Genomic DNA, 144,179 nt, shown 5'->3' with positions numbered 1-144,179 from the left:
TTACTTCTCCATTATTTATATACATATATATGGGCTTCCCTGGTAGCTCAGCTGGTAAAGATCCACCTGCAATGCAGGAAACCCCAGTTCAATTTCTGGGTCAGGAAGTTCCCCTGGAGAAGGGATAGGCTACCCACTCCATATTCTTGGTCTTCTCTGGGGTTCAGTGAGTAAAGAATCTGCCTGCAATGTGGGAGAGCTGGGCGCAATCCCTAGGTTGGGAAGATCCCCTGAAGGAGGGCATGGCAACCAACTCCAGTATTCTTGCCAGGAGAATCTCTGTGGACAGAGGTGCCTGGTGGGCTATAATCCATGGGATCACAAAGAGTGGGACATGACTGAATGACAAAGCACACACACATGCGCACATTTCTTAAACCAACAGAAGTGATTTTTAAAAAGGTAAAATCCGTAAAACCGTACTCACTAAATCTTGCTTCTCTTTGCATTTATAGACTTGGAATAAGTCAGTAATATGAAATGAAAAATCACACCTCTGTGAAAGAGTTCATTCTTCTGGGATTAACAGATGATCCAGAGCTAAATGTTTTGATTTTTCTATTTCTATTTTGCACATATATACTGAGTATAAGTGGAAACTTAACAATTATCACCCTTACTCTGGTAGACCCACACCTCAAAACACCCATGTATTTCTTCCTTAGGAATTTCTCCTTCCTAGAAATCTCATTCACAACAGTATGTATTCCTAGATTTCTGGTCAGCATTGTGACAGGGGATATGACCATTTCCTATAATTCTTGCATGACTCAAGTGTTTTTCTTGATACTCCTTGGTTCAACAGAATTTTTCCTTTTGACTGTCATGTCCTATGATCGTTATGTGGCTATCTGTAAGCCACTGCATTACACAACAATAATGAATAGCAGAATCTGCAACCAGCTTGTCATTAGTTCTTGGCTGGCTGGGTTTCTCATTATCTTCCCACCTGTGATCATGGGACTTCAATTGGATTTCTGTGATTCCAACATCATTGACTACTTCACCTGTGACTCTTCCCCCATGCTACTGATCTCCTGCACAGACACAGCCTTCCTAGAGCTCATGGCATTTTTCCTGGCAGTATTCACACTCATGGTAACCCTAACATTAGTGATTCTTTCCTATGTATTCATCCTTAAAACAATTCTGAGGATCCCCTCTGCTGAGCAAAGGAAAAAGGCATTTTCCACTTGTTCCTCACACATGATTGTTGTCTCCATTTCTTATGGAAGTTGCATTTTCATGTATGTCAAAACTTCAGCCAAAGAAGGAGTAGCCTTAACCAAGGGTATAGCAGTGCTTAATACCTCTGTTGCCCCAATGCTAAATCCTTTCATTTACTCCTTAAGGAACCAGCAGGTAAAGCAGTCCTTTAAGAACTTGGTCAAGAAATGCTTCTCAAGTAAATTTTAATTGTAAAGAAATGCATGACCTGAACTTTAAATGGAATCTTATAACACAATTATTAATATTCTTATATTTCTATATCCACTACTATATTCAACTTTTGCTTAATTCAGGTTTTAGTCTCCATCTATTCCATTTTGATCTCAATTGATTCACAATCTTCTTTATATTTGCATGCCCTGAAAATTTTCTGTGCACGAGTGATCTGATGTCACATAAACTGGAATAACAGTGAATAAAAAATCCAAAATTTAAATTTAACAGTCACTGAAGAGCTTTCCCTATGGGCATCAATCAAGAGCTAAATACAAGTTATCATCAAGCAATTCTAAAAAATGATTTCTCCCAATACAGCAGCACAGAGTATTAAAACAATGCTTCTGTGAGGCTAAAGTCTCCTTCATCTAGTGTGTTTCTGTTTATCTTTGTATCTTTATGTCTTTTACATTATGTATGCTGATCTATTCTATTTGGGGCATAGACATTATAACTTCATTGTGAAGCCCATGCTTTAATATTTAATATGCTTTTTGGAATAAATTTCAAAGTTACTGCAAATTTGGAGTTGATATTTCTGTAAGACCCCAATACCTCAACATGAATCATCTTTAACTTACAATACCGGTAATTGATCCATATAGCCCATTATTTTCTTTTAATTTGCTAATGGTTAGTCTGAAGCTCATCAAATACGCCAATAGAAATACCTTGGCATGCCTTTTTCTGCCTAAAATCCGATAGCATCTCTTTGACTTTTTAGACAAATTAAACATATGCTTTTTTCACCCAGATAGTTCTCAAAATTTATGATATATTAACAATATCTTGAAATTTTTTCAGTGTTTTTATAATTACATTCTTATGTATTTATACATATACATGTATATGTGTGTATAAATTATTTCAAAATTTTGTGAACTTTAGAGTTTGTGGATTTAAGCATATTTACGCTATTGAACCTTGACATAATAAATTTTTTCATAAGTTTTTATTATACCTCTACACTAGTAAGAATAAAACTTCATTTAGTATTCATCTACCCATTTATTTTCTATCTTCTTCTATGAGGAATATATAAGAAAATGTAATAATTTACATCAGGGCCCTTTTCCTTAATATTCATTAGAAACCTAATGCTTGAGTTTATTTTCTCACCATTAAAAAATGAGCTCTTCTAAGTATTTATAGAAACAAGGTTGCTCCTAATGAAAACTATGCAAAAAATAAAATAAGCAATTTCTGAGAGTGTGAATGTTTAAAACATCCATATGACCTTTACATTTTCTTGTCTCAACAAAAACACTTACTACATCTGCTTGTAAAAAGTGTTTTACTCAATTTGACAATAGCTTCAGGTAGAATTGGGATGTATACTGTGCTCTTAGGCATCATTTTACTGTTGTTCAGTCACTACATTTTGTCCAACTCTTTGCGACCACATGGACTGCAGCATGCCAGGCCTCCCTGTCCATCACTTTTGCATCATAGGTGTAAATATTCCAGTTATTCCAGAATTACATTTTTGCTTGTCTCTTTGCTTTATGAGAATTTATTATTTTAGTTGTTGCTTGAGAGAGTCTATGTAAGTGTAAATACTTGCTTTGCATTTGTCGACATAGATATGACTCATGGAATCTAGTGCTCAATAGAATCCAGACCCTTCAATGCATGTGTTTAGAGAAACAGTGTGCTGATGTTTAACAAGCAGTTATCAGGGAAAAAAATACAGCTATAGTATAAATTTTACTAATCTAATTTACAAATAATAAAACATGAAATAAACTTCATCATAGGTTCTATATACCCAATTGATTTTCACAGAATGATTTCACTGACTTTTCCTAACTACATAACCAACCTTTGGTTGAAAACTCAACGCAATTTGATAGATGGATTTGAATCTGACACCAGCACTCAAATGTCCAATTACAGTCAGAAGTTTCAGTTTACTCAATAATTGATAGAAAAAGTTTTTTTTTAATTGGAAATATATGAAAGACTTGAACAACCTTATCAACAAAATTGACCAAATTGACATTTTTAGAACATTCCTCTCAACATCAAAGAATACTTATTCTTTCCAAAATAACATAAAGTATTGTCATATTAGATCCTATTCTGGGTGACAAATAAGTCTTAAGAAATTTATAAGATTTAAGTCATACATTGTATGTTTACTGAAGACTGTGTAATTAACTTAGAAATCAATATGGCAAGATATCTGGAAAATCCACTATTTGCAAACTAAATAATATATTACTATGCAATCCACAGGTCAAAGGAAATCAAAGAAAATTATTAAAGTGTACTTTAAACACAATAACATAGAATTATAAAATACCAAAACTTAGACAAATTACTGGAGACTGAGCACTTACTAGGCTAAGAGTGAGAATTATCCAAGGATTATCTTTAAAAGGGGGTCCCCACTTGTCTGTAGGTTTTGCCTCTAATCCCACCAGGTGTTCAAGCTGAGAAGCTAAGAAACTCCTGATTCAGGCAAGAAGCAGGAAGAGGAACCATTCTGAAATAATCCCCAACTATTCTTGATACAATGACCTATACTCCAAGGGAAAAGACTTTACCAAAAACATTTATGAAGGTCCTTCTAGGCTGACTAAAACACTGAGATCTAATCATAAGATCATAGAATGATACCCTCTGCTACAACTTACAATCAATGTATTTTCCCCCAAATAATTTCAAAGGGAAATCTTTATGATGCAAAGGCCTAAAAGATAGCAATTAACCACACTTAACAAAGTTAACGCCGGTGATAAGACATCTAGATAACATATTCTCCCTGAAGTACTGAAAAAGACATAATGCCTCTGTGGTATTTTCCACAGAAGCTTGTTGCTGTTGTTGTTGTTCATCTGCCCAGTTGTGTACAACTCGTTGTGACCCCATGGACTGCAGGACATCAGACTTCACCATCCTTCACTATCTCCTGGAGCTTGCTCAAACTCGTGTCCATTGAGTCAGTGATGCCATCCAACCATCTCATCCTCTTTTGCCCACTTCTCCTGCCCTCAATTTTTCCTAGCATCAGGGTCTTTTCCAGTGAGTCAACCCTAAATATCAGGTGGCCAAAGTATTGGAGCTTTAGCTTCAGCATCACCCTTCCGATGAATATTCAGGATTGATTTCCTTTAGAATTGACGGATTTGATCTCCTTGCAGTCCAAGGGACTCAAGTCTTCTCCAATACCACAGTTCAAAAGCATCAATCCTTCAGTTCTCAGCCATTTTTATGACAAAATGTGGTCCACAGAAACTATACAACCTCAAAACAATTGTGAGAAAACACCAGGAAAAAATGGGAGGAATTCTAAAAATTACCTGCTCAGTACTCTTCAAATATATTAAGGTCATGAAAAACAAGGAAAGACAGGAGTTTGTCACAAATTGAGGAAATCAAAGGAACATAATCTCTAATTCAATGAAGGATTTATGATTTGATCCTCAACAGGTGAAGTATATTGAGAGAAAAATTGACAAAATTCAAATAAAGCATGTAATTTAATCATTATTATTGTAAAAAAATTACTGTGCTTTCCACGTGGCTCTTGGTGAAGAACAGACCTGACAATGCAGGAAATGTTAGAGACATGGGTTTGATCCCAGGATTAGGAAGATCCCCTGAAGGAGAGCATGGCAATCCACTCCACTCTTCTTGCCTGGAGAATCCCATGGACAGAGGATCCTGGCGGGCTATAGATCATGGGGACACAAAGAGAAGAGCAGATTGAAGTGACTTAGCACACATGCACAACCCAATTATTTAGTTTCAATAATGTTCTATGTTTATAGATAAGAAGTTGCACTTATAGGAAGTGGTGTAAAATATTAATATATAAGGGAGCTTTGGTACTATTTTCTCAGTCTTTTAAATCTGAATTTATTCCAAAATAAAGTCTATGTCTAATCCCATTTTCCAAAGGCAAGAATCCTCCTAACCATGATTCAATTTCAGTTCAGTTTAGTAGCTTAGTCATGTCTGACTCTTTGTTACCTCATGGACCACAGCATGCTAGGCCTCCCTGTCCATCACCGAATCCCAGAGTTTGCTCAAACTCATGTCCATTGAGTTGGTGATGCCATCCAACCATCACATCCTCTGTCATTCCCTTCTTGTCCTGCCCTCAATCTTTCCCAGAATCAGGGACTTTTCAAATGAGTCAGCTCTTCCCATCGGGTGGCCAAAGTATTAGAATTTCATCTTCAACATCAGTCCTTCCAATGAACACCCAGGACTGATCACATTTAGGATGGACTGGTTGGATCTCCTTGCAGTCCAAGGGACTCTCAAGAGTCTTCTCCAGCACAACAGTTCAAAAGCATCAATTCTTTGGCCCTCCACTTTCTTCACAGTCCAACTCTCACATCCATACATGACCACTGGAAAAACCATAGCTGTGACTAGATGGACCTTTGTTGGCAAAATAATGTCTCTGCTTTTTAATATGCTGTCTAGGTTATCATGGGCTTCCCTGGTGGCTCAGAGGGTAAAGCATCTGCCTGCAATGTGGGAGACCCGGATTCAATCCCTGGGTCGGGAAGATCACCTGGAGAAGGAAATGCAACCCACTCCAGCATTCTTGCCTGGAGAATCCCATGGATGGAGGAGCCAGGTGGGCTACAGTCCATGGGGTCACAAAGAGTCAGACATGACTGACCCATTTCAATTTCACTTTCACTTTCAGGGTGGTCATAACTTTCCTTCCAGAAGCAAGGGTCTTTTAATTTCATGGCTGCAATCACCATCTGCAGTGATTTTGGAGCCTCCCAAAATAAAGTCAGTCACTGTTTCTCACTGTTTCCCCATCTATTTGCCATGAAGTGATGGAATCAGATGCCATGATCTAACTTTTTTGAATGTTGAGCTTTAAGCCAACTTTTTCACTCCCCTCTTTCACTTTAATCAAGAGGCTCTTTAGTTCTTCATTTTCTGGCATAATGATGGTGTCATCTGCATATCTGAGGTTATTGATACTTCTCCCGGCAATCTTGATTCCGTCATGTGCTTCATCCAGCCCAGCGTTTCTCATGATGTACTCTGCATAGAAGTTAAATAAGCAGGGTGACAATATACAGCCTTGATGTACTCCTTTTCCTATTGGAACTAGTCTGTTGTTCCATGTCCAGTTCTAACTGTTGCTTCCTGACCTGCGTACAGATTTCTCAAGAGGCAGATCACTTGGTCTGGCATTCCCATTATTTGAATAATTTTCCACAGTTTATTGTGATCCACATAGTCAAAGGCTTTGGCATACTCAGTAAAGCAGAAATAGATGTTTTTCTGGAACTCACTTCCTACTTCAATGATCCAATGGATAGTGGAAATTTGACCTCTGGTTGCTCTGCCTTTTCTAAAACCAGCTTGAACATCTGGAAGTTCACATTTCACATATTGCTGAAGCCTGGCTTGGAGAATTTTGAGCATTACTTTACTGGCATGTGAGAGGAGGGCAATTGTGAGATAGTTTGAATATTCTTTGGCATTATCTTTCTTAGGGATTGGAATGAAAACTGACCTTTTCCAGTCCTTGACCACTGCTGAGTTTTCCAAATTTGCTGGCATATTGAGTGCAGCATTTTCACAGCATCATCTTTTAGGATTTTAAAAAGCTCAGCTGGAATTCCATCACCTCCACTTGCTTTGTTCATAGTGATGCTTCATAAGGCCCACTTGACTTCACATTCCAGGATGTCTTGTTTTAGCTGAGTGATCATACCATCGTGGTTATCTGGGTTGTAAAGATCTTTTTTGTATAGTTCTTCTGTGTATTCTTGCCACCTCTTCTTAATAGCTTCTGTTTCTGTTAGGTCCATACAATTTCTGTCATTTATTGTGCCATCTAAGCATGAAATGTCCCCTTGGTATCTCTAATTTTCTTGAAGAAATCTCTAGTCCTTCTCATTCTAGTGGTTTCCTCTATTTCTTTGCACTGATCACTGAGGAAGGCTTTCTTATCTCTCCTTGCTATTCTTTGGAACTCTGCATTCAGATGCTTATATCGTTCCTTTTCTCCTTTGCTTTTTGCTTACCTTCTTTTCACAGCTGTTTCTAAGGCCTCCTCCCACAGCCATTTTGCTTTTTTTTTTTTTTTTTTTTTTTTTGCATTTCTTTTTCTTGGGGATGGTCTTGCTCCTTGTCTCCTGTATAATGTCACAAACCTCAGTCCATAGTTCATCAGGCACTCTGTCTATCAGATCTAGTCCCTTAAATTTATCTCTCACTTCCGCCATATAATCATAAGCGATTTGACTTAGGTCATACCTGAATGGTCTAGTGGTTTTCCCCACTTTCTTCAATTTAAGTCTGAATTTGGCAATAAGGAGTTCATGATCTGAGCCACAGTCAGTTCCCAGTCTTGTTTTTGCTGACTTTGTAGAGCTTCTCCATCTTTGGCTGCAAAGAATATAATCTATCTGATTTCAGTGTTGGCCATCTGGTGATTTCCATGTGTAGAGTCTTCTCTTGTGTTGCTGGAAGAGGGTGTCTGCTATGATCAGTGCGTTCTCTTGGCAAAACTCTATTAGCCTTTGTCCTGATTCATTCTGTACTCCAAGCCCAACTTTGCTTGTTACTCCAGGTTTTTCTTGACTTCCTACTTTTGCACTCCAGTCCTCGATAATGAAAAGGACATCTTTTGGGGGTGCTCATTATAAAAGGTCTTGTAGGTCTTCCTAGAACCGTTCAACTTCAGCTTCTTCAGCATTACTGGCTGGGGCATAGGCTTGGATTACTGTGATATTGAATGGTTTGCCTTTGAAACTAACAGAAATCAGTCTGTTGTTTTTGAGATTGCATCCAAGTACTGCATTTCGGACTCTTTTGTTGACCATGATGGCTACTCTATTTCTTCTGAGGGATTCCTGCCCACAGTAGTAGCTGTAATTGTCATCTGAGTTCAATCTACTCATTTTAATCCATTTTAATTCGCTGATTCCTAGAATGTTGACGTTCACTCTTGCAATCTCCTATTTGACCACTTCCAGTTTGCCTTGATTCATGGACCTAACATTCCAGGTTCCTATGCAATATTGCTCTTTACAGCATCAGACCTTGCTTCTATCTCCAGTCACATCCACAACTGGGTGTTGTTTTTGCTTTGGCTCCATCCTTTTATTCTTTCTGGAGTTACTTCTCCACTGATCTCCAGTAGTATATTGGGCACCTACTGACCTGGGAAGTTCATCTTTCAGTGTTCTATCTTTTTGCCTTTTCATACTGTTCATGGGATTCTCAAGGCAAGAATACTGAAGTGGTTTGCCATTCCCTCTCCAGTGGACCACATTTTGTGCAAAACATTGATTTCACCAAAATTTATAACTGAAATACACAGCAACCTTTACCAGAGAAACAATAAATAATTGATTATTTTATCTCTTCTGTCTTCTATCTTTTATCACTTCTTTGAACTATAATTGTTGATGGTGTTTTGGATCCAATATTCTTGAAATACAATTCTCTGTATATATATAAACACAGGGAATGATCTATAGCATTATGGAATGATCTATAGCATTTCCCTATGATATAACATAAGGAAATAGCTAAGGTTAGTCTTATATTAATGTAGATACTTCCAATAGTATTCATTGTGATGATATTTATCAGAACCTAATTTATTCAAACAACATATTGCATTAGTATTTTTAGCTATAAATGTATAAAAGAATCATGTAAATGTATTAACTCATATAAATATATAAAATGTTGTATCTACACAATGTGGATGATGACTGAGGCCACAAAATTAAAAGACGCTACTCCTTGGAAGAAAAGCTATGACAAAACTAGACAGTGTATTAAAAAGCAAAGACATCAGTTTGCCAACAAAGGTCTATATAGTCAAAACTATGGTTTTTCCAGCAGTCATGTGCGGATGTGAGAGTGAGCCATAAAGAAAGCTGAGTATCAAAGAATGTATGCTTTTGAACTGTGGTGTTGGAGAAGACTCCTGAGAGTCCCTTGGACAGCAAGGATATCAAACCAGCTAATCTTAAAGGAAATCAACCCTGAATATTCTTTGGAAGGACTGGTGCTAAAGCTGAAGCTCAAATAACTTAGCCATCTGATGAGAAGAGCCATCCCTTTGGAAAAGACCCTGATGCTGGTAAAAATTGAGGGCAGAAGGAGAAGGGGGTGACAGAGGATGAGATGCTTGAATGGCATCACTGTCTCAATGACATGAGTTTGAGTAAACTCGTTGAGACAGCGCAGGACAGGGCAGCTTGGTGTGCTTCATGGTATGTTCATGGAGTCACAAAGAGTCAAATACAACTTAGCAACCAAACAACAATATACATATGTACTTGTATATATATTTACTTGTATATGCTTTTATTTATTTACATGAATATATAAGTGTATATATATATATACATATATATATATATATGTATATATATATATATATATGCTGCCATAATTTTTTCTTTAAAAGAACTTGGAACTAATTTATGGAATATAGGAGTGTCTGATATACAAGCAAATATCAAATTTTATGTGTCAAACAATGTTAATTAGAGAAACATGAAAACAAGAAAAGCACCATCTTTGCTATGAAAATTACCTGAGATAATTATCCTAGTGATGACACCAGATATGGAGATTGCTCTTACAAACCATCCTTTCCACTTGCAAGTCTGAAACTGCCAGCATTAGCAACCTATGCACATCCCGTGGGCTTTCCAGGTGGCACAGTGGTAAAGAATCCACCTGCCAATACAGGAGACTCAAGAGACACACATTTGATCCCTGGGTCTGGACAATTCTCTGGAGAAGGAAATGGAGACCCACTCCAGTATTCTTGCCTGGGAAATCCTATGGACAGAGGAGCCTGAAGGGCTACAGTCCATGGAGTCAAAAAGAGTTGGACACCACTTAGTGACTAAACAACAACAAACAATGGAAGAACTAGAGACAAATGAAATGATTGCTGTCCAACTGTTTACTGACCCCATGGTCTGTAGCCTGCCAAGCTCCTCTGTCATATGAAGTTATGAAGTATCAAATTTGTAAGATAGAGAAAAAGTGATGACTAGCAGCATATTTGGAGTCCAAATCCCATTTGAAAAAAAAAATTTAATACAATCTTAAAACCAATTATCTAAGCATTAATGCAAAGGAGATAGGCAAGATATTAACCTAACTAAATTTCAAAGAAAAAAGTAGTAAAGAATAAAGCAGGAAATATAGAAAAACAGAAAAGCAAAATAATAAGCAGAAAATGAAAGGCTGCAAGGAAAAAGAAAATAAGTGGACTACTGAGATAATTAAATATTTTTTGAGTGTTTAGAAAAAAGAAGAAAAATCCAAGCCTTATACTGGGAAACAGGACATCACTGCACATAAATATAGACATAAAAGTAGGATAGTTATAATTTTGCCAGTAAGTTTGAAAATAGTGTTGTTCTATAAAATATAACTGGTACAGAAAAAATATAAAATCTGAATACTTGTATAGTTATTCAGTTCAATTCAGTTCAGTCGCTCAGTTGTGTCGGACTCTTTGCGGCCCCATGAATCGCAGCACGCCAGGCCTCCCTGTCCATCACCAATTCCCGGAGTTCACTCAGACTCACATCCATCGAGTCTGTGATGCCATCCAGCCATCTCATCCTGGGTCGTCCCCTTCACCTCCTGGCCCCAATGCCTCTTAGCATCAGAGTCCTTTCCAATGAGTTAACTCTTCGTATGAGGTGGCCAAAGTACTGGAGCTTCAGCTTTAGCATCATTCCTTCCAAAGAACACCCAGGGCTGATCTCCTTCAGAATGGACTGGTTGGATCTCCTTGCTGTCCAAGGGACTCTCAAAAATCTTCTCCAACACCACAGTTCAAAAGCATCAATTTTTCGGTGCTCAGCTTTCTTCACAGTCCAACTCTCACATCCATACATGACCACAGGAAAAACCATAGCCTTGGCTAGACGGACCTTAGTCGACATTGTAATGTCTCTACTTTTGAATATACTATCTAGGTTGGTCATAACTTTTCTTCTAAGGAGTAAGCGTCTTTTAATTTCATGGCTACAATCACCATCTGCAGTGATTTTGGAGCCAAGAAAAATAAAGTCTGACACTGTTTCCACTGTTTCCCCATCTATTTCCCATGAAGTGATGGGACCAGATGCCATGATCTTCGTTTTCTGAATGTTGAGCTTTAAGCCAACTTTCTCACTCTCCTCTTTCAATTTTATCAAGAGACTTTTTAGCTCCTCTTCACTTTCTGCCATAAGGGTGGTGTCATCTTCATATCTGAGGTTATTGATATTTCTCCCAACAATCTTGATTCCAGGTTGTGTTTCTTCCAGTCCAGCGTTTCTCATGATGTACTCTGCATAGAAGTTAAATAAGCAGGGTGACAATATGCAGCCTTGACGTACTCCTTTTCCTATTTGGAACCAGTCTGTTGTTCCATGTCCAGTTCTAACTGTTGCTTCCTGACCTGCATATAGATTTCTCAAAAGGCAGGTCAGGTGGTCTGGTATTCCCATCTCTTTCAGAATTTTCCACAGTTTATTGTGATCCACACAGTCAAAGGCTTTGGCATAGTCAATAAAGCAGAAATAGATGTTTTTCTGGAACTCTCTTACTTTTTCCATGATCCAGCGGATGTTAGCAATTTGATCTCTGGTTCCTCTGCCTTTTCTAAAACCAGCTTGAACATCAGGGAGTTCACAGTTCATGTATTGCTGAAGCCTGGCTTGGAGAAATTTGAGCATTACTTTACTACCATGTGAGATGAATGAAATTGTGTGGTAGTTGAAGCATTCTTTGACATTGCCTTTCTTTGGGATTGGAATGAAAACTGACATTTTCCAGTCCTGTGGCCACTGATGACTTTTCCAAACTTGCTGGCATATTGAGTGCAGCACTTTCACAGCATCATCTTTCAGGATTTGAAACAACTCAACTGGTATTCCATCACCTCCACTAGCTTTACAACTCATTAAAAAATCCAGAATCTAATGGTTTCAACAAAGTATTTAGCAAATATATATGAAAGAATTAATAGCTAGTTCTACACAGATTTCCAGGCATAGCTAAAAGAGTATGTACAAATTTTAAAAAATGAAAACTATAATGTTGATATAAGACTTGACAATGATATTACAAGGGGCTCTCAATGGTTAAAGAAAGTCAAGTCCACTGGAAAAAGGAGCTTGTGTCTAGTCCTCACAGGTCAGCCTCCTCCAGCACAGAGCAGGTTCCAGAAGAGTGCAAACAGTAACTAAGTGTTCCATTACTTCATCAGTCAGCAGTTGAGAAGGATATGATTACAGAGGACAAACAGGAGGTTTCTAAGGTACAGGGATTGTTCTATTTCTTGACCAGTAGTATGGATATCTGAATGACTATACACTGTTTTTCATGCAAAATAGAGTTCATTTAAAAATAAAAGTTTCATTCTAAAGCTATACAATAATACAACTCTATGGTAAGGTAAATTCCATTGGTAAATCCATATAAACAAACCATAATTTATTCCTAATATTGTTACATGTTTTTGGAAAATCTTAGAGCAAAAATATAACTTGTTATAAGATATATTTATTAAGAATATGACCTTTACTAATTGCAAAAATACTGGTTAGATATATCACATATATATTGCATACATACACTAGTTTTTAAAAAATGAATAGTAAAGGGGATAAACATAAAATAATAAAATACCTAGGACTAAATCTGTGTGTAGTTACATAATAGCACTCTCTCAGTATGATTCATTCTTACATGAAGTTCTACATATAAAATCATGATTTTTATAAATTTTAATCAAATGCACTCTTTTAATCTCTTCTATGTCCTAGACCCAAAATTTGAATAGTTCTTGACATGATAATAGCCAAATCCTATAATATAGTCTCCAATAACATAAATCCTAATAATAAATAAAGCTAAATTAGATTAGATTGATCAAAAAGTTCATAAGATGTTATGGAAAATCCCAAATGAAAGCAAAATAGGTTAATTATTTAAAAACTCATATTTTTAGGAAATGTAGTAGGGGATTAAATCTGTTTGTTTGTTTTTCTGTTAGTAAAATGGGAACCTGTCCTCTGTGTGATGCTGTTCTTCCATCTACCCTCTCATAAAACAGTGTCCCTGCTGTCGCTTGTTTGTCTTGCTTTGCCAAAATTCATTAAGCAAAAAAAAAAAAAAGGTTCATTAGTTATGTCAGAACCTAGGTTACTGAGGATTAGTTACTTTATTCATTCAGATGATCCCAGGGCACCTCTAGAAGACTGAGCAGAAGACTATGAATATCCTTAATGTTGGAGCAGGAAAGCCAACTCCCTGCTTAGAAACGTCATAGTTCTTCCAGATCCCAAAGGAATTCCTTTTGTTCTCCTTACTTCAGGTCCTCTTTCCTCATGACAGAGTCCAAAGGAAAGTGTTTCCAAAGTTTAAAATAAGAGAGTCTCTAATAAGAATCTCTACCTGATATGAAAACGGAAAATGCAATAGTGAAGACTCCCCAAAGATGACTAGAAAGAAAATGTAGGGCAAAAATGGCTGTCTGAGGAGGTCTTACAAATAGCTGTGAAAGGAAGAGAAGCCAAAAGCAAAGGAGAAAAGGAAAGTATACCCATTTGAATGCAGAGTTCCAAAGAATAGCAAGGAGAGATAAGAAAGCCTTCCTCAGGGATCAGTGCAAAGAAATAGAACAAAACACTAGAATGGGAAAAATTTGAGATCTCTTCAAGAAAATCTGAGATACCAAAGGAACATTTCATGCAAATATTGGCTCAATAAAGGACAGAAATGGTAGGGACTTAGCAAAAGCAGAAGATATTAAGAAGAGGTGGTGAGAATACACAGAAGAACTATACAAAAAGATCTTCATGACCCAGATAATCACAGTGGTGTGATCAATCACCTAGAGCCAGACATCCTGGAATGTGAAGTTAAATGCACCTTAGGAAATGTCACTACAAACAAAGCTAGTGGAGGTGATGGAATTCCCAATGAACTGTTTCAAGTCCTGAAAGATAATGCTGAGAACATGCTGCACTCAATATGCCAGCACATTTGGAAAACTCAGCAGTGGCCACAGGACTGGAAAAGGTCAGTTTTCATTCCAATCCCAAAGAAAGGCAATGCCAAAGAATGCTCAAACTACCACATAATTGCACTCATCTCACATGCCAGTAAAGAAATGCTCAAAATTCTCCAAGCCAGGTTTCAGCAATAGGTGAACCATGAACTTACAGATGTTCAAGTTTGTTTTAGAAAAGGCAGAGGAACCAGAGATCAAATTGCCAACATCCACTGGAGTACCTCAAGGCTGCATATTGTCACCCTGCTTATTTAACTTATATGCAGAGTACATCATGAGAAATGCTGGGCTGGAAGAAGCACAAGCTGGAATCAAGATTGCCAGGAGAAATATCAATAACCTCAGATAGGCAGATAACACCCCCTTATGGCAGAAAGTAAAGAGGAACTAAAAAGCCTCTTGATGAAAGTGAGAGGAGAGTGAAAAAGTTGGCTTAAAGCTCAACATTCAGAAAACGAAGATCATGGCACCTAGTTCCATCACTTCATAGCAAAACAGTGGCAGACTTTATTTTCTTGGGAACCCAAATCATTGCAGATAGTGACTGCAGCCATGAAATAAAAAGACACTTACTCCTTGGAAGAAAAGAAGTATGCATGTCAGTAAGTAAGTAAGTATGACCAACCTAGACATCATGTTAAAAAGCTGAGACATTACTTTGCTGACAAAGGTTTGTCTAGTCAAGGCTTTGGTTTTTCCAGTAGTCATGTATGGATGTGAGGGTTGGCCTATAAAGAAACCTGAACCCTGAAGTATTGATGCTTTTGAACTACGGTGTTGGAGAAGACTCTTGAGAGTCCCTTGGACTGCAAGGAGTTCCAACCAGTCCATCCTAAAGGAGATCCGTCCTGAATGTTCATTATAAGGACTGATGTTGAAACTGAAACTCCAATACTTTGGCCACCTGATGCGAAGAACTGACTCACTGGAAAAGACCCTGATGCTGGGAAAGATTAAGGGCAGGACAAGAAGGGGATGACAGAGGATGAGATGGTTGGATGGCATCACCAACTCAATGGACACGAGTTTGAGTTAACTCCGGGTGTTGCTGATGGACAGGGAAGCCTGGAGTGCTGCAGTCCATGGGGTCGCAAAGAGCTGGACACTACTGAGCTGAACTGAACTGAACTGAACTGAAGACAATCAGAATTAACATTTTGTTCTCCTTTCCAAATAATATTGCTTCTCTAGTAAAAGAAACAATATTAACTGTATAACTGATTTAGTCATAGTCAGTTCATGAGACAGTGAGATCTGGCTGTGAAAATGGAGCAGGAAACTATTTTTCATTATGAGTAACAGTTTAATAATAACTATGAAGTTGATAATTTACTGAATATTGTTATGGATCTCTGTATAAGTCCAAGTCCTTTTTCGAGTGTGTCTGATTCCAAACTCTTGAGATCTCTACTATGATTTGAGAGAATAGCATTGAAACATGCATATTATCATATGTGAAATAGACCACCAGTCCAGGTTCAATGCATGAGGCAGGGTGTTCAGGGCTGGTGCACTGGGATGACCCAGAGGGATGGGACAGGGAGGAAGGCGGGTGGGAGGGGATCCAGGATGGGGAACACATGTACACCTATGGCTGATTCATGCCACTGTATGGCAAAAACACTAGTAATTAGCCTCCAATTTAAAAAAAAAAAAAAAAAAAACTGTGGAAAAAAAAAAAAAAAACTCAACTGTACTCCCACCTCCCAGGGGTTATAAAAAGTCTTTTCTATATTTGTCTCCTAATAGAGAATCAGTACAAAAGAAACCAATCCAGCGCTAATATACAACTAATATTGTTCAGGTGACTGCTGAATAATGAGATTTTGAACTGTGTGGGTGCACTTACAGGCAATTTTTTTCAGTAAATATAGTGGGAACACTTTTGGAGATTTGCTACAATTTAAAAAATTAAAAATTCACAGAGGAACCATGTACCCTAGAAATAATAACACATTTACAAAAAAGTTGTGTGTGTCCTAAGTGCAAATACATATATGGATACTAATCTATCTTTGTATATTCAGAAGGCATTGTTGTTGTTCAGCCACTAAGTCATGTCCAATTCTGAAAATATAACCTACCTACCAAATTGTTACTGTTCAGTTGCTAAGTCATGTCCGACTCTTTGCAAGCCCATGAACTGTAGCACACCAGGCTTTCCTGTCTTTCACTATCTCTCAGAGTTTGCTCAAACTCATGTCTGTGTGAAAAAAGATTCAAAGTTAGAAATATCAGAATGGAATGGGATCCCTTTGAAAAATGACTAATTGGGTCCCCAGTTGCTTGCCCATGATCATATAGTGGTTAGTACTCTGATGTGAAAAATGACTGAAATTTAATTTAAAGAACATTTGACTCCAGGTAAAATAGCTACCAAACTGCACCATTGATTTCAAATGTAATAAAAGTTTTATAGGTGTTAGAAGAGCAAAGAGTCATTGCAATTGAAGGTCAGGTTGAAGAAGCTTAAAGCATAAACTGAGCAGGGATGAGATGAGAAGACAAGACACTAATATCTTGTCAAAGGCATTGAAAACATAACAAAAGTAGGCCCAGTGTGGAAGAATACTTTTGATGATATTTAAAAGGCTGTCACTTCAGAGCTTTAGGAGCCACAGCCAATTATCTGAAAACTAACATGAATGCACATGAGCATATTTCTTTTGCAAATAACACAATCTTTCTTCACACTACAGATAAAATGAGTGTTCAGTCGCGCTGTCATGTCCAACTCTTTGCGACCCCAAGGACAGTAGCCCAGCAGACTCCTCTGTCCATGGGATTCTCCAGGCAAGAATGCTCAAGTGGGTTGCCATTTCCTTCTCCAACAGATAGTAGTAGTGCTTGAAACCAACTATGAATTAAGAATAGGAAAACAAGTAGGAAAAAATAAATGGACAGAGGAAAACGTCAGGACCCAGGCTTGTGTTTTGTCATTTTTCTTCTTTGTTTTCCAGGAGAAATACATCTTACTCTTTAAAGAATCCTCGGAAACTAACAGTTGAAGAGAATTCATCTTCATCGTCTGGATACATCCCATATCCAAGGTTTGTCTTGGATAAAAAAAGGTTAAATACACATGAAGTAATATCATCTTTTTTCCCTACCTTTTTGTAAATTTAGTCCATGTCATGAATTAACAAAACATTTGTAAATTTTGAGGGGCAATGATCTGACAAAAAGTTGGTTTGATAATAACATAAATCCTAAAGGAATAATCCACTCTCACACTTGTAAATTCAGAAAGACCATCAGTACAGTGATGATCCTAATTATAATGTGAAGGGCTAACTAAATGTAGACCAATGTGAAGGCATAAGGAAATGTAGACTGATGTGATGGGATAAGTAAATATAGACTGGTTTGTTTGGCTGTAACTGCAAAGTGTTTTGCTACAGAATTCATATACCAACCTCCTCATAAAATCTCTTTGATTTTCACTTGTCAATTGGATAGATTTCAAAACTCAGTGGTTGAAAAACCACAGAGCAATAACAACTTTCATCCTTCTGGGACTGACAAATAACCCACAACTGCAAATCCTGCTTTTCATCTTTCTATTTCTCACTTGCCTCTTGAGTGTAACAGGGAACTTGATGATTATCACTCTCACACTGGTAGACTCCCATCTTAAAACTCCTATGTACTTCTTCCTCAGAAATTTTTCCTTCTTGGAAGTCTCATTTACCACTGTCTGTATTCCTAGGTTTCTGTACAGTATATCAGCTGGGGACAATACCATCACCTACAATGCTTGAACAAGTCAAATGTTTTTATTATTCTGGTTGGAGCAACAGAATTTTTTCTGCTGGCAGCCTATGTACTATGTACTAGTGTACTATGACCACTATGTGGCCATCTGTAAACCCCCACATTACATGACCATCATGAACAATAGAGTCTGCACCTTCTTAATCCTCAGCTGTTGGGTTTCAGGTTTGATGATCATTGTCCCACCCTTAGCTTGGGTCTCCAGCTGGAATTCCATGATTCCAATGCCATCGATCATTTTAGATGCAATGCAGGTCTCCTCCTAAAGATCTCGTGCTCAGATACATGGGTAATAGAACAAATGGTATCCTTGTGGCTGTATTTGCCCTCATTACCACCCTAGTGTGTGTATTTCTGTCCTACACATACATCATTAGGACAATTCTGAGGTTTCCCTCAGTCCAGCCCAGGAAAAAGGCCTTTTCTACCTGCTCATCCCAGATGATTGTAGTTTCCATCACCTATGGAAGCTGTATATTCATCTATGTCAAGCCCTTGGTAAAGGAAGAGGTGGCCATAAATAAAGGTGTCTCAGTGCCCACCACTGCTGTGGCCCCTTTATTGAACCCCTTCATTTACACCCTGAGGAGTAAGCAGGTGAAGCAAGCTTTCAATAACTCCATAAAGAGGATTACATTTCTCTCAAAAGAATCCAAGTTGCATCAATCAGAGGAAAATGAAAATTTTCTAAATACTTAACTACAGCTTCTAATTATTTCATTGCTTTGTACCTATAATTTCATCACTTTATCCTTCTCAAACACATTTTATACTGCATCCTATGCATGTGAGAGTTGGACCGTGAAGAAGGGTGAGTGCCGAAGAATTGATGCTTTTGAACTGTGGTGTTGGAGAAGACTCTTGAGAGTCCCTTGGACTGCAAGGAGATCCAACCAGTCCATTCTGAAGGAGATCAGCCCTGGGTGTTCTTTGGAAGGAATGATGCTAAAGCTGAAACTCCAGTACTTTGGCCACCTCATGTGAAGAGTTGACTCATTGGAAAAGACTCTGATGCTGGGAGGGATTGGGGGCAGGAGGAAAAGGGGACAACCCAGGATGAGATGGCTGGATGGCATCACTGACTCGATGGACGTGAGTCTGAGTGAACTCCAGGAGTTAGTGATGGACAGGGAGGCCTGGCGTGCTGCGATTCATGGGGTCGCACAGAGTCGGACACGACCGAGTGACTAAACTGAACTGAACAGAATCTCACCTTAATCGAACTTCTGTCAAACCAAACTCATACATGGTGTTTTCTCTTATTGTGAAACTATAAAATACACTTCCAAGTAATTAAACTTGTCTCCACTTCTGACCTAGTCTTTTCTTCAATGATCTAAGTGAAGTAGTAAAGTAATAATATTTAAAGTATATAAGATACACAGAAGATACATTAGGTAATAATAATACTAATTTTACTAATAGTACTCTAAAATACAGTTATAAGAATTAAGACCATAAATCTAAGAATCAAATAAAACAAAAGTCAAAAACAATAAACATGTATTAAAACTAAATTTGTCCAAATAGGTATTCCAGACTAATTAAAATACTGAAACAACAAACAGGAAATAAATATATATCAATGGGAGTTTCACAATGATCTGAGTTCTAAAAAATGGAAGAATCTTCACAATCACTAATAAGATGCATTAGCTATATAGTTTCTATTCACTTAAAAGGGATGCATCTAATTTAAAAGAAATTTTAAAATAACATCACTTATTATGAGTTGCAAAATTAGAATAGGTGTATGAGTGATTTAGAACATCAAATTTTAAATGCTCATAAGACAACTACACGTTAACACAGGGCAACTGAGTGATTTTAAAAGATATCAGAGATATCTTAAACAACAGAAATAGAAAGTTACATAAGCAAGTAAATATTGGAATTATGATCAAGGGGACAATTGAAGATAATATTGCTAAATTTGATAAGTTAGAATTTGAAGCAAGTAACTGTGTGCTTGTCAAGAAAAAAATAAATAAAAAGGTAAGAAGGAAGGAATGAAGAAAGAAAGAAAACCTTCCCTGATAATATATTCACTTTTTCATTATTTTCATTGAAAGTAAACATTACTTCTACTGACTAAGGAACAAAAAAGACAAAAGAAAAAAACCTGTTTTAAAAATTTGAAAAATTTTGCCTAATATTAAGTGAAAACCTCAGAAATAAACTCAAAATGGATTAAAGATCTAAACGTAAAACCAGAAACTATAAAACTCCTAGAGGAGAACATAGGCAAAACACTCTCTGACATAAGTCACAGCAGGATCCTCTATGATCCACCTCCCACAATACTGGAAATAAAAGCAAAAATAAACAAATGGGATCTAATTGAAATTAAAAGCTTCTGCACAACAAAGGAAAACTTACTTTTCAAAGATCACTTTTATCAGTTTTTTGCTCTTCTCCCTATATGGTTAGCAATGTGTGCTCAGCGGTGTGAGTTTAATTGTAATGTTTTCCCTGCTTAATTTTATCTTTGGATTATGTGAACAATAAGAATATTTCAAAAGTTTATACAATTAGGTATATCCAGAAATGTGTCAGTCACTTTTTTTTCTCCATTGATTTCTATTTTTAAATTTTTTAAATTTATTTATTTATTATTTATTTTTTATTTTAAATATAAACTTATTTATTTTAATTGGAGGTTAATTACTTTACAATATTGTGTTGGTTTTGCAATACATCAACATGAATCTACTACAGGTATCCCCCATCCTGAACCCCCTTCCCTCCTACATCCCCATACCATACCTCTGGGTCATCTCAGTGCACCAGCCCCAAGCATCCAGTATCATGCACCGAACCTGGACGGGTGATTCATTTCATATATGATATTGTACATGTTTCAGTGCAATTCTCCCAAATCGTCCCACCCTTGCCCTCTCTCACAGAGTCCAAAAGACTGTTCTATACATCTGTGTCTCTTTTGTTGTCTCACATACAGGGTTATTGTTACCATCTTTCTAAATTCCATATATATGCATTAGTATACTGTATTGGTGTTTTTCATTCTGGCTTACTTCACTCTGTATAATAGGCTCCAGTTTCATCCACCTCATTAGAACTGATTCAAACGTGTTCTTTTTAATGGCTGAGTAATACTCCATTGTGTATATGTACCACAGCTTTCTTATTCATTCATCTGCTGATGGACATCTAGGTTGTTTCCATGTCCTGGCTATTATAAACAGTGCTGTGATGAACATTGGGGTACACGTGTCTCTTTCAATTCTGGTTTCCTCGGTGTGTATGCTCAGCAGTGGCATTCCCGGGTCATATGGCAGTTCTATTTCCAGTATTTTAAGGAATCTCTACAATGTTCTCCATAGTGGCTGTACTAGTTTGCATTCCCACTAACAGTGTAAGAGTGTTCCCTTTTCTCCACACCCTCTCCAGCATTTATTGCTTGTAAACTTTTGGATCAGAGCCATTCTGACTGGCGTGAAATGGTATCTCCTTGTGGTTTTTATTTGCATTTCTCTGATAATGAGTGATGTTGAGCATCTTTTCATGTGTTTGTTAGCCATCTGTATGTCTTCTTTTGAGAAATGTCTGTTTAGTTTTTTGGCCCATTTTTTGATTGGGTCGTTTATTTTTCTGGAATTGAGCTGCAGGAGTTGCTTGTATATTTTTGAGATGAATTCTTTTTCAGTTGCTTCACTTGTTGTTATTTTCTCCCATTCTGAAGGCTGTTGTTGCACCTTGCTTATAGTTTCCTTTGTTGTGCAAAAGCTTTTAAGTATATTTAGGTCCCATTTGCTTATTTTTGCTTTTATTTCCAATATTATTGGAGGTGGGTCATAGGTGATCCTGCTGTGATGTATGTCTGAGAGTGTTTTGCCTATGTTCTCCTCTAGGAGTTTTATAGTTTCTGGTCTTATGTTTAGATCTTTAATCCATTTTGAGTTTATTTTTGTATATGGTGTTAATTTCACAATTTGTATGGAAATACAGAAAACCTCTAATAGCCAAAGCAATCTTGAGAAAAAAGAATGGAACTGGAGAAATCTACCTGCCTGACTTCAGGCTCTACTACAAAGCCACAGTCATCAAGACAGTATGGTACTGGCACAAAGACAAAAATATAGATCAATGGAACAAAATAGAAAGCCCAGAGATAAAACCATGCACCTATGGACACCTTATTTTTGACAAAGGAGGCAAGAATATACAATGGATTATAGACAATCTCTTTAACAAGTGGTGCTCGGAAAACTGGTCAACCACTTGTAAAAGAATGAAATTAGACCACATTCTAACTACATTGATTTCTATATTTTCTTACCTGAGTACTTGTTTTTGTTATAGAAGCCTGATGTTATATTTTAATATTTGTATGGTTAGACCTCTCCTATCACTCTTGTTTCTCAAGGTTTCCTAATTATTATCACATTTTCTTTTCCATATGAAATTTAGTATTGGTTTTAGTATTAGTGCCCTTCCATGGGCCAAATGACCAAGAAATTCCAGTGTTACTTGAACAGTCAGTGACAAATGGAATCCTTTAAGGCTTTGTCACAAGTAAACATTCATAACACAAACTGTGATTGTGAAACAACCTTTCACAGATAAACATGCTCCTTTGGAACAATACTCCCTGGCTTCCTACTGGGTCCTAGTAGAGACTAAAGACCCAAACACAGGACCTCAACTGACCATTAGACTTGAGCTTTCCATAATGAACTGGGTATTTCTGGACCTTCTGATTGATAAACCAGGTTATTTACAACAACAATCTATCATTAAAGGAAGAGAGTACTTGGGAGACCACACTTGAACAGGCCCAGAAGGCAAAAGTAAAGCTTGTGAAGAGATGACTTAGACTTCTTTAAAATAAATTTCTGCTGGATTACATCCTCTTCCTCTATTCATATGTATGCCCTTATTGGGAAAACCTAATAAGTAGCTGACAAATATATAAAAATATGTACCTGGTTTCAGATGTTCTACAAAGTATGCTAACATCCGCTCAAAAGTAAATGATTGATAGGCAGAAAATATGCCATAAAATTAATGTACAAGATATATACTTTATATATTTCTTTCCTTTTTAATATAAATTTATTTATTTTAATGGAGGCTAATTACTTTATAATATTGTAGTGATTTTGCCATACATTGACATGAATCTGCCACTGGTGTACATGTGTTCCCCATCTTGAACCCCCGTTCCACCTTCCTCCCCCTCCCATCCATCTGGGTCATCCCAGTGCACCAACCCAGAGCATTCTGTATCATGCATCAAACTTGGACTGGCGATCTGTTTCACATATGATAATATACATGTTTCAATGCCATTCTCCCAAATCATCCCACCCTCTCCCTCTCCCAGAGTCCAAAAGACTGTTCTATACATCTGTGTCTCTTTTGCTGTCTCACATACAGGTTTATTGTTACCATATTTCTAAATTCCACATATATGTGTTAGTATACTGTATTGGTGTTTTTCTTTCTGGCTTACTTCACTCTGTATAATAGGCTCCAGTTTCATCCACCTCATTAAAACTGATTCAAATGCATTCTTTTTAATGGGTGAGTAACACGCAAGGCAAAGACTAATATAGTTTTGCCAAGAAAATGCACTGGTCATAGCACACACCCTCTTCCAACAACACAAGAGAAGACTCTACACATGAACATCACCAGATGGTCAACACCGAAGTCAGATTGATTATATTCTCTGCAACAAAAGATGGAGAAGCTCTATACAGTCAACAAAAACAAGACCAGAGGCTGACTGTGGCTCAGATAATGAACTCCTTATTACCAAATTCAGACTTAAATTGAAGAAAGTAGGGAAAACTGCTAGACCATTCAGGTATGACCTAAATCAAATCCCTTATGATTATACAGTGGAAGTGAGAAATAGGTTTAAGGGCCTAGATCTGATAGATAGAGTGCCTGATGAACTATGGAATGAGGTTCATGACATTGTACAGGAGACAGGGATCAAGACCATCCCCATGGAAAAGAAATGCAAAAAAGCAAAATGGCTGTCTGGGAAAGCCTTACAAATAGTGCGAGAGAAGAAAAGTGAAAAGCCAAGGAGAAAAGGAAAAATATATGCATCTGAAAGCAGAGTTCCAGAGGTTAAAAAGAAGAGATAAGAAAGCCTTCTTCAGTGATCAATGCAAAGAAATAGAGGAAAAGAACAGAATGGGAAAGACTAGAGATCTCTTCAAGAAAATTAGAGATACCAAGGGAACATTTCATGCAAAGATGGGCTCGATAAAGGACAGAAATGGTATGGACCTAACAGAAGCAGAAGATATTAAGAAGAGATGGCAAGAATATACAGAAGAACTATACAAAAAGATCTTCATGACCCAGATAATCATGATGGTGTGATCATTCATCTAGAGCTAGACATCCTGGAATGTGAAGTCAAGTGGACCTTAGAAAGCATCGCTATGAACAAAGCTAGTGGAGGTGATGGAATTCCAGTGGAGCTGTTTCAAATCCTGAAAGATGACGCTGTGAAAGTGTTGCACTCAATATGCCAGCACATTTGGAAAACTCAGCAGTGGCCACAGGACTGGAGAAGGTCAGTTTTCATTCCAATCCCAAAGAAAGGCAATGCTCAAACTACCGCACAATTGCACTCATCTCACATGTTAGTAAAGTAATGCTCAAAATTCTCCAAGCCAGGCTTCAGCAATATGTAAACTGTGAACTTCCAGATGTACAAGCTGGTTTTAGAAAAGGCAGAGGAACCAGAGATCAAATTGCCAACATCCGCTGGATCATGAAAAAGCAAGAGAGTTCCAGAAAAAGATCTAATTCTGCTTTATTGACTATGCCAAAGCCTTTGACTGTGTGGACCACAAGAAACTGTGGAAAACTCTGAAAGAGATGGGAATATCAGACCACCTGACTTGCCTCTTGAGAAATCTGTATGTAGGCCAGGAAGTAATAGTTAGAACTGGACATGGAACAACAGACTGGTTCCAAATAGGAAAAGGAGTACATCAAGGCTGTATATTGTCACCCTGCTTATTTAACTTCTATGCAGAGTATATCATGAGAAACGCTCTACTGGAAGAAGCACAAGCTGGAATCAAGATTGCCGGGGGAAATATCAATAACCTCAGACATGCAGATGACACCACCCTTATGTCAGAGAGTGAAGAGGAACTAAAAAGCCTCTTGATGAAAGTGAAAGCAGAGAGTGAAAAAGTTGGCCTAAAGCTCAACATTCAGGAAACGAAGATCATGGCATCCAGTCCCATCACTTCATGGGAAATAGATGGGGAAACAGTGGAAACAGTGTCTGACTTTATTTTTGGGTGCTCCAAAATCACTGCAGATGGTGATTGCAGCGATGAAACTAAAAGACACTTACTCCTTGCAAGAAAAGTTATGAGCAACCTAGATGTATATTCAAAAGCAGAGACACTACTTTGCCAACTAAGGTCCATCTAGTCAACGCTATGGTTTTTTCAGTAGTCATGTATGGATGTGAGAGTTGGACTGTGAAGAAGGCTGAGCACTGAGGAATTGATGCTTTTGAACTGTGGTGTTGGAGAAGACTCTTGAAGGTCCCTTGGACTGCGAGGAGATACAACCAGTCCACTCTGAAGATCAACCCTGGGATTTCTTTGAAAGGAATGATGCTAAAGCTGAAACTCCAGTACTTTGGCCACCTCATGAAAAGTGTTGACTCATTGGAAGACTCTGATGCTGGGAGGGATTGGGGGCAGGAGGAGAAGGGGACGACAGAGGATGAGATGGCTGGATGGCATCACTGACTCGATGGACACGAGTCTGAGTGAACTCTGGGAGATGGTGATGGACAGGGAGGCCTGGTGTGCTGCCATTCATGGGGTCGCAAAGAGTTGGACACGACTGAGCGACTGAACTGAACTGAACTGAACTGATTTTTTTCACCAGTGTTTTATAGATTTCTATATATAGGTCTTTTGTTTCTTTAGGTAGATATATTCCTAAGTATTTTATTCTTTTTGCTGCAATGGTGAATAGAATTGTTTTCTTAATTTCTCTCTCTGTTTTCTCATTTTTAGTGTGTAGGAATGCAAGGGATTTCTGTCTGTTGATTTTATATATTGCAACTTTACTATATTCATTGATTAGCTCTAGTAATTTTCTGGTGGGGTCTTTAGGGTTTTCTATGCAGAGGACCATGTCATCTGCAAACAGTAAGAGTTTTACTTCTTTTCCAATCTGGATTCCTATTATTTCTTTTTCTGCTCTGATTGCTGTGGCCAAAACTTCCAAAACTATATTGAATGCTAGTGGTGAGACTGTGCACCTTGTCTTCTTCCTGACTTTAGGGAAATGCTTTCAATTTTTCACCATTGAGGATAATGTTTGCCGTGGGTTTGTCATATATAGCTTTTATTATGTTGAGGTATGTTCCTTCAGTTCCTGTTTTCTGTAGGTTTTTTTTTTTTATCATAAATGGATGTTGAATTCTGTCAAAGGCCTTCTCTGCATTTATTGAGACAGTCGTATGGCTTTTATTTTTCAATTTGTTAATGTGGTGTATTGCATTGATTCATTTGCGGATATTGAAGAATCCTTGCATCCCTGGGATAAAGCCCACTTGGTCATGATGTATGATCTTTTTAATATGTTGTTGGATTCTGTTTGCTAGAACTTTGTTAAGGATTTTTCCATCTATGTTCATCAGTGATATTGGCCTGTGATTTTCTTTTTTTGTGTGTGTCATCTATGTCAGGTTTAGGTATTAGGGTGATGGTGGCCTCATAGAATGAGTTTGGAAGTTTACCTTCCTCTGCAATTTTCTCGAAGAGTTTGATTAGGATAGGTGTTAGCTCTTCTCTCCATTTTTGGCAGAATTCAGCTGTGAAGCCGTCTGGACCTGGGCTTTTGTTTGCTGGAAGATTTCTGGTTACAGTTTCAATTTCTGTGCTTGTGATGGGTCTGTTAAGATTTTCTATTTCTTCCTGGTTCAGTTTTGGAAAGTTGTACTTTTCTAAGAATTTGTCCATTTCTTCCACATTGTCCATTTTATTGACATATAGTTGCTCATAGTAGTCTCTTATGATCCTTTGTATTTCTGTGTTGTCTGTTGTGATCTCTCCATTTTCATTTCTAATTTTGTTGATTTGATTTTTCTCCCTTGTTTCTTGATGAGTCTGGCTAATGGTCTGTTAATTTTATTTATTCTCTCAAAGAACCAGCTTTTGGCTTTGTTGATTTTTGCTCTGGTCTCTTTTGTTTCTTTTGCATTTATTTCTGCCCTAATTTTTAAGATTTCTTTCCTTCTACTAACCCTGGGGTTCTTCAGTTCTTCCTTTTCTAGTTGCTTTAGGTGTAAAGTTAGGGGTTTTTTTTACTTTTTTTTTGTTTCTTGAGGTAAGCCTGTATTGCTATCAACCTTCCCCTTAGTACTGCTTTTACAGTGTCCCATAGGTTTTGGGTTGTTATGTTTTAATTTTCATTCATTTCTATGCATATTTTGATTTCTGTTTTGATTTCTTCTGTGATTTGTTGGTTATTCAGAAGCGTGTTGTTCAGCCTCCATATGTTGGAATTTTTAATAGTTTTTCTCCTGTAATTGAGATCTAATCTTACTGCATTGTGGTCAAAAGGATGCTTGGAGTGATTTCAATTTTTTTGAATTTACTAAGGCTAAATTTATGGCCCAGGATGTGATTTATCCTGGAGAAGATCCATGTGCACTTGAGAAAAAGGTGAAATTCATTGTTTTGGGGTGAAATGTCCTATAGATATCAGTTAGATCTAACTGGTCTATTGTATCATTTAAAGTTTTTGTTTCCTTGTTAATTTTCTGTTTTGTTGATCTATCCATAGATGTGAGTGGGGTATTAAGGTCTCCCAGTATTATTGTGTTATTGTTAATTTCCCCTTTCATACTTGTTGGCATTTGTCTTACATATTGTGGTGCTTCTATGTTGGGTGCATCATTTCAGTTCAGTTCAGTTCATTTCAGTCGCTCAGTCGTGTCCGACTCTTTGCAACCCCATAAATTGCAGCACGCCAGGCCTCCCTGTCCATCACCATCTCCCGGATTTCACTCAAACTCACATCCATTGAGTTGGTGATGCCCCCAGCCATCTCATCCTCTGTCGTCCCCTTTTCCTCCTGCCCCCAATCCCTCCCAGCATCAGAGTCTTTTCCAATGAGTCAACTCTTTGCATGAGGTGGCCAAAGTACTGGAGTTTCAGCTTTAGCATCATTCCTTCCAAAGAACACCCAGGGCTGATCTTTAGAATGGACTGGTTGGATCTCCTTGCAGTCCAAGGGATTCTCGAGTCTACTCCAACACCACAATTCAAAAGTATCAATTCTTCAGCCCTCAGCTTTCTTCACAGTCCAACTCTCACATCCATTCATGACCATTGGAAAAACCATAGCCTTGATAGACAGACCATTGTTGGCAAAATAATGTCTCTGATTTTCAATATGCTATCTAGGTTGGCCATAGTGCATACATATTTATAATTGTTATATCTTTTTCTTGGATTGATTCTTTGATCATTATATGGTGTCCTTCTTTGTCTCTTTTCACAGCCTTTATTTTAAAGCCTATTTTATATAATATGATATTGCTACTCCTGCTTTCTTTTGGTTTCTATTTGCATGGAATATCTTTTTCCAGCCCTTCACTTTCAGACCTTGTTTTGAGGTGGGTCTCTTGTAGGCAGCATATATAGGGGTCTTGTTTTTGTATCCATTTAGCCAGTCTTTGTCTTTTGGTTGGGCCATTCAACCCATTTACATTTAAGGTAATTATTGATAAGTATGATCCTGTTGCCATTTACTTTGTTGTTTTGGGTTCGAGTTTATATACCATTTCTGTGTTTCCTGTCTAGAGAAGATCCTTTAGCATTTGTTGGAGAGCTGGTTTGGTGGTGCTGAATTCTCTCAGCTTTTGCTTGTCTGTAAAGCTTTTGATTTCTCCTTCATATTTGAATGAGATCCTTGATGGGTACAGTAATCTGGGCTGTAGATATTTTTTCTTTCATCACTTTAAGTATGTCCTGCCATTCCCTTCTGGCCTGAAGAGTTTCTATTGAAAGATGAGCTGTTATCCTTATGGGAATCCCCTTGTGTGTTATTTGTTGTTTTTTCCTTGCTGAGTTTAATATTTATTCTTTGTGTTTGATCTTTGTTAATTTGATTAATTAATGTGTCTTGGGGTGTTTTGCCTTGGGTTTGTCTTGTTTGGGACTCTCTGGGTTTCTTGGACTTAGGTAATTATTTCCTTCCCCATTTTAGGGAAGTTTTCAACTATTATCTCCTCAAGGATTTTCTCATGGTCTTTCTTTTTGTCTTCTTCCTCTGAGATTCCTATGACTCAAAAGTTGGGGCATTTCACATTGTCCCAGGGGTTGTTCCAAGGTTGTCTTCATTTCTTTTATTCTTTTTTTTCTTTTTTCCTCTCTGCTTCATTTATTTCTAACATTCTATCTTCTACCTCACTTATCCTATCTTCTGCCTCCATTATTCTACTGTTGGTTCCCTCCAGAGTGTTTTTGATCTCATTTATTGCATTATTCATTATATATTGATTCTTTTTTATTTCTTAGGTCCTTGTTAAACATTTCTTGCCGCTTCTCTATCCATGTCTCCAGGCTATTTATCTGTAACTCCATTTTGTTTTGAAGATTTTGGATCATTTTCTCTATCATTATTCAGAATTCTTTATCAGGTAGATTCCATCTCTCTTCCTCTTTTATTTTGGTTTGGTGGGCATTTATCCTGTTGCTTTACCTGTTGGGTATTTCTCTGCCTTTTCATCTTGTTTATATTGCTGGGTTTGGGGTGGTCTTTCCTTATTCTGGCAGTTTGTGGTTCCTCTTTATTGCGGAGGTTCCTTGCTGTGGGTGGGGTTGGACATGTGGCTTGTCAAGGTTTCCTGGTTAGGAAAGCTTGTGTCAGTGTTCTGGTGGATGGAGCTGAATTTCTTCTCTCTGGAGTGCAAATAAGTGTCCAGTAGTGAGTTTTGAGATGTCAGTGTGTTTAGTGTGACTGTGTGTTTAGGGGCAGCCTGTATACTGAAGCTCAGGGCTATGTTCCTGTGTTGCTGGAGAATTTGTGTGGTATGTCTTGCTCTGGAACTTGTTGGCCCTTGGGTGGCACTTGGTTTCAGTGTAGGTATATAGACGTTTGATGAGCTCCTATTGATTAATGTTCCCTGGAGTCAGGAGTTCTCTGGTGTTCTCAGGATTTGGAGAACTCAGAAGCCTCCAGCTTCTGGTTTTCAGTCTTATTCTTACAGTAGCCTCAAGACCTCCATCTATACAGCACCAATGATACAACATATAGGTTAATGATGAAAACTTTCGCCACAGTGAGGGACACCCAGAGAGGTACACAGAATTACATGGAGAAAAGAAGAGAGAGGAGGGAGATAGAGGTGACCAGGAGGAGAAGAGGGAGGAATCAAAAGGGGAGAGAACAAACCAGTCAGTAATCACTTTGTGTGTGCTCTCCACAGTCTGGATCCCTCAGAGATGTTCATGGAGTCACACAGAGAAGAGAAGAAGGAGGAAGGAGACAGAGGTGGCCAGGAGAATAAAAGGGGGAATCAAAAGGAGAGAGACAGATCTAGCCAGTGATGTTTCCTAAGTGTTCTCCACAACCGAGAACACACAAAGAGATTCACAGAGTTGGGTAGAGAAGAGAAGATGGAGGGAGGAGATAGAGGCGACCTGGTGGAGAAAAAGGAGAGTCCAAAGGGGGAGAGAGCAATCAAGTCAGTAATCTCACACCCAGTAAAGATACTGAAGATTGGGTTCCTTTTTATTTAATTTAAATTTATTTATTTTAATTGGAGACTAATTACTTTACAATATTGTATTGGTTCTTCAAAGGTACAAAATTGATAACAAATACCAAAAAGCAAAGATTAAATATCTACAGTAGAGGCTAGATTCTCAAAAATACAATATTAAAGAAAAAAACATAGTCACAAAAATTATAAAAAATCTATATGAAGTTTGCTTTAAAAATAGGGTCTTTCTTGACAAAGTAATTGTAGGTTATAAAAATGCAAATTAAAGGTGTAATAGAGGACTTCAAATAATTTTTTTTTAATTTTAAAAAATGATAATAGTAAAAATATATGTAGGACTTTCTTTGGTGTTGTTGTGAATACTATGGGGTCAGTTCATTTTCAGATAGTTCCTTGATCCGGCTTATACTTCTCAAGATCTACAGGTCCCTTCCTGTGTAGTCGGTGCTAACTGCAGGGTTTTAATCTGTTGCACCTATCACTTCAAAAGCAGTTCGCTCTGTTTATTTTAGCTTCTTCTGTTTTCTACTCTTCAGTGTCTAATTCCACCAGGGGAATTCCCTGATGGTTCAGATGATAAAGCATCTGTCTGTAATGCAGGAGACCCTGGTTTGATCCCTGGGTTGGGAAGATCCCCTGGAGAAGGAAATGGCAGCCCACTCCAGTATTCTTGACTGGAAAATCCCATGGATGGTGGAGCCTGGTAGGCTACTGTCCATGGGGTCGCAGAGAGTCGGACACGGCTGAGCGACTTCACTTCTTCACTTCAGTGTCTAAATTCCACTCTGACACAAGGGGGCAGTGGTGGTCACTTATTTAGGCTCACTTGTTCAGCCGTGCTGTGAGGAGGGAGGAACACTGCAAATAAATGTCTCTGGAGTGTGTGGGGAGTGCTCGCAGTGTCTTGGCCATACTGGGTTTGCCCCCCTCATGGCATGTGTGCTTTCCCTGTCTACACTGCTCAGACTCTAGGTTGCTCTGCCAGGAACTGTCTGATGCTGACCCTGGGTTGCATGCACTCCCCAGGTCTAAGCTGCTCAGGCTCAGGTTCTCAGATACTTTACAAGGCACAGATTTGGTTGGTCCTGCGTTTTGTGCCCTTACCACGTCAGAGCAGTTCAGGTGACCAGGTGCTTTGCGAGCACAGTCGCCCCCAGTTAGGGGCTGCGTCTTATCGCCTCCCCCATCCCAGCTGCTTAGTTTTCTGGACGTACAACCAACACACCTTCTCAGGTGTGCCATGTGTCTCTTCTGGGGAGCTGATCTCTGGCTGCCACCCTCCTGGCAGATGTGGACCATCCAGAATCCCAAGAAGTCTTGGTTAGCAATGAAGCCTGCTTGCAGTTTGGTACAGGATGCCTCTCTAGGGCCACGATTGCCCCTTTCCGGCTCTGGCTGCCCTCGCCTGCCTATCTCCGGTGGGGAATGGGCTGGTTCACAGCTGGCTAGCTCTGCTCAGTCCTTTGTTCTGTGAGCAGGCCTGGTGGTATCTTAGGTTAGGGCTTTTTGCGGGATAGCTATCCCACAGTCTGGGTTGCTATCTCAAGTTAGTTCCCTCAGATTGCCCTTGGGGCATTCATGCCAGGTACTTACCTTAAGCAATGCAGCCCACACCTCCTTGTCCAGTCCCGCTTGCTAGTGGCAGATGCAAGCGTCTGCACTGCTTCTCCACTGGGAGTTGCCATTAGGCACGTAATCTGTGGGTTTTAATTATTTATTTATTTTTCCTTCCAGTTATGTTGCCCTCTGAGATTCCAAGGCTCACCACAGACTTGCCGGTGAGAATGTTTCCTGGTGTTTGGAAACTTCTTTCTTTTTTAAGACTCCCTTCCCAGGATGGATCTTTTTCCCTACCTCTTTTGTCTCTCTTTTTATCTTTTATATTTTTTCCTACATCCTTTCAAAGACAAAGGCTGCCCTTCTGGGTGCCTGTTGTCCTCTGCCTAACAATTTAGAAGTTGTTTTGTGGAATTTTCTCAGTGTTCAATTGTTCTTTCAATGAATTTGTGGAGGAGAAAGTGGTTCCTGTCCTATTCCTCTGCCACCTTAGGACTGCCCTTAATATATATTTTTTAAATCCTGATATAGCTATGCCAATTTTAGTCAATGCTGACATCAAAGAAGAAAAGTGTGCTTCAGATAAAGAGGAATTGGTGGTTTTTCATAATGATAAACAATTATGTCCCAGAAGATATAACAATCCCAAATTTGCATCTTCATAAATACACAGTGTTAATATTTTTTAAAATAAAAATATGGTATGACTGTAAACAGAAGCTGCTCCATAGTTGTTCTGGAAATTTTAAGTAACTCAGTAATGGTGCAAATAGTAAAAGTACAGATTTAAATCATTAACTTATATTGACTAGCTGACTCAAATAGAACACTGCATTCAACTACCATTACATATAATTCTCAAGTGTATGAAATTGTTTACAAAACTCTGATCGCATACTAGGCCATAAAGTGAGATTCAAATAATTTAGAAGGATGTAACTTAATTAATACATGTTTTATGACAATATAAGAGGATTCTTTGGAAATTTTTATGTCCAGGAGACCCACCTATAGCAGACTGAGGCCAGTGCAACTCAGTGACTCTCCCCCAAGGAGAAAGAATAGTGTGGAGCATGTATCTGGCATCTGGGCTTTTGGGGGACTGGGGAAGCACTAGTGTCTGTGTAGTTTTTCTTGGGGTCCTTATGGGACCTGACAAACTATAAATGCCTAAAGGATACTGAACTCAAAAGAGGGCTGGGTGATGTGTTGTTGCTTCAAGGAGCTGGGTTACAGCAAATAGAAACAGAGGGAGCAAGAGACTATGGGCTTCAGGCAAAAACAAAAAAAATAGATAAAATCTTCTAGTTAGGAATCTTCATACACAACTCTGAGAAGACACAGCCTCAGAAAAGATTTGAAAGCCCACTCAGAATCTCTAGGTGGACTGAATGGTGATGGATTCCCCTGTAAAGGTGTTTGTTCTGTCAAATGTGTAGATAACAACACAGTTAAAAGGAACATTTAAAAAAAAAAAAAAAAAACAGAAAAGCGATCCAATAAAACAGATGAAATAAATCTCAAAACACAGACCCTAAAAATATGGAGGTAAATAAATGTCTGACAACAAATTTAGGAAAACTGTCATAAATGCAATCAATGAGCTCAAAAAAGTGGAAGTGTTTTAGTTTTAGTTGATTTATTTTGAATTTTTAAATATAAGCATTTCTTAAAATAATACAGAACAAGGAAATTCTGTAATTAATACATACCTCGATAAATATTTATCGTGAAAATATGCACTTAATTTCACAAAGTATGAAGAACTATGTTTAAAGTGCAATGGACGACTACATATGGTACTTTTGGAATGAATTTACTGTATTATAATATATAACAGGTAGATTCTTTAACGTTAAGAAATTATCAGTGTTCATCTTGAAAATGCATCAGATATTACACACTAATTTTGAAACTTTGCATTTAAAATACAATGTGATATCATATAATCATTTTAGGGACTGACATTTACAGGATTAAAACCATCTTTAACGTCATGCTATAAAGCATGTCTTAAAGAAATACAATTCTATTATAGAATATTCTGTAGGATAAATAGCTTTTACCATACTTTAAATATCAATAAACAATGACTGGAGAAATGGAAGAAATGGACTTGGAAAATATATATTAACAGTCATGTGGCCTGGTAAGAGGATATAAACAGCAAGCAGAGTTATACAGATATTTAGGAATTTCAGAATTTAACCTAATTGTTCTTTAAAGTGTTTTTGACCAAAAGGGAAAAAAAATCATTTATTGGCAGAAAATACTGCTTTATAGACCACGTCTTTGAAGGCTTGTTTCACTTGCTGGTTTCTCAGGGTGTAGATGAAGGTGTTCAGCATGAAGGCTACAGAAGTATTGAGAATACCTACTCCTTTGTCAGTGATGCCTTATTTTTTGGCAGAGGGATTAGCATACATAAATATACAGCTTCCATAGGAGATGAAGATGACAATCATGTGAGAGGAACAAGTGGAGAAGGCCTTTTTTTCTCTGACTAGCAGACAGGATTCTCAAAATAGTCCTGACAATGTACATATAAGACAAAATCACTAATGCCAAAGTCAACAGCAAACTAACCAAAACAAAGTAAAAACCCATTACTTCTAGGAGCCACGTATCTGAACAAGAGAATTGTAAAGGGAGGAAATAGTCACACAAAAAGTGATCAGTGACATTGGAAGCACAGTAATCCAGCCGGAGGAGAAGCATAAGGGGTGGGAAAATGGTCAGAAACCCACTGAGCCATGTGCAGAGCGCAAGCAGGCAGCAGAGTTTCCTGCTCATGATGGTTGTGTAATGCAGGGGCTTGCAGATGGCAACATAGCGGTCATAGGACATGGTGGTTAGAACATAAATTTCAGTCACCCCCATGAAAATAGAGAAAAATAGTTGGGCTGCACAACTGTAAGAAATAGTCTTGTCCCTGGTGATAATTGCCCCCAGAAATCTAGGGATGCACACAATAGTAAAGGAGATTTCTCAGAAAGAGAAGTTTTGGAGGAAGAAATACATTGGTGTCTGGAGATGGGAGTCCATCCAGGTTAGGGTGATAATAATCAGGTTTCCAGTGACACTGAATACATATGTGATAAATAAAGGAAAATCACAGGATCATCAGAAAGGCCTAGGAGGACAAACTCTGTGATCACAGTGTGGCTCATTTCTCTCTCTCTCTTTTTAAAATATATTTAGGTTAAAAGGATATTAAAAGGGAAGAGATGAAAGGTATAATTTATTATTATCAAAGTCATTATAATCAATACAATTCTAAAATATTCTAATTCTTGCTGATATCATTTTTATAGCTTATTTTCCTTATATCTTAAAACATATACCTGGTTCCTGCTTTATATAATACTTCTCTTATTCTAATTAGAAAATCTTCATACAATAAATCACATTATTGAGAGATGATAAATGAAATGTATACTTTTTATTTTGTACATTTAATGGAAATCCTTGCAATTTTGTTGGAATACTCTTATAAAATATTCATTTTTTTTCTGTCATGTATTTATTAAAAGATGCCACCACTTAAAAAGCAGAAATGGAAGATCTCACTTCCCTCAAAAGATTAAAAATGAAATTTAAAAAACTGAAGTAGCAACCCATTTTTCTTTGTGCATGACTCATTACTTTTTATGATATAAATCAATTAAAAAGATTTTCTTAGCAAATAAAATAAACTTTAAAATGTTTAATGATTAAATTATTAATTTTATTTTAATATTAATATTTATGAACTATTTATTAACTTAACATGAGAATGCTCTATACTTATATATGTATTTATAATAAAATAGAATAAATAGTTGAATTATGTTATTTAATAGGAAATATATTCACTTAAAGATTTGTCTATAATTCCATTGAAATCATTAATGTTTGGTATCTTCTGTGATTTTCTAAGAATATACATATAGAAGAATTTCTATTTTGAGCTTAAAAGGATATGCAGCATTTATCTACTTTTCTTTTTCTATTAAAGCACAAACTAAAGAGTAGCTACTTGCCTCAGATCATAGTGGCTCTGTCACCCAGATTGCAGCCCAGTGCATTTTCCATTTGAACATCCTTATTTCTCAGCTATTAAGCTTTATTAAAAAGCATTTTATTCCCTTGAAGCTCTGCCCCACATTTGTCTTTTGCATGAGGCAACTGATCCAAAGGGATATTCCAGAAATGTGTAGGGAAACCTCTCCTATGCATACAAACATACAAACTCATTCACTTAATTCCCATCTCTGCTAGATATATCATTCTGTTCATTTGTTTTGCTAAAATCATGACAGATCCCTTCTCCTTATTTCTGATATTCACATTTCTGCTGTGAGTAATAAAATGCAAAATCTTTGCTTTCCTGCCAGATACTAGCACATGTCACATTAATCAAATTTCATTAAATTTTCTCTATTTTATGGTGACTCAAGGGAAATAGTTCAGGAAATAAAAACAGTGTCAGAAAGCTATGGAAGGTGTGGAAATGCACTATCCTCCTTTTCAATAAAGTTGGTCTAGAAGTTTAAGGGAGCAATATTTAAAGAGAGAACTGCAAGAAATATGACAATATTGGGTATTTTGAGCATAGATACTCAAAGTAGGATCTAGTATCTCTCTGGCTGCACTAATAGCTCAAATTTTTCATGTCCAGTTGTTTTGACCTATGAAGATACTTATACATTGATCTCCTGGGAATGAAGCAAAGTCGAGGCCAAATCTCTGCTAAAGTATAGACCATGAGGGATTTCTGGAAGCCATGCTTGGCATTCTCAGTAGCCTCCTAATTCTCCTCTATAGTGAATTTCTCTTGAGAATGGCCATGTTCATCATTGTATCCCATAGAAGACCTCAATGTTGACTTTTATAAAATAACCACTTCCATTAACCACAATTATTTAATATTTCATGAGTAATAGAAATAAATGGGAAATCTTACAAAAATATAACTTTTTTGTTTGTTTGTTTTAAAATATAAATTTATGTATTTTAATTGGAGGTTAATTACTTTACAATATTATATTGGTTTTGCCATACATCAACATGAATCTGCCACAGATATACACGTGATCCCCATTCTGAACCCCCCTCCCTCCTCCCTCCCTGCACCATCCCTCTGGGTTGTCTCAGTGCACCACAGATGTATAGAACAAAAATAGAACTTTTAATCTAACATGTCCTTGATAAATAGACAGCATATACAAATAACAGATTCTCAAAGCAATAAAGTGAAGTGAAAGTGAAGTCACTCAATCGTGTCTGACTCTTTGCGACCCCGTGGACTGTAGCCCACCAAGCTCCTCTGTCCATGGGATTCTCCAGGCAAGAATACTGGAGTGGGTTGCCATTTCCTTCTCCAGGGCAAAGCAATAAGGATCTAACCAATTAGTTAATGCGTTTCTTCTGAAGTCAATAATGACTTCATTAGACAATGAAACCTTAGTACTCTACATGATACACTAGCAAGGCAGAAGTCACCTAGAATTAAGTGCCTACTAAAATAAGATTGAAGAAACTTGCATAATGAATTGGAGTCCTATGCACTGTGCTGGCATCTTCCAAATGCATCTGAGAGCTAAAAGAAAAAATATATATGTATAACTTTAATATTTCAGTCATCTCATAACCAATGAGATGGCATTACCAATAATAAATCCTGGTCCTACAGTCTCCTTAATTTTACAAATGATTTAATTCACAACTTTTCCACCTGTCTCACGTAACTATTAGTCTCATGTGACTGGGAAAGGTTGGGGACTGAGAATTACTATGAAGCGTCTATAGATTCAGATGACTCAAAACCTGAATTTGGAAGCACCACATAGACTCCCTTGCCAAGAAAAGGATCCATATCCCTCTGCTTCATGAAGCTGGCCATGCATTGTTTAGGGACACTGTCATTACCTCACATGAAGGAGCTATTTTCTTCATGTGTGCATTTTTCACTCCTAAACTATTTTTTAAGCTTATAACACATATACATGCCAGGAATTATCCAGGAGATGGTGAACATCAAAAAAACTAAAAATAACTTTATATGTGAAAAATTTCACAAATTTTTGCTATTTTTGCAAAATTTTTATTTTTTTTATTTTTAATTTATTTTTTTATTGAAGGTTAAATGCTTTACAAAATTTTGTTATTTTCTGTCAAACATCAAGATGAATCAGCCATAGGTATACATGTATCCCCTCCCTTTTGAACTTCCTTTCAATCTCCCTCCCCACCCCACTCCTCTAGGTTGATACAGAACCCCTGTTTGAGTTTCCTGAGCCATACAGCAAATTCTTGTTGGATATCCATTTTATATAGGGTAATGTAAGTTTCCATGTTACTCTTTCCATACTTCCAAAACTCATTCTATGAGTCCACGATCACCCTAATACCAAAACCAGACAAAGATGCCACAAGAAAAGAAAACTACAGGGCAATATCACTGATGAACATAGATGCAAAAATCCTTAACAAAATTCCAGCAATCAGAATCCAACAACACATTAAAAAGCTCATACACCATGACCAAGTGGGCTTTATCCCAGGGATGCAAGGATTCTTCAATATCCGCAAATCAATCAATGTAATTCACCACAGTAACAAGTTGAAAAATAAAAGCCAAATGATTGTCTCAATAGAGGCAGAGAAAGCCTTTGACAAAATTCAACATCCATTTATAATAAAAACTCTCCAGAAAGCAGGAATAGAAGGAACATACCTCAACATAATAAAAGATACATATGACAAACCCACAGCAAACATTATCCTCAATGGTGAAAAATTGAAAGCATTTCCCCTAAAGTCAGGAACAAAACAAGGGTGCCCACTCTCACCACTACTATTCAACATAGTTCTGGGAGTTTAGGCCACAGCAATCAGAGCAGAAAAAGAAATAAAAGGAATCCAAACTGCAAAAGAAGAAGTAAAACTCTCACTTTTTGCAGATGACATGATCCTCTACATAGAAAACCCTAAAGACTCCACCAGAAAATTACTAGAACTAATCAACGAATATAGTAAAGTTGCAGGATATAAAATCAACACACAGAAATCCCTTACATTCGTACACACTAATAATGAGAAAATAAAAAAAAGAAGTTAAGGAAACATTCCATTCACCATTGCAATGAAAAGAATAAAATATTTAGGAATATATCTACCTAAAGAAACTAAACACCTATATATAGAAAACTGTAAAACACTGGTGAAATAAATCAAAGACAACACTAATAGATGGAGAAATATACTGCGTTCATTGATCAGAAGAATCAGTATAGTGAAAATGAGTATACAAACCAAAGCAATCTGTAGATTCAATGCTATCCCTATCAAGCTACCAACGGTATTTTTCACAGAGCTAGAACAAATAATTTCACAGTTTGTATGGAAATACAAAAAACCTCCAATAGCCAAAGCAATCTTGAAAAAGAATGGAACTGGAGGTATCAACCTGCCTGACTTCAGGCTCTACTACAAAGCCACAGTCATCAAGACAATATGGTACTGGCACAAAGACAGAAATATAGGTCAATGGAACAAAATAGAAAGCCCAGAGATAAATCCATGCATCTATGGACACCTTATCTTTGACAAAGGAGGCAAGAATATACAATGGATTATAGATAATCTCTTTAAAAAGTGGTGCTGGGAAAACTGGTCAACCACTTGTTAAAGAATGAAACTAGAACACTTTCTAACATCATACACAAAAATAAACTCAAAATGGATTAAAGATCTAAACATAAGACCAGAAACTATAAAACTCCTAGAGGAGAACATAGGGGAAACACTCTCCGACATACATCACAGCAAGATCCTCTATGACCCACCTCCAAGAATACTGGAAATAAAAGCAAAAATAAACAAATAGGACCTAGTTAAACATAAAAGCTTCTGCACAACAAAGGAAACTATAAGCAAGTTGAAAAGACAGCCTTCAGAATAGCAAATGAAGCAAGTGACAAACAACTAATCTCAAAAATATACAAGCAACTTATGCAGCTCAATTCCAGAAAAATAAACAACCTGATCAAAAAATGGGTCAAAAAACTGAATAGACATTTCTCCAAAGATGTCACACAGATGGCTAACAAACACATGAAAAAATGCTCAACATCACTCATTATCAGAGAAATGCAAATCAAGACCACCATGAGGTACCATTTCACACCAGTCAGAATGGCTCTGATCCAAAAGTCTACAAGCAATAAATGCTGGAGAGGGTGTGGAGAAAAGGGAACACTCTTACACTGTTGTTGGGAATGCAAACTAGTACAGCCTCTATGGAGAACAGTGTGGAGATTCCTTAAAATACTGGAAATAGAACTGCCTTATGACCCAGCAATCCCGCTGCTGGGTATACACACTGAGGAAACCAGAATTGAAAGAGACACGTTTACCCCAATATTCATCACAGCACAGTTTACAATAGCCAGGACGTGGAAGCAACCTAGGTGCCCATTAGCAGATGAATGGATAAGAAAGCTGTGGTACATATACACAATGGAGTATTACTCAGCCATTAAAAAGAACACGTTTGAATCAGTTCTAATGAGGTGGATGAAACTGGAGCCGATGATACAGAGTGAAGTAAGCCAGAAAGAAAAACACCAATACAGTATACTAACGCAAATATATATGGAATTTAGAAAGATGGTTACAATAACCCTGTTGCAAGACATTAAAAGAGTCACAGATGTATAGAACAGTCTTTTGGACTCTGTGGGAGAGGACAATGGTGGGATGATTTGGGAGAATGGCATTGAAACATGTATAATATCATGTAAGAAATGAATCGCCAGTCCAGGTTCGGTGCATGATACTGGATGCTTGGGGCTGGTGCACTGAGATGACCCAGAGGGATGGTATGGAGAGGGAGGAGGAGGGGGGTTCAGGATAGGGAAAATGTGTATACCTGTGGTGGGTTCATGTTGATGTGTGGCAAAACCAATACAATATTGTAAAGAAATTAACCTCCAATTAAAGTAAATAAATTTATATTTAAAATATAAATAAAATTTAGGGATAAAGGAAAAAAAAGACAGAGAAGTGAAAGGCAGAGGAGAAAGGGAAAGATTATACCCAACTGAATGCAGAGTTCCAGAGAATAATAAGGAGAAATAAGAAAACATTCATAAGTGAAAAATGCAATGAAATACAGGGAAATAATAGATGGGAATACTAGAAATTGCTTCATGAAAATTAGAGATACCAAGAAATGCTTCATGCATACCTGGGCACAATAAAAGACAGAAATGGCAAGAATATAAAACAAGCAAAAGAGATCAAGCAAGAATACACTGAAAAAACATACAAAAAAGTTCTTAATTACCTGGATAGCCATAATGGTGTGGCTAGACACCTAGAGGTAGACATCTTGGAGTGCAAAGTCAAGTGGGCTTTAGGAAGCATTATCACATACAAAGCTAATGGAGGTGATGGAATTCTAGCTGAACTATTTCAAATCCTAAAATATGATGCTGCTAGAGAGCTGCACTAAATATGCTAGCAAATTTGGAACTCAGCAGTGACCACAGGACAGGAAATGGCCAATTTTCACGCCAATCCTAAAGAAAGACAATGTCAAAGAATATTCAAACTACCATACAACTGCACTCATTTCACATGCTAGCAAGATTATGCTCAAAATCCTTCAAGCTGGACTTCAGCAGTATGAGAAATAAGAACTTCCAGATGTACAACTGGATTCTGAAAAGGCAAAGGAACCAAAAATCAAATTACCAGCCTCCACTGGATCATAGAAAAGGCAAGAGAAGTCCAGAAAATTATCTACTGCTGCTTCACTGATGACAATAAAGCCTTTGAATGTGTTGATCACAAGAAACTGTAAAATTCTTAAAGAGAAAGGAATGCCAGACAACCTTACCTATCTCCTGAGAAGACTGTATGCAGGACAAGAAGCAATAGTTAGAACCATACATAGAAACAACAGACTGGTTCCAAATTGGGAAAGGAGTACATCAAGAGTGTATTGTCAGCCTGCTTATTTAAATTCTATGCAGAGTACATCATGCGAAATACTGGGCTAGATGACTCACAAGCTGGAATCAAGATTGCCAGGAGAAATATCACCATCCTCAGATATGCAAATGATACCACTTTAACAGGACAGAGAGAAAAGGAACTAAAGAGCTTATTGATGAAAGTGAAAGAGGAGAGTGAAGAAAGTTGGCTTAAAACTCAACATTCAAAAAATTAAGATCATGGCATCTGGTCCCCTCCCTTCATGGCAAATAGGGAAACAATGGAAACAGTGACAGACTTTATTTTCTTGGGCTCCAAAACCACTGCAGATGCTGACTGCAGCCATGAAATTAAAAGGTGCTTGCTCTTTGGAAGGAAAGCTATGACAAACCTAGATAGCATATTAAAAAGCAGACTACTTTGCCAACAAATGTCAATATAGTCAAAGCTATGGTTTTTTGCCGTAGTCATGTACGGATGTGAGAGGTGGACAATAAAAAAAATGGCTGAGCACCAAAGAATTGATGCCTTTGAACCGTGGCATTGGAGAAGACTCTTCAGAGTCCCTTGGACAGCAAGAAGATCAAATCAGTCAATTCTAAAGACATCAACCCTGAATATTCATTGGAAGGACTGATGCTGAAGCTGAAGCTTCAATACTCTGACCACCTGATGTGAAGAGCTGATTCACTGGAAAATAGTCTGATGCTGGGAAAGGTTGAGGGCTGGAGGAGAAGGGGCCAAGAGAATGAGATTCTTGAATGGCATTACTGACTTGACAGACATCAAGTTGAGCAAACTCTGGAAGATGACGAAGGACAGGGAAGCCTGGTGTGCTGTAGTCCATGGGGGTCCCAAAGAGTCACAAAAAAGTGAGCGACTGAACAACAACAGCCTTATTTCTGGTCCAACCCTCAAATCCATACATGACTACAGGAAAAATCATAGCTTTGGTAATAGAGACCTTTGCCTGCAAAGTTATGTCTGATTTTTAATATGCTGTTTAGGTGTGTTATCACTTTTCTTCCAAGGAGTAAGTGTCTTTCAAATTCATGGCAGCAGTAACAATCTGCAGTGATTTTGCAGCCCAAGAAAATATCTGACAATGATTCCTTTTTTTTATCCCTTCTATATTTACCATGAAGATTTTGGGACCAAACGCCATGATCTTATTTTCTTCAATGTTCAGTGTTTTTATTTTTTCTTTTAATTAATTTATTTTTTACTGAAGGATAATTGCTTTATAGATTTTGCTGTTCTCTGTCAAACCTCAACATGAAGCACCCATAGGTATACATACATCTCCTCCCTTTTGAACCTCCCTCCCATCTCCCTTCCCATCCCACCCCTCTAGGTTGATACAGAGCCCCTATTTGAGTATCCTGAGCCACAAGCAAATTCAGTTGGCTATCTATTTTATATATGGTAATGTAATTTTCCATGTTACTCTTTCCATACATCTCACCCTCTCCTCCCCCTTCCCCTTGTCCATAGTCTATTCTCTGTGTCTGTTTCTTCATTGTTGCCCTGTAAGTAAATTCAGCAGTACTATTTTTCTAGATTCCATATATATGTGTTAGAATATGATATTTATCTTTCTCTTTCTGACTCAGTTCACTCTGTATAATAGGTTCTAGGTTCATCCACCTCATTAGAACTGACTCAAATGTGTTCCCTTTTATGGCTGAGTAATATTCCATTGTGTATATATACCACTACTTCTTTATCCATTCATCTGTCAATAGGCATCTACATTGCTTCCATATTCTAGATATTGTAAATAGTGTTGCAATGACCAATTGGATACATGTGTCTCTTTCAATTTTGGTTTTCTCAGGTTATATGCCTAGGAGTGCGATTGCTTGTTCATACGGTGGTTTTATTCCTAGATTTCTAAGGAATCTCCATACTATCTTCCAGAGTGGCTGTATCAAGTTTTAAGCTAGCTTTTTCACTCTTCTATTTCACCCTCAACAAGAGGCTCTTTAGCTCACTTCCTGCCACTAGAGTGATATTGTCTGCATATTTGAGGTTGTTGATATTTCTTCCAAGAAATCTTGATTCCAGGTTGTGATTCATCCAGCCTGACATTTCACATGATGTACTCTTCATGAAAGTTAAAAAAACAGTATGACAATACAAAATTGTTATACTATTTTTCAATTTTGAACCAGTCACTTATTCCATGTCCAGTTCTAATGGTTGCTTCTTGACCACATATAGGTTTCTCAGGAGATGAGTTAGGTAGTCTGGTATTCCAATGTCTTTAAGAATTTTCCCCAGTATGTTGTAATCCACAGAGTAAAAGGCTTTAGCATACTCAATAAAGCAGAAGTACATATATTTCTGGAATTCCCTTGCTGTTTCTAACATCCAGCAGATATTAGCAATTTGATCTGCTTTCTCTGTCTTTTCTAAATTCAGCTTGCACATCTGAAAGTTCTCATTTTTCATACTTCTGAAGTCTAGCTTGAAGGATTTTGAGAATAACTTTGCTAGCATGTGTAATGAGTGAAATTATATGGCAGCTTGATGTTCTTTGGCATTGCTCTTCTTTGGAACTGGAATGAAAACTGAGCTTTTCCAGTCCTATGGCCACTACTGAGCTTTCCAAATTTTCTTACATATCGAGTGTAGCCCTTTAACAGAGCCATCATTTAAGATTTGCAATAGCTCAACTGGAATTCCATCACTTCCACTAGTTTACTTCATAGTCATAATTCCTAAGGCCCACTTGCCTTCACACTCCAGGATGTCTGGCTCTAGGTGCGTGACCACACCTTCATGGTTATTTTAAGACATTGTTAAGGAATTTTTTCTATATTTCTTCTATGTATTCTTGCCACCTCTTCTTAATCTCTCTTGCTTTGGTTAGGTCCTTACCATTTCTGTCCTTTATCATGTCCATCTTTGCCTGAAATATTCCCTTGATCTCTCATTTTCTTGAAGAGATCTCTAGTCATCTCCATTCTTTTATTTTCCTCTACTTCTCTCCACTGTTCATTTAAGAAGGTTTCTTTTCTTTCTTTGCTTTTCTCTGGAGCTCTGCATTCAGTTGGGTATATCTTCTCTTTTCTCCCTTGCTTTTTATTTTTCTTCATTTCTCAGCTATTTGTAAAGCCTCCTCATACAACCACTCTCCTTCTGCATTTTTTTCCTTTGAGATGGTTTTGGTCACTGACTTCTATACTATGTTAGGAACCTCTGTCCAAGTTCTTCAGGCACTCTGTCTATCAGATCTAGTTCCTTGAATCTAAGGGATTAAAATGAAAAGATGTTAGGCATTACTGTCCTTAGATAATTGCAAATTAAATCAATAATGTGCTATCTTTATGCACATATTATGACTCAACTGTAAAACATTAACAATACCAATTGCTAGAGATAATGCAGATAACAGGAAGTCTGATATTTTCATTCACTGAAAATGGTAACACAAAATGATATATCACTTTAGGAGACATTTCTCAGTTTCTTAAAAGACTATACCTATACTCACATATGGTAGAAACCAACACAATATTGTAAAGCAATTATTTCCAATTAAACAACAACAAAAAAATTATCATGCATCAAACCTGGACTGGCGATTCGTTTCATATATGACATTATACATGTTTCAATGCCATTCTCCCATATCATCCCACCTTCTCCCTCTCCCACAGAGTCCAAAAGACTGTTCTATACATCTGTGACTCTTTTGCTGTCTCGCATACAGGGTTATCGTTACCATCTTTATAAATTCCATATATATGCATTAGTATACTGTATTGGTGTTTTTCTTTCTGGCTTACAACCAATACAATATTGTAAAGTAATTAGCCTCCAAATAAATTAAATAAATTTATATTTTTTAAAAAAAAGAAGAAAAAAAATAAAAAAAATTTTTAAGATATGGGGAGTTTCTAAGTTACCTGGTGGCCAAGTGGTTAAGATTCTGGGCTTTCATTGCCATGGCCCAGGTTCAGTCCCCAGGGGGAAACTGATATCTCAAAAGCTAAGTGTCAAAAAGAATAAAAGAATCTAAGTATGATCTTCCACATAATCCTGCAATTGCAGTTCTAGATACTTACTCAATTGATTTGAAAACTCAAGTCTACACAAAAAGTGAATTCAAATAGTTCCTAGAAGCTTTATTTATAATCACCAAAACTAGAAGTATTCAAGATGCTCCTACATAGGGAAATGGATTAAAAAAAAAAGTGGTTCATCTATATATTCAATGAAAGAAAGTAATGGCTATCAAACGGTGAAAAGACATAGATGAACCATAAATCAACATTTCTAACTGAATGAAACCAGTTTGAAAAGGCAACATAATGTATGATTTCAGTTATATGATATTCTAGAAAAACAAAAACAATACATGATCTAAAAAGATCAATGGCTGTCAGGGATTGTTGAGAAATAGAAGATTACATAGATGACATGAATGGGGACTTTAAGGCAAAGAAACTATTTTGTTTAATATTGTAATGATGAATTCATGGTGCTAAGCATTTTTCAAAATTTATAGAAAATTACATTCCAAAGAGTAAACCTTGGGCTTCTCTGGTGGCCCAGTGGTTAACAATCCAACTGCCAATTAGAGAACACCTATTTGATGCTGGTCTAAATGGATCTGCATGCCACGAAGCAACCAAGCCCATGCATCACAACTACTGAGCCCACACCCTAGAGCCTGTGTTTCACAAAAGAGGCCACTGCAATGAGGAGACTGTGCACACAACTAAGAGAATAATTCTCTCTCATCACAACTAGAGAAAGCTCTCCTGCAGAAATGAAGACACAGTGTAACCAAAAAGGTTCTTTCGGGGGGGGGGGGGGGTAGTAAATCTTAATTTACACAAATGTTTAAAAAAATCACTTAAGAGGTTGGGGGATCACAGACTGGAATGCAGAATACGACTCCGAAAACAACTGTGTCTTCAGTTCAGTTCAGTTCAGTTCACTTGCTCAGTCATGTCCGACTCGGCGACCCCATGGATTGCAGCATACCAGGCCTCCCTGTCAATCACCAACTCCTGGAGTTCACTCAAATTCATGTCCATTGAGTTGGTGATGCCATCCAGCCATCTCATCCTCTGTCGTCCCCTTTTCCTCCTGCCCCTGATCCCTCCCAGCATCAGAGTCTTTTCCAATGAGTCAACTATTCCCATGAGGTGGCCAAAGTACTGGAGTTTCAGCTTTAGCATCATTCCTTCCAAAGAACACCCAGGACTGATCGCCTTTAGAATGGACTAGGTGGATCTCCTTGCAGTCCAGGGGACTCTCAGGAGTCTTCTCCAACATCACAGTTCAAAAGCATCAATTCTTCAGCGCTCAGCTTTCTTCACAGTCCAACTCTCACGTACATATATGACCACTGGAAAAACCATAGCCTTGACTAGACGGACCTTGGTTGGAAAAGTGATATCTCTGCTTTTGAATATGCTGTCTAGGTTGGTCATAACTTTTCTTCCAAGGAGTAAGAGTCTTTTAATTTCATGGCTGCTGTATCTTAAATGTCTGCAATAATCTCACTGAAGGGAATAGGGTTGAAAGTTGCTGACCTAAGTAGCTTCAAAATGATTGAAATTTGTAAGACTAAAAACAAAGAAAAGGTACATAAATTCTACAATTTAGTTAATAAAGGGTTTTCCCATCGTTGTATAGGTCAATAATTTTGATAATATTATATAAATAGACTGGTATTGAAGATTTAAGTATATGGATAGTGGGTGCGAAGAATCTTACTTTTGCAGTGGGAGCTTACAGAGAAGAAGACCTGAAGTTATTATAATGTATCTGGTAATGAAGATAACAATATAGATTCGTTTTTAGTTTAGTATAAATCGAGAAGGTAGCATAAAGATTATACATACATATTGATACACAGGTTCGCAGTCTCATATGTTTTCCTGGTTCTGTCCTGTTAGAGGACCTAAAATCAATGGCACATGACAGCCATGAACACACCCAGACCCGGGCTCCTGGTTTCTATGGCGACTCACTCCAGTATTTTTACCTGGAGAATTCCATGGACAGAGGAACCTGTTGGGCTACATTCATGGGGTCACAGAGAGTCAGACAGGACTGAGTGACTAACACTTTAATCCTAAAGAATCCAGGCATCACTGAAGAAATAACTGAGGGCTGTGGTAAGGAATATACATGATGATCCTGAAGCATCTTATAATTCCAGAAAATAAAGAAGGGCCTTTTTTTTTTTAAGCACCATGATAGCAGTAGGTCAAAAAAAGCAGCAGCCCATTGAAAGGGCTCCCAATGGCCAAAGCTGAGAAAAAATCTAGCAACAAGATAAATTAGCAATGGTTATAATTCAAGGTATAAAATAAATATCCATAAACTCACACTGATCTAAGAAAAAATTGAAAAAATTAACACATGAGACCGATACATTAATTACCCATGTAAAGGAATCTTGAATAACTTTATAACAAAACATTTGAACAGTGCATTGAGTCTCCTGGTTGCCCTAACCTCTTGCTATTTTCTGCTTCTTCACAAGTTTATATTAACTGAAATATAGTACCTCAGCAGACATTCATATCAAGCAAAAATAAAACAACACTGACAACACAAAATCCAAAATTTCAAAGAAGGCTACTTCCTAGCTGTTACTTTTTGCAGTTGTCCTCTGACATTTAATGTTTTTTTTTAATTATTTCCCAAGGACACCTAATTAAAATTATTCAACTAAATTTATGTTGAACTAATAAGCACCATATCTCTCCAGAGGCATTTGAATTCTGTTTCACTGCAACAATCCCCTGTGGCTATTTTGAGGAGAAAAAAAAAAACAGGTAAAAACCAGTCTGTTTGTTTTGGAAACAGTAGTTAGACATTCTAGTCCTCACCTCTGGAAGGTAAACAAGTGAAAACAAAAATTATAAACCATCCTTCTTTCACAAAGGTTACTGAGAGCCAAGTAAGATATTATATTGCTAGATTTTCCTTGCATCTAAGGTTAGGCCACTGCTACTTTTATGAAAATTTTGGGAAATGAGGTACTAAATGCCTGGCCTTAGATGGTGAATTGTGGAATAGTTTCAAGTGCATTTTTTCTCACAAGTTTCTACTAATACACCATGCATTACATCTCTTTTCCAGAGCTTCTATTTTTTGATTCTCACTCAGAAAGTTTGAGCTCTCTCCTTAGGAACTAGGAGCTTCACTTTATTAACCAGCAAAGTACATAACTTTATCACCTTTATTTGCCTATTTCATGAAAGTAACTACTGCACTAATCACACTTGCTTCTTTTCCTTTCCCTTTTTCTGTTATCTTTTAGTCCTTTGAGTCTGACCCACATTTCAGGAAAGCTTGGCCTCTGGTTGGTTCTACTGTGCAACTATTTAAACACTTAGGACAAATTTTCATTTGGCTGCTACCCTCTCCCATCTCCAGCACTTCTAGCTGTCTTCCTAAACAATAAGCTAGTATCAGAGACACTGTTACTCAATAAAAAATCTTGCAGCACTATCCGAGTCTCAGCCTTTCAGACTCAACATGAATTGACTTCGTGGGACTGCCACAGAGCCTCTGTCACTGTCACCAATCCTTTCCTGAGGGACCTCTTGAACTCTTTGCTTGTCTTCTGGCTGGAACACCTTCTACCAATAACTGGGACTATGTCACTTTTCTGTTAGGACCTCGTCAACTTCAGGAATACATTTTCTACTGGATTTATCCTTCAATATGTCCATCTCACACTACACAGCCAGAATCATATTGCCAAATTCCACCTACATGCTATATAAATATGTTATTGCATAGAAAAATCAAAGGCAGAAACAAGTTGGAAATTCTATGAAATACCCATAAGTAAAGATTCCACACTGACACTCAAATTAAAGCAACAGATTACTTGGGTTTGAACAGTCAAATTGCTACCACATGGGATTATATAATTGTAAGTATATTTTTCTTATAGCACCTCATTTATTTTTCTCATTTTCTAATGAATTTATACTTAGATCAATTAACTTTGCTTGTAAGAATCTCTTCTGAAAAGTAATATATTGTTATTTAACTCGAAAGAAAAACTTTAACTTCTCAGCTTATCCAGGAGTATATGCATATTAATTTTTATGGCTCTGATCCTTTTGTTGTTATTAATTTTCTATGTAGGCAAGAATGATATTAAAGATTTAAACATGTGGAAACTAACTCTCTGAAAAGACAAACTTCAAAATGTTTTATTTTCAGAAAAATGGTGATTGAGGATTAGATATTTTATAATGTTCTACCTAAATTTTTATGCATATGATCAAACTCTGAAAAGAAACTGAAACACATGTGATAGGTATATTTTTCTTACACAGATATGATTATTAGTCCTATCAAGTGACTCACTCAATATGAAAAGGCTGGTGGTCTAGAAGATGTAAGTTTTCTTCTCCTGGCTTAGATCTATTTTCAAAATTCAGTAAAATTTGGTGTCTAATTTACTTCTCCATTATTTATATACATATATATGGGCATCCCTGGTAGCTCAGCTGGTAAAGATCCACATGCAATGCAGGAGACCCCAGTTCAATTTCTGGGTCAGGAAGTTCCCCTGGAGAAGAGATAGGCTACCCACTCCATATTCTTGGGCTTCCCTGGGGTTCAGAGAGTAAAGAATCCATCCGCAATATGGGAGACCTGGGTGCAATCCCTGGGTTGGAAAGATCACCTGGAGGAGGGCATGGCAACCAACTCCAGTATTCTTGTCAGGAGAATCTCTGTGGACAGAGGCGCCTGGTGGGCTATAATCCATGGGGTCACAAAGAGTGGGACATGACATAATGACAAAGCACACACACACGCACACATTTCTTAAACCAACAGAAGTGATTTTTTAAAAGGTAAAATCCGTAAAACCATACTCACTAAATCTTGCTTCTTTTTGCATTTATAGACTTGGAATAAGTCAGTAATAAGAAATGAAAAATCACACCTCTGTGAAAGAGTTCATTCTTCTGGGATTAACAGATGATCCAGAGCTAAATGTTTTGATTTTTCTATTTCTATTTTGCACATATATACTGAGTATAAGTGGAAACTTGACAATTATCACCCTTACTCTGGTAGACCCACACCTCAAAACACCGATGTATTTCTTCCTTAGGAATTTCTCCTTCCTAGAAATCTCATTCACAACAGTATGTATTCCTAGATTTCTGGTCAGCATTGTGACAGGGGATATGACCATTTCCTATAATTCTTGCATGACTCAAGTGTTTTTCTTCATACTCTTTGGTTCAACAGAATTTTTCCTTTTGACTGTCATGTCCTATGATCGTTATGTGGCTATCTGTAAGCCACTGCATTACACGACAATAATGAATAGCAGAATCTGCAACCAGCTTGTCATTAGTTCTTGGCTGGCTGGGTTTCTCATTATCTTCCCACCTGTGATCATGGGACTTCAATTGGATTTCTGTGATTCCAACATCATTGACCACTTCGCCTGTGACTCTTCCCCCATGCTGCTGATCTCCTGCACAGACACAGCCTTCCTAGAGCTCATGGCATTTTTCCTGGCAGTATTCACACTCATGGTAACCCTAACATTAGTGATTCTTTCCTATATATTCATCCTTAAAACAATTCTGAGGATCCCCTCTGTTGAGCAAAGGAAAAAGGCATTTTCCACTTGTTCCTCACACATGATTGTTGTCTCCATTTCTTATGGAAGTTGCATTTTCATGTATGTCAAAACTTCAGCCAAAGAAGGAGTGGCTTTCACCAAGGGTATAGCAGTGCTTAATACCTCTGTTGCCCCAGTGCTAAATCCTTTCATTTACTCCTTAAGGAACCAGCAGGTAAAGCAGTCCTTTAAGAACTTGGTCAAGAAATGCTTCTCAAGAAAATTTTAATTGTAAAGAAATGCATGTCCCGAACTTTAAATGGAATCTTATAACACAGTTAATATTCTTATATTTCTGCATCCACTACTATATTCAACTTTTGTTTCCTTCAGGTTTTAGTCTCCTTCTACTCCATTTTGATCTCAATTGATTCACAATCTTCTTTATATTTACATGCCCTGAAAATTTTCTGTGCACAAGTGATCTGATGTCACATAAACTGGAATGGCAGTGAATAAAAATTCCAAAATTTAGATTTAACGATCACTGAAGAGCTTTCCCTATGGGCATCAATAAAGAGCTAAATACAAGTTATCATCAAGCAATTCTAAAAAATGATTTCTCCCAATACAGCAGCACAGAGTATTAAAACAACCCTTCTGTGAGAATAAAGTCGCCTCCATCTAGTGTGTTTCTATTTATCTTTGTATCTCCTATGCTTTTTACATTATGTATGCTGATCTATTCTATTTGGGGCACTGACATTATAACTTCATTGTGAAGTCCATATTTTAATATTTAATATGGCTTTTGGACAGAATTTCAAAGTTACTACAAATATGGAGTTGACATTTCTGTAAGACCCCAATACCTCAACATGAATCATCTTTAACTAACAACACAGGTGATTGACCCACAGCCCATTATTTGCTTTTAATTTGCCAATGGTTAGTCTGGAGCTCATCAAATACTCCAATGGAAATAACCTGGCATGCCTTTTTCTGCCTAAAATCTGATAACACGTCTTTGACTTTTTAGACAATTTAAACATATGCTTCACCCAGATAGTTCTCACATTTTCTGATATATTAATGATATCTTGAAATGTTTTTCAGTGTTTTTATAGTTATATTCTTATATATTTATATATATATATATATATATATATATATATACATATGTGTGTGTGTGTATAAATTATTTCAGAATTTTGTGAACTTTGGGGTTTGTGGATTTAAGCACATTTGCACTATTGAAACCTTGACATAATAAATCTTCTCCATAAGTTCTTATTATACCTTTACACTAGCAAGAATAAATTTTCATTTAGTATTCATCTACGCATTTATTTTCTATCTTCTTGTACAAGGAATGTATAAGCAAATGTAATAATTTCCATCAGAGTACTTTTCCTTAATATTTATTAGAAACTCAATACTTGAGTTTATTTTCTCACCATTAAAAATGAGCTCTTCTAAGAATTGTTTATAGAAACAGGGTTGCACCTAATGAAAAATATGAAAAAAAATTAACAATTTCTGAGAGTATGAATGTTTAAAACGTCCATATGACCTTTACATTTTCTTGTCTCAACAAAACCATTTACTACATCTGCTTGTTGAAAGTGTTTTACTCAATTTGACAATAGCCTCAGGTAGAATTGGGATGTATACTGGGCTCTCAGGCATCATTTTGTTGTTGTTCAGTCGCTAAGATGTGTCTAACTCTTTGTGACCACGTGGACTGCAGCATGCCAGGCCTCCCTCTCCATCACGTTTGCATCATAGGTGTGAATTTTCCAGTTATTTCAGAATTACATTTTTGCTTGTCTCTTTGCTTTATGAGACTTTTTATTTTTTTAGTTTTTGCTTCAGAGATTCTACATAAATGTAAATACTGCTTTGCATTTGTTGACATAGATATGACTCATGGAATCTAGTGCTCAGTAAAGTCCAGACCCTTCAATGCATGTGTTCAGAGAAACAGTGTGCTGATGTTTAACAAGCAGTGATCAGAAAAAAAATGCAGTTATAGTATAAATTTTACTAATCTAATTTACAAATAATAAAACATGAAATAAACTTCATTGTAGGTTCTATATACCCAAGTGATTTTCACAGAATGATTTCACTGACTTTTACCAAACTACATAATCAACTTTTGGTTGCACACTCAACACAATTTGACAGATTTGAATCTGACACCAGCATTCAAATGTGCAATTACAGTCAGAAGTTTCAGTTCACTCAATAATTGATAGAAAAAGTTTTTTTGTTAATTGGAAATATATGAAAGATTTGAACAACCTTATCAATCAAACTGACCAAATTGACATTTTTAGAACATGCCACTCGACATCAAAGAATACTTATTATTTCCAAAATAACATAATGCATTGTCTTACTAGATCTTATTCTGAGTGACAAATAAGTCTCAAGAAATTTATAAGATTAAAGTCATATATTGTATGTTTACTGAAGATTGTGTAATTAATTTAGAAATTAATATGGCAAGATATCTGGAAAACCCACTATTCAAGCTAAATATCTTACTATGCAATCCACAGGTCAAATGAAATAAAATAAAATTATTAAAATGTAGTTTAAACAAAATAACATGGAATTATAACATATCAAAACTTTGACAAATCACTGGAGACTGAGCACTTACTAGGCTGAGAGTGAGAACTATCTAAGGATTATCATTGAAAGGGGGTCCCCACTCTTCTGTAGGTTTTGCCTCCACTAAAGCCACCAGGTGTTCAAGCTGAGAAGCTAAGAAAGATCTCCTGATTCAGGCAAGAAACAGGAAGAGGAACCATTCTGAAATAATCCCCAACTATTCTTCATACAATGACCTATATATTCCAAGGGAAAAGACTTTACCAAAAACATTTATGAAGGCCCTTCTAGGCTCACTAAAACACTGAGAACTAATCATAAGATCATAGAATGATACCTTCTGCTACAGCTTACAACCTGTGTATTTCCCCCAAAGCAATTTCAGAGGGAAATCTTTATGATGCAAAGGCCTAAAAGATAGCAATTAACTGCATTTAACAAAGTTAACATCAGTGATAAGACATCTAGATAACATATTCTCCCTGAAGTACTGAAAAGGGCCTACTGCCTCTGTAGTACTTTCCACAGAAGCTTGTTGCTATTGTTGTTCATCTGCCCAGGTTGTACAACTCGTGACCCCATGGATTGCAGGATGCCAGACTTCACTGTCCTTCACCATCTCCTGGAGCTTGCTCGAACTCATGTCCATTGAGTCAGTGATGCCATCTAATCATCTCATCCTCTTTTGCCCACTTCTCCTGCCCTCAATTTTTCCCAGCATCAGGGTCTTTTCCAATGAATCAACCCTAAACATCAGGTGGCCAAAGTATTGGAGCTTCAGCTTCAGCATCAGTCCTTCCAATGAATATTCAGGATTGATTTCCTTCAGGATTGACTGGTTTGATCTCCTTGCAGTCCAAGGGACTCCTAAGTGTCTTCTCCAACACCACAGTTCAAAAGCGTCAATCCTTCAGTGCTCAGCCTTCTTTATGACAAAATGTGGTCCACAGAAACTATACAACCTCAAAACGATTGGAGAAAACACCAGAAAAATTGGGAAGAATTCTAAAAACTACCTGCTCAGTACTCTTCAAATATATTAAGGGCATGAAAAACAAGGAAAGACAAGATTTTTTCACAAATTGGGGAAAGCAAAGGAACAAAATCTCTAATTTAATGAAGGATTTAAGATTTGATCCTCAACAGGTAAGGTATATTGATAGAAACATTGATGTATAGAAATAAAGTATGTAATTTAATTAATAATGTAACAAAATTACTGTGCTTTCCACTTGGCTCTTGGTAAAGAACCCACCTGACAATGCAGAAATGTTAGAGACATGGGTTTGATCCCTGGATTGGGAAGATCCCTTGGAGGAGAGCATGGCAATCCATTCCACTATTCTTGCCTGGAGAATCCCATGTACAGAGGAGCCTGTACATGGCTACAGATCATAGGGACACAGACAGAAGAACAGAACTGAAGTGACTTAGCACACATGCACAACCCAATTATTTAGTTTTAATAATGTTCTATGCTTATACATAAGAAGTTGCATTTATAGGAAGTGGACCAAAGTATTAAAATATGAGGGAGCTTTGGACTTATATTCTCAGTCTTTATGTATTTATTTTTTATTTATTTTAAATTTTATTATTACTTTATTTTACTTTACAATACTCTATTGGTTTTGCCATACATTGACATGAATCCACCACGGGTGTACATGCGTTCCCAAACATGAACCCCCCTCCCGTCTCCTCCCCATAACATCTCTCTGGGTTATCCCCGTGCACCAGCCCCAAGCATCCTGTATCCTGCATCGGACATAGACTGGTGATTCGTTTCTTACATGATAGTATACATGTTTCAATGCCATTCTCCCAAATCATCCCTCCCTCTCCCTCTCCCTCTGAGTCCAAAAGTCCTCTCTACACGTCTGTGTCTCTTTGGCTGTCTTGCATACAGGGTCATCATTGCCATCTTTCTAAATTCCATATATATCTGTTAGTATACAGTATTGGTGTTTTTCATTCTGGATTACTTCACTCTGTATAATCGGCCCCAGTTTTATTCATCTCATCAGAACTGATTCAAATGTATTCTTTTTAATGGCTGAGTAATACTCCATTGTGGATATGTACCACAGCTTTCTTATCCACTCATCTGCTGATGGACATCTAGGTTGTTTCCATGTCCTGGCTATTATAAACAGTGCTGCAATGAACATTGGGGTACAACTGTCTCTTTCAATTCTGGTTTCCTCGGTATGTATGCCCAGCAGTGGGATTGCTGGGTCATAAGGCAGTTATATTTCCAGTCTTTTAATGAATCTCCACACTGTTCTCCATAGTGGCTGTACTAGTTTGCATTCCCACCAACAGGGTAGGAGGGTTCCCTTTTCTCCACACCCTCTCCAGCATTTATTGCTTGCAGACTTTTGGATCACAGACATTCTGATTGGTGTGAAATGGTACCTCATTGTGGCTTTGATTTGCATTTCTCTGATAATGAGTGATGTTGAGCATCTTCTCATGTGTTTGTTAGCCATCCGTAAGTCTTCTTTGGAGAAATGTCTATTTAGTTCTTTGGCCCATTTTTTGATTGGGTCATTTATTTTTCTGGAATTGAGCTGCATAAGTTGCTTGTATATTTTTGAGATCAGTTGTTTGTCAGTTCCTTCATTTGGAATTATTTTCTGCCATTCAGAAGGCTGTCTTTTCACCTTGCTTATAGTTTCCTTTGTTGTGCAGAAGCTTTTAATTTTAATTAGATCCTATTTGTTTATTTTTGCTTTTATTTCCAGTATTCTGGGAGGTGGATCATAGAGGATCCTGCTGTGATTTATGTTGGAGAAGGATTTGCCTATGTTCTCCTCTAGGAGTTTTATAGTTTCTGGTCTTATGTTTAGATCTTTAATCCATTTTGAGTTTATTTTTGTGTGCGGTATTAGAAAGTGATCTAGTTTCATTCTTTTACAAGTGGTTGACCAGTTTTCCCAGCACAACTTGTTAAAGAGATTGTCTTTACTCCATTGTATATTCTTGCCTCCTTTGTCGAAGATAAGGTGTCCATAGGTGTGTGGATTTATCTCTGGGCTTTCTATTTTGTTCCATTGATCTATATTTCTGTCTTTGTGCCAGTACCATACTGTCTTGATGACTGTGGCTTTGTAGTAGAGCCTGAAGTCAGGCAAGTTGATTCCTCCAGTTCCATTCTTCTTTCTCAAGATTGCTTTGGTTATTCGAGGTTTTTTGTATTTCCATACAAGTCTTGAAATTATTTGTTCTACTTCTGTGAAAAATACCATTGGTAGCTTGATAGGGATTGCATTGACTCTGTAGATTGCTTTCAGTAGTATACTCATTTTCACTATTGATTCTTCCAATCCGTGAACATGGTCTATTTCTCCTTCTATTAGTGTCCTCTTTGATTTCTTTCATCAGTGTTTTATAGTTTTCTATATATAGGTCTTTAGTTTCCTTAGGTAGATATATTCCTAAGTATTTTATTCTTTTCGTTGCAATGGTGAATGGAATTGTTTCCTTATTTTCTTTTTCTACGTTTGCATTATTAGTGTATAGGAATGCAAGGGATTTCTGCGTGTTGATTTTATATCCTGCAACTTTACTATATTCATTGATTAGCTCTAGTAATTTTCTGGTGGAGTCTTTAGGGTTTTCTATGTAGAGGATCATGTCATCTGCAAACAGTGAGAGTTTTACTTCTTCTTTTGCAGTTTGGATTCCTTTTATTTCTTTTTCTGCTCTGATTGCTGTGGCCTAAGCTCCCAGAACTATGTTGAATAGTAGTGGTGAGAGTGGGCACCCTGGTCTTGTTCCTGACTTTAGGGGAAATGCTTTCAATTTTTCACCATTGAGGATAATGTTTGCTGTGGGTTTGTCATATGTAGCTTTTATTATGTTGAGGTATGTTCCTTCTATTCCTGCTTTCTGGAGAGTTTTTATCATAAATGAATGTTGAATTTTGTCAAAGGCCTTCTCTGCCTCTATTGAGACAATCATTTGGCTTTTATTTTTCAATTTGTTACTGTGGTGAATTACATTGATTGATTTGCAGATATTGAAAAATCCTTGCATCCCTGGGATAAAGCCCACTTGGTCATGGTGTATGAGCTTTTTAATGTGTTGTTGGATTCTGATTGCTAGAATTTTGTTGAGGATTTTTGCATCTATGTTCATCAGTGATATTGGCCTGTAGTTTTCTTTTTTTTGTAGCTTCTTTGTCAGGTTTTGGTAGTAGGGTGATGGTGGCCTCATAGAATGAGTTTGGAAGTTTACCTTCCTCTGCAATTTTCTGGAAGAGTTTGAGTAGGATAGGTGTTAGCTCTTCTCGAAATTTTTGGTAGAATTCAGCTATGAAGCCGTCTGGACCTGGGCTTTTGTTTGCTGGAAGATTTCTGATTACAGTTTCAATTTCCGTGCTTGTTATAGGTCTGTTAAGATTTTGCATTTCTTCCTGGTTCAGTTTTGGAAAGCTGTACTTTTCTAAGAATTTGTTCATTTCTTCCATGTTGTCCATTTTATTGGCATATAATTGCTGATAGAAGTCTCTTATGATCCTTTGTATTTCTGTGTTGTCTGTTGTGATCTCTCCATTTTCATTTCTAATTTTATTGATCTGATTTTTCTCTCTTTGTTTCTTGATGTGTCTGGCTAATGGTTTGTCAATTTTATTTATCCTTTCAAGGAACCAGCTTTTGGCTTTGTTGATTTTTGCTATGGTCTCTTTTGTTTCTTTTGCATTTATTTCTGCCCTAATTTTTAAGATTTCTTTCCTTCTACTAACTCTGGGGTTCTCCATTTCTTCCTTTTTCCAGTTGCTTTAGTTGTAGAGTTAGGTTATTTATTTGACTCTTTTCCTATTTCTTGAGGTATGCCTGTATTGCTATGAACTTTCCTCCTAGCACTGCTTTTATAGTGTCCCACAGGTTTTGGGTTGGTTTGTTTTCATTTTCACTAGTTTCTATGCATATTTTGATTTCTTTTTTGATTTCTTCTGTGATTTGTTGGTTATTCAGAAGCGTGTTGTTCAGCCTCTGTATGTTGGAATTTTTAATAGTTTTTCTCCTGTAATTGAGATCTAATCTTACTGCATTATGGTCAGAAAAGATGCTTGGAATTATTTTGATTTTTAAAATTTATCAAGGTTAGATTTATGGCCCAGGATGTGATCTATCCTGGAGAAGGTTCCATGAGCACTTGAGAAAAAGGTGAAATTCATTGTTTTGGGGTGAAATGTCCTATAGATATCAGTTAGGTCTAACTGGTCTATTGTATAATTTAAAGTTTGTGTTTCTTTGTTAATTTTCTGTTTAGTTGATCTGTCCATAGGTGTGAGTGAGGTATTAAAGTCTCCAACTATTATTCTGTTGTTGTTAATTTCCCCTTTCATACTTGTTAGCATTTGTCTTACATATTGTGGTGCTCCTATATTGGGTGAATATATATTTATAATTGTTATATATTCTTCTTGGCTTAATCCTTTGATCATTATGTAGTGGCCTTCTTTGTCTCTTTTCACAGCCTTTGTTTTAAAGTCTATTTTATCTGATATGAGTGTTGCCACTCCTGCTTTCTTTTGGTCTCCATTTGTGTGGAATATCTTTTTCCAGCCCTTCACTTTCAGCCTGTATATGTCCCTTGTTTTGAGGTGGATCTCTTGTAAGCAGCATATAGAGGGGTCTTGTTTTTGTATCCATTCATCCAGTCTTTGCCTTTTGGTTGGGGAATTCAACCCATTTACCTTTAAGGTAATTATTGATAACTACGATCCCGTTACCATTTACTTTATTGTTTGGAGTTCGAATTTATACACTTTTTGTGTTTCCTGTCTAGAGAAGATCCTTTAGCATTTGTTGGAGAGCTGGTTTGGTGGTACTGAATTCTCTCAGCTTTTGCTTGTCTGTAAAGCTTTTGATTTCTCTTTTGTATTTGAATGAGATCCTTGCTGGGTACAGAAATCTGGGCTGTAGGTTATTGTCTTTCATCACTTTAAGTATGTCTTCCATTCACTCCTGGCCTGAAGAGTTTCTATTGGAAGATCTGCAGTTATCCTTATGGGAATCCCCTTGTGTGTTATTCGTTGTTTATCCTTTGCTGCTTTTAATATTTGTTCTTTGTGTTTGATCTTTGTTAATTTGATTGATATGTGTCTTGGGGTGTTTCGCCTTGGGTTTATCCTATTTGGAACTCTCTGGGTTTCTTGGACTTGGGTGATTATTTCCTTCCCCATTTTAGGGAAGTTTTCAACTATTATCTCCTCAAGGATTTTCTCATGGTCTTTCTTTTTGTCTTCTTCTTCTGGGACTCCTATAATTCGAATGTTGGAGTGTTTCATATTGTCCTGGAGGTCTCTGAGATTGTCCACATTTCTTTAATTCGTTTTTCTTTTTTCCTCTCTGATTCATTTATTTCTACCATTCTATCTTCTATTTCAATAATCCTATCTTCTGCCTCCCTTATTCTACTATTTGTTGCCTCCAGAGTGTTTCTGATCTCATTTATTGTGTTATTCATTATATATTGACTCTTTCTTATTTCTTCTAGGTCCTTGTTAAACCTCTCTTGCATCTTCTCAATTCTTGTCTCCAGGCTATTTATCTGTGATTCCATTTTAATTTCAAGATTTTGGATCATTATCACTATCAATATTCGGAATTCTTTCTCAGGTAGATTCCCTATCTCTTCCTCTTTTGTTTGGTTTGGTGAGCATTTCTCCTGTTCCTTTACCTGCTGAGTATTCCTCTGTCTCTTCATCTTGGTTATATTGCTGCGTTTGGGGTGGCCTTTCTATATTCTGGGAATTTGTGGAGTTCTCTTTATTATGGAGCTTCCTCACTGTAGGTGGCATTGTATCCGTGGCTTGTCAAGGTTTCCTGGTTAGGGAGGCTTGTGTTGGAGTTCTGGTGGGTGAAGCTGGATTTCTTCTCTCTGGAGTGCAATGGAGTGACCAGTAATGTGTTATGAGACGTCAATGGTTTTGGAGTAACTTTGAGCTGCCTATATATTGAAGCTCAGGGGTGTATTCCTGTGTTGCTGGAGAATTTGCGTGGTATGTCTTGCTCTGGAACTTGTTGGCCCTTGGGTGGTGCTTGGTTTCAGTGTAGGTATGAAGACGTTTGATGAGCTCCTATTGATTAATGTTCCCTGGATTCAGGAGTTCTCTGATGTTCTCAGGCTTTGGACTTGAGCCTCCTGCTTCTGGTTTTCAGTTTTATTTTTACAGTAGCCTCAAGACTTCTCCATCTATACAGCACTGATGATAAAACATCTAGGTTAAAGACGAAATGTTTCTCCACGTTGAGGGACACCCAGACAGGTTCACTGAGTTACATGGAGAAGAGAACAGGGAGGGGGTAGTTAGAGGTGACTGTAATGAGATGTGGTGAGATCAAAAGAAGAGAGAGCAAGCTAGCCAGTATTCACTTCCTTTTGTGTGCTCCACAGTCTGGACCTCTCAGAGGTATTCACAGAGTTATACAGGGAAGAGGAGAGGGAGGAAGTCGACAGAGGTGGCCAGGAGGATAAAAGAGGGAAATGAAAAGGAGAGAGACAAATCCAGCCAGTAACCAGTTCCTTAGGTGTTCTCCACCGTCTGGAACACACAGAGATTCACAGAGTTGGACAGAGAAGAGATGGGGGAGGAAAGAGACAGAGGCCACCTGGTGGAGAAAAAGGAGAGTCCAAAGGAGGAGAGAGTGGTCAAGCCAGTAATCTCACTCTCAGGTAAAATTGGGTAGTGAAGTTTGGGTTTTTAAATGTACAAAATTGACAACAAAAACCAAAAAGCAAAGATTAAAAATCTAGAGTAGAGGTTGGATTTTCAAAAATACAATATTAAAGAAAAGAAGAAGAAGGAAAAAAGAAAAAAAAAAAAAACAAGAAAACAACAACAAAAAAACAAAGCCACAAGAATTATTTAAAAAACACCAACAACAACCACACAAAGACTATATATGGTGTTTGCTTTAAAAAATAGAGTCTTTTTTTTTTTTTTGGAAAAGTAATAGTAGGTTATAGAAATAAAAATTAGAGGAGAAATAGAGGACTTAACAATTTTTAAAAGTTAGAAAAGAAAAAAAAAAAGAAGAAGAAAAAACAACCCCACAACAGCATCAACAAAAAACAAAACACAAAAAAAGAAGAAGAAAAAAAGGAATGATTGTAACAGTAGTAAAGTATATCTGGCTCTTTCTCTGGTGTTGTGGGCAGTGTGGGGTCACTTCCAAGGCGGTTCCCTATGTTTAACTTCTTCTGTTTGCTGGTCTCTTCAGTGTCTGATTTCTGTCCTGACATGGGGTGGGCAGGGGGGGTGGTGGACACTTTATTTTTTTTAGGCTCACTTGTTCAGTCGCGCTGTGGGGAGGGAGGGATGCAGCAAACAAATAGCAATGTCGTGTGCATGCAGTGTCTCAGCCCCGCTGGGCCTGTCCCTGCTCACAGCACACAAACCACTCCGGCTCTACAATGCTCAGCCCAGAACCGTCTGAGGCCGGCCCTAGGCTGCGTGCACCTCCCCGGTCTAAGCCGCTCAAGTTCAGCGCTCAGGTAGCCCTCAGAGGCACAGATTCAGTTGGGACTGCATTTTGTGCGCTTCCCAGGTCCGAGTATCTCAGGTGTTCGGCAAGCGCAGTCACTGCGACTTGTCGCCTTTCCTGTCTCTACTGCTCAGTTTTCTGGGTGTACCGCTGGCACCCCTTGTGAGGCAGATGGTGACTGTCCAGCAGCCCCAGAAGTCTTAGCAAAGAACCCTCCTTGCAGTTTGGTAGGTAAAGTCTCTCTGGGGCTGCGATTGCCCGTTTCCAGCCCTTACTGCTCTGGCTGCCTGTCCCCAGCGGGGGATGGTCTGCAGCTGGCTATTTCCATTCCGTCCTTTGTTCTGTGCTCGGTCCTGGCGGTGTTATATGTTCGAGCTTTTCACGTGGTAGCTATCCCACAGTCTGGTTTGCTAGCCCAAGTTAGTTCGTTCTGGTTAAGCATGGGGCGTTCCTGCCGAATTCTTACAAAGCACTGCAGCCCACACCTCCCTGCCTTGCCCCCACTTATTAGTGGTGGATGCTGGCATCTGTGCTGCTTTTCCACTGGGGGAGTTACTGTTGGGCTTGTAATCTGTTGGTTTTAATTATTTACTTATTTTTCCTTCCTGTTATGTTGCCTTCTGTGCTTCCAAGGCTCGCCACAGACTCGACAGGGAGAGTGTTTCCTGGTGTTTGGAAAAAGCTCTTCTTAAAATTCCCTTCCCGGGATGGGCTTCCCTTCCTGGGATGGAGCTCCCTCCCCACCTCCTTTGTCTCTTTTTTTGTCTTTTATATTTTTTCCTACCTGTTTTTGAAGACAATGATCTGCTTTTCTGGGTGCCTGATGTCCTCTGCCAGCATTCAGAAGTTGTTTTGCGGAGTTTGCTCAGCATTGAAATGTTCTTTTGAGGAATTTGTGAGGGAGAAAGTGGTCTCCCCGTCCTATTCCTCTGCCATCTTAGGACCGCCCTTCTCAGTCTTTAAATCTGAATTTATTGCAAAATAAAATGGATGCTTATTCCAATTTTCCAAAAGGCAAGAATCCTCCAAACCATGATTCAGTTTCAGTTCAGTTTATTCTCTTAGTCATGTTAGGCTGTTTGTGACCAAATGGACCGCAGCATGGCAGGCCTCCCTGTCAATCACCAGCTCCCGAAGTTTACCCAAACTCATGTCCATTGAGTCGAAGATGCCATCCAACCATCTAATTCTCTGTCATACCCTTCTACTCCTGCCATCAATCTTTCCCAGCATCAGGGACTTTTCAAATTAGGCAGCACTTCGCATCATGTGGCCAAAGTATTGGAGTTTCTGCTTCAACATCAGTTATTCCAATGAACACCCAGGACTAATCTCGTTTAGGATGGACTGGTTGGATCTCCATGCAGTCCAAGGGACTCTCAAGAGTCTTCTCCAACACCACAGTTCAAAAGCATCAATTCTTTGGCGCTTACCTTTCTTTACAGTCGAACTCTCACATCCATACATGACCTCTGGAAAAATCATAGCCTTGACTAGATGGACCTTTGTTAGCAAAGTAATGTATCTGCATTTTAATATGCTGTCTAGGTTGATCATGGGCTTCCCTGGTGGCTGAGAGGGTAAAGCATCTGCCTGCAATGTAGGAGACCTGGGTTCAATCCCTGGGTTGGAAAGATCTCCTGGAGAAGGAAATGAAACCCTCTCCAGTATTCTTGCCTGGAGAATCCCATGGATGGAGGAGCCTGGTAGGCTACAGTTCAAGGGATCACAAAGAGTTGGACACCACTGGCGATTTCACTTTCATTTTCATGGAGGTCATAACTTTCCTTTCAAGGAGCAAGCATCTTTTAATTTCTTGGCTGCAATCACCATCTGCAGTGATTTTGGGCCCAGAAAAAAAATCAGCCACTGTTTCCCCACCTGTTTTCTATGAAGTGATGGAACCAGATGCCATGATCTTAGTTTTCTGAATGTTGAGCTTTAAGCCAAGTTTTTCACTCTCCTCTTTCACTTTCATCAAGAGGCTTTTTAGTTCCTCTTCACTTTCTGCCATAAGGGTGATGTCATCTGCATATCTGAGGTTATTGATATTTCTCCCGGCAATCTTGATTCCAGCTTGTGCCTCTTCCAGCCCAGTGTTTCTCATTATGTACTCAGCATATAAGTTAAATAAGCAGGGTGACAGTATACACCCTTGACATACTCCTTTTCCTATTAGGAACCAGTCTGTTGTTCCATGTCCAGTTCCAACTGTAGCTTCCTGACCTGAATACATATTTCTCAAGAGGCAGATCAGGTGGTCTGGTATTCCCGTCTCTTAAAGAATTTTCAACAGTTTATTGTGATCCACACAGTCAAAGGCTTTAGCATAGTCCATAAAGCAGAAATAGATGTTTTTCTGGAACTCTTTTGCTTTTTCGATGATCCAGTGGATGTTGGCAATTTGGTCTCTGGTTCCTCTGCCTTTTCTAAAACCAGCATGAACATCTGGAAGTTCATGGTCCACGTATTGCTGAAGCCTGGCTTGGAGAATTTTGAGAATTATTTACTAGTGTGTGAGATGAGTGCAATTGTGAGATAGTTTAAGCAATTTGGCGTTACTGTTCTTAGTCATTGGAGTGAAAACTGACCTTTTCCAGTCCCATGGCCACTGCTGAATTTTCCAAATTTGCTGGCATATTGCTGGCAGCACTTTCACAACATCATCTTTTAGGATTTGAAATAGCTCAGCTGTAATTCCATCACCTCCACTAACTTTGTTTGTAGTGATGCTAAGGCCCACTTGACTTCACATTCCAGGATGTCTGGTTCTAGGTGACTGATCACACCATTTTGGTTATCTGGGTAGTGAAGATCTTTTCTGTACAGTTCTTCTGTGTATTCTCACCACCTTTTCTTAATATCTCTGCTTGTTAGGTCCATAACATTTCTGTCCTTTATTATACCCATCTTTGCATGAAATGCTCCCTTGGTATCTCTGATTTCTCAAGAGATCTCTAGTGTTTCCCATTCTATTGTTTTCCTCTATTTCTTTGCACTGATCACTGAGGAAGGCTTTCTTATCTCTCCTGCTATTCTTTGGAACTCTGCATTCAAATGGGTATATCTTTCTTTTTCTCCGTTACTTTTTGTTTCTCTTCTTTTGTTTCTCTTCTTTTCACAGCTATTTGTAAGGCCTCCTCAGACAGCCACTTTGCTTTTTTGCATTCCTTTTTCTTGGGGATGGTCTTGCTCCCTGTCTCCTGCACAATGTCATGAACCTCCGTCCATAGTTTATCAGGCACTCTGTCTATCAGACCTAGTCCCTTAAATCTATTTCTCACTTTCACTATATAATCATAAGTGATTTGATTGAGGTCATACCTGAATGATCTAGTGATTTTCCCCACTTTCTCAATTTAAGTTTGAATTTGGCAATAAGGAGATCATGATCTGAGCCACAGTCAGCTCCAGGTCTTGTTTTTGCTGACTGTATAGAGCTTCTCCATATTTGTCTGCAAAGAATATTATCAGTCTGATTTTGGTGTTGGCCATGTGGTGATGTCCATGTATAGAATTTTCTGTTGTTTTGTTGGAAGTGGGTGTCTGCTATGACCAGTGTGTTCTCTTGACAAAATTCTATTAGCCTTTGCCCTGCTTCATTCTGTACTCCAAGCCCAACTTTGCCTGCTACTCCAGGTATTTCTTGACTTCCTACTTTTGCATTCCAGTCCCCTATAATGAAAAGGACGTCTTTTTTGGGTGCTAGTTCTAAAAGGTCTTGTAGGTCTCTATAGAACTGTCCAACTTCAGCTTCTTCAGCATTACTGGTTGGGGCATAGACTTGGATTACATGATATTGAATGGTTTGCCTTGGAAATGAACAGAGATCAGTCTGTCATTTTTGAGATTGCATCCAAGTACTGCATTTCGGGCTCTTTTGTTGACCATGATGTCTACTCCATTTCTTCTAAGGGATTCCTGTCCACAGTAGTAGATGTAATGGTCATCTGAGTTAAATTCACCCATTCCAGTCCATTTTACTTCGCTGATTCCTAGAATGGCGACGTTCACTCTTGCCATCTACTGTTTGACCACTTCCAATTTGCTTTGATTCATGGACCTAACATTCCAGGTTCCTATGCAATATTGCTCTTTACAGCATTGGACCTTGCTTCTATCACCAGTCACATCCACAACTGGGTATTGTTTTTGCTTTGGCTCCATCCCTTCATTCTTTCTGGAGTTACTTCTCCACTGATCTCCAGTAGCATATTGAGCACCTACCGACCTGGGGAGTTCATCTTTCAGTGTCCTATCATTTTGCTTTTTCATACTGTTCATGGGGTCCTCAAGGCAAGAATACTGAAGTGGTTTGCCATTCCCTTCTCCAGTGGATCAGTTTGTCCAAAATATTGATTTCACCAAAATTTATAACTGAAACACACAGTAATTTTTACCAGAGAAACAATAAATAATTGATTGTTTTACCTCTCTGTATTCTATCTTTTATCACTTCTTAGAACTATAATTGTCTATTCTGTTTTGGATCCAATATTCTTATAATACAATTCTCCATAGATATATATATATATAAACACATTATGGAATGATCTATAGCATTTCCCTATGATATAACATAATGAAATGGCTGAAGTTAGTCTTATATTAATGTAGGTACTTTCAATAGTATTAATTGTGATGATATTTATCAGAACCTAATTTATTCAAACAGCATATGGCATTAGTATTTTTAGCTATAAATGTATAAAAGGATCATATAAGTGTATTAACTCAATAATGTACCTAAACAATGTGGATGATGACTGAGGCCACAAAATTAAAAGATATTTACTTCTTGGAAGAAAAGCTACAACAAACCTAGACAGTATTAAAAAGCAGAGACATCAGTTTGCCAACAAAGGTCTATATAGTCAAAACTATGTATTAAAAAGCAGAGACATCAGTTTGCCAACAAAGGTCTGTATAGTCAAAACTATGGTTTTTCCAGCAGTCATGTGTGGATGTGAGAGTTGGACCATAAAGAAGGCTGAGTACCAAAGAATGTATGCTTTTGAACTGTGGTGCTGGAGAGATTCCTGAGAGTCCCTTGGACAGCAAGGATATCAACCTAGTTAATCTTAAAGGAAATCAACTGTGAAAATTCTTTGGAAGGACTAGTGCTAAAGCTGAAGCTCCAATAATTTAGCCACCTGATGAGAAGAGCCATCCCTTTGGAAAAGATCCTGATGCTGGGAAAAATTGAGGGCAGGAGAAGGGGGAGACAAAGGATGAGAAGCTTAAAAGGCATCACTGTCCCAATGACATGAGTTTGAGTAAACTCGCTGAGACAGCACAGGACAAGGAAGCCTGGTGTGCTTCATGGTGTGTCCATGATATCACAAAGAGTCAAATACGACTTAGAAACCAAACAATATACATATGTACTTACATTGTATATATATATTTACCTGTATATGTTTTTATTTATTTACATTAATATATAAGAATACACACACACACACACACACACACACACATATATATATATATATATATATATATATATATATATATATATATATCCACAGCCTTAATTTTTTCTTTAAAAAAAACTTAGAACTAATTTATGGAATATAGGAATATCTGATATACAAGCAAATATCAAATTTTATGTGTCAAACAATGTTAACAAGAGAAACATGAAAACAGGAAAAGCACCATCTTCACTATGAAAATTACCTGAGATAATTATCCTAGTGATGACACCAGATATGGAGATTGCTCTTGCAAACCATCCTTTACACATGCAAGTCTGAAACTGCCAGCATTAGCAACCTATGCACATCCCATGGGCTTTCCAGGTGGCGCAGTGGAAAGAATCCACCTGCCAATACAGGAGACTCAAGAGACACACATTTGATCCCTGGGCCTGGACAATTCCCTGGAGAGGGAAATGGAGACCCACTCCAGTATTCTTGCCTGGGAAATCCTATGGACAGAGGAGCCTGAAGGGTTACAGTTCATGGAGTCAAAAAGAGTTGGACACCACTTAGTGACTAAACAACAACAAACAATGGAAGAACTAGAGACAAAGGAAATGATTGCTGTCCAACTGTTTACTGACCCCATGGTCTGTAGCCTGCCAAGCTCCTCTGTCATATAAAGCTATGAAGTATCAAATTTGTAAGACACAGAAAAAGTGATGACTAGCAGCATATTCGGAGTCCAAATCCCATTAGAAAAAAAAGTTAATGCAATCTTGAAGCCAATTATCTATGCATTAATACAAACGAGATAGGCAAGATATTAAACCTAACTAAACTGCAAAGAAAAAAGTAGTAATAAAGCAGATATTATAGAAAAAACAGAAAAACAAAATAATAAGCAGAAAATGAAAGGCTGCAAGGCAAAAGAAAATAAGTGGATTACTGAGATAATTAAATCATTTTTGAGTGATTTAGAAGAAATCAAAGCATTGTATTGGGAAATAGAGAGCACATAACTGCACATAAATATAGACATAAAAGAAGGATAGTTATAATTTTGCCAGTAAGTTTAAAAATAGTGTTGTTCTATAAAATATATTATAACTGGTACAGAAAAAAATATAATATCTGAATACTTGTATAGTTATTACAAGTCATTAAAAAATCCAGAATCTAATGGTTTCCACAAAGTATTTAGCAAATATATATGAAAGAATTAATAGCTAGTTCTACACAGATTTCCAGGCATAGTTAAAAGAGTATGTACAAATTTAAAAAAATGAAAACTATAATCTTGATATAAGACTTGACAATGATATTACAAGGGGCTCTCAATGGTTAAAGAAAGTCAAGTCCACTGGAAAAAGGAGCTTGTCCCTGGTCCTCACAGGTCAGCCTCCTCCAGCACAGAGCAGGTTGAAGAAAAGTGCAAACAGTAACTAAGTGTTTCATTACTTCATCAGTCAGCAGTTGAGAAGGATGTGATTACAGAGGACAAACAGGAGGTTTCTAAGGTACAGGAATTGTTCTATTTCTTGACCAGTAGTATGGATATCTGAATGACTATACACTGTTTTTCATGCAAAATAGAGTTCATTTAAAAATAAAAGTTTCATTTTAAAGCTATACAATAATACAACTCTATGGTAAGGTAAATTCCATTGGTAAATCCATATAAACAAACCATAATTTATTCCTAATATGATTATATGCTTTTGAAAAGTCTTAGAGCAAAAATATAACTTGTTATAAGATATATTTATTAAGATCATGACCTTTACTATTTGCAAAAATACTGGTTTATCACATATATATCACATACATACATTAGTAAAAAAAAAAGAAAAGAAAAGTAAAGGGGATAAACATAAAATAATAAAATACCCAGAACTAAATCTATGTGTAGTTACATAATAGTACTTTCTCAGTATGATTCATTCTCACGTGAAGTTCTACATATAAAATCATAACTTTTATAAATTTTGATCAAATGCACTGTTTTAACCTCTTCTATGTCCTAGACCAAAAATTTGAATAGTTCTTGACATGATAATAGCCAAATCCTAAAATATAGTCTCCAATAACATAAATCCTAATAATAAATAAAGCTAGATTAGTTTAGATTGATCATGAAGTTCATAGATGTTATGGAAAATCCCAAATGAAAGCAAAATAGGTTAATTATTAAAAACTCATATTTTTAGGAAATGTAGTAGGGGATTAAATCTGTTTGTTTGTTTTTCTGTTAGTAAAATGGGAACCTGTCCTCTGTGTGATGCTGTTCTTCCATCTACCCTCTCATAAAACAGTGTCCCTGCTGTCGCCTGTTTTTCTTGCTTTGCCAAAGTTCATTAAGTGAAAAAAAAAAACAGGTTAATTAGTGATGTCAGAACCTAGGTTACTGAGGATTATTTACTTTATTCATTCAGATGATCCCAGGGCACCTCTAGAAGACTGAGCAGAAGACTGTAAATATCCTTAATGTTGGAGTAGGAAAGTCAAATTTCTGCTTAGAAACGTCATAGTTCTTCCAGATCCCAAAGGAATTCCTTTTGTTCTCCTCCTTACTTCAGGTCCTCTTCCCTCATGACAGAGTCCAACGGAAAGTGTTTCCAACGTTTAAATTAAGTGAGTCTCTAAAGAGAGTCTCTACCTGATATGAAAACAGAAAATCCAGTATTGAAGACTCCCCAAAGATGACTAGAAAGAAAATTTAGGAAAAAATGTCTGTCTGAGGAGGCCTTACAAATAGCTGTGAAAAGAAGAGAGGCCAAAAGCAAAGGAGACAAGGAAAGATATACCCATTTGAATGCAGAGTTCCAAAGAATAGCAAGGAGAGATAGAAGAAAGGCTTTCTCAGTGATCAGTGCAAGGAAATAGAGGAAAAGAACAGAATGGGAAAGACTTGAGATCTTTTCAAGAAAATCAGAGATACCAAGGGAACATTTCATGCAAAGATGGGCTCAATAAAAGACAGAAATGGTAGGGACCTAACACAAGCAGAAGATATTAAGAAGAGGTGGTGAGAATACTCAGAAGAACTGTACAAAAAAGATCTTCATGACCCAGATGATCATGATGGTGTGATCACTCACCTAGAGCCAGACATCCTGGAATGTGAAATCAACTGGGCCTTAGAAACCATCACTATGAACAAAGCTAGTGGAGGTAATGGAATTCCCATTGAGCTGTTTCAAGTTCTGAAAGATGATGATGTGAAAGTGCTGCATTCATATGCCAGCAAATTTGGAAAACTCAGCAGTGGCCACAGGACTGGAAAAGGTCAGTTTTCATTCCAATCCCAAAGAAAGGCAATGCCAAAGAATGCTCAAACTACCACACAATTGCACTCATCGCACATGCTAGTAAAGTAATGCTCAAAATTCTCCAAGTCAGCCTTCATCAATAGGTGAACCGTGAACTTCCAGATGTTCAAGCTGGTTTTAGAAAAGGCAGAGGAACCAGAGCTCAAATTGCCAACATCCACTGGATCATCAAAAAAGCAAGAGAGTTCCAGAGAAATGTCTATTTCTGCTTTATTGACTATGCCAAAGCCTTTGACTGTGTGGGCCACAATATACTGTGGAAAATTCTGAAAGAAATGGGAATACCAGACCGCCTGATCTGCCTCTTGAGAAATCTGTATTCAGGTCAGGGAGAAACAATTAGAACTGGACATGGAACAACAGACTGGTTCCAAATAGGAAAAGGAGTACGTCAAGGCTGTATATTGTCACCCGGCTTATTTAACTTATAAGCAGAGTACATCATGAGAAACACGGGGCTGGAAGAAACACAAGCTGGAATCAAGATTGCCAGGAGAAATATCAATAACCTCAGATATGCAGATGACACCACCCTTATGGCAGAAAGTGAAGAAAAACTAAAGAGCCTCTTGATGAAAGTGAAAGAGGAGACTGAAAAAGTTGGCTTAAAGCTCAACATTCAGAAAACTAAGATCATGGCATCTGGTTCCATCACTTCGTGGCAAAACAGTGGCAGACTTTATTTTCTTGGGATCCAAAATCATTGCAGATGGTGACTGCAGGCATGAAATAAAAAGATGCTTACTCCTTGGAAGAAAAGAAGTAAGTATGTACGTCAGTAAGTAAGTAAGTATGACCAACCTAGACATTATGTTAAAAAGCAGAGACATTACTTTGCTGACAAAGGTTCATCTAGTCAAGGCTATGATTTTTCCAGTAGTCATGTTGGATGTGAGAGTTGGCCTATAAAGAAAGCTGAATGCTGAAGAATTGATGCTTTTGAACTGTGGTGTTGGAGAAGACTCTTGAGAGTCCCTTGGACTGCAAGGAGTTCCAACCAGTCCATCCTAAAGATCAGTCCTGAATGTTCATTGGAAGGACTGATGTTGAAGCTGAAATTCCAATACTTTGGCCACCTGATGGGAAGAACTGACTCACTGGAAAAGACCTTGATGCTGGGAAAGATTGAAGGTAGGAGGAGAAGGGGACGACAGAGGATGAGATGGTTATATGGCATCACCAAGTCAATGGACACGAATTTGAGTAAACTCCGGGAGTTGGTGATGGACAGGGAGGCCTGGCATGCTGCAGTCCATGGGGTCAAAAGACTCAGATGTGACTGAGTGACTGAACTGAACTGAACTGAAAGATCCTGTGAGACCAGTGCAGAGGTGCATCTCCTTTATCACACACAGGCAAACACAGTAAGGAGGTGCCAGATGAAGCCAGGAAAAATTGTCAAATGAATAAGTACCATAAGGAAGCTAGGAGAACTATTGTCTCTTTTGAGAGATAAGAGAAAGAAATACGTGTTGTTATTTTCTTGTATGATGTACTTAAACTTGTTTCAGTTTGTAATATGGAAACTTGTAATAGACATAGTATGAATTATCCAACAGTACTTTGTAAAATTCAGGTCATAACCAGGGCTATATTTTTACACTGAGAAGTTGGCACCCATGCAGTTTAATTCAAGAATACACAGAAAAACTCCTTTCAAATCCCTGGAATTTATACCCCAAAAGAATATTACACTGCTTAAAATGTCAACGTTTTCTAAATTGTTAATCTAAATTCTAGACTTATTTTATGATGAAAAATTAAAGCAGAAATATTTTAATTTTTCCTCAGGGTCTATTTCATGCAGGCTAAGTCGCTTCAGTTGTGTCAGACTCTAGGTGACCCTATGGACTGTAGTCTGCCAGGCTCTTCTGTTCTTGGAGATTCTCCAGGCAAGAATACTGGAGTGGGTTGCCATGCCCTTCTACAGGGGATCTTTCCAACCCAGGGATCAAACCCTAGTCTCTTATGTCTCCTGAACTGGCAGGCATGTTGCTTACCGCTAGAGCCACCTGCTGCTGCTGCTCCTGCTGCTGCTGCTAAGTTGCTTCAGTCGTGTCCGACTCTGTGCGACCCCATAGACTGCAGCCCACCATGCTCCCCCATCCCTGGGATTCTCCAGGCAAGAATACTGGAGTGGGTTGCCATTTCCTTCTCCAATGCATGAAAGTGAAAAGTGAAAGTGAAGTCGCTCAGTCATGCCCGACCCATAGCGACCCCATGGACTGCAGCCCACCAGGCTCCTCCGTCCATGGGATTTTCCAGGCAAGAGAGCCACCTGGGAAGCCCTAAATATCTAACTTACTCAACAGACAGTAATTTGATGACTCAGCAAAGAGATAAGCTTTTTGCTGTTTATGAGGCACTGCAGAGGATAAAACAAGGTTAAGGAGAGTATTTCACTAACAATTTTGGCGTGGTGTGCGTTCAGAAGGAGAAGTATTAGAAAAAGACGACCTCAGGGATAACAGATTTTAGTTATTTCACAGCTTATTCTACTTATTATGTATGGCCTTTTTGCCATCTTGAAGTAGTTAAGAGAAAATTAATTCTTAGAGAAACCACAATCAAGGACAAGTCAAAGAATAAGGCACCATGAACTATTAGTATGCTGTCTTATTTGCTTAAAAGAGAAACTGTGAATAAATTGATCTTACCTAACAAAGGCAAAATAGGAATCACATAGCAAAAATGGACTGAAGAGATAGGAAAAATCTCACAGAGTTTGAAAACAAAGAACATTCTTTTTCTCTCCTTGTACAAGCTATTGATTGGTATGAGAGGCTCGAAAAGAGACTACTCCTTTAGGGGGTGGAAGGGTCACCAAAGGAAACAGTCTCCATTACATGTCGATGTTTTGAAAACTCTTAATTTAATTGCTAGGCTGTCACTAAATGATGTTGGACATTAGCTTTGTTAGTGTCTTCATCTTAGTTGCGCCAGATCTGTACATTTCCCTTTTCAGAGTTTTTCATTAGGTTCTCTGCATGAATGTCCATTTTCCTGTGATGATTCATTTAAGGTTGGCCTTGCCATATGTACCTCAAGGGATTTTATAAGGCACATGTCCAAAGGAAGAGAGGACTTAGTTTTTCCAGATGCAGAGGTTCATGTCAATTGTGGGAAATATTTTAAAACCAATGGAGTGAAAAATTGTACATTTAACCAACTAATCGATGTCTCCAGGGAGAGACTATTTAATTCAATGATGGAGAAACAGCAGGAACCCAGAGACTGTTTTCAGATGTGACAAATTTTCCTGTCATTATAAATAATTAATACCAGTTATTGCTCCCTGAACAGAAATAGACCTTTTTCTTTTTGCTGAAGAATATATATAATTGTCACAGATAATATCAACAAAATAAAACTCATAATACAGGGGAAGAAGCTGCCTTCTCCTCTTTCATGTGTATCTGAAATTATAATGTATATAGATATAATAAGTGATTGCATGTGATATCAAGGGCAGCCTGATTGGAAGGGAAGTGTAGATGTAAGTGATGATGTCCAAGTAAGGCAACACACTTCCTTAGTTGTATGGGTGTACCTCAAGCATTAATATGCATATAAAACTCTTGATCATCATACCAAAATAGTCTAATTTTTATTTTTTTCATGGGCACCTAACCTCTCCACCCCACTACCTGGTTAAAAATTTTAGGTCTCTCTGAGAAGAGAAATCTATATTGCGAACCTCCTTGATGAATCCTATTCAGAGTAACACACCTTAAATAATGTAGTTAAATGCAAATTTTCATGGAAGAAGAGGGTAGCACATTAATAAATAGCTACAGTGAGAATTCTAGCATAAGTTGAATGAGGTTTATAATACAGAACCTAGCTCTGTGCTTGACATATAGTAGACCCTGGATGGAATATTCCTATTTAAAATAGGCTGTCTCAGATTTCTCAATAGCCAGGTGGAAGCAACTGATGACATAGAATTAAGTGGACATGCTTCAGTGGGAGGCAGGGGTGACAGAAAAGTTTGGTGTTGCTTCATTATATAAGAAGAGTAAGTTCAGGAGAATTTCAGAGTGTAGGAGTCCAGGCATGGTTTGCACAGATCTCAGCCTATGGATGAGACTCGACCTGTGGCTCTTATGATTACAAGACTCCCTTTAGCCATAACCATCAGAAAACTTTAAAAATATGTATTTCTTACAGATCCTGGAAAGCATGTGACACACTTGCTGCCACACACTGAGGTGATGGGAAGAGAAATAGAAAAGGGAGAGAGGAGACTAGGTATTCTTCTTCTATTGGGGTCCAAGATCAGAACTAGAGTCTCAAGGGCTTACTCTTTAATGGTGAACTTAAGACACAGGTGAGGAATTTTAAAGTCTGGGAAGAGAGAAAAAAAAAAGAGAACCAAATGATCAGCTATTCAGACAGTAAAGAAACTGCCTGCAATCCAGGAGACCCAGGTTCAATCCCTGGGTGGGGAAGATGCCCTGGAGAAGGGAATGGCTACCCACTCCTGAATTCTTTCCTGGAGAATCCCATGGACAGAGGAGCCTGGCAGGCTACAGTCCATGGGGTCACAAAGAGTTGGACAAGATTGAGCAACTAACACTTTCACTTCACTTTCAAGCTCTCTAGAACAAAGGAGCCTGACAAGAGGGGTGGAGGGTAACGTTGGCCTGGATCTTTACCTAGTCTGGTGACTGGAAATGTGTTTATTGAAGCCTTATTTGAAGTGGATGCCCTGACTGTCAAAGCATAAGTCAGGCACCTGCATATATGGAAAGAAAAGTCAACAGTCAAGGCTTACCTTACAATACCATCAATACACAGTCAAGTACACCTTGAGAAGTCAGGCAGAGAGAGGCTGGGCTTTTAGGTGGTGAGCTTGGAGAAAAGAGGCCATTAAGACAAACATCACCTTTGCCCTTTCATTGGTGGGAAGGTTTATGAAAGGATAAGACCAGTATAAATTAGGAGAATGACAAGATTCTTGTCTTCTGAAAAATGAGAAGATATATTCACACTTATTTAATAGAATATGAAGATGGAAAAGATGATTAAAAGCAATATTGTATTTCTGAAGAGGAAGAAGAACAAAAGTTTATTAAATTTAAAGTTTGGATAAAGATTCGTCTTAGAAAATAGGAAAAATTAAAAAACAAACTACAGGTCAAATATTAGGTAAATTTTGCCATTGAGACAATCAGTGGAAAACTGTCTTAAAACTCAACATTCAAAAAACAAAGACCATGGCATCTGGTCCCATCGCTTCATGGCAAATAGATGGGGAAACAATGGAAACAGTGAGATATTTATTGGAGAGGGGGCTCCAAAATCACTCCAGATGGTAACTAGAGCCATGAAATTAAAAGATGATCGTTCTTTGGAAGAAAAGCTAGCCAAACCTAGACAACATATTAAAAAACAGAGAAATTACTTTTTCAACAAAGGTCTAGATAGTCAAAGCAATGGTTTTTCCACTAGTCATGTATGGATGTGAGAGTTGGACCATAAAGAAAGCTGAACACCAAAGAATTGATGCTTTTGAACTATGGTGTTGGAAAAGACTCCTGAGAGTCCCTTGATCTGCAAGGAGATCAAAACAGTCAAGCCTCAAGGAAATGAGTCCTAAATATTCATTGGAAGAACATGTTGAAGCTGAAGCTCCAATACTTTGGCCACCTGATGTGAAGAACTGACTCACTGGAAAAAACCCTGATGTTGGGAAAGACTGAAGTCAGGAGGAGAAGGGGGTGATGAAGATGAGATGTTTGGATGGCATCACCAACTCAATGAACATGAGTTTGAACAAGCTCCAGGAGTTGGTGATGGACAGAGAAGCCTGGAGTGCTGCAGTCCATAGGGTCGCAAAAAGTTGGACACTACTGAGTTGGACTGAACTGAACTGAAGACAATTAGAATTAACATTTTGTTCTCCTTTCCAAATAATATTGCTTCTCTAGTAAGAGAAACAATATTAACTGTATAACTGTGATTTAGTCATAGTCGGTTCTTGAGACAATGAGATCAGTGGCTGTGAAAATGGAGCAGGAAACTATTTTGCAGTATGAGTAACAGTTTAATAATAACTATGAAGTTGATAATTTACTGAATATCGTTATGATCTCTATATAAGTCAGAGTTCTTTTTCGAGTGTGTCTGATTCCAAACTCTTGAGATTTTACTATATTTTAAAAACTCAACAGTACTCCCACCTCCCAGGGGTAATAGAAAATCCTTTCTATATTTGGCTTCTAATAGAGAATCAGTCTATGAATCCAAGTCTATGCCCTAACCAGTAATGCTGAAGAAGCTGAAGTTGAATGGTTTTATGAAGACCTACAAGACCTTTTAGAACTAACACCCAAAAAAGATGTCCTTTTCATTAGAGGGGACTGGAATCCAAAAGTAGGAAGTCAAGAAACACCTGGAGTAACAGGCAAATTTGGCCTTGGAATGCAGAATGAAGCAGGGCAAAGACTAATAGAGTTTTGCCAAGAAAACGCACTGGTCATAGCAAACACCCTCTTCCAACAACACAAGAGAAGACTCTACACATGGACATCACCAGATGGTCAACACTGAAATCAGATTGATTATATTCTTTTCAGCCAAAGATGGAGAAGCTCTATACAGTCAACAAGACCAGGAGCTGACTGTGGCTCAGATCATGAACTCCTTATTGCCAAATTCAGACTTAAATTGAAGAAAGTAGGGGAAACTGCTAGACCATTCAGGTATGACCTCAATCAAATCCCTTATGATTATACAGTGGAAGTGAGAAATAGATTTAAGGGCCTAGATCTGATAGATAGAGTGCCTAATGAACTATGGAATGAGGTTCGTGACATTGTACAAGAGACAGAGATCAAGACCATTCCCACGGAAAAGAAATGCAAAAAAGCAAAATGGCTGTCTGGGGAACCCTTACAATTACCTGTGAAAAGAAGAGAGGTGAAAAGCCAAGGAGAAAAGGAAAGATATAAGCATCCGAATGCAGAGTTCCAGAGAATAGAAAGAAGAGATAAGAAAGCCTTCTTCAGCGATCAGTGCAAAGAAGTACAGGAAAAGAACAGAATGGGAAAGACTACAGATCTCTTCAAGAAAGTTAGAGATACCAAGGGAATATTTCATGCAAAGATGGGCTCGATAAAGGACAAAAATGGTATGGACCTAACAGAACCAGATGATATAAACAAGAGGTGGCAAGAATACACAGAAGAACTGTAATAAAAAGATCTTCACGACCCAGATAATCACGATGGTGTGATCACTCACCTAGAGCCAGACATCCTGGAATGTGAAGTCAAGTGGGCCTTAGAAAGCATCACTAGGAACAAAGCTAGTGGAGGTGATGGCATTCCAGTTGAGCTATTTCAAATCCTGAAAGATGATGCTATGAAAGTGCTGCACTCAATATACCAGCAAATTTGGAAAACTCAGCAGTGGCCACAGGACTGGAGAAGGTCAGTTTTCATTCCAGTCTCAAAGAAAGGTAATGCCAAAGAATGCTCAAACTACTGCACAATTGGACTCATCTCACGTACTAGCAAAGCAATGCTCAAAACTCTCCAAGCCAGGCTTCAGCAATACGTGAACCGTGAACTTCCTGATGTTCAAGCTGGTTTTAGAAAAGGCAGAGAAACCAGAGATCAAATTGCCAACATCTGCTGGATCATGGAAAAAGCAAGAGAGTTCCAGAAAAACATCTATTTCTGCTTTATTGACTATGTCAAAGCCTTTGACTGTGTGAATCACGATAAACTATGAAAAATTCTGAGAGAGATGGGAATACCAGATCACCTAACCTGCCTCTTGAGAAATCTGTATGCAGGTCAGGGAGCAGCAGTTAGAACTGGACATGGAACAACAGACTAGTTCCAAATAGGAAAAGGAGTACGTCAAGGCTGTATATTGTCAACTGGCTTATTTAACTTCTATGCAGAGTACATCATGAGAAACGCTGGACTGGAAGAAGCACAAGCTGGAATCAAGATTGCCGGGAGATATATCAGTAACCTCAGATATGCAGATGACACCACCCTTATGGCAGAAAGTGAAGAGGAACTAAAAAGCCTCTTGATGAAAGTGAAAGAGGAGAGTGAAAAAGTTGGCTTAAAGCTCAACATTCAGAAAATGAAGATCATGGCATCCGGTCCCATCACTTCATCGGAAATAGATGGGGAAACAGTGGAAACTGTGTCAGGCTTTATTTTGGGGGGCTCCAAAATCACTGCAGATGGTGACTACAGCCATGACATTAAAAGATGCTTACTCTTTGGGAGAAAAGTTATGACTAACTTAGACAGCATATTCAAAAGCAGAGACATTACTTTTCCTACTAAGATCTGTCTAGTCAAGGCTATGGCTTTTCCTGTGGTCATGTATGGATGTGAGAGTTGGACTGTGAAGAAGGCTGAGCACCGAAGAATTGATGCTTTTGTCCCATGGTGTTGGAGAAGACTTTTGAGGGTCCCTTGGACTGCAAGGAGATCCAACCAGTCCATTCTGAAGGAGATCAGCCCTGGGATTTCTTTGGAAGGAATGATGCTAAAGCTGAAACTCCAGTACTTTGGCCACCTCATACAAAGAGTTGACTCCTTGGAAAAGACTATAATGCTGGGAGGGATTGGGGGCAGGAGGAGAAGGGGACGACAGAGGATGAGATGGCTGGATGGCATCACTGGCTCGATGGACGTGAGTCTGAGTGAACTCCAGCAGTTGGTGATGGACAGGGAGGCCTGGTGTGCTGAGATTCATGGGGTCACAAAAAGTCAGACACGACTGAGTGACTGAACTGAACTGAACTAGAGAATCAGTACAAAAGAAACCAATCCAGCACTAATATACCACTAATATTGTTCAGTTGACTCCTGAATAATGAGATTTTGAACTGTGTGGGTCCACTTACAGGCAGATTTTTTTCAATAAATATATTGGGAACACTTTTGGAGATTTGCTACAATTTAAAAAATTTAAAATTCACAGAGGAGTCATCTACCCTAAAAATAACAACGCATTTACAAAAAAGTTGTGTGTGTCCTAAGTGCAAATATATTTATGGATACTAGTCTATCTGTGTATATTCAGAAGGCTTTGTTGTTGTTCAGCCACTAAGTCATGTCCAATTCTGGAAACATAACCTACCTACCAAATTGTTACTGTTCAGTTGATAGGTCATGTCCGAATATTTGCGACCCCATGAACTATAGCACACCAGGCTTTCCTGTCTTTCACTATCTCTCAGAGTTTGCTCTAACTCATGTTTGTGTGAAAAAAGATTCAAACTTAAAAAAATCAGAATGATGGTATGGGATCTCTTTGAAAAATGACTAACTGGGTCCCCAGTTGCTTGCCCATGATCATATATTGGTTAGTATTTTGACATGTGAAAAATGACTGAAATTTAATTAAAGAACATTTGACTCCAGGTAAAACAGCTACAAAACTGCACCATTGATTTCAAATGTAATAAAAGTTTTATAGGTGTTAGAAGAGCAAGGGGTCACTGGAATTGAAGGTCATGTTGAAGAAGCTTAAAGCATAAACTGAGCAGGGATGAGGTGAGAAGACAAGACACTAATATCTTGTCAAAGGCATTGAAAACAGGCAGAGCATGGAAGAATAATTTTGATGATATTTAAAAAGCTGTCACTTCAGAGCTTCAGGAGCCACAGCCAATTATCTGAAAACTAACATGAATGCACATGAGCATATTTCTTTTGCAAATAACACAATCTTTCTTCACACTACAGATAAAATGAGTGTTCAGTCGCGCTGTCATGTCCAACTCTTTGCGACCCCAAGGACAGTAGCCCAGCAGACTCCTCTGTCCATGGGATTCTCCAGGAAAGAATGCTCAAGTGAGCTGCCATTTCCTTATCCAACAGATAAAATAGTAGTGCTTGAAACCAACTATGAATTAAGAATAGGAAAACAAGTAGAAAAGAATAAATGGACAGAGCAAAGTGTCATGATCCAGGCTTGTGTTTTGTCATTTTTCTTCTTTGTTTTCCAGGAGAAACACATCTTACTCTTTAAAGAATCCATGGAAACTAACAGTTGAAGAGAATTCATCTTCATTGTCTGGATATTCCCATATCCAAGGTTTGTCTTGGATAAAAAAAGGTTAAATACACATGAAGTAGTATCATCCTTGACCCAGAGAGATGTTATGGAGAGGGAGGTGGGAGGGGGGTTCATGTTTGGGAACGCATGTACACCCATGGGGATTCATGTCAATGTATGGCAAAACCATACAGTATTGTAAAGTAAAATAAAGTAAAAATAAAAGACAAAAAAAAAATTTTTTTTTAAAGTAGTATCATCATTTTTCCCTACCTTTTTGTAAATTTAGTCCATGTCATGAATTAACAAAACATTTGTAAATTTTGAGGGGCAATGATCTGAGAAAAAGTTGGTTTGATAATAACATAAATCCTAAAGGAATAATCCACTCTCACACTTGTAAATTCAGAAAGACCATCAGAACAGTGATGATCCTAATTATAATGTGAAGGGCTAACTAAATGTAGACCAATGTGAAGGCATAAAGAAATGTAGACTGATGTGATGGGATAAGTAAATATAGACTTGTTTTTGGCTGTAACTGCAAAGTGTTTTGCTACAGAATTCATATACCAACCTCCTCATAAAATCTCTTTGATTTTCACTTGTCAATTGGATAGATTTCAAAACTCAGTGGTTAAAAAACACACAGCAATAACAACTTTCACCCTTCTGGGACTGACAAATGACCCACAACTGCAAATCCTGCTTTTCATCTTTCTATTTCTCACTTGCCTCTTGAGTGTAACAGGGAACTTGATGATTATCACTCTCACACTGGTAGACTCCCATCTTAAAACTCCTATGTACTTCTTCCTCAGAAATTTTTCCTTCTTGGAAGTCTCATTTACCACTGTCTGTATTCCTAGGTTTCTGTACAGTATATCAGCTGGGGACAATACCATCACCTACAATGCTTGAACAAGTCAAATGTTTTTATTATTCTGGTTGGAGCAACAGAATTTTTTCTGCTGGCAGCCTATGTACTATGTACTAGTGTACTATGACCACTATGTGGCCATCTGTAAACCCCCACATTACATGACCATCATGAACAATAGAGTCTGCACCTTCTTAATCCTCAGCTGTTGGGTTTCAGGTTTGATGATCATTGTCCCACCCTTAGCTTGGGTCTCCAGCTGGAATTCCATGATTCCAATGCCATCGATCATTTTAGATGCAATGCAGGTCCCTTCCTAAAGATCTCATGCTCAGATACATAGGTAATAGAACAAATGGTTATCCTTGTGGCTGTATTTGCCCTCATTACCACCCTAGTGTGTGTATTTCTGTCCTACACATACATCATTAGGACAATTCTGAGGTTTCCCTCAATCCAGCCCAGGAAAAAGGCCTTTTCTACCTGCTCATCCCACATGATTGTAGTTTCCATCACCTATGGAAGCTGTATCGTCATCTATGTCAAACCCTCGGCAAAAGAAGAGATGGCCATAAATAAAGGTGTCTCAGTGCCCACCACTGCTGTGGCCCCTTTGTTGATCCCCTTCAACTACACCCTGAGGAGTAAGCAAGTGAAGCAAGCTTTCAATAACTCCATAAAGAGGATTACATTTCTCTCAAAAGAATCCAGTTGTCATCAATCAGAGGAAAATGAAAATCTTCTAAATATTTAACTACAGCTTCTAATTATTTCATTGCTTTATACCTATAATTTCATGACTTTATCCTTCTCAAAGACATTTTACACTGCATCCTATGCATGTGAGAGTTGGACTGTGAAGAAGGCTGAGCGCCGAAGAATTGATGCTTTTGAACTGTGGTTTTGGAGAAGACTCTTGAGAGTCCCTTGGACTGCAAGGAGATCCAACCAGTCCATTCTGAAGGAGATCAGCCCTGGGATTTCTTTGGAAGGAATTATGCTAAAGCTGAAACTACAGTACTTTGGCCACCTCATGCAAAGAGGTGACTCCTTGGAAAAGTCTCTGATGCTGGGAGGGATTGGGGGCAGGAGGAGAAGGGGATGACAGAGGATGAGATGGCTGGATGGCATCATCGACTTGATGGATGTGAGTCTGAATGAACTCCGGCAGTTGGTGAGGGACAGGGAGCCCTGGCATGCTGCAGTTCATGGGGTCGCAAAGAGTTGGACACAACTGAGAGACTGAACTGAATTGAACTGAACTGAACTGAATCTCATCTTAATCAAACTTCTGTCAAACCAAACTCATACATGGTGTTTTCTGTTATTGTGAAACTATAAAATATACTTCCAAGTAATTAAACTTGTCTCCTCTTCTGACCTAGTCTTTTCTTCAATGATCTAAGAGAAGTAGTAAAGTAATAATATTTAAAGTATATAAGATACACAGAAGATATACTAGGTAATAATAATGCTAATTTTACTAATAGTACTCTAAAATACAGTTATAAAAATAAAGACCATAAATCTAAGAATCAAATAAAACAGAAGTCAAAAACAATAAACATGTATTAAAAATAAATTTGTCCAAATAGGTATTTCAGGCTAACTAAAATAATGAAACAACAAACAGGAAATAAATATATATCAATGGGAGTTTCACAATGGTCTGAATTCTAAAAAATGGAAGAATTGGAGGGCGGTCATAAGATGGTGGAGAAATAGGATGGGGAGACCAGTTTCTCCCTCACAAATTCATCAAAACAACATTTCAACGCTGAGTAAATTCAACAAAACAACTTCTGAATGCTGGCAGAGGACATCAGGCGCCCAGAAAAGCAGATCATCGTCTTCAAAAACAGTGAACCGCTCTGGGTGTCCCTCAATGTGGAGAAATTTTTCATCTTTAACCTAGATGTTTTATTATCAGTGCTGTATAGATGGAGAAGTCTAGAGGCTACTGTAAAAATAAAACTGAAAACCAGAAGCAGGAGGCTTAAGTCCAAAGCCTGAGAACATCAGAGAACTCCTGAATCCAGGGAACATTAATCAATAGGAGCTCATCAAACGTCTTCATACCTACACTGAAACCAAGCACCACCCAAGGGCCAACAAGTTCCAGAGCAAGACATACCATGCAAATTCTCCAGCAACACAGGAACACACCCCTGAGCTTCAATATACAGGCAGCTCAAAGTTACTCCAAAACCATTGACGTCTCATAACACATTACTGGTCACTCCATTGCACTCCAGAGAGAAGAAATCCAGCTTCACCCACCAGAACTCCAACACAAGCCTCCCTAACCAGGAAACCTTGACAAGCCACAGATACAATGCCACCTACAGTGAGGAAGCTCCATAATAAAGAGAACTCCACAAATTCCCAGAATATAGAAAGGCCACCCCAAACGCAGCAATATAACCAAGATGAAGAGACAGAGGAATACTCAGCAGGTAAAGGAACAGGAGAAATGCCCACCAAACCAAACAAAAGAGGAAGAGATAGGGAATCTACCTGAGAAAGAATTCCGAATATTGATAGTGATAATGATCCAAAATCTTGAAATTAAAATGGAATCACAGATAAATAGCCTGGAGACAAGAATTGAGAAGATGCAAGAGAGGTTTAACAAGGACCTAGAAGAAATAAGAAAGAGTCAATATATAATGAATAACACAATAAATGAGATCAGAAACACTCTGGAGGCAACAAATAGTAGAATAAGGGAGGCAGAAGATAGGATTATTGAAATAGAAGATAGAATGGTAGAAATAAATGAATCAGAGAGGAAAAAAGAAAAAAAAATTAAAAGAAATGAGGACAATCTCAGAGACCTCCAGGACAATATGAAATGCTCCAACATTCGAATTATAGGAGTCCCAGAAGAAGAAGACAAAAAGAAAGACCATGAGAAAATCCTTGAGGAGATAATAGTTGAAAACTTCCCTAAAATGGGGAAGGAAATAATCACCCAAGTCCAAGAAACCCAGAGAGTTCCAAATAGGATAAACCCAAGGCGAAACACCCCAAGACACATATCAATCAAATTAACAAAGATCAAACACAAAGAACAAATATTAAAAGCAGCAAAGGAAAAACAACAAATAACACACAAGGGGATTCCTATAAGGATAACAGCTGATCTTTCAATAGAAACTCTTCAGGCCAGGAGGGAATAGCAAGACATAATTAAAGTGATGAAAGAAAATAACCCACAGCCCAGATTACTGTACCCAGCAAGGATCTCATTCAAATATGAAGGCGAAATCCAAAGCTTTACAGAAAAGCAAAAGCTGAGAGAATTCAGCACCACCAAACCAACTCTCCAACAATGCTAAAGGGTATTCTCTAGAAAGGAAACAGAAAAAGGGCATATAAACCTGAACCCAAAACAGTAAAGTATATGGCAACAGGATCATACTTATCAATAATTACCTTAAACGTAAATGGGTTGAATGCCCCAATCAAAAGGCAAAGACTGGCTGAAAGGATACAAAAACAAGATCCCTATATATGCGGCTTACAAGAGACCCACCTCAAAAAAAGGAACACATACAGACTGAAAGTGAAGGGCTGGAAAAAGATATTCCATGCAAATAGAGAGCAAAAGAAAGCAGGAGTAGCAATACTCATATCCGATAAAATAGACTTTAAAACAAAGGCTGTGGAAAGAGACAAAGAAGGCCACTACATAATGATCAAAGGATCAATCCAAGAAGAAGAGATAACAATTATAAATATATATGCACCCAACATAGGAGCACCACAATATGTAAGACAAATGCCAACAAGTATGAAAGGGGAAATTAACAGTAACACAATAATAGTGGGAGACTTCAATACCCCACTCACACCTATGGACAGATCAACTAAACAGAAAATTAACAAAGAAACGCAAACTTTAAATGATAAAATAGACCAGTTAGACCTAATTGATATCTATAGGACATTTCACCCCAAAACAATGAATTTCACAAGTGCTCACGGAACCTTCTCCAGGATAGATCACATCCTGGGCCATAAATCTAACCTTGATAAATTCAAAAAAATCGAAATCATTCCAAGCATCTTTTCTGACCATAATGCAGTAAGATTAGATCTCAATTACAGGAGAAAAACTATTAAAAATTCCAACATATGGAGGCTGAACAACACGCTTCTGAATAACCAACAAATCACAGAAGAAATCAAAAAAGAAATCAAAATATGCATAGAAACTAATGAAAATGAAAACACAACAACCCAAAACCTGTGGGACACTATAAAAGCAGTGCTAGGAGGAAAGTTCATAGCAATACAGGCATACCTCAAGAAACAGGAAAAAAGTCAAATAAATAACCTAACTCTACACCTAAAGCAACTAGAAAAGGAAGAATTGGAGAACCCCAGAGTTAGTAGAAGGAAAGAAATCTTAAAAATTAGGGCAGAAATAAATGCAAAAGAAACAAAAGAGACCATAGCAAACATCAACAAAGCCAAAAGCTGGTTCCTTGAAAGGATAAATAAAATTGACAAACCATTAGCCAGACTCATCAAGAAACAAAGAGAGAAAAACCAAATCAATGAAATTAGAAATGAAAATGGAGAGATCACAACAGACAACACAGAAATACAAAGGATCATAAGAGACTACTATCAGCAATTATATGCCAATAAAATGGACAACGTGGAAGAAATGGACAAACTCTTAGAAAAGTACAGCTTTCCAAAACTGAACCAGGAAGAAATGCAAAATCTTAACAGACCCATCACAAGCATGGAAATTGAAACTGTAATCCGAAATCTTTCAGCAAACAAAAGCCCAGGTCCAGATGGCTTCACAGCTGAACTCTACCAAAAATTTCGAGAAGAGCTAACACCTATCCTCCTCAAACTCTTCCAGAAAATTGCAGAGGAAGGTAAACTTCCAAACTCATTCTATGAGGCCACCATCACCCTAATACCAAAACCTGACAAAGATGCCACAAAAAAAGAAAACTACAGGCTAATATCACTGATGAACATAGATGTAAAAATCCTCAACAAAATTCTAGCAATCAGAATCCAACAACACATTAAAAGATCATACACCATGACCAAGTGGGCTTTATCCCAGGGATGCAAGGATTCTTCAATATCCGCAAATCAATCAATGTAATTCACCACAGTAACAAATTGAAAAATAAAAGCCAAATGATTGTCTCAATAGATGCAGAGAAGGCCTTTGACAAAATTCAACATCAATTTATGATAAAAACTATCCAGAAAACAGGAATAGAAGGAACATACCTCAACATAATAAAAGCTACATATGACAAACCCACAGCAAACATTATCCTCAATGGTGAAAAATTAAAAGCATTTCCCCTATTGTCAGGAACAAGATAAGGGTGCCCACTTTCACCACTACTATTCAACATAGTTCTGGGCGTTTAGGCCACAGCAATCAGAGCAGAAAAAGAAATAAAAGGAATCCAAATTGGAAAAGATGTAAAACTCTCACTGTTTGCAGATGACATGATCCTCTACATAGAAAACCCTAAAGACTCCACCAGAAAATTACTAGAGCTAATCAATGAATATAGTGAAGTTGCAGGATATAAAATCAACACACAGAAATCCCTTGCATTCCTATACACTAATAATGGGAACATAGAAAAAGAAATTAAGGAAACAATTCCATTCACCATTGCAATGAAAAGAATAAAATACTTAGGAATATATCTACCTAAAGAAACTAAAGACCTATATATAGAAAACTATAAAACACTGATGAAAGAAATCAAAGAGGACACTAATAGATGGAGAAATATACCATGGTCATGGATCGGAAGAATCAATATACTGAAAATGAGTATACTACCCAAAGCAATCTGCAGATTCAATGCAATCCCTATCAAGCTACCAATGGTATTTTTCACAGAAGTAGAATAAATAATTTCAAGATTTGTATGGAAATACAAAAAAACCTCGAATAGCCAAAGCAATCTTAAGAAAGAAGAAGGGAACTGGAGGAATCAACCTGCCTGACTTCAGGCTCTACTACAAAGCCACATTCATCAAGACAGTATGGTATTGGCACAAAGACAGAAATATAGATCAATGGAACAAAATAGAAAGGCCAGAGATAAATCCACACACCTATGGACACCTTATCTTCGACAAAGGAGGCAAGAATATACAATGGAGTAAAGACAATCTCTTTAACAAGTGGTGCTGGGAAAACTGGTCAACCACTTGTAAAAGAATGAAACTAGAACACTTTCTAACACCATGCACAAAAATAAACTCAAAATGGATTAAAGATCTAAACGTAAGACCAGAAACTATAAAACTTCTAGAGGAGAACATAGGCAAAACTCTCTCCGACATAAATCACAGTAGGATCCACTATGATCCACTTCCCAGAATACTGGAAATAAAAGCAAAAATAAACAAATGGGATCTAATTAAAATTTAAAGCTTCTGCACAACAAAGGAAACTATAAGCAAGGTGAAAAGACAGCCTTCTGAATGGGAGAAAATAAAGCAAATGAAGCAACTGACAAACAACTAATCTCAAAAATATACAAGCAACTTATGCAGCTCAATTCCAGAAGAATAAACGAACCAATCAAAAAATGGGCCAAAGAACTAAATAGACATTTCTCCAAAGAAGACTTATGGATGGCTAACAAACACATGAAAAGATGCTCAACATCACTCATTATCAGAGAAATGCAAATCAAAACCACAATGAGGTACCATTTCACACCAGTCAGAATGGCTGTGATCCAAAAGTCTGCAAGCAATAAATGCTGGAGAGGGTGTGGAGTAAAGGGAACCCTCTTACACTGTTGGTGGGAGTGCAAACTAGTACAGCCACTATGGAGAACAGCGTGGGAAATTCCTTAAAAAATTGCAAATAGAACTGCCTTATGACCCAGCAATCCTGCTGCTGGGCATACACACTGAGGAAACCTGAATTGAAAGAGACACGTGTACCCCAATGTTCATCGCAGCACTGTTTATAATAGCCAGGACATGGAAACAACCTAGATGTCCATCAGCAGATGAGTGGATAAGAAAGCTGTGGTACATATACACAATGGAGTATACTCAGCCATTACAAAAAACACATTTGAATCAGTTCTAATGAGATGGATGAAACTGGAGCTGATGATACAGAGTGAAGTAAGCCAGAAAGAAAAATACCAAAACAGTATACTAACACATATATATGGAATTTAGAAAGATGGTAATGATAACCCTGTATGCAAGACAGCAAAAGAGACACCGATGTATAGAATGGACTTTTGGACTCTGAGGGAGAGGGAGAGGGAGGGATGATTTGGGAGAATGGCATTGAAACATGTATACTATCATGTAACAAACGAATCGCCAGTCTATGTTCAATACAGGATACAGGATGCTTGGGGCTGGTGTGCTGGGATGATCCAGAGAGATGATATGGGGTGGGAGGTGGGAGGGAGGTTCAGGATTGGGAACTCATGTACACTCATGGCTGATTCATGTCAATGTATGGCAAAACTAATACGGTATTATAAAGTAAAATAAAGTAAAAATACAATTAAAAATAAATAAATAAGTAAACACATGAGCAAAAAATGAATAAATAAATAAATAAAATAAAAAATGGAAGAATCTTCACAATCACTGATAAAATATTAGCTATATAGTTTCTTCTCACTTAAAAGGGATGCATCTAATTTAAAAGAAATTTTAAAATAACATCACTTATTATGAGTTACAAAATTAGAATAGATGTATGAGTGATTTAGAATATCAAATTTTAAATGCTCATAAGACAATTACATGTTAACACAAGGGCAACTGAGTGATTTTAAAAGATATCAGAGATAGTCTAAACAAAAGAAATAGAAAGTTACAAAAGCAAGTAAATATTGGAATTATGATCAAAGGGACAATTGAAGATAATGCTGAATTTGACAACTAGTATTTGAAGCAAGTAACAGTGTGCTTGTCAATAAACAGATAAATAAAAAGGGAAGAAAGAAGGAATGAAGAAAGAAAGAAAACCTTCCCTGATAATACAGTCACTTTTTCATTATTTTCATTGAAAGTAAATAATCACTTCTACTGACAAAGGAACAACAAAAAAAAAAAACAACTGTTTTAAAAATTTGAAAAATTGTGCCTAATATTAAATGAAAACCTCAGAAACAATTTATCTTTAATTGTAAAGTGGGCTTTGAAATTACCAATATTCTTTTTTGTTGTTGTTTTTTTGAGGGTTTTATTTTATTTTATTTTTTAAATTTTATTTTTTTACTTTACAATACTGTATTGGTTTTGCCATACATTGACCAATATTCTTTTAAATTATTTCTATTGGCATAATTCTGCCTTTACCAATCCCATAAATATGTTTAAGTTATATTAAAATGTAGACAGAAGAAGACTGAGTAAATTAACCAATATATTACAGGTAGCAAACATGGAGTCTGGATTTTAATTTCAAGTCATGTTTAATCTGCTACAGTACATTACCTATCAAGCAGCAATGTGGTTTTGGTGGAGAAGGGACAGGAAAAGACATTGTAAATGAAAGTAATTGAAAGACACTGTAATTGAAAGTATACACACCAGCTAGTAGGAGAGATTTTTACCTGTGATAATACACTCTTATCAATATGCCAAATTATCTCGGTTAAATTTCTTTATTGATGTCAAAGAAAAACTGCTGTCTAAATATTTCAGAATTTATGTAATAGACTTTACATAGCATGATCTGTCTTATTGCAGCATATTAAGGAATTTATGTTTTGATAAGAAGGAACACAGGATAAAATTGAGTTATCATCTCTCTGCAACTTTGAAACATAAATCATCAACATGACCTCATGAACCATACAACAGAGAGTTCTTAGGTACTAAAATCACTATGAGAAATATCTGAATAAACAAATCTGCACAAGAGACTCTAAAGTAGTCATTTTTGAAACCAGAGTAATTATGTGACACTTAGAAATGTGCAGCTAATAATTTAATAAATGATGAATATAATTATCTATTATATATAATTGCAAAAGAGACAAATAATTTTAATTACATAATTTAGATTATGTCCTGTAAATGCTGTATGTTAAAAGAAGAACAAGTTCAGGACATCAATATGTAAAATTCAGAAAGTATAGGAGTAGGAGCCATAAGTTGCTCCAATTTCTTTATATGTGGAATTTTAAGTGTCACACATGCAGTGCATGCTCAGTCACGTCTAACTCTTTGCAATCCCATGGGCTCTACCGCCAAGATTCTCTGTCCATGGGATTCTCCAGGCAAGAATACAAGAGTATGTTGCCATTTCTTCTTTCAGGAGATCTGCCCCAACCAGGGATCAAACCTGCATCTCCTAAATCGCAGGTGTTCTTTACTGCTGAGCCATCTGGGAAGCCCATCAAAACAATGATAATCAGTAATTAATATTTGAGCTACTGAGATTTTATTGTGTTGAAAAGTAGCATCCTTTTATTTTTTAATATAAATTTATTTATTTTAATTGGAGGTTAATTACTTTACAATATGGTATTGGTTTTGCCATACATCAATATGAATCTGCCACAGGTATACACATATTCCCCATCCTGAACCCCCCTCCCACTTCTCTCCCAATACCATCCCTCTGGGTTATCTGTGGGAGAGGGCGAGGGTGGGATGATTTGGGAGAATGGCATTGAAACATGTATAATATCATACATGAAACAAGTAGCATCCTTTTAAAATGGAGGTGAAAAAAGTGAAATGGTGCAGCAGTGTAGCTTGAGAGAAAGAAAGCTGAATACAGAGAAGGTCCATTTGGTTAGGATTGCTTACTAGCACTTTTTTTTTTTTTTTTTTTTTTTTGGTGTAATGTTTCCCTAATTGTTTGGGATGTCTGTGGCCTTTGTTGATGTCTGTACATTTGAAGAAGTGGGCACCACTTCCAAGCTTTACAGACTGGCTTTAAGAGGGAAAGCCCATCACCACCCAGCCCTCCCAGAGGTTCTGGGCTCACCACCTAGTAGAGTTCATGGATAACCTTGATGCTGAAGTCCAGTACCACTTATTGAAAAGAGTATTGTCGACCGAAAAAATAATGCACAACATGAGAGTTGTGAGTTGTTTCATTTGGGACATAATGAGGGCTATAGCCTGGGAGACAGCATTACAGGTAGCACTGAGAAACTGACCTCACTGTGGACCCCAGCATCAGGGTCACACAGCTACCTCCTATGCCAGGTTGGGCCCATGGCCCAAAGCTCTAGGCCTGCTCCAACACCACCAGCCCATGTGGGTCCAAGATCCAGATTTGCCCTGGTGTTCCCATTCTCCATGAATGTTCCCCACAGACTTAGGCTGAAGGTCCACCCCCATGTACCCAGGCTCCAGAACCAATACCACAGTTTAAGACCATGCATGCTTCCAGAGACATAGGTGCCAGACCACCCTAGTGGACCCCAACACCAGGCTGGTCCCCACAGGCTCCAGAGCAGGTCCATCCCTGGGCATCAGGCTCAACACAGCATCCCACCACCTCTTGCAGACTCAGGTTCATGCTCCATCCTGCACCATATCATCCTTGGGCACCTGAGTGCCAGGATTGCCATAATGAATTCAAATGTCAGACCTGCCCCAGTGGACCCAAGCTCCAGGCACACACCTGCAGACACAGGCACCAGGTCAGCCCTGGTGGACCTAGGCAGCAGGCCTACTTTATGGGAATGGAAATTAAATGGTAATGGAATGGAAATAGTAATGGTAATGGAAATTAAAACAGAAATAAACAAATGGGACCTAGATAAACTTAGAAGATTTGCACAGCAAAGGAAACAATAAAGACAAGGAAAAGAAAGCCAGTAGAATGGGAGGAAATATTTGCAAATAATGTGACTAACAAAGGATTAATTTCCAAAAATATATAAATAGGTCACACAGCTCACTATCTAAGAAACAAACAACCCAGTCAGAAAATGGGCAGAAGTTCTAAATAGATATTAATCCAAAGAAGACATACAGGTGGCTAAAAGGCACATGAAAAGATGTTGAAAATACTGATTAATAGAGAAATACAAATCAAAACTACAACGAGCTACCACCTCATACTAGTCAGTATGGCCATCATCAAAATATCTACAAACAATAAATGCTGGAGAGGGTGTGGAGAGAGGAGAACACTCCTACGTTGTTGATGGAAATGTAAGTTGATGCAGTCAATGAAAAACAGTATGAAGGTTTCTAAAAAACTAAAAATGGAACTAATGTATGGATCAGCAATCCTACTTCTGGGGATATACCCAGAGTAAACTAAAATTTGAAAAGACACATGCACCCCAAAATTCATTTCAACACTATTTACAACAGCCCTTACATGGAAGCAAACTAAACGCTCATCAGCAAATGACTGGATTAAAAAAAGTGTGGTACATATACACACAATGAAATATTATTCAACCATCAAGAAAGAATGAAATAATGCCATTTGCAGCAGCATGGATGGACCTAGGGATTATCACAAGGACTGAAGTAAGCCAGACAGAGAAAGACAAGCATCAAATGACTTGGCTCAAGTGGTAAAAATCTGCCTGCAACACAGGAGACAGAGGAGACGCAGGTTTGATTTCCCAGTTCAGGAAGATGCCCTAGAGTAGGAAATGGCAACACACTGCAGTATTCTTGCTTGAAAATCGAGTGCACAGAGGAGCCTGGTGGGCTACAGTCCACAGAGGCACAGAGAGTCGGACACAACTGAGCACACAGTCATGACACACAATTGCTTATATGCAGATTTTGAAAAAATGATACAAATTAACTTACTTACAAAACAGAAATAAACTCACAGACACAAAAAACAAACTTATAGTAACCAAAGAGAAAAAGAGGGGTAAATTAGCAGTTTGTGATAACATATGCAACTACTATAATAAAAATATATAACCAACAATGACCTACTGTACAGCACAGGAAACTGTGTGCAATACTTTAAAATAACCTACAAGGGAAAAGAGGCTGAAAAAAAGAACATATGTAACTTAATCATTTTGTGGTACACCTGAAACTAATACATTATAAATCAACCATGCTTCAGTTTAAAAATAGGAAATCATTCTTGTTTACTAAGCTGATGAAAATTTTAAAATAGATTAAAAAAACACTTTACAAAATAATACTCTACATTACACTTTTAAAGAATAAGGTCTCTTGGAGCTTCTTTTTTTTATATTTCAAATGTAAATTTATTTTAATTGGAGGTTAATTACTTTACAATATTGTATTGGTTTTGCTTCTTAAGCATATTTAATAATTCAGTTTAAGAATTTTTAAAACTATGGCTTTTAAATGAATCATGGAACATTCATTTAAATTACTTAAAAAATACAATACTCCAAAAACTTATATTCCATAATACAACCAAATCCTTCCATTCATTTTATTCTAAAATGCTATTAGAGAAAATAAATTTTGCAATTTTATGTTTCTAACACAGGAATACTTCATTTTAAAGAACAGAAAGTTAACTTCAGATATATAGAATGGAAACGGTTTCTAAGCTCAGGTAAGCACAAGTGATATAATAAATTAAATATTAGAGATCAATTCTTGTACTAGAAGCATCAAAAGAGCTTTTGTTCAATGTTTTATGCTTTCATGTTGATTATTTCAATAAACAGTATTACTTGTCTGAAGCAGAAAATATCTTTCTAAATACATCTCTGAAGGCTTGTTTAACTTGCTGGTTCCTCAGAGTATAAATGAATGGGTTCAACAAAGGGGCAATTGAAGTATTTAATACAGCCACTCCTTTGTTTAAAGTGATCCTTTCATTTGCTGAGGGCTTTATGTAGATGAATATACAACTACCATAAGTGATGGATACAACAATCATGTGAGAAGAGCAGGTAGAAAAGGCTTTTTTCTTTTGTTGGGCTGAAGGGAATTTTAGAATTGTGTTGATGATGTAAGAGTAAGAAAGAATTACCAATAGCAATGTGACCATGAGGATTATCACAGCTAATAAAAATTCAATCATTTCTAGTAAATGTGTATCTGAGCAAGAAAGTTGTAGGATAGGAGAAATATCACAAATGAAATGATCAATGACATTTGAATCACAGAAATCCAGGTGAAGAACCAAAATCAGTGGAGGGAAAATAACCAAGAATCCAGTTGCCCAAGAACTGAGTACCAGCTGATGACAGATTGTGCTGCTCATGATGGATGTATAATGCAAAGGCTTGCAAATGGCAACATAGCGGTCGTAGGACATAGCCGCCAGAAGGAAAAATTCTGTAACTCCCAAGAATATGTAAAAAAATAACTGAGACATGCAACCAATATAAGAAATCGTCTTTTCTATGTTTACAGTGGTGATTAGGAATCTGGGGATACAAGCACTTGTGAATAAAATTTCCAGGAAAGAGAAATTACGGAGGAAGAAATACATTGGGGTCTTGAGATGGGAATCCACCAGAGTGAGGGCAATGATGGTTAAGTTTCCAATCATGCTCAACGTGTAATTTAGAAGCAGAAACAAAAAAATTAGAATCTGTAACTGGGAATCATCTGTCAGTCCCAGAAGGATAAACTCTGTGTGCCTTGTACGGTTCTTCATTTCTCCTCTGTGATTTCAAACAACTTCTAGTAATAAAAAGGTATAAAAATAAGAAACTACAGGAATAGATTTATCTTTAAGATATGATATATTAAAGGATACATGTGCACAAACATACCCATTTGCCGGAGTTTGAAGATATGCTCTAGAACTGTGCTGCACATACTATTATTACCAAAGTCAACTCAGTTTTGGAAATTGACCTATAATATCCATAACAGTTGATATTTTTCACCCTTGTTTAAAACTCCCAGTCAATGGCACCCCACTCCAGTACTCTTACCTGGAAAATCCCATGGGCGGAGGAGCCTGGTAGGCTGAAGTCCATGGGGTCGCTAAGAGTCGAACAGGAATGAGCGACTTCACTTTCACTTTTCACTTTCATGCATTGGAGAAGGAAATGGCAACCCACTCCAGTGTTTTTGCCTGGAGAATCCCAGGGACGGGGGAGCCTGGTGGGCTACCCTCTATGGGGTCGCAGAGTCAGACACAACGGAAGCGACTTAGTAGTAGTAGTAGTAGTCAGTTACAACTGATTCCAATTTGTCCATTGTTGAATAAATTAAATAAATCCTTGCTTCAGATTTCAAAAATAATTCATTCATTTTTAATTAACTTCATCAAAGTAAAATTATTCCAGTGAACTGAATTAAAACCTACAGTTAAATTCTGATACTTTAGATTTCATATTAAAGGGACATTTGATTCAATCCCAATTAGTCACCTAGAGAAGAGACTTCTCTAGGAACTACTGATGAAGGCATAGAAAGGACAAGAGAAAAAGAGAACATAAGTGTGTAGAACCACAGCAAAGTAAATACTAGTCGAATCTAGGAAAACTTGAAAATGAATATAAAGCAGATATAATCGCATTTACAAAAAATTAACAATGCATTTAGAACTTCAACATTTTGCCACATGTAATGGAGACCAAATAATAGAAGAGAAAACAGAAAAGACAATCACAATCTCCACCCAGTTACACATATTCAGAGTTACATCACATGCCATTAAATTATCTTTTAATCAGATATTAAATTAGAGTGCATATTGTTTTTCATAAAAAGGAAATCTTTCAATAAAACATATTTTTATTCTCTAATTTTTTATAAAAGCAAAAGGATTTTAGTGAAATCAGAGTACCAATTGATTGTATAATTTAGAGGCATATTTTTAACTAAAATATGCCCAATGATGCACTTCATTTTCCTCTTACTCTGAATAAATCTTTATCAACCATTTGTGAAATAGGTAGACTATTTCCAAATAAACTTATTATAAGCACTGAAAAAAGGAAAATAGACTACATCATAGAGTATACAATGTTTTCCTCATTTTAAAATAAAATAATGTAAATTACCTTCCTTCTCAGCAATTATTTTGCCAATCAATATTTTTCCTGTTCTGAAACTTTTCTTCTTTTTCTTATTGAATATATAATACTTTTCCTTCTACATGACTTACCCTGTAACCTCATGTAGGAATTCACAAACCCCACACTATTTAGATAAATAATTTTATTACTAATCATTAGCAAATCTTTGTTTTCATTTCATGTATATTAGCATATTCTTCTCCTCTTAGATTAATACTCCAATGAATTAGCTCCAGGCTGTTAATGGAAAAGGCAGCTCTTCGAGAACCATGCTGCTGCTACTGCTAAGTTGCTTCAGTCGTGTCCGACTCTGTGCGACCCCAGAGACGACAGCCCACCAGGCTCCTCCATCCATGGGATTCTCCAGGCAAGAACACTGGGTGGGTTGCTATTTCCTTCTCCAGTGTATGAAAGTGAAACGTGAAAGTGAAGTCTCTCAGTCGTGTCCGACTCCAGGCGACCCCATGGGCTGCAACCTACAAGGCTTCTCCATCCATGGGATTTGCCAGGGAAGAGTACTGGAGTGGGGTGACATTGCCTTCTCCTTAGAGAACCGTAGGTGAATCTAAACCTCCTTCCTTGATCTGGTCTTCATTTGGCCCTGTTTATGCTCTTTCACTAATTTCTACTTTTTCCTGAAAAATATATTGAACTTTCTAGTACGTTAATTGTTGGTTTCAGAGTAATTTCAAAATCAAGAAGCAGATATTTGTTCTGCAACCAGTGCAGATTTGAAAATCCATACTTATCAGTGATAAATTGTCATATATCAAAGTGTTGGTCAGAATTAGTACTCGGGGAGTTAATTTTTCTGTTTTTTCAAAAATGTATTAAAACATGTGAAATAAACTCTCCAAGAAAAACATCCCCCAACCTTGTAATGTTTGATTGACATCTAGAGTTGCCAAGGTTCTCTTTGTCTAGAGCAGTAGAATAATCATCATTCCCTCCACATTCCCACACAGCAGTGTCTAGTGTAAACCGTGAAGTACTGGAAATGTAAGTGCAAACACATATCTCAAGCTTCATGTTCTTGCATTTACAGATTCATAAATAGATGAGAAATAATCAATGCTTTATTCAAAGAGAATTAATATCACCTTTAAATAACTGTTATTTATTTGTATGTTATTTATGTGGTAGAAATAATTATTCTTAAATATTTGAAAGAAAAGTAAGACACTACTTACTGCCATTAGTAGAATATCTTGGTATCTATTTTTTTCTCTAGACTATGTAAATAAACATCAACCATAATAGAGTCAAACATATTTACTGGAAAATAATATTTAATTTTGTAGACTGGAAAATAATATTAAATAAATTCTCATATTAATTCCAATCAGAGAGTAAAGTGTGACTATATTAGTAATGGGACTTTCTTCACTATCACATTATACTGAATGTATGTCTTGAATAATAAAATTTCTAGTAAACTTCTCTCTGTTACTAGAAAATTTATATCTGTTCAACCAATCCCACCATACCAACATCCATAATGATTATCACAGCTGAGATGACTAGCTAGTTTGGTACTTGGGAAATATCTGCCAGGTTGAAATTATTTAAAAGGAGTGAGTGCTTCTCTACAAGAAACCCAGGGGGATAGTGTCTCTAAGTGAAAGTAGAAAAAATGAAATAACACTCATAAAACCACACCAGACACCATTTATCTCTTGTCTTTATCATTTAATTAAAAATAAGCTTATTGCTTCAAGCATGCTGATATGAAGTATTGTGAGACTCATCGTATTAAAAAATACTCATTTCAAAACAGCCATGTATACTCTGCAAACCAGCAGATGTGCCAAGATACCAGGGTAAATCCTCTTGAGGTTTTTGTTTTTTCCAAAATGTGAATTATCACTAGGAGATCAGCATGTTGCTACCTACCACTAATACTATTACTGTTTTTAAAAAAAAAACTCTATTCAATATTAAAAAATTAGAACTTCTGTATATTACTATGATTTGAGAATGGATATTTTATTTTGTGATTTGAGGATGTGCACCTACATTCAAGCTTTCTGAAATATTACTAATTATTATAATGTCCACCTTTTGTTGAAAATTTAGTATGCATGAAACTGCTAATTTTTGTATTTACAGTATTTAAATTAGTCAGCAATAGGCAAAGTACACATATTTATGACCTTTGCTTTTGTAAAAACTAATACTTAGGGAAGTCATTTCACTAATTCACACTCATGACAAAGTTTAAAAACCATGGAGACATGATTGCGATCAGATTCATGATTCCAAAGTGTAGCTTGTTACCCATTATGCAATACTTCCAATTAAGTAAATGAATGGTTAGCTGACAAGCAGACTATAGCTAGATATGATAATAGACAGATAGTTGGGTAGATAGATAAATAATCTGATGGCTTAAACCACACCCAGAATTTGGATGCTTAACTTTTTTTGAGTGAATAAATATATGATAAAAAAGATTGACATTTTCATACCACTGTCAACTGAAAAAAAAACGCACATAAGAGTTGTGAATTAAGTTTTATTTGAAGCAAAATGAGGACAACTCTGCAGACAATATTTCAGATAGCTCTGAGAAACAGCTCCAGAGAGGTAGGAATGAAGGTCATTACATGTGATTTTAGTGAAGGGTGATGTCTGCAGTCAAGCACACATTGTGGGCAAGGCTTGCTGCTAGTCACAAGGAACAGATGTCACCAATAATGATTTTAGTGCTGTCTAGATACAAGGAGATGCAAAAAAAATGGGCTCATAAAATCTTTTGAAAATATCTATCTGAAGGCCTGTTCTATCAGTTTTTTTTTAAAAGCACAGGGTGCCTGATTCCTGATCTTTACCCTGAAGTCCTTTCAGGGGTGTTGAAGGTCAGCAGCTGCAGTGGCTCATGATTTAATCCTTGTAGAGGTAAATTGCAAATGCCAGTTTGCAGTTGTCATCATACATGCAAATATTTTGTCAAGAAAATGGTTGCTCCCTTTTGAACAAAACTTGAATTTTTCAACCATATCATTATTTTATGTAAAGTTTAAAGTATCATATTACAAGAAACAATAACACTGAAATTGAATAAAAAATCGAATGAAATAACAGTATTATGCTGTGAATAAAAGAAACACAAGGAGTTAAAAGCAAATAAAGAAATAAAAATAATTTAGTGTGTGACTTTTTAAAATATCATGCTCTGATCATGGTCCCTCTGTGGGGCAGTCTAAACGGTAAAAGGATTACAAACATAGCTTTATTTATTTAAACAAAAAAAAGCTCATAGCTTTAACTTAATATAGTTTGTGTTTTATCACTGATAGTACTGACTGAGTAATTCTGATTTCACCTCGTCTGAATTTTAGCATTGGGTAAACTAGTAAATATACTAATGTTGAGGCCTAGGAATTTCACTGAAGGGATAAGGGGTGGAATGATGCTAAAGCTAAAACTCCAGTATTTTGGCCACCTCATGCAGAGTTGACTCATTGGAAAAGACTCTGATGCTGGGAGGGATTGGGAGCAGGAGGAGAAGGGGACGACAGAGGATGAGATGGCTGGATGGCATCACTGACTCGATAGACGTGAGTCTGAATGAACTCCAGGAGTTGGTGAAGGAGAGAGAGGCCTGGCGTGCTGCGATTCATGGGGTCACAAAGAGTCTGACATGACTGAGCAACTGAACTGACTGACAGACTGACTGAGAAAATCAAATATGATGAGAAAATAATTCAGTGGTGCTGAATTAAAATTAGAAGCAGTAGTGTAAACTAATGATTTCTTAACATGTTTTTTTCCCAGCTTTGTCTTTTGAATGATTGACAACACTACTATGCTCCAGCACTGAGTGGGAAATTCCAAGATGACGCAGAAGACTGCTTGAAGATCAAATTTGCAAACTAGTGAATGCTGGAAAAAAATTACCTTAGAAACAAAGAATCATAACACCTAAGAATTCATAGTAACACCATTACTAATATACATAATGGTATGCTAGTAATGTGTATATGAATTTATAATGAAGAGTGGAAACTCTATAAAATTATAATACCAAATTACTCACATATAAATAATGAAAAAAATTTCAATCAACATTTCCAAACCTCATGGCACATGAAACCTTTCACATTTGTTTTCCATGATACCATGCTCATCTAGTGTTTGTCCCTCCAACCTCACTATGGACTTTTTCTATATATTTTCTTTTGATGCCACCTTATTTTGTTGACTTCTGCATGTTGGATGCAGATGTTAATGTAAAGAAAATAAATAATAAAATAAGAGGAACAAAATGTAAGCAAGTATATGACAACATCAGAATCACTAAAGCCATAATGGCAAAAGATTCAGAAACAATAAAACAAAAGGAAGCATATTTTACTACAATTCAAGCAAATTTTCAGGATACCACCAGCACCGTAAGTACTGGTTTGGCCAAAACATTCAATTGTTTTTTTCTGTGAGCGGACTCTACTAATGCTTAGTTATCTTTAACATCATTCAAAACAATTTTTTTTAGATTGTATTGTGACAGCTATTCTATCAATGTGCATTTAAAAAAAAATCAAAATTGATGAATTTTTTTTTTTTGGTTCGATACATGATACTGGATGCTTGGGGCTGGTGCACTGGGATGACCCAGAGGTATGGTACAGGGAGGGAGAAGGAAGGGGTTTCAGGATGGGGAACACGTGTATACCTGTGGCAGATCATGTTGATGTATGGCAAAACCAATACAATATTGTAAAATAATTAACCTCCAGTTAAAATTAATAAATTTATATTAAAAAAATTTTAATTGATAAATTTCTTTCTGGCTTACTTCACTCTGTATAATTGGCTCCAGTTTCATCCACCTCATTAAAACTGATTAATTTAAATTTTAAAAAAAGAAAATATAACTGATGAATTTTTGTGAGGCACTTTAATACTGAAGATGGAAGAAAAAACCAACACTTTCAGCACATTATCTTTTATTATATCAAGAAAGGTAAAAATGCAACTGAAGCACATACACAAAAAGATTTGTGCAGTGTATGAAGAAGGTTCTGTGACTGACTGAAGGTGTCAAAAGTGGTTTGCAGAGTTTTGTGCTGGAGATTTCTCACTGGTTGACATTCCACAGTCAAGTCGACCAGTGAAGTTGACAGCAGTCAAATAAAGACAATAATGGAGAGTAATGAATGTTACACCAACAGGAGATAGCTGACATACTCAAAACATCCAAATCAAGCACTGAAAATCATTTGCAACAGCTTGGTTATGTTGAAGTGAAGTGAAAGTCATTCAGTTGTGTCTGACATTTTGTGATCCCAGGTACTGTAACCTGCCAGGCTCCTCAGTCCATGGGGATTCTCCAGGCAAGAATACTGGAGTGGGTTGCCATTCCCTTCTCCAGGAGATCTTCAGAACCCAGGGATCGAACCCAGGTCTCCTGCCCACAGTATAGGTGGATTCTTCACCATTTGAGCCACTAGGGAAGTCCATATTGGTTATGTTAATCATTTTAATGTTTGAGTTGCACATAAGTTAAGCGAGAAAAAACTTCTGACCAGATTTCCACATGTAATTCTCTACTTAAAAATAATGAAAATTAAAACAAATTGTGGCAGATGATGAAAAGTGAATACTGTAGAATAATATGGAATGAAACAGATCATAGGACAAGCAAAATGAACTACCACCAACCACAGCAAAGTCCTGTTTTCAAAGAAAGTGATGTTGTGTATATGGTGAGACTGAAAAGAAGTCCTTCTATTATGAGCTCCTTTTGAAAAACCAAACTATTAATTCCAACAAGTACTGCTCCCAGTTAGACCAACTAAAAGCAGCACTCGATGAAAAGTATCTGGAGTTAGTGAACAGAAAACCCATAATATTCTGTCAGGATAATGGAAGACTACAGGTTTCCTTGAATATCAGGCACAAACTGTTACAGCACGGCTGGGAAGTTCTGATTCATCTGATATATTCCCTGGATATTGCACCTTCAGATCTCAATTTATTTCCATCTTTACACAACCTTCCCAATGGATAAAATTCCAATTCCCTGGTTCCCTGGAAGACTGTAAAAGGCACCTTGAACAGCTCTTTGCTCAAAATTATCAAAAGTTTGGGCAAGATAGAATTATGAAGTTACTTGAAAAATGGTGGAAAGTAGTGAAACAAAACAGTGAATATGTTATTCAATGAAGTTCTTAGTGAAAATGAAAATGCGTCCCGTATTTTTTGCTTAAAAACAAAAAACTTCTTGGCCAACACAATAGTATTAAATGTTAAATAACAAATAGTGAAATAGGATTTACAACATAAGACTTGCAAAGATTGATATCCTTGAATTTGTATACAAATGTCTTAGAAAAGCATAAGGAGTCATATTAGTTCAAAAACAGTGAAAGGACCATAACACCCTGTTCATAAACAAAGCATAAATTATCAATAAATATTTGAAAACTATGATTATTGGCAATTAAAAATGTGAATTAACATGAAAAAGTATGATCTGGATCATCATTTTGCAAAGATTTAGTACCATGAAGATACTTCCTTACCTTGGTATTATTAATGCACCTCCTATCTCATAGGACTGTCCCAGTTCCTAGGTGTATTTGTTAGCTTTTGTTTTGCTTTTCTATATTATCATATTTTACATTCATTAGTGATTTTTAAGTATAGTCATCAAGGACACTTTTTTCTTTTTTTTCAAGGACACTTTTTTCTAACTTTGTTTACCTTACCTGTTACAGGTTGACCACATAAAGAAAGCATCCTCAATCATATCGTTAATGAAACTTTTCAGGGAACCATTCTCTGCTAAAAAATTGTTGGACCAGAACATCAACTTCTCAACAATCAGAGAATTTCTGATTTTCTTTTGCCTTTTTACTAGTCTTTCCTTCTATCTAACTCTTCAGATTATATAGAAATAGTTCATTTTAAAATTTAGACTCATACTGTCATTCACAGTAAATGCTACACATATGGATATAAAAATTGATATTGCCTGTTTATGCATTTCCATTGCTGTCTTTGAGTGCAAGTGAGAAAGAATCACTAGACTATATTTATGTCATTACTAACAATTCTTGTTTAATTGTGAGACTACGTGGGGAGAAAACAAAAACTGAAGCCTGAATGACAGACTAAAATGTAAGTATGTGTATATTTCTCAAATCAATATTTTTCTATTCTGAAACTTGGAAAACTAATTCCTATAAATTTCCTAAGGATACATACAAGCATTTATATATAAACATATAGTTATATGTAAGATATATATAACACGTGCTTTTTTTTTAAATTTGGGTAGTTCACAGGATGTGAGAAATTCATTTCAGTTCTTAAATGTCATCATGAATGTCTCTGGGCCTGTGGCAAATGAGGAAGTCTCTAGGCCTATCTTATAAATTGGTTAAGATGGGGACAATAGATGTTATATTATACGTAAACACACACACACACACACACATAAACACAACCTCGAATATATAAGTAAATCTTATATACAAATGAAGTGCTTGTATATAACATCCAGGTAGGCAATTTTTTTTAATGCATTCTTATGATCTCTTATAATTAGTGTGGTATGCTTTGAACATTTATAGGCAGTGTATCATCATTTATGTTTGGACTTTGGCCTATCATTTTGTTACTTGCTATTTGTTCCCATTGCTGTTCATTCTTTTGTTTCTCCTTTCCTGCATTCAATCGAATAATCTTACTCTTCAATTTTAATTTATGTAATTTATACAATGTGCTTTTTACTGTATCACCTCTTACAAGTTTGTACATGGTCTGTGAATGATAATCTACACAGTGAACACTTCACAAATGACTTGGAAACAATATTTTTTGTTTCCAAGTGATTACCACTGGGGGTAGAATGTAAAAAACTTTTTTGCTTTTACACTTCTACTTCTCATGACAGTTATCATTTATATCTTGGCTATTTACATTGACAATCACATCAGATAATAACTATGATTTTTGCTCTCAACAACTGTATGAAAGGACTTGTATCATACAGGCTTTTTCCTGTTTTTCAGTGTTTGATAGAAATATACAATTAAATCACCTGAGGCTGCAGTTCTCTTTGTTGGATGATTTATGTACCTGTTTACTTTAATATTAGAGATAGGGATATATAGGTTAGATATTTCATCTTGAATTAGCTTTGGTAGACTGTATCTTTCATAGCATTGATTCATTAATTTAAGCTGTCAAATCTACTTTGTAGAGACATGATATTTTTCTGTTTTTATATATGCATAAACTGCAATGATGTCATACCTCACATTGCTGATAAATTTCACCTTTTCTCTTTTTTCCCAGACCAACCACAATAACAGTTTATCAATATTAGACATCCTCTCCAAGAATCAGCTTTTGATTATATTCATCTTCTCTCTTGTTTCTCTTTCCCATTTCTCTGATTTTTTTTTCTTTTTTTGCTTATTATTTCTTTTCATCTGTTTGGATAACTTTTCTTTGACTTTATTACATGTAGATCATATAAAACATCAAAGCTGGTAATGAGAAATCACACAGTCATAACAACATCCATCTTGTTGGGATTTACAGAGGACCCACAGCTGCTAGTTCTGATTTTTGTCTTTTTATTTCTTACGTATGTGATGAGTGTTACTGGAAATCTGACCATTATCATTCTCACATTCATGGATTCTCATCTTAAAACACTTCTGTATTTTTTCTTCAAAAACTTTACCTTCTTAGAAGTCTCATTCTCAACAGTGTGTATTCCCAGATTCCTGTACAGCATATTAAGTGGGGACAATACCATTACTTGTAACACCTGAAGAAGTGAAGTGAAATTTGTTCAATCATGTCCAACTCTTTGAGACTCCATGGACTGTAGCCCACCAGGCTCCTCTGTTCATGGAGATCTCCAGGAAAGAATACTAGAGTGGGCTGCCATTTTCTTCTTCAGGGGATCTTCCCAACCCAGGGATCAAACCTGTGTCTCTTGCATTGCAGGCAGATGCTTTATCATCTGAGCCATCAGGGGCTTAATGCCTGTGCTGGTCAAATATTTTTTGCTCGACTCTTTGGAGTCACAGCATTTTTTCTTCTGGCAGTCATGTCCTATGACCACTACATGGCCATCTGTAAACCCCTTCATGAACAGTAGAGTCTGCATCATCTCTGTGCTCTGCTGCTGGATCTCTGGGTTGATGATTGTCATCACACCACTCAGTATGGGCCTCCAGCTAGAATTCTGTGACTCCAGTGCCATTCATCATTTTGGGTGTGATGCAGGTCCCCTCCTAAAGATCTCAAGCTCAGATATATGGTTCATAGAATAGATGATTATAATCTGTGCGGTGGTGACATTCATCATCACACTGAGAGGTGCATTCATCATTACATTGACAGGTGTTTTTCTTTCATATATATATATATATATATATATATATATATATATATTCAGTTCAGTTCAGTTTCTCAGTCATGTCCGACTCTTAGCGACCCTATGAACCGCAGCACACCAGGCCTCCTTGTCCATCACCAACTCCCAGAGTTTACCCAAACTCATGTCCATTGAGTCAGTGATGCCATCCAACCATCTCATCCTCTAGTGTCCCCTTCTCCTGCCCTCAATCTTTCCCAGCATCAGGGTATTTTCAAATGAGTCAGCTTTTCACATAAGGTGGCCAAAGTATTAGAATTTCAGCTTCATCATCAGTCCTTCCAATGAACACCCAGGACTGATCTCCTTTAGGATGGACTGGTTCGATCTCCTTGCAGTCCAAGGGACTCTCAAGAGTCTTCTCCAACACCACGGTTCAAAAGCACCAATTCTTCAGCACTCAGCTTTCTTTACAGTCCAACTCTCATATCCATACATGACTACCAGAAAAACCATAGCCTTGACTAAATGGACCTTGGTTGACAAAGTAATGTCTCTGTTTTTTAATATGCTGTCTAGGTTGGCCATAACTTTCCTTCCAAGGAGTAAGTGTCTTTAAATTTCATGGCTGCAATCACCATCTGCACTGATTTTGGAGCCTGAAAAAATGAAGTCAGCCACTTTTTCCACTGTTTCACCATCTATTTGCCATGAAGTGAAGGGACCAGATGCCATGACCTTAGTTTTCTGAATGTTGAGCTTTAAGCCAACTTTTTCACTCTCCTCTTTCACTTTCATTAAGAGGCTCTTTAGTTCTTCTTCACTTTCTGCCATAAGGGTGGTGTCATCTGCATATCTGAGGTTATTGATATTTTTCCCGGCAATCTTGATTCCAGCTTGTGCCTTGTATGTATCTCCCTACAAACTTCCCTGAAAAAGTACATTTAGTTACAACTCTCAAAATTGTATACCTATAATTCAGAGTCAGCTTACAGGAGTATACACCCTATTCCTCCTGATTTCTAGGTATGGCCAACTGTATGAAATGCTCATCATTTGGCTAAACTCTTTCATGTGCCATAAATGTAAGACTTTGTCCCTGAAGTTAACAGTTTGTCTCAGGTGCTATTTTGCTGAGTCATCACAAGTGCAGTCTACCCTGGATTCACATAAAGGTAGTCTTTCATTTCTGAAAACAAAATTTCATATAAAAATTATATGTTTATAATTAAATAAAATTGTCATAGATTGTATGTAAATGGTAGATTACAAGTTTTTACAGATTTAGTTATGTATTTGTGGTTAAGGGGAAAAATCTCTGCCACTACTTTTATAACATAATTTATGCTGGTAATTACTATGTCATTTTTTTCCTTTTTATGTTCGTATTTTTATAGTATCCATGAGTTGTTTAAAGAAAGTGGATAAAGGCTTGTTATGCCTATTTAATTGCTTTAGACACTGTAAAAAAAATCAAACATTTTATCATTTGACTTTTCCTGCAACATCACAATGTGTCTAATGCTATTGTCGCATTTTCTTGTCCTCAAGGGCACTGTTCTCGCTGCTACCTTGTGGAAAGTTGATTGCCAAAACTTATATTAACATTCCTTAGTGACTTTTAAATGTGAGCCTCCATGGACACTATTGTTTGTTGATTCTATTGACTCATTATATGTGGGATACATGAATTAACTAGCTATAACACTTGGTGCCAAATACGTTTTCCTGACCAACAAGTTCATCATATTAACTACTCCTAATCAATTGTTCTCCCATGTTATTCCTTTACCCTTTTAGAAAAGACATTCCTTTATTTGAACTAGCAAGAGAAGAATATATATTCTCAGTGTAAAATGGCACAGTGCCTCTCACAGAGGGAGCTCTGTATGATATAGTTGGTCTCTGAGCATTTTCAGGGATTTCCTAGCTGAATGTGATTTCCTGAGAAAACAGAATTCACATGTCTCCTCTAGCATATTCCTGTTCAGCATGTGTATCGTTATGAGTATCTTCAAATAAACTGTCAACAGGTGCCATGAAATAACTTAATGGTGACAGGGTAAGTATGAAAATCTTTGCTCCTTCAGTCATTTACACACTATGCGTGCATGTTTTCTGGAAGAAGGTGGATGGGGAATGTCATGATAGATTTCTGTCTCTAAGCAAAGTGTCAGATATTTTTAATCGATATTTAAATTTTTTACTGGAGTACAGATTCACATTGTCATGTTAGTTTCAAGTGTACAGCAACGTGAATCAGTTAACTGTGCTCATTGTGTTCAGTGGCTCAGTCATGCCCAACACTTCTGAAACCCCATGGACTATAGCCTGCCAGGCTCCTCTACATGGGATTTTTCAGGCAAGAATACTGTGTGGGTTGCCGTTTCCTCCTGCAGGGCATCTTCCTGACCTAGGGATCAAATCCATCTCTCCCACGTCTCCTACATTGATAGACAGATTCTTAATCACTGAGCAGTCTAGGAAGCCCTGAAACAGTTATACACATACATATATCCTCTTTTTATTTTAGATTCCTTTCCCATATATGCCATTACAGAGTATTGAATAGAGTTCCTTGTGCTATATAGTAAGTCCTTATTGGTTGTCTATTTTATATATGCTACTGTGTATATGTCAATCCCAATCTCCCAATTTATCTCTCCCCCTCCCTGTTTTAGACTTAAACAACCAACCAGTAAGGTGAATACTAATGTTAGTATTTGATGGGAATATCCCACAGTCATTTTTCTAGAATGATGGCCCCTAAAGATCATTAGCAAATTTGTTTGGGGAATAACACAAACACAAAAAAACACAAACACACACACACATCAATAGCAGAGATTTTTTCATTTTGTTAACCTTTTTCAAAATTAAAATGTTTTGTTAAAGTTAAATACTTAAAGTAGGATTTTGTGAATTCAAATATGTCAGCATAATTAAATATTTATCTATGAACAGCTGGATTCAGAGAAAACAATATATTGATTACTAAAGCTAAGATCATTTCAAGACCCAAGCAAATCTGAATCGTATATGCAGAGAACTACTGGGTGGTGAACTGCATTCATGAAAAGGAAACAAAACAGGGACACTCAGTGTGAGCTACAGTCACCATCAGATGACAATAAACTGTTCAAGAGGGTATCAACCTTTCATCCAACTTTATCTATACTGAGCCTCAATTAATATCCCTCCCTTTGATGGGGTCCATCAGCCACTGCACCTATAGTAGCAGAAGACAGGGTTTAGTTGCTTAAACTAAAGAGAAAGATCTGGCTCAAAGCATTGGAAACTAAGTTAAGACAAACACTACATGATGCCACATACATGTGGAATCCAAAAACAAACAAACAAACAAAAACACACCAAAAACTCCCAAGCTCAAAGATACATAGGACAGATTGGTGGATGTCAGAGGTAGGGTGGAGGCAGGGGAACAATGAATGAAGGGGCTCAAAAGATACTACCTTCATTTATAAAGTAATAAGTCCTGGAAACGTAATTTACAGCTGGGAGACTATAGATAATTATACTGCATTACATATTTGAAACTTAATAAGACAGTAGATTTAAAAGGTCTCATCACAAGGAAGGTATTTTAGGTAACTAAGTAAAGTGGTGAATGTTGGCTAGACTCATTATGATGATTATTTTACAAAGTATACAAACAATGAATTGTTATGCTGTACACCTTTAACTGAAATGGGGTCTTCCTGCTTGCCACTCAAAAGACATTAAATAGGCCATGTTAGTAGAGAGAAAAGTTTGTTTTATTTTGGATGCCAGTAACAAGGTGGGGGAATGATGATGCCTGTCCAAAGACTGAGTCCCCCTCACTGACCATCAGCTAGTTAGAGCTTTTATACATTGAGGGAGAGGGGCTACTGGCAGAAACAGCACAGTCAGCTCTGGTCACCAGTGATTTGGTCAGCATTATCTTGATTGTTTTAAGTACAACTAGTCTTCAGTTCCAAGGTTGGTTTGTTTCCATTTCCTTGTGGCTAATTCTTAGAATGTAGTGGCTTGTGTATGCCTACATGGCTGGTCATCATATAGTTACTTCTTCACCTGGTGTGGATTCAGTATTTGTAAGACAGCTCATGGGACATGGCTCAGAATATTATCCACAACCCCAGAGAAGGAACAAAATGTCCTTGACAATGCTTAATGACTGAACTATTGTTATTTGGTCTCCTTTGACTGTTTTCCTTTGTTTCTACATTTTCTCACTTCTCTTATTAAAACTTATTCATTGGTTAAAGTTTTTCCACAGACAAAAGGCAGGTTGAGGACATGAGGGTGAAGGACCATACAGTCCTGCTCTGTTTCACAGTTGACACTAATAAAGCTAAATATTGACTATACCTTATTTTTTTTAGTTCCTTTGGATCGGTTGGGGAATGCTAGGAAAACAACAAACTGTTTTGAAAATTATCAAATTTTTAAAAAAGAATAAAAAAAAGCTCTGGTAGTACATGTCTCAAAGCTTTTTGAAAGGAATATACTATAAACATAAGAAAGTGCATTACTCGCACAAGATCCATCTTGCATTTAATAAAATAAGAAAACTTGGAGCACTAAAGACATTACTTGCAAGTTAGAAAACTATAATTATCTATCAGTAAAGTGGAGGATATGTGAAAAAGAACTCTCAACTAGATTGATCTTAACCCAGAATAATACAGTCCTTAGTCCTCAGCCTTAGTATTTCTGGGGAGAAATATTGGGCAAACATGGAAGGATCAACATACTAACAGGAAAAAAAAGAATAAAATGGAAAATCAGACAGTTGCACTTTGTAATCTCTATCAGTTCTTATATTACACATTAATTGAGTGGTTGCATATAAACTGAGTGGCATACATTTAGTTTTTGTTCTAAATAGCCCATTTATACCAGTTGTAGCAACATAATTATTACAATTGTCTCTCTTTGCTTCTCAAGTCAACTTTGATGACAATAAATATTACAGTAACACTACCTTTTTTAAAAAAAATTAGCAATACAAATACTGTTCATGAAACCAAGATATTCAGGTAAATGCGCATCAATAATCAGAATGCAGTGATTCAAGCCTGGGACTCTGGAGTTGCTCTGTATGGCTACTTAATATCAGAAAACCTTAAAAATAAACTTTATCTCTCTGTGCCTCAGTTCTCCCACTTTAAAAGTGGAGATAATATACCCTTGGATAAGGAAATGGAAACCCACTCCAATATTTTTGCTTAGAGAAACCCATGGACAGAGGTGCCTGCTGGGTTACAGTCCATGGGGTTTCAGTCAGCCACAACTGAGCGACTAACATCTTAATATATCTCTTACCTCATCAGTTCAGTTCAGTTCAGTCGCTCAGTCGTGTCCTACTCTTTGCATCCCCATGAATCACAGCACGCCAGGCCTCCCTGTCCATCACCAACTCCTGGAGTTCACTCAGACTCACGTCTATCGAGTCAGTGATGCCATCCAGCCATCTCATCCTCTGTCGCCCCCTTCTCCTCCTGCCCCCAATTCCTCCCAGCATCAGAGTCTTTTCCAATGAGTCCACACTTTGCATGAGGTGGCCAAAGTACTGGAATTTCAGCTTTAGTATCAGTCCTTTCAAAGAACACCCAGGGCTGATCTCCTTTAGGATGGACTGGTTTGATCTCCTTGCAGTCCAAGGGACTCTCAAGAGTCTTCTCCAACACCACAGTTCAAAAGCATCAATTCTTCGGCATTCAGCTTACTTCACAGTCCAACTCTCACATCCATACATGACTACTGGAAAAACCATAGCCTTGACTAGACAGACCTTTGTTGGCGAAGTAATGTCTCTGCTTTTCAATATGTTGTCTAGGTTGGTCATAAATTTTCTTCCAAGGAGTAAGTGTCTTTTAATTTCATGGCTGCAGTCAGCATCTGCAGTGATTTTGGAGCCCCCAAAAATAAAGTCTGACACTGTTCCCAACGTTTCTCCATCTATTTCCGATGAAGTGATGGGACTGGATGCCATGATCTTCGTTTTCTGAATGTTGAGCTTTAAGCCAACTTTTTCACTCTCCACTTTCACTTTCATTAAGAGGCTTTTTAGTTCCTATTCACTTTCTTTCTCTTCACTTTCTGCCATAAGGGTGGTGTCATCTGCATATCTGAGGTGATTGATATTTCTCCCGGCAATCTTGATTCCAGCTTGTGCTTCTTCCAGCCCAGCATTTCTCATGATGTACTCTGCATAGAAGTTAGATAAGCAGGGTGACAATACAGCCTTGATGTACTCCTTTTCCTATTTGGAACCAATCTGTTGTTCCATGTCCAGTTCTAACTGTTGCTTCCTGACCTGCATATAGGTTTCTCAAGAGGCAGGTCAGGTGGTCTGGTATGCCCATCTCTTTCAGAATTTTCCACCTCATAAGATGGTCTAACTATTTTATAGATAACATATGTAATAGACAATTGCATAGAGCATAGAAAAAAACATAAGTATATAATATTATCAGTTCAGTTCAGTTCAGTCATTCAGTTGTGCCCAGCTCTTTGTGACACCATGGACTGCAACACGCTTACTCCTTGGAAGAAAAGTTATGACCAACCTAGACAGCATATTAAAGAGCAGAGACACTACTTTGCCGACAAAGGTCCGTCTAGTCAAGGTTATGGTTTTTCCAGTAGTCATGTGTGGATGTGAGAGTTGGACTGTGAAGTAAGCTGAATGCCGAAGAATTGATGCTTTTGAACTGTGGTGTTGGAGAAGACTCTTGAGAGTCCCTTGGACTGCAAGGAATTCCAACCAGTCCATCCTAAAGGAGATCAGTCTTGAATATTCATTGGAAGGACTGATGTTGAAGCTGAAACTCCAATACTTTGGCCACCTGATGCAAAGAACTGACTCATTTGAAAAGAACCTGATGCTAGGAAAGATCGAAGGCATGAGGAGAAGGGGACCCCAGAGGATGAGATGGTTGGATGGCATCACAACTCAATGAACATGAGTTTGAGTAAACTTCGGGAGTTGGTGATGGACAGGGAAGCCTGGCGTGCTGCAGTCCATGCGGTCACAAAGAGTCAGACATGACTGAGCAACTGAACTGAATCCAACCATCTCATCCTCTGCGGTCCCCTTTTTCTTACAAGGAGAAAGTGTCTTTTAATTTCATGGATGAAGTCACCATCTGTATTAACTTTGGAGCCCAAGAAAATTAAGTCTGTCACTGTTTCCATTGTTTCTCCATCTATTTGCCATGGGGTGATGGGACCAAAAGCCATGATCTTTGTTTTTTGAATGTTGGGTTTTAAGCCGCTTTTTCACTCTCTTGTTTCACTTTCATCAAGAGGCTCTCTAGCTCCTCTTCTATTTCTGCCATAAGTGTGATTTCATTACCATATCCTAGGTTATTGATACTTCTCCTGGGAATCTTGGTTGCCACTTGTGCTTCATCCAGCTTGACATTTCACATAATGTACGCTTTATATAATTTAAATAAGCAGGGTGACAATATACAGCCTTGACATACTCCTTCCCAATTTGGAACCAGTCTGTCATTCCATGTCTGATTCTAACTATTGCTTCTTGACCTGCATACAGATTTCTCAGTAGGCAGGTAAGGTAGTCTGGCATTCCCATCTCTTGAAGAATTTTCTACATTTTTTTGTGATCTACACAGTCAAAGACTTTGACATAATCAATAAGCCAAAGCAGATATTTTTCTGGAGCTCTTTTTGTTTTTCTATGACCTAACAGATGTTGGCAATTTGATCTCTGGTTCCTCTGCCTTTTCTAAAACCAGCTTGAACGTCTAGAATTTCATGGTTCACATACTGTTGAAGCCTGGCTTAGAGAATTTGGAGCATTACTTTGCTAGCATGTGAGATGAATGCAATTGTGCAGTAGTTTGATCATTCTTTGGCATTGCCTTTCTTTGGGATTGGAATGAAAACTGACCTTTTTAAGTGTTGTGGCCACTGCTGAGTTTTCCAAATTTGCTGTCATATTGAGTGCAGTGCTCTAACAGTATCATCCTTCAGGATTTGAAATAGTTCAACTGGAATTCCATCACCTCCACTAGCTTTGTTCATAGTGATGCTTCCTAAGACATGTAGTATTATTATTATACTTAATTTTATGGATATATGACTTAGATTAAAGTAAGTTCTAGGGAGATACATCATGAGTGCTTTATGATGGCTGCTGAGGTTCAAATCCAGACAATAAGTGTCTGAGAAATAAATGCAACATATAAAAGTAAAGGCAAAATGTGGATTTGAAAAAAATGAAAATGAAGGAAAGAGAGTTTCATGTTGAGGATATTCATCAACTTTTGTATTGAGTTTTTAACCATAATAGAGTATATAAATGTGCTTCAATCTGAGTGTTAAATGAAAGCATCAAGTATACCTTTTACATCCTTCAGCAGTTCATTCATTACACTCAGCATTACCTCACAATGTGATGAAGGGTGTAACAAAATAGCCAGACTGTACTGCACAGTGTTATCCAATGAGAAGATCCAAGATACAAGTAGTTAAGCTTAGACTAGAAACTTAAGATTACAAATGTAAATGTTTTAGAATAAAGACATGTTTTGCCATTATAATGAATTCTCAATCTTTAGAAAGCAAAAATTATGATTTAGAGAAAATCAAAAGTTCAAAATCCCAGGTGGCACAGTGGTAAAGAACCTGCCTGCCAATGCAGGAAACACAGAGGTATAGGTTCAATCCCCGGGCCAGGAATATCTCCTGGAGGAGGAAATGGAAAGCCTTTCCAGTTTTCTTGCCTGGAAAATTCTCTTGCCAGAGAATCCTGGTGGGTTACAGTCCATAGGGTCACAAAGAGTCGGACATGACTGAGTGAGCACACAAAATTTTATTTTAGGACTTTAAAATTTCCCAAATTATAAAGAAAAGGAATGAAATTGAAGTTAATATTTTTTTACTTTACCCTATGAGTTAAAGGAAACATTTGGCCATATAAAAATAGCTATAATATACAAAATGAAAAATTAATTTAATTAATATACCACCCAGGCTAAAAGTTAAATGTTTAATTAATTATAAATTAATTTAAGAGATTACTAAAGGAAAAGTTAGGCTGTAAATCAGCAATTTAAACATATTTAAAAGTTTCACTTGATCACTAGGTACAAATAGATGGGGAAACTCAGCTCATGTAAAACAAGAAATGTATTCCTTAGATCAACAAGTAAAGCCCATGGATCCTGGATGAGTCAAATAACCAAGAGAGTTCTCATCGTTGGCTGTTTTCATCATTGAATTCTGCAGTTCAAATCTCTCTGACATTTACTGGTAGGTTTGGCAAAATCCAGGAGTCAATAATGAGAAATCACACTGCAGTAACAGTGTTCATCCTTCTGGGACTGACAGACGATCCTCAGTTGCAGATTTTGCTCTTTATTTTTCTATTTATCACCTACATTTAGAGTATAACTGGAAATCTGACCATCATTATCCTAACTTTGGTGGATCCCCACCTTAAAACGCCCATGTATTTTTTTCTCCAAAATTTCTCTTTCTTAGAAATCTTGTTTACAACCACCTGTATTCCAAGATTCCTCTACAATATATCAACTGGGGACAGAGTGATTACCTATAAGGCATGTTTCATACAACTATTTTTAACCGATCTCTTCGGGGTAACTGAATTTTTTCTCTTGGCAGCCATGTCATATGATCGTTATGTGGCCATCTGCAAACCCTTGCATTATATGACGATCATGAGCAACAAACTGTGCAAAACAATGGTCATCTGCTGCTGGATGGCAGCACTTAAGACTATCCTCCCACCACTCAGCTTAGATTTTCATCTGGAATTCTGTGATTCAAACATCATTGACCATTTTGTCTGTGATATATCACCTCTCCTGAAGATCTCATGTTCAGACACATGGTTAATTGAGCAGATCGTTATAGCCTGTTCCGTACTGATCTTCATTATCACTCTTCTTTGTGTAGTTCTCTCCTACATTTATGTCATAAGGACAATTCTAAAATTCCCTTCTCTTCAACAAAGAAAAAAAGCTTTTTCTACATGTTCTTCTCACATGATTGTACTTTCCATCTCTTATGGCAGTTGCATTTTCATCTATATCAAGCCATCTGCAAAAGAAGAGGTAAATATTAACAAAGGTGTATCACTGCTTATTTCTTCCATATCACCAGTGTTGAATCCTTTCATATATACTCTGAGGAATAAGCAAGTTAAACAAGCCTTTGATGACTCACTCAAAAAAATTGCATTTCTCTTAAGAAAGTAAAATATATCTGTCAATAAGCCAAATTCAAAGATGCACATCTATCTCATTTTCACAAATTTAAGAAAGAACTTCATACTTTTTTAGCTTGTAAACCAATCAGGTTGACTTCAAAGCCATTTAATCATTAATTTTCCCTTCCATTCACTTACTGAAGAACTAATTATTGAACATTGCTCTATGAAGAACAAAATGTATCACTTTTAATTCTTTAACCAGACCTACCATGTTTAAGTCATTCCTTTTACCTCTTTTAAATTATATTTCCAGATATTTTATATTATTGGCATAGAGAAGACTTTCCTTTTTAGACTTATAATTGATATACACTATTTATTACCTTCAAATGCACAGTGACTCCATATTTTTATACATGGTAAAATCATCATCACAATGTCTAGTTATGATCAGTCTGTTGAGCTTCCAGATGTCAACATATTAATAAGAGATTATTATCTGCAATGTTAAACCACTATTGTTAACATCTTAAATGAAATAGAATAGTTACTTGAAAGATCAATATTACAAGCCTAACTCAAAAATAGAGAATCTTTCTTTTAGTACCTTTCTTTCTGTTTCAGAAATTAAATTAATATCTAAAAATCTTTTCACAAAGAAAACTCCAAAATCTTGTGAATGAATACTATCAAAAAGATAAATAACACATTCTATATAAATTGTTACAGAACACACAAAAAATAACACTTTTGGTTGCTTTATGAAATCCATGTAAACTTCATACAAATACCAGGCCAAGAAATTACAAGAATGAAATTGTAGATCAACACTCCTTATGATGACACATGCAAACATCCTTAACAATTTGCTATCAAAGCTCAATGATAATTGTTGTTGTTTTTGTTCAGTCACTCAATTGTGTCCAGCTCTGTGACCCCATCGACTGTAGCATGCCAGGCTTCCCTGTCCTTTATCTTCTCCTGGAGTTGACTCAAACCCATGTCCATTGAGTCAATGATACAATCCAACCACCTCATCCTCCATAGCTCCCTTCTCCTCCTGCCTTCAATCCTTCCCAGCATTAGGGCCTTTTCAAATGAGTCAACTCTTTGCATCAGGTGGCCAAAGTATTGGAGCTTCAGCTTCAGCATCAGTACTTCCAATGAATTTTCAGGGTTTATTTCCTTTAGGACTGACTGGTTTGACCTCCTTGCAGTCCAAGGGACTCTCAAGAGTCTCCTCCAGCACCACAGTTCTTCAGCTTTCTTTATGATCCAACTCTTATGTCACATAACTACTAGAAAAACCATAGCTTTGACTATCCAGACATTTGTCAGCAAAGTGATGTCTCTGCTTTTTAGCACACTGTCTAGATTTGCCACAGCTTTTCTTCCAAGAAGCAAGCATCTTTAATTTCATGGCTACAATCACCATCCACAGATACTTTGGAGCCCAAGAAAATAAATCTGTCACCATTTCCATTGTATCCCGATCTATTTGCATGCAGTGATGGGACTGGATGCCACGCTCTTAGCTTTTTGAATGACGAGTTTAAGCCAGCACTATAATTACCAGGTAAATGATAAATACCAGATAAAAATGACAACAAAACTTAGTAGACACTTTATAAAGGAATTACATGAACAGTCAATAGGAACTTGGAAATAAGCTCAAAATCATTATCACTAGAATATTCAAATTGAAATGAGTCAAGCATTCACTCTAATGGCAACAATTAGGATATAGGCTGACAATGTAAGTCACAAGGACAGAGAGCAACTGGAACTATCATTCAGTGCTGGTGGGCATATGTGAAGTGATACAACTGCTTGGGAAAATATTCTGGCAGGTTCTTAAAAAGTTAAACATAGTTACCCTATGTCTCAGCTATTACTCTTCTATTCACCTAAGAAAAATGGAAATCGACATCCCCCAAATTGATATACATGATTTTTTGTAGCCACTTGACTCATAGAGCTCAAAATTTCAAATATGTCAAATGCTTGTTTTAAAAAAAAAAACAAGAGAAACATATTTTAGTTTATTCATACAATTAAAAAACCACTCAACTGTGCAAAGGTATAAACTGCTAAAACAAATAAAATAGAAAATTTCAAAAACATTATGCTGAGTGATAGATATCAGATACAAAACAGTACATGCTGTGTTCCCTAAATTTAACACTCTAGAAAGGGAAAAACAAACCTGTAGTGACAAAACGCAGGTCAATGATTAAATGAGATCAAAGTGAGCTATATACTGTCTGGAAGCAAATGAGGAAATGCTTTGGGAATCTGGGAGACATTATATATCTTGTGGCGTGGTAATTACTTGGATGGCTATATTTTTCAAAATTTCTCAAACTTTACAGTTAAAATGGATGCATTTCATTGTATATAATTTATATCCAAATAAAACTTATTTGAAAAGCAAAGAAAATGAGCAAAATATCTTCAACATGTACCTCACATAAATAAATATTTTGGGACTTCCCTGGTGATCCAGTGGTTAAGACTCTGTGATTTCATTGCTGAGGGCCCAGGGTTCAATCCCTGGTCAGGGAACTAAGATCCCGCATACCTCATGCATGGTCTGGCCAAATAAATATATATTTAGGAAGTAAGTATATGAAAATAACATGATTGCAAACACACATGTGTCCCACAAAGAGTCCAAATGAGATGGCAAAAATCTGGAATTCTTATAAACTTTCAACAGGAGTGTAATTGGTACACTTTGTAAAATACAGAGCAATTAAAATCTTAGATATATAATCACAAGTAACATATGTATATGTAGAAAAAAAAAACTCTATACAAGAAATTCTAGTCAGTGCTATCGGAAACAGGAAGACCTGGTGATGTGCCCTCATTGTAATGTGTTATATATCAAACTTTGGAAAAGTGAAACACTGTTCTCCATAGTGACTGTACTAGTTTGCATTCCCACCAACAGTGCAAGAGGGTTACCTTTTCTCCACACCCTCTCCAGCATTTGTTGCTTGTAGACTTTTGGATCACAGCCATTCTACATGGTGTGAAGTGGTACCTCACTGTGGTCTTGATTTGCTTTTCTCTGATAATGAGTGATGATGAGTATCTTTTCTTGTATTTGTTAGCCATCCATAAGTCTTCTTTGGAGAAATGTCTATTTAGTTCTTTGGCCCATTTTTTGATTGGGTCGTTTATTTTTCTGGAATTGAGCTGCATGAGTTGCTTGTATATTTTTTTTTTAATTTTAAAATCTTTAATTCTTACATGTGTTCCCAAACTTGAGATTAGTTGTTTGTCAGTTGCTTCATTTGCTTTTATTTTTTTGTTGATGGGAATGCCAACCAGTACAGCCACTATGGAGAACAGTGTGGAGATTCCTTAAAAAACTGGAAATAAAACTGCCTTATGACCCAGCAAACCCACTGCTGGGCATACACACAGAGGAAACCTGAATTGAAAGAGACACGTGTACCCCAATGTTCATTTCAGCACTGCTTATAATAGCCAGGACATGGAAGCAACCTAGATGTCCATCAGCAGATGAATGGAGAAGAAAGCTGTGGTACAAATACACAATGAAGTATTACTCCATCATTAAAAAGAATACATTTGAATCAGTTCTAATGAGGTGGATGAAACTGGAGCCGATTATACAGAGTGAAGTAAGCCAGAAAGAAAAACACCAATACAGTATACTAAAACATATATATGGAATTTAGAAAGATGGTAACGATAACCCTGTATGTGAGACAGCAAAAGAGACACAGATGAATAGAACAGATTTTGGACCCTGTGGGAGAGGGAGAGGGTGGGATGATTTGGGAGAATGGCATTGAAACATGTATAATATCATGTAAGAAATGAATCACCAGTCTAGGTTTGATGCAGGATACAGGATGCTTGGGACTGGTGCACTGGGGTGACCCAGAGAAATGATATGGGGAGGGAGGTGGGAAGGGGTTTGAGGATTAGGAACTCATGTACACTCGTGGAAGATTCATGTTGATATATGGCAAAACCAATACAGTATTGTAAAGTAAAATAAAGTAAAATTTAAAAATAAATAAATAAAAATAAAAAGTGAAACAGAAATTTCTAGAAAAAAATCAATATGAATTCATCATCAAGATATCAAACCTAAAACAAAAAATGATAAAGTGTTTTTTATAGCTAAGAAACATAATGAGGTATATTCTTGAAGATGCAATAAATACCACAAATGGATATTAATATAAGGAGTGAATTGGAAGGTTGAATACACAGTGTCTGCAATAGTGACAACAGCTTACAGCGTTTAAATATATAGAGATTTTAAGAACAACAAATATTTCTGAAAAAATAATATTTTCTGGCATAACTGTTGAAAAGATTGAGGGTGTTTAGTAAATTTACTTCAGCTTGATTGAAGAATAAATAGAGTGGTATAACAAATTCCTTGGTTTATAATTACTTCAGAATCTTTAAAAGCAGGTAAGTTAGACTCATTTTTTTTTCCATTTCATATATGACATTATACATGTTTCAATGCCATTCTCCCAAATCATCCCACCCTCTCCCTCTCCCACAGGGTCCAAAATCTGTTCTATTCATCTGTGTCTCTTTTGCTGTCTCACATACAGGGTTATCGTTACCATCTTTCTAAATTCCATATATATGTTTTAGTATACTGTATTGGTGTTTTTCTTTCTGGCTTACTTCACTCTGTATAATAGATTCCAGTTTCATCCACCTCATTAGAACTGATTCAAATGTATTCTTTTTAATGGCTGAGTAATACTCCATTGTGTATATGTACCACAGCTTTCTTATCCATTCATCTGCTGATGGACATCTAGGTTGCTTCCATGTCCTGGCTATTATAAGCAGTGCTGAAATGAACATTGGGGTACACGTGTCTCTTTCAATTCAGGTTTCCTCTGTTTGTATGCCCAGCAGTGGGTTTGCTGGGTAATAAGACAGTTTTATTTCCAGTTTTTTTAAGGAATCTCCACACTGTTCTCCATTAGACTCATATTTTTTTCAACCCTTGAAGGAATCCAAGATAGAAGATATTGAATCAGGCTTTCAGTTCAGTTTAGTCGCTCAGTCCTGTCTGACTCTTTGCGACCCCATGGACTGCAGCACTCCAGGCATCCCTGTCCATCACCAACTCCTAGAGTTTACCCAAACTCATGTCCATGGAGTCGGTCATGCCATTCACCCATCTCATCCTCTAGTGTCCCCTGTTCCTGCCCTCAATCTTTACCAGCATTAGGGTCTTTTCAAATGAGTCAGCTCTTCCCATTAGGTGGCCAAAATACAGGTTTGTCAATTCAACATTAGTCTTTCCAATGAACACCCAGGTCTGATCTCCTTTAGGATGTACTGGTTGGATCTCCTTGCAGTCCAAGGGACTCTCAAGAGTCTTCTCCAACACCACAGTTCAAAAGCACCAATTCTTCGGTGCTCAGCTTTCTTTACAGTCCAACTCACATCCATATAAGACTACTGGAAAAACCATAGCCTTGCCTAGACGGACCTTTGTTGGCAAAGTGATGTCTCTGCTTTCTAATATGCTGTCTAGGTTGGTCATAACTTTCCTGCCAAGGAGTAAGCATCTTTTAATTTCATGGCTGCAGTCTCCATCTGCATGATTTTGGAGCCCCAAAAAATAAAGTCAGCCACTGTTCCACTGTTTCCCCATCTATTTGCCATGAAGTGTTGGGACTGGATGCCATGACCTTAGTTTGAATATTGAGCTTTAGGTTTTGAAAAAAAATCCAAATTCTACACAAATATTAACTATCCTTTACTTGAAAATAAAGGTTTGATGGGTTGTCCTCTATCTTTGTGGTGATGGTTTCACTTATCTACCATAAGTACAAACTCATCAAACTGCATACATTAAATGTGTACATTTTTGTATATCAACCACATCTTCCAATAATAGATGCTGAAAAAATTATAAACTAGGGAGGAAGAATTTGAAATCATCTTTATACTTTTAATGCATTTAGGATTAGAGAAATTTGAACTTCCCTAGAAATGCAGATGGAAAAGAATGCCTGCAATGCAGCAGACCAGGATTCAATCCCTGGATCTGGAAGGTCCCCTGGAAGAGGCCATGGCAACCCATTCCAGTATTCTTGCCTGGAGAGTCCTATGGGCAAAGAAGTCTGGTGGGCTACGGTCTATGGGGTTCAAAGACTCAGACATAACTGAGTGACTAATACTTTAACACTAGAGAAATTTTTCACAAAATAGCACATTAGGACTATAACCTAAGAACTCTGTGCCTATATAGTGTAAGAACCTATACCCTGCAAGAGTTTTTAACCAAATTTGACTGATCTTTAAGTTATGGCCTTTTACTACTAGAGTATCCATACTGTCATTTGATCTTTGCTGTTGTTCAGTCAGTCACTCAGTCATGTCCAACTCTTCGCAACACCATGGACTGCAGCATGCCAGGCTTTCCTGTCCTTCACTATTTCCCGGAGTTTGCTCAAACTCATGTCCATTGTGTTGGTGATACTGTCAAACCATCTCATCCTCTGTTGTCCACTTCTCCTCCTGCCTTCAATCTTGCCCATCATCAAGGTCATTTCCAATGAGTCAGCTCTTCACATTAGGTGGCCAAAGTATTGGAATCTAAGCTTCAGTATCACTTCATCCAATGAATATTCAGATTTGATGTCCTTTAGGATTGACTGTCTTGATCTCCTTGCAGTCCAAGTGACTCAAGAATCTTCTCTAGCCCCACAGTTCAAAGGCATCAATTCTTTGGTGCTCAGACATTTTTATTGTCCAGCTGTCACATCCGTACACGACTACTGGAAAAACAATAGCTTTGACTATACAGACCTTTGTTGGCAAAGTAATGATCTTACTTGATCTTAGATGTCTTGCATTAGATAACATATCTAAACATGGTATTTGAAAATATTAAGAAGTATTAATAAGTTTTAAATTACAGGTTTATAGTAGCCTTGGTAATTTATTTATTACCCTGATTTTGACTAAATTTTAAGATGCTTACCATAATCCCAGAAAAATGTTCAGAAGAAGTGACAATAGGAAAGTAAGACTGGAAAGATACAATTTATTCTGTTTTAAATAGAATTGATTTTCTCATTTGAGGGATATGATGACAGGTGATGTTAACCAAAGGCTTAAGAGTAAGTGGATCTGATTAAGAAAAGATATTAGGATAGGAATGTGGTAAATATTAGGAAGAAATACATAGTCCCTACTCTTTATATTCTTTCCAAATGGGTGTTTATTCTATTATGAAATAATTTTCCTAAAGTTAAAAAAATATGAGATGTATAATTATTCAAAAAATACATGCAAAAGATTTTCTTTTATTTAGACAGTAAGACAAGAAAGATGGTAAGTCTGTTGTTCCAGAGAAGAAATCAAGGAATAAATATATGATCAAAAGACTACTGCTCAATATCTATTAGAAACTGAAAATACCAAATACATATTGGATTGGTTATCATCATACAATAAAATTGTAACTTTTAGGGTATCATGTGCCACTTTAGGGTTAATGTGCCACTTCACAGTGTCTGGAATATATAGAAAAGTCAAATACCTACATATTTTACTGTATATTAAATAATTTTTGAATGAACTTAGTTATAATCAGATTGCAAAGACAGGCAATCACTGACAGGCTTTATTTCTAAGATTTGGACATTTTTCTTAGTCTTTCAGTTCTGCCAACTCCTGACTTGCCTCCTACCTATTCTTGGCATGATAGGTGGATTTTGAACAAGAATATGCTATATCACAGTAATCCAAGTCTATGCTCCAACCAGTAACACTGAAGAAGCTGAAGTTGAACGGCTATTTGAAGACCTACAAGAACTTTTAGAACTAACACCCAAAAAAGATGTCCTTTTCATTATAGGGGACTGGAATGCAAAAGTAGGAAGTCAAGAAACACCTGGAGTAACAGGCAAATTTGGCCTTGGAATGCAGAATGAAGCAGGGCAAAGACTAATAGAGTTTTGCCAAGAAAATGCACTGGTCATAGCAAACACCCTCTTCCAACAACACAAGAGAAGACTACACATGGACATCACCAGATGGTCAAAACCGAAATCAGATTGATTATATTCTTTGCAGCCAAAGATGGAGAAGCTCTATACAGTCAGCAAAAACAAGAGCAAGAGCTGACTGTGGCTCAGATCATGAACTCCTTATTACCAAATTCAGACTTAAATTGAAGAAAGTAGGGGAAACTGCTAGACCATTCAGGTATGACCTAAATCAAATCCCTTATGAGTATACAGTGGAAGTGAAAAATAGATTTAAGGGCCTAGATCTGATAGATAGAGTGCCTGATGAACTATACAATGAGGTTGGTGACATTGTACAGGAGACAGGGATCAAGACCATCCCCATGGAAAAGAAATGCAAAAAAGCAAAATGGCTGTCTGGGGAGGCCTTACAAATAGCTGTGAAAAGAAGAGAAGTGAGAAGCAAAGGAGAAAAGGAAAGATATAAGCATCTGAAGGCAGAGTTCCAAAGAATAGCAAGAAGCCTTCTTCAGCGATCAATGCAAAGAAATAGAGGAAAAGAACAGAATGGGAAAGACTAGAGATCTCTTCGAGAAAATTAGAGATACCAAGGGAACATTTCATGCAAAGATGGGCTCGATAAAGGACAGAAATGGTCTGGACCTAGCAGAAGCAGAAGATATTAAGAAGAGGTGGCAAGAATACACAGAAGAACTGTACAAAAAAGATCTTCATGACCCACATAATCACGATGGTGTGATCACTCATCTAGAGCCAGACATCCTGGAATGTGAAGTCAAGTGGGCCTTAGAAAGCATCACTAGGAACAAAGCTAGTGGAGGTGATGGAATTCCAGTTGAGCTATTTCAAATCCTGAAAGGTGATGCTGTGAAAGTGTTGCACTCAATATGCCAGCACATTTGGAAAACTCAGCAGTGGCCACAGGACTGGAAAAGGTCAGTTTTCATTCCAATCCCAAAGAAAGGCAATGCCAAAGAATGCTCAAACTACTGCACAATTGCACTCATCTCACATGCTAGTAAAGTAATGCTCAAAATTCTCCAAGCCAGGCTTCAGCAATACATGGACCGTGAACTTCCAGATGTCCAAGCTGGTTTTAGAAAAGGCAGAGGAACCAGAGATCAAATTGCCAACATCCGTTGAATCATGCAAAAAGCAAGAGAGTTCCAGAAAAACATCTATTTCTGCTTTATTGACTATGCCAAAGCCTTTGACTGTGTGGATCACAATAAACTGTGGAAAATTCTGAGAGAGATGGGAATACCAGACCAGCTGACCTGCCTCTTGAGAAATCTGTATGCAGGTCAGGAAGCAACAGTTAGAACTGGACATGGAACAACAGACTGGTTCCAAATAGGAAAAGGAGTACATCAAGGCTGTATATTGTCACCCTGCTTATTTAACTTATATGCAGAGTACATCATGAGAAATGCTGGACTGGAAGAAACACAAGCTGAAATCAAGGTTGCAGGAAGAAATATGAATAACCTCAGATATGCAGATGACACCACCCTTATGGAAGAAAGTGAAGAGGAACTAAAAAGCCTCTTGATGACAGTGAAAGAGACAAGTGAAAAAGTTGGCTTAAAGCTCAACATTCAGAAAACGAAGATCATGGCATCCAGTCCCATCATTTCATTGGAAATTGATGGGGAAACAGTGGAAACAGTGTCAGACTTTATTTTGGGGGGCTCCAAAATCACTGCAGATGGTGACTGCAGCCATGGAATTAAAAGACGCTTACTCCTTGGAAGAAAAGTTATGACCAACCTAGATAGTATATTCAAAAGCAGAGACATTACTTTGCCGACTAAGGTCCATATAGTCAAGGCTATGGTTTTTCCAGTAGTCATGTATGGATGTGAGAGTTGGACTGTGAAGAAGCCTGAGCACTGAAAAATTGATGCTTTTGAACTGTGGTGTTGGAGAAGACTCTTGAGAGTCCCTTGGACTGTTAGGAGATCCAACTAGTCCATTCTGAAGGAGATCAGCCCTGGGATTTCTTTGGAAGGAATGATGCTGAAGCTGAAACTCCAGTACTTTGGCCACCTCATGTGAAGAGTTGACTCATTGGAAAATACTCTGATGCTGGTGCTTGGGGCTGGTGCATGGGGATGACCCAGAGAGATATTATGGGGAAGGAGGTGGGAGGGGGGTTCATGTTTGGGAACGCATGTATACCCGTGGTGGATTCATGTCAATATATGGCAAAACCAATACAGTATTGTAAAGTAAAATAAAGTAAAAATAAAAATTTAAAAAATTTAAAAAATTAAAAATTAAAAAAAATAAAAGAAAAAAAAAAACAAACTCTGATGCTGGGAGGGATTGGTGGCAGGAGGAAAAGGGGACGGCAGAGGATGAGATGGTTGGATGGCATCACTGACTGGATGGACGTGAATCTGAGTGAACTCCGAGAGTTGGTGATGGACAGGCGTGCTGCGAATTATGGGGTTGCAAAGAGTCGGACAAGACTGAGCGACTGAACTGAACTGATGCTATATTAGATTCATCCTATTCCATTTCCTCATGTACTGTCTGTCTACAGACAGATTTCAGACTCTTCGAAGTCATTTAGCAAAAGGATTTATCCCAGGTGGTGGGGTAGATGTGGATTTCTAGCACTGCCTACCTAGAGATATAATTCAAGATTTTCTTACAGAATATTCAAAGCTATGTTTTCAATACCTCTATATAAAACTGGTATTCATCTCCATTTACGTGCCTACATCTAGTTGATTCAGAATTCAAGCAAAAAAATAAAGGTGGAAATCCTTCAGAACCCATAATCCTAACAGTGTGAAAGAGAGACCCAGACACTTTTGTATTATGTAAATGATATTACAAATTGGAAGCCAAATGTGACAATACACATCACAATTCTAAAATGTAAGTTGCCTTTGCCTCAGAAATTCCTTTTCTGATAAAATAAACTAAGGAAATAAAGGACATTTATACAAAATACATAATATGTACTTTTATAATAGCTAAATATGAGAAGCTTTATTAAATAATGATTTATTCATATGAGGTACAATACAGAAAAATTATAATAAAATTTTTTTTGCCATGTAAATATTTACAGTTTTTGGCTTAGAAATTGACCATAAGTATACAACTTTCATATATATATATATATATATATATATATATATATATATGTAATGTACTTGTGTAAATATTTTTCCACTGAAAACATAGACATAAAGCCACTTTGTTGTGTTTTTCTTAATGCTTTGTTATCTATGGGTTGAAAAGTATCCAGAAATATGTTTTCATCAAGACATTATTGTTTCACTCTTGGAATGTGTCTAATAAAATTGCAGCATCCTATTTTCTCCAAGGGCCTGAATCCCACTGCTGCCTCTGTCAGGTATTTTGCCAAAATTCAGTGCACATTAGATTCATTAGTCATGTTTGCACTTAAGTCAGGAAAAACTCTCTATTTATCCAAACAGCAGGCTCCTGCACATCCATAGGTCTGAGACAATAAAACATTCATTTTATTCACTATGTAAAAATCTATCCTTTCTGTGAGACATCAGCAATTACCATTTTCAAAATCTTCTAAGAATCTCAGATATTTTAAATAAATGTTGTTTTTTTTTTTTTACTTCAGCTTTAAGACATAAGACCTTTCTTCGTAAGTCTAAATGGAATAGAACCTTAATGACAGTCAGCTGGCAACTCAGAGAGCACTATCCACTGCAAATACTGCCTGTGAATATGTATGTCCTCAAGAGAGGGGCATTTGTGCATGAGTTTGAGACCATTTATACTTTCAACTTCATCTTGGGGGTGATTATGATTACACAGCTAATTAAAGTCATGATTACCTTCCATTGGAGTAAGATTTTTGGTAATTTCAGTTTCTTTCTTCATTCACCATTCTAGTTCCTCGATGTCTGCAAACTATCAGACTTATCTATTTAAAACTCAGAGATGGCAATACATTAATTTGGATATATCCAAAAAGAAAATCAGTATTTCTAACAGATTTTAGCTTTAGAAAAATTCAAAAGGATTGGACTCACTAGAAACATTTATTGCATACATCATTATAGATGGGTCAGTTATCTGTTCACTCTTTTACTTCTCAGTAGCTACGTAGAACCAGACATATCATAGGTTCTCAATATGTTTTGAAAGAATTCATTGGTACTCATTAGAACAGTAGGACAAAGAGAAGCGACCTTCCGTATGATATCATTCTTATGAATCAATACAGATTTATTCCAACATGTAACTAAAATACACTTATAGTGCCAAATTTCCAACAATGTTGCCATCATTGATCAACTTATAGTGAGCTAATGATAAATGCAAAATATTTCTTGAAATATACTAAACATAAAATACATAAACGAAAGTGGTTTACCAGAACACTCACTTAACATCTAGGATGACAGAAGGTAAGAAGGATCTGGAACGATGGTCTGAGTTAGGATGCCACGGTGAAACACTGAGAGCTTCAGAATTTTCTCAGCTTAGTTCAGAGGGCCGATTCCTTTATCATACTATCCAATAGGGTACGTAATTATGAGCTAGTTATTTCTCCCTTTGATTCTAGATTAGTGCCCCTGTTCTATAGAGATGTCTATTAATCATAGGTAATTTATTATCTGTCTATCATAGTGTGATGCTGATGTTTCTTACTGTCTTCTTAGAAATAACATGCCTTGTTTCACCAGAACTTAGAACACATCTGTAAGCTTCTTGTGGGATAGATTGCAAACAATAAGTGAAATGACTCATATAACAAACAAGTTAATTTTTCAATGGAAATTTCTTTACTCTTTGGAATGGAGGAAAAATAAATAAAATAAATTCTTCATTTACAAAAGAAACTACTACCCAAGTAATTAATCAATAACAGCTGAGTAAGAAATGTAGAATACCTATTGCATCATGTCCACAATTGCAGGTCTGAACTCTGCCCTCAATATTTCTCCACACAACACTGAACAGGTTATCCACCAGCTTTATACAGAACACAAGAAAGGAATACAACAGCTGTAAGGATTCCCAGGTGGCATTACTAGTAAAGAACCCACCTGCCAATGCAGGAGAGTAGGAGATACAAGTTCGATCCCTGGGTTGGGAAGAACCCCTGGAGGAGGGCAAGACAACCTACTTCATTATTCTTGCCTGGAGAATCCAATGGATAGCGGAGCCTGGTGGGCTACAGTCCATTGGGTCACAAAGAGTCAGACATGACTGAAGCGACTTAACATGTACACACGCATGGAGCAAAAAGAAAAGGAGAAAGAGGAGAAAGAAAATGAAGGAGAGAAATAAGGAGGGGTAGTGGCTTTCACTCACCATCTACTGGGCACTCTGCATGGATTATCTCAATTAACATGCACAATTATTTCATGAACTAAATATTACTGGGGAAACTGAGGACAAAAAGGAAAAGACATATAAGAACATTGCATCTTACTCTAGAGATTGTGCAAAAAGCCCAGGAAAAAAACTTTTCCACAGGAAAGCAAGAGAGTCAATCATACCTGTTTAACATCGAAGGCAGTCTCATAAGGTCAGTACAATTTTACCATTAGGCTTATATAAACACAGAAAGCTTCTTAAAAGTCATTCTAAAGATCTGCTAGACCATTTTAAAGAAAATATACCCGATGTTTAAGGCAAATATAATTTTATGTGTATATTCAAATATTTATTACCTGAAATCCCTTATGATTATACAGTGGAAGTGAGAAATAAATGTAAGGGACTAGATCTGATAGATAGAGTGCCTGATGAACTATGGACAGAGGATCGTGTACAGGAGGCAGGGATCAAGACCATCCCCATGGAAAAGAAATGCAAAAGAGCAAAAAAGCTGTCTGAGGAGGACTTACAAATAGTTGTGATAACAAGAGAAGTGAAAAGCAAAGGAGAAAAGGAAAAATAAGCGTATCTGAAAACAGAGTTCCAAAGAATGGCAAGGAGACATAAGAAAGCCTTCCTCAACGATCAGTGCAAAGAAATAGAGGAAAACAACAGAATGGGAAAGACTAGAGATCTCCTCAAGAAAATTAGAGATACCAAGGGAACATTTCATGCAAAGATGGGATCGATAAAAGACAGAAATGGTATGGACCAAACAGAAGCAGAAGATATTAAGAAAAGGTGGTAAGAATACACAGAAGAAGGGTACAAAAAAGATCTTCATGACTCAGATAATCACAATGGTGTGATCACTCATCTAGAGCCAGACATCCTGGAATGCGAAATCAAGTGGGCCTTAGAAAGCATCACTAGGAACAAAGCTAGTGGAGGTGATGGAATTCCAGTTGAGCTATTTCAAATCCTGAAAGTGATGTTGTGAAAGTGTTGCACTCAATATGCCAGCACATTTGGAAAACTCAGCAGTGGCCACAGGACTGGAAAAGGTCAGTTTTCATTCCAATCCCAAAGAAAGGCAATGCCAAAGAATGCTTTACTAGCATGTGTAAAATTGCTAGTATCTCACATACTAGTTGCAGTCATCTCACATGCTAGTAAAGTAATGCTCAACATTCTCCAAGCCAGGCTTCAGAAATACATGAACTTCCAGATGTTCAAGCCGGTTTTAGAAAAGGCAGAGGAACCGGAGATCAAATTGCCAACATCCTCTGGATCATGGAAAAAGCAAGAGAGTTCCAGAAAAACATCTATTTCTGCTTTACTGACTATGCCAAAGCCTTTGACTGTGTGGATCACAACAAACTGTGGAAAATTCTGAAAGAGATGGGAATACCTGACCACCTGACCTGCCTCTTGAGAAACCTATATGCAGGTCAGGAAGCAACAGTTAGAACTGGACATGGAACAACAGACTGGTTCCAAATAGGAAAAGGAGTACGTCAAGGCTGTATATTGTCACCCTGCTTATTTAACTTATATGCAGAGTACATCATGAGAAACATTGGGCTGGAAGAGGTACAAGCTGGAATCAAGATTGTCAGGAGAAAAATCAATAACCTCAGATATGCAGATGACATCAACCTTATGGCCAAAAACAAAGAAGAGCTATAGAGCCTCTTGATGATAAGTGAAAGAGGAGAGTGAAAAAGTTGGCTTAAAGCTCAACATTCAGAAAACGAAGATCATGGCATCTGGTCCCATCACTTCATGAAAAGTACCTGAGGAGACAGTGGAAGCAGTGTCAGACTTTATTTTTGGAGGCTCCAAAATCACTGCAGATGGTGATTGCAGCCATGAAATTAAAAGACGCTTACTCTTTGGGAGGGAAGTTATGACCAACCTAGACAACATATTGAAAAGCAGAGACATTATTTTGCCAACAAAGGTCCATCTAGTCAAGGCTATGGTTTTTCCAGTGGTCATGTATGAATGTGAGAGTTGCACTGCGAAGAAAGCTGAGTGCCAAAGAATTGATGCTTTTGAACTGTGTGTTGGAGAAGACTCTTGAGAGTCCCTTGGACTGCAAGGAGTTCCAACCAGTCCATCCTAAAGGAGATCAGCCCTGGGTATTCTTTGGAAGGACTGATGCTAAAGCTGAAACTCCAGTACTTTGGCCACCTCATGGGAAGAGTTGACTCATTGGAAAAGACTCTGATGCTGGGAGGGATTGGGGGCAGGAGGAGAAGGGGACGACAGAGGATGAGACGGCTGGATGGCATCACTGACTCGATAGAAATGAGTTTGAGTAAACTCCAGGAGTTGGTGATGGACAGGGAGGTCTAGTGTCCTGCGATTCATGGGGTTGCAAAGAGTCGGACATGACTGAGCTACTGAACTGAACTGAACTGAATGCCTTATGAAACAAAATCTTGTGTATATTAAATTCAAAATTCATGAATATGTTCTTTACCGCCCCGTTCACAAACCTTACCTAAAACCTAAATGAATTCTCTTTCATGTAACTAAGAGCTGAATCAAGAGCTTTAAGTAAATACCTAGTACAGTAACATTTCAAAACATTTCTTTTCCACAGCACCTAGGGGAGAATTAATCATATGTGGTCTTTAGAAAAATTATTTTGATTCTGTTGTTTTTCACAACAGTAATTGGGGGGAAGCAATGATATATGTTAAGCATATGTTAATATAATTTCATATATTATATATATATTATATATATATATATATATATTTCATATATATAAAGGCTTCCCTGGTGGCTCAGATGGTAAAGAATCTACCTGCATTGCAGGAAACCTGGATTCAATCCCTGGGTCAGGAAGATCCCCTAGAGAAAGGAATGGAAAACCACTCCAGTATTCTTGCCTGGAAAATTCCATGGACAGAGGAACCTGGTGGGCTACAATCCATGGTGTTGCAAAGAGTCAGACACGACTGAGCAAATCTGACTCAATATACTTTCACAATATTTCAGCTATAAGATAAATATACCCAGGGTAGAATAAGTGTGGTGAGAAATACATTAAGAACAGAAATGGTGAAATGTGGTGATAAGCTGAAAATGGGAATAAAGAAACAGCAAAAATTAAGAATGGCTTTATGTGATTTAGGATTGGCATAGAAAGGAACACAGTGCCAAGTTTAAAATCTTGAAATGGACACACCTAGAGAACTCTCGGGCTTCCCAAGTGGTTCTAGTGGTAAGGACCTGCCTGCCAATGCAAGAGACATCAGAGATGTGGGTTCAGTCCCTGGGTCAGAAAGATCCTCTGGAGGAGGGCATGGCAACCCACTCCAGTATTCTTGCCTGGAGAACCCCATAGGCAGAAGTGCCTGGTAGGCTACAGTCCATAGGGTCACAAAGAGTCAGTCACCACGGAGTGACTGAACAACAACAACCCCACCAACCAGTGGAACAACAACCACAGCATGAAGAAGGACCTTGTAGGAAACTGGGCTGGGAGACAGTCCAGCTTACAAGGATGCCCACAGAAGTCAGAGAAACCACAACAGGAAGGTTCATACAATTCACATAGGGGGCAATCCTAGAGCATATCTCTCTGGTGGCCAGAGGAGAGTGTGTTGCTGGACACCATAGTACATCTCCTACATAAGACCATTTTTCCAAGAAATGCAAACATAACCTTCCTATCAAATTTCTGTTTTTCAGTTGCTGAGTCATGTCTGATGGCAGGCTTTCCTGTCCTTTCCTATCTCCCAGAGTTTACTCAAACTCATGTCCACTGAGTTTCTGATGCCATCCAACCATCTCATCCTCTATCACCCCCTTCTCCTCTACCCTCAATTTTTCCCCAAATCAGAGTCTCTCCCAATGAGTCAGCTCTTCGCATCAGGTGGCCAAAGTTTTGGAGTTTCAGCTTCAGCATCAGTCCTTCCAATGAATAGTCAGGGCTGATTTTCTTCAAGATTGACTGATTTGATCTCTTTGCTCTCCCAGGGACTCTTGAGAGTCTCCTGCATCAGAATTTGAAAACATCAATTCTTCAGTGCTCAGCCATTTTTATGGTCCAGTTCTCACATTTGTACACACGACTACTGGAAAAACCATAACTTTGACCATATGGACACTTTGTCAACAAAATGACAAAATGATGTCTCTGCTTTTTAAAATGCTATCTAAGTTTGTCATAGCTTTTATTTCAAGGAGTAGGCATCTTTCAATTTCATGGCTACAATCACCATCTGCAGTGATATTGGAGCCCAAGAAAATAAAACCTGCCAGGGCTTCCATTTTTCCCATCTATTTATCATGAAGTGATGAGACCGGTTGCCATGACCTTAGATTTTTGAAAGTTAAGTTTTAAGCCAGCTTTTTCTCTCTCTCCTTTCACCCTCATCAAGAGGCTATTTAGCTCTTCTTCACTATATGCCATTTGCATATATGAGGCTGTTGATACAAAATACATATAAATAAACAGAGAGAAGATTAAGAAATATATTTCAAAAGAAGGAACAAGACAAAACTCCAGAAAGAAATGAAGCATAGTGGAAATGAGCAATCTACCCAGTAAAGACTTCAAAGAAATGATCATAAAGATGCTCAACAAACTCAGGAAAGAAAGGATCAACACAGTGAGATATTTAGCAAAGAGCTAGAAAATAAACAGAAAAACTCAACAGAGATAAAAAACACAACACTTGTGATTTTAAAATACACTAGATTAAATCAATAGCACATTCCAAGATATAAAGGAACAAATCAGTGAACAGGAAGACAGAATAGCAGTAATAACCCAAGCAGAATAGAAAAAAAAGAAAGAATGATACATTTTTTAAGAATGATAATTTAAGAGACTGCTGCCACAACAACAAGAGTACTAACATTTGCATTATGGTGTCCAAAAGGAGAACTGAAGAAGAAATGTGTAGAAAACTTATTCAAAGAAATAACACCTGAAAAATTCCCTAACCTGAGGGGAAAAAAGACAGCCAAGTCCAGGAAGCACAGAAATCCCAAACAAGATCAATTCAAAAAAGTCACACCAAGAAACATTATAGCCAAAATGGAAAAAAGTAAAAAGAAAAGAGAATCTGAAAAGAAATAAAATTAATGCAACTGGGTTACATAAGAGAGAATCCCGTAAGACCTTACTGATGCAGAAACTTTGCAAGCTACTGGGACTGACATGATATATTCAATATAGCGAAAGGAAAAAAAAAGTCCTTTACCCAGAGAGGAGATAAAGAAGGCAAAGTATGAGGACACGAGACTCAGCTGTCCCACCATGGACACATCAAAAATACATCTATATATCTACATGTGGAATAATTTTCACTGAGAATTAGGTGAAGATTGGCAATAGTCATGTACAACCAAGGCTGTGAGAAATAAACACACGGAATCGGGAAGGGAAGGGAAGCAAACCCGGGATTCTCCAGGCAAGAACACTGGAGTGTGTTGCTATTTCCTTCTTCAATGCATGAAAGTGAAAAGTGAAAGTGAAGTCATTCAATCTTATCTGACCCTCAGCAACCCCATGGACTATAGCTTGCCAGGCTCCTCCATCCATGGGATTTTCTAGGCAAGAGTACTCGAGTGGGTTGCCATTGCCTTCTCCAACCTAAAGGGAAGAGCAGCTCCAATCCAACCCTCAGGTCTTCTGCTCCAGCAACTTGGGATCTGACACAATCCCTTCCTACATCACATGGCCATTAAGCAGAAAAGAAGCCCTACCTCAACCTGACTCCAACCCTAACTCCTCTTTCTCCAGTCCTATCTCCTACCAAGTAAAGGTGGGCTCATTAGGATTTCTGCTTTATTGACTATGCCACAGCCTTTGACTGTGTGGATCACAATAAATTGTGGAAAATTCTGAAGGAGATGGGAATACCAGACCACCTGACCTGCCTGTAGAGAATCCTGTATGCAGGTCAGGAAGCAACAGCTAGAACTGGACATGGAACAACAAACTGGTCTCAAATAGGAAAAGGAATAATCAAGGTTGTATATTGTCACCCTGCTTATTTAATATATTCAGAGTACATCATGAGAAATACTGGGCTGGAGGAAGCACAAGCTGTAAAGATTGCTGGGAGAAATATCAAAAACCTCAGATATGTGGATGACACCACCCTTATGGCAGAAAGTGAAGAAGAACTAAAGAGCCTCTTGATGAAAGTGAAAGAGAAGAGTGAAAAAGTTGCCTTAAAGCTCAACATTCAGAAAACTAAGATCATGGCATCTGGTCCCACCACTTCATGGCAAATATATGGGGAAACAGTGGCTGGCTTAATTTTTTCAGGCTCCAAAATCACTGTAGATGGTGATTGCAGCCATGAAATTAAATGATGCTTACTGCCTGGAAGGAAAGTTATGACCAACCTAGACAGCATATTAAAAAGCAGAGACATTACTTTGTCAACAAAGGTCCATCTAGTCAGTTCAGTTCATTCAGTCACTCAGTCATGTCTAACTCTTTGCAACCCCATGAACACACAGCATGCCAGGCCTCCCTATCTATCACCAACTCCCGGAGTCCACCCAAATCCATGTCCATCGAGTCAGTGATGCCATCCAACCATCTCATCCTCTGTCATCCACTTCTCCTCCTGCCCTCAATCTTTCCCAGCATCAGGGTCTTTTCAAATGAGTCAGCTCTTCACATCAGGTGGCCAAAGTGTTTGAATTTCAGCTTCAGTATCAGTCCTTCCAAAGAACACCCAGGACTGATCTCCTTTAGGATGGACTGGCTGGACCTCCTTGCAGTCCAAGGGACTCTCAAGAGTATTCTCCGACACCACAGTTCAAAAGCATCAATTCTTCAGCACTCAGCTTTCTTTATAGTCCAACTCTCACATCCATACATGACTACTGGAAAAACTATAGCCTTGACTAGACGAACTGCAAGGAGATCCAACCAGTCCATCCTAAAGGAGATCAGTCCTGGGTGTTCATTGGAAGGAATGATGTTGAAGCTGAAACTCCAGTACTTTGGCCACCTAATGTGAAGTGCTGACTCATTTGAAAAGACCCTGATGCTTGGAAAGATTGAGGGCAGGAGGAGAAGGGGATGACAGAGGATGAGATGGTTGCATGGCATCACCGACTAAATGGACATGGGTTTGGGTGGACTCCAGGAATTGATTATGGATAGGGATGCCTGGTGTGCTGTGGTTCATGGGTTGCAAAGAGTTGGACATGACTGAGTGACTGAACTGTCCCAATATCATAACTGTTCTTATAAAGAGGATAAATTTGGATGCAGAGACAGACACAAATAAGGAGAAAATTATGTGACATAGAGGAAGAAGATTGCCAGATGATAATGCAGGCAGAAACTAGAGATCTCAATTGTAGTGATGGAACACCAATGATACTGACTGCAATAGAAGCTCAGAAAGAGGCATGGAAGCAATTGTTCCTCAGCTTCCTGTTCTCAGGAGGACCAATCTACCAACATCTTATTTGGGAATTCTAGCATCCAGAACTGTTAGACAATGTATTTTTGTTGTCTTTTTCTACCATATGTTACATTATTACTGAAGTCCTTGCAAATTATTAATAATAGAGTATGTAACAACAAAACTTCAAAATACATGTAGAAAAAATTGATATGAGAAAACAGGCAAATCTACCATTATAGCTTAAAATTTAAATTATCCTGGTGGCTCAGATGGTAAAGTATCTGCCTGCAATGCAGGAGACCTGGATTCAATCCGTGGGTCGGGAAGATCCCTGGAGAAGGAAATGGCAACCCACTCCAGAACTCTTGCCTGGAAAAGTCAATGGACAGAGGACCCTGGTAGGCTACAGTCCATGGGGTCGCAAAGAGTTGGATATGACTGAGCAACTTCACTTTCACTTTCACTTAGTAGCAGAAAGAAATACTAGACAGAAAACCAGCAAGAATACGAAAGATACCTATAACACATCAACCAACTGGAACTGTCATTTATAGAAAACTCTACAATAACAGTATACAGGGGAAAGTATTGGGCAGGTCTGAGATAGATGCAGGAATTCACCGAAGAGTCAGAAAAGAGCATATCCTCAATAACATGTATAAGCATACACACATTTCAGGATGAACCTGGAACGAGATAACCATGATTCAAACACCAACAAAAAGAAAAACAGTTTTACCAAAGGTTTAAATTACTAAACTGATAGTTCAGTCAGCACTGAAAAAAATGAGACTGAGCTTGTAGTTTGAGTTTCACAGAGCTGACTGCCAGCTTAAGGAAAATTATTCACATTTTCAAGGTGAATATAACATAATCCAGAGTTTTAGCAATGTAATAGTCCCAGATGGTAAAGTTACACAGCACATAAAATCCAGAGTTTAAACAATGTAATAGGCAAAGTGTGAGACTACAATCCAAAATAACTGCACATACAAAGAACAGGCAAAATGTGATCCACTCCAAAGATAATCATCAACTGAAATAATAATCTTTAGGTGCCAAGGCCAAGATGACTCAGTAATTAGCAGTATTATACAAAGGTGTTGGACTTCCTAGGTGGCACAGTTGTAAAGACTGCCTGCCAATAAAGGAGACACAGGAAACTCTGGTTCAATCCCTGAGTCAGGAAGATCTCCTAGAGAAGGAATGGCAACCCACTCAAGTATTCTTGCTTGGAAAATTCCATAGACAGAGGAGCCTGACAGGCTACAGTCCATGGGGCCACAAAGAGTCAAATACGACTGAGCACACACACACACACCACCACCATACAAAGATGTTAAATCAATCACACAACTGTGCTTTATGAGATAAAGAAAAAAGATTAAAAGTTAAGAACTCTCAGAAAAGAAAAACAGTATTAAAAGGAAAATGTTAGAAATGAAAAATATGTTTCTGCAGAAAGTCACACTTCAGCTTAATTACTGGACTGAGATTACAGAAGAAAGAGGCAATGACTTTGAAATTAGATTTGAAGTGTGAAATCCTTGTAAAACAGAGAAATAGAATTATTTTTTAAGATATTCTGGGACCAATGTTACTATGTTAAAGTCTATCGTGTGTGTAATTTTAAGCCCAGTAAAAGAAAGAGAATGGGGCAGCAATTATAGGAATAATTTATGGCTGGAAATTTCCAAAATATTGGGAAATATTAAATATATACACTTAAGAAGTTAAATGAATTCACAGAAGGGATATTCAAAGAAAATTACGCATAGACATATTAAAATTAAACCATACAGAAACCATTTTAAGATGTGAATATATAACTAAAAATATATAATCATGTAACATAGTGACTATCGATGCAAAAATATACATTAAAATTTTAATGAAATAGAATAAGGTCATAAATAAATATAGAAATAAAAAGCCTCATGCAAAACAATCTAATGTCCATCAACAAATGAATGGATGAAGATGTGGTACATATATACAATGGGAGAATGAAATAATGCCACCTGCAGGAACACAGGTGCAACTAGTGATTATCATAATAAATAAATCAGAAAGAGAAAGATAAATACATATGATATCACTTATATGTGGAACCTAAAATATGAAATTTATCTACAAAGCAAAAAAAGACTCACAGACATAGAAAACAGCTTTGTGGTTGCTGGGGGATGGGAGGGAGTGAGAGAGTGCAGATTTGGGGTTACCTGGAGCAATCTAGTATAAATAGAATGGGTAAATAACAAGGCCCCACTATACAGCACAGGGAACTACATTCAGTCTCCTGTGATAAACCATATGGACAGTAATATGAAAAACAACATATGTGTATGTGCAATTGAACTACTTTGCTGTAAAGCAGAAATTAACACAACACTGTAAATCAACTATGGCTCATTGTTTCTAAAAAGCCCCATGAGATATAAAAACAAAAAAATTATGAAAATCTGGGAGATACTCCTGAAAACTCTCAATAGTAAGTTATCACTTTGTCTGTTGTTTTGATAAAAGATTTTTTCTATTATTATCAAATTGAATAGTTTTACTGATACTAAAAATTAATTACAAATTTTACTGGGTTAACAAATTGGAAAACTTGTCTTTATCAGGTTACAAATGCCTAACATAGTGTTGAAATAAAATGACAGATATTTGCCTCTTGGTCTTGTAATCTAATACTAATTTTCACATACTTGGCCTGCTTATGATGCTAATGTTATATACAAGTGCCTCTCTGAAGACATTTTCTCCAGGTCTGTGTTTCCTGTTCTCTCCCCAAAGTCTATTACATAAGAGATTTATTAGTAACATTTAAGACAGAACCACCAAGGACATGTTTGTTTGCTCACTTAACTGAAAATTAGATCAGTTTTTTTTTAATAAAAATTACATCAGTTTAGAAATATGCCGTTCTGCCAGAAATATCAGAAAATCACAGTTCCTCAACAACAGAAAGAGATTCCTACTTAGCTATTTAAGCTACTATTAGCTCTGTAGTTCCAGAGTAGAGATTTCCTGGGCTCAGGGTGAGGCAGGCTTTCTGTTGAGAAAATCTTCCTTTTGTGAGGGTGGAGGACGACTTAGTAAAAACTCTTCAACTACAGAGCCCTCTGTGAGTATGTCTGTGCTCCTAAGAATGGTCAGAGACCACCCACATCTCTCCACCATAACAGCTTCCTGGACAACTTTTTCAACCTTTATCACTTTGGGGTTCAGCAAATATCTGAGATTATGACCGTGAGAGAAGTATTTTTATAATTTTCTGTGCCTTTCATGAACTCTAAAATGGTGCTTTCCTCTGAGGAAAGTATCTATACCAAAATGACTTATATAACCTTTTGGTTTAACATTTTACAAATGGTTTCAACAACCACTTATGAAATATGACTTCTCAGTCATTGAGTAGCTGTTTTCATGTATCAATATGATGTTCTTCTAAATGCAGTGGAATTTCAGAGGGATGCTCTTAAGTGTTCTCTGCCTTAATCTGACCTTCATTAAAGAAAAAAAATATGTATAAAATAAGTGAATGTAGCTCCATTGAGTAACTTACTTGCTTATGTTTTATAAGACTGTGACCCCATCTTCTAAAAGTCTCTTACAATTTAATAAAAACTAATTTTTGAATATCTGTATCAATATCAATGTCAATTAATTTCAAGAGAGTGTTATTAGAAGGTGGAATACAAATGACTGAAGAAAATGTGGCATTTTGGGGAAAAAAGTTTAGTCTCCTCAGGACATACAGGCTGCCTGAGGTTTTGGGAGAGTCAGATACCTGGAGTTCTTCTAACAGGACTTGAGGGAAGGGATATGGGCTGCAGAGACAATTCACTCCTGTCTCACCACTGGAAATACTATACTCTCCCTTTATGAACATTAACCTGGTGTTGAGATAGGGAGGTTAACTTTTAGGCAAATTATTCCCTGTGCTTCCCTTATTCTGTTTTTCTATGAACACTTTAGGCTAAACAGTGGGACTAGGCACCAAGTGGGAGCTGATATCTGCCCTTCCTATGTTTCAGTTCAGTTCAGTCACTCAGTTGTGTCCGACTCTTTGTGACCCCATGAACTGCAGCATGCCAGGCCTCCCTGTCCATCCCCAACTCCTGGAGTCCACCCAAACCCATGCCCATTGAGTAGGTGATGCCATCCAACCATCTCATCCTCTGTCGTCCCTTTCTCCTTCTGCCCTCAGTCTTTCCCAGGATCAGGGTCTTTTCCAATGAGTCAACTCTTCAATCAGGTGGCCAAAGTATTGGAGTTTCAGATTTAGCATCAGTCCTCCCAATGAACACCCAGGACTGATCTCCTTTAGGATGGACTAGTTCGATCTCCTTGCATTCCAAGGGACTCTCAAGAGTCTTCACCAACACCACAGTTCAAAAGCATCAATTCTTTGGTACTCAGCTTTCTTTATAGCCCAACTCTCACATCCATACATGACCACTGGAAAAATCACAGCCTTGACTAGACAGACCCTTGTTGACAAAGTAATGTCTCTGCTTTTTACTATGTTGTCTAGGTTGGTCATAACTTCTCTTCCAAGGAGTAAGCGTCTTTTAATTTCATGGCTGCAATCACCATCTGCAGTGATTTTGGAGCCCTGAAAAATAAAGTCAGCCACTGTTTCCACTGTTTTCCCATCTATTGATTAGGAAGGAATTTTTTTTTTTTTTTGTAAGCAACCAAGTGAAACTCCAAGTAATCATTTACATGAAGCCTGTAAGGCAAATGCCTTATAATTCAGCAGTGGGGGAAAACAAGGTATTCAGTCAGTTACAAGGATAGGAAATATTTGAGTTGGTTATGTAATGAAAGAGAAGACCAAATATATAATAATTTTAATCAAAACAAAAAAAATTTCAAATGACTTTCTTTTTAGTCTAAGACTAAATATGACAGGTAGACTTTTTTGCACTTCCAAGAAGCAAGGAATAAGTAAGTAAGTAAAGTCACTCAGTCGTGTCCGACTCTTTGCGACACCATGGACTGCAGCCCACCAGGCTCCTCAGTCCATGGGAATCTCCAGGCAAGAATACTGGAGTGGATTGCCATTTCCTTCTCCAGGGGATCTTCCCGACCCAGGGATCGAACCCGGGTCTCCTGCATTGGAGGCAGATGCTTTAACCTCTGAGCCACCATGGGCAACGGAGGTTATATATGGCATATATATTAAGTATATACATTCTTATGTCATTTATAGAAAGATGAAACATGAAAGAATCTAAGTGACTTTTTGAAGACAACAAATTGAAGACCACCAACTGGGATTGATTACTTATTGAAAAATTACACATAAAAGAAAATGGAAGTGAAAGTGAAAGTTGCTCAGTCATGTCCAACTCTTTGCAACCCCATGGACTATACAGCCCATGGAATTCTTCAGGCCAGAATACTAGAGTGGGTAGCATTTCCCTGCTCTAGGGGATCTTCCCAACCCAAGGATGGAACCCAGGTCTTCCACACTGCAGGTAGATTTTTACCACCTGAGCCACAAGGGAAGCCCAAAAGAAAGTGGAAATGTCACTAAATGAGAAAACAGACTGCTTGTTCTGAGTCAGAAAAGCACATAGGAAATTTATGAATTTTACACTTAATATATTTATTGAGCTCTTGATAACCATTGAATAGTGCTAAGTGTTGCAGAATCTCAAAGAACAAGGAATAGGTCAATGCTGATAAAGTCACACTCACATATTTAGTGGTAACAAAGAGATAAGCATAGTGAACTAAAGGGGCAAAAAATAGAAGCCAATAACTTGCACAATGAAGTTTCAATAAAGTTTTTTTCTAGAAGTGACACTAAGCCAAGACTTGAAAAACCTACAGGTATCAGTATCAGTCTAGCAAAGGGAAGCACGTGGGTGGGAAACTGGTAATGAACAGAGTTGTATCAGGAAACAGACTCCTCGCAAACTTGTAAAGAATGCTGTTTTGGTTTGTGGAAA

At 37.4% G+C, this 144,179-nt stretch overlaps 4 protein-coding genes and 3 pseudogenes across 4 annotated transcripts; 5 read left to right on the top strand and 2 right to left on the bottom strand.

The window, feature by feature from the left end:
• Positions 1-480: 480 nt before the first annotated feature.
• Positions 481-1,416, top strand: LOC128048159 (olfactory receptor 6C65-like). The gene has a single exon (XM_052640582.1). The coding sequence runs from the start codon at positions 481-483 to the stop codon at positions 1,414-1,416; it is 936 nt and encodes a 311-aa protein (XP_052496542.1).
• An 11,134-nt stretch (positions 1,417-12,550) lies between these two features.
• Positions 12,551-18,961, top strand: LOC128048158 (olfactory receptor 6C2-like; annotated as a pseudogene).
• A 15,870-nt stretch (positions 18,962-34,831) lies between these two features.
• LOC128048468 (olfactory receptor 6C3-like) lies at positions 34,832-35,749 on the bottom strand (annotated as a pseudogene).
• A 15,744-nt stretch (positions 35,750-51,493) lies between these two features.
• LOC128048974 (olfactory receptor 6C65-like) lies at positions 51,494-52,429 on the top strand. Its single transcript, XM_052641471.1, has one exon. The coding sequence runs from the start codon at positions 51,494-51,496 to the stop codon at positions 52,427-52,429; it is 936 nt and encodes a 311-aa protein (XP_052497431.1).
• A 17,597-nt stretch (positions 52,430-70,026) lies between these two features.
• On the top strand, positions 70,027-83,690 carry LOC128048157 (olfactory receptor 6C2-like; annotated as a pseudogene).
• Positions 83,691-95,588: 11,898 nt separating this feature from the next.
• On the bottom strand, positions 95,589-96,527 carry LOC128047351 (olfactory receptor 6C70-like). The gene has a single exon (XM_052639501.1). The coding sequence runs from the start codon at positions 96,525-96,527 to the stop codon at positions 95,589-95,591; it is 939 nt and encodes a 312-aa protein (XP_052495461.1).
• A 20,035-nt stretch (positions 96,528-116,562) lies between these two features.
• On the top strand, positions 116,563-117,501 carry LOC128047762 (olfactory receptor 6C68-like). The gene is given in 1 exon segment (XM_052640129.1): positions 116,563-117,501. A coding segment is annotated over 1 exon segment (939 nt).
• Positions 117,502-144,179: the final 26,678 nt, after the last annotated feature.

The sequence above is a fragment of the Budorcas taxicolor genome, chromosome 5 (genome assembly GCF_023091745.1).
Source record: "Budorcas taxicolor isolate Tak-1 chromosome 5, Takin1.1, whole genome shotgun sequence".
Lineage (NCBI taxonomy): Eukaryota > Metazoa > Chordata > Mammalia > Artiodactyla > Bovidae > Budorcas > Budorcas taxicolor.
Note: the sequence above shows the minus strand (reverse complement) of the source record. Positions and strands in the feature narration are given on the sequence as shown.

Coding starts and splice junctions, on each gene's coding strand:
- LOC128048159 (XM_052640582.1), top strand. CDS start 481: ATGAAAAATCACACCTCTGTGAAAGAGTTCATTCTTCTGGGATTAACA.
- LOC128048974 (XM_052641471.1), top strand. CDS start 51,494: ATGAAAAATCACACCTCTGTGAAAGAGTTCATTCTTCTGGGATTAACA.
- LOC128047351 (XM_052639501.1), bottom strand. CDS start 96,527: ATGAAGAACCGTACAAGGCACACAGAGTTTATCCTTCTGGGACTGACA.